Source organism: Bombyx mori, chromosome 8 (genome assembly GCF_030269925.1).
Source record: "Bombyx mori chromosome 8, ASM3026992v2".
Classification (NCBI taxonomy): Eukaryota; Metazoa; Arthropoda; class Insecta; order Lepidoptera; family Bombycidae; genus Bombyx; species Bombyx mori.
In genome coordinates, this window is record NC_085114.1 from 5,064,732 (window position 1) to 5,208,910 (window position 144,179).

At 36.6% G+C, this 144,179-nt stretch overlaps 7 protein-coding genes and 2 long non-coding RNA genes across 18 annotated transcripts; 4 read left to right on the forward strand and 5 right to left on the reverse strand.

Moving 5' to 3' along the window:
• Nucleotides 1-5,322: 5,322 nt before the first annotated feature.
• On the reverse strand, nucleotides 5,323-31,056 carry LOC101743360 (uncharacterized). 6 transcript variants are annotated; one of them, XM_062669664.1, is made up of 28 exons: nucleotides 30,808-31,056; nucleotides 30,118-30,260; nucleotides 28,257-28,421; nucleotides 27,976-28,174; nucleotides 25,102-27,273; nucleotides 24,848-24,988; nucleotides 23,577-23,717; nucleotides 23,365-23,498; nucleotides 22,883-22,953; nucleotides 22,554-22,645; nucleotides 21,650-21,910; nucleotides 20,883-21,074; nucleotides 19,454-19,578; nucleotides 19,002-19,163; nucleotides 17,429-17,515; nucleotides 16,528-16,726; nucleotides 15,749-15,874; nucleotides 14,816-14,944; nucleotides 13,955-14,158; nucleotides 12,847-13,053; nucleotides 12,058-12,148; nucleotides 11,200-11,289; nucleotides 9,971-10,110; nucleotides 9,250-9,490; nucleotides 8,689-8,856; nucleotides 7,442-7,529; nucleotides 6,269-6,374; nucleotides 5,323-5,560 (listed from the first exon to the last, which is right to left on the reverse strand). In XM_062669664.1, exons 1-28 carry the CDS (start codon nucleotides 30,925-30,927, stop codon nucleotides 5,444-5,446), a joined length of 6,111 nt encoding a protein of 2,036 aa, XP_062525648.1. In that variant the 5' UTR covers nucleotides 30,928-31,056; the 3' UTR covers nucleotides 5,323-5,443. The 6 variants fall into 6 exon arrangements, 5 of the variants coding, with proteins under 5 accessions (XP_062525648.1, XP_037868547.1, XP_062525649.1 ...); XM_038012619.2 differs by having other exon boundaries at nucleotides 30,775-31,056; XM_062669665.1 differs by lacking the exon at nucleotides 23,577-23,717 and having other exon boundaries at nucleotides 30,775-31,056.
• A 958-nt stretch (nucleotides 31,057-32,014) lies between these two features.
• Nucleotides 32,015-34,530, reverse strand: LOC101735830 (farnesol dehydrogenase). Its single transcript, XM_062669687.1, has one exon. It carries the CDS (start codon nucleotides 34,468-34,470, stop codon nucleotides 33,706-33,708), a length of 765 nt encoding a protein of 254 aa, XP_062525671.1. The 5' UTR covers nucleotides 34,471-34,530; the 3' UTR covers nucleotides 32,015-33,705.
• Nucleotides 34,531-55,116: 20,586 nt separating this feature from the next.
• On the reverse strand, nucleotides 55,117-69,937 carry LOC110384868 (uncharacterized). The gene is made up of 10 exons (XM_021346643.3): nucleotides 69,730-69,937; nucleotides 69,560-69,617; nucleotides 67,743-67,872; nucleotides 66,575-66,662; nucleotides 65,537-65,668; nucleotides 64,857-64,958; nucleotides 59,864-59,946; nucleotides 57,359-57,467; nucleotides 56,500-56,638; nucleotides 55,117-55,838 (listed from the first exon to the last, which is right to left on the reverse strand). The coding sequence occupies exons 1-10, from the start codon at nucleotides 69,767-69,769 to the stop codon at nucleotides 55,688-55,690; spliced, it is 1,032 nt and encodes a 343-aa protein (XP_021202318.1). The 5' UTR covers nucleotides 69,770-69,937; the 3' UTR covers nucleotides 55,117-55,687.
• Nucleotides 69,938-70,586: 649 nt separating this feature from the next.
• On the forward strand, nucleotides 70,587-73,131 carry LOC692805 (dynactin 4 protein). The gene is given in 4 exon segments (NM_001046652.1): nucleotides 70,587-70,856; nucleotides 70,931-71,118; nucleotides 71,838-71,949; nucleotides 72,854-73,131. Coding segments are annotated over 4 exon segments (546 nt in total). The 5' UTR covers nucleotides 70,587-70,808; the 3' UTR covers nucleotides 73,052-73,131.
• A 1,321-nt stretch (nucleotides 73,132-74,452) lies between these two features.
• Nucleotides 74,453-101,203, forward strand: LOC101738383 (PAN2-PAN3 deadenylation complex catalytic subunit PAN2). 3 transcript variants are annotated; one of them, XM_004924088.5, is made up of 22 exons: nucleotides 74,453-74,772; nucleotides 75,708-75,853; nucleotides 76,499-76,668; nucleotides 77,287-77,407; nucleotides 77,849-78,048; nucleotides 79,170-79,392; nucleotides 80,096-80,235; nucleotides 81,174-81,326; nucleotides 81,932-82,028; nucleotides 83,526-83,621; nucleotides 84,492-84,608; nucleotides 86,293-86,374; nucleotides 87,176-87,333; nucleotides 88,636-88,882; nucleotides 90,315-90,457; nucleotides 91,014-91,204; nucleotides 92,366-92,450; nucleotides 92,636-92,724; nucleotides 93,142-93,256; nucleotides 93,747-93,952; nucleotides 94,803-94,952; nucleotides 97,104-101,203. In XM_004924088.5, the coding sequence occupies exons 1-21, from the start codon at nucleotides 74,724-74,726 to the stop codon at nucleotides 94,918-94,920; spliced, it is 2,946 nt and encodes a 981-aa protein (XP_004924145.2). In that variant the 5' UTR covers nucleotides 74,453-74,723; the 3' UTR covers nucleotides 94,921-94,952; nucleotides 97,104-101,203. The 3 variants fall into 3 exon arrangements, with proteins under 3 accessions (XP_004924145.2, XP_062525650.1, XP_062525651.1); XM_062669666.1 differs by lacking the exon at nucleotides 75,708-75,853; XM_062669667.1 differs by lacking the exon at nucleotides 74,453-74,772 and having other exon boundaries at nucleotides 75,726-75,857.
• LOC101738521 (uncharacterized) lies at nucleotides 100,059-108,150 on the reverse strand. Its single transcript, XM_012688631.4, has 8 exons — nucleotides 107,912-108,150; nucleotides 106,778-106,949; nucleotides 105,429-105,734; nucleotides 104,393-104,594; nucleotides 103,878-103,972; nucleotides 103,583-103,768; nucleotides 102,884-103,073; nucleotides 100,059-102,344 (listed from the first exon to the last, which is right to left on the reverse strand). Exons 1-8 carry the CDS (start codon nucleotides 108,079-108,081, stop codon nucleotides 102,034-102,036), a joined length of 1,632 nt encoding a protein of 543 aa, XP_012544085.3. The 5' UTR covers nucleotides 108,082-108,150; the 3' UTR covers nucleotides 100,059-102,033.
• A 95-nt stretch (nucleotides 108,151-108,245) lies between these two features.
• Nucleotides 108,246-108,847, forward strand: LOC134199241 (uncharacterized). Its single transcript, XR_009973647.1, has 3 exons — nucleotides 108,246-108,330; nucleotides 108,456-108,570; nucleotides 108,653-108,847. It is a non-coding gene; the product is annotated as an uncharacterized LOC134199241 (long non-coding RNA).
• A 3,224-nt stretch (nucleotides 108,848-112,071) lies between these two features.
• Nucleotides 112,072-114,291, forward strand: LOC134199239 (uncharacterized). Of its 2 annotated transcripts, none has more exons than XR_009973643.1 (2): nucleotides 112,072-112,145; nucleotides 112,313-113,292. It is a non-coding gene; the product is annotated as an uncharacterized LOC134199239 (long non-coding RNA). The 2 variants fall into 2 exon arrangements; XR_009973644.1 differs by lacking the exon at nucleotides 112,313-113,292 and adding an exon at nucleotides 113,844-114,291 and having other exon boundaries at nucleotides 112,075-112,145.
• On the reverse strand, nucleotides 113,968-118,366 carry LOC101738653 (uncharacterized). Of its 2 annotated transcripts, XM_062669686.1 has the most exons (3): nucleotides 117,384-118,356; nucleotides 117,172-117,201; nucleotides 113,968-115,646 (listed from the first exon to the last, which is right to left on the reverse strand). In XM_062669686.1, exons 1-2 carry the CDS (start codon nucleotides 118,066-118,068, stop codon nucleotides 117,185-117,187), a joined length of 702 nt encoding a protein of 233 aa, XP_062525670.1. In that variant the 5' UTR covers nucleotides 118,069-118,356; the 3' UTR covers nucleotides 113,968-115,646; nucleotides 117,172-117,184. The 2 variants fall into 2 exon arrangements, with proteins under 2 accessions (XP_062525670.1, XP_062525669.1); XM_062669685.1 differs by lacking the exon at nucleotides 117,172-117,201 and having other exon boundaries at nucleotides 117,384-118,366.
• Between the last annotated feature and the right edge of the window lie 25,813 nt (nucleotides 118,367-144,179).

A 144,179-nucleotide genomic window follows, 5' to 3' on the forward strand; every position in this document is an offset into this window, starting at 1 on the left:
GTTCACCAATTTTGACAAATCACTATATAGTATAAAATAAAGTCGCTTTCTCTGTCCCCATATCTGTCTGTCTCTATGTATGCTTAAATCTTTAAAACTAGGCAACGGATTTTGATGCGGTGTTTTGTTAATAGATAGAGTGATTGAAGAGAAAGGTTTATATGTATAATAACATCCATTAAATAGTGGAGAAATCAATAATAAATTACAGTTTCCGAAGCGAAGCGAGGGCGGGTCGCTAGTATAATAATAAAAAGTTAACTTTAAAATCTATACAAAATGAATTGACACTGCCTCTAGGGCTTAATCGCACCGTTCTTTATCGTTATTATTTTGACAGTTTTCATGGTCACGGACGACATTCGCCAACATTTACCGAATACAGTTACATAAAAAATAAAAAATACTTAGTGTAATATATAAACTTAAAAAACAGTCATATCTGCGACTGTCCAAAACCAAATAAATAATCTACCCGCAAAATAGTTTATTAAATTTAAACAAGCAAACAAAACAAATCAAAACGTGATAACAATTTAAATAACAAACCCAAATATATAACTGAAATGCAAGTACAAAGCTAGGTACTTACAGTGTTTAACAATGAATATGCAAATAAAAGGTAGATTCCTTTGAAAAAAAGTTTCATAAAAATCTATGACACAACCGTAACACACACCTACCAACAGAAAAAAAAGGTGATAATTGAAGCGGTACCTTTTATTAACCTCACCGCCCATAAAGTTGGCATAATAAAATATCCAAGACTTTTATTGCTGGCAGTAATGCGATGAAAAATTCACAGCTCTGAATTGCTTTTAGAAAGAAATGCTTTCAGAAAGCGTGCCTTATAACTGTGTGATTATATTTTCAGTCGTATGAATTCATGTCATTCAAAATAATTTCGCAAATTGAAATTCAAAACATTGATTTCGTAATAGGATTCCGTATAAAGTAAGTACATATTGAATATCAAAGTTAACTCTACTGTATGTTTTATTAGAAACGGTTTAATAAAAATTTAGTTTAATTGGGTGTTTTTATTATCATTATATAATTATTTACAGCGCTTTGATATTTTTTTAATTTATTGGTTACTAGCGGCCCGCCCCGGCTTCGCATAGGTAGTAGCGCACACGATGTAAAAAAAATTATGTAATTTTTTTACACGTTGGGTTACATTATTGGAGTTTCAGTAAGGATCCCTATTTTTTTTGAAAATATAATAAATATAGCCTATGTCACCCGGGGATAGCGTAGCTTTCCAACAGTGAAAAAATTTTTAAAATCGATTCACTAATTTCGGAGCCTATTCAATACAAACAAACAAACAAACAAATATTTCCTCTTTATAATATTTTATTGGTTACTTACTAGCTGACCTGGCAGACTTCGTAGTGTCTCAATCAATAAATAAAAGACCTAAGCTTTTGTAGAAACTAAGCTTAAAAGAAACAAAAGGAATCCGTCCGAGGGGAGATACATCATTGGAAAAACAAAATTGTTATTTTTATTTAATTACAAGCATTTACATATTTATCTACCTTTTAAACCTTTTCTGGACTTCCACAAATAATTTAAGACCAAAATTAGCCAAATCGGCCCAGCCGTTCTCGAGTTTTAGCGAGACTAACGAACAGCAATTCATTTATACTTTTATATATATAGATAGATAGATATATTTATTTACAGCGTTTTGAATTTTTTAAAGTTTTCTTGGTTAGTCAACAGCAAAGAAAGCAGTGTTAATTATTTCCACAACTCGCCAAAACCGAAGAAAATACTATAACCATTATAATTACACATGAAAAAAATCCAACATAAGATAAACGAGGTAAAAGTCTCATAGGTATTGCATTACTTACAGTTTCTACACATAAAATGCACAGTTCCACAGTAATTCGTCTAGAACGAGAAACGAATTGCAACGAAGTATCAAGATTTCCACGATTAGACGCGCACGGTACATTACCGTTGAAAAGGTACCTTAAATAAATGTGAACAGACACAATTTGTCCGTTAGAGTGTGTGCATGCGACGTTTGAGAATGACAAAGCGCGAGCTAGTACCATTTCACACCGAAGAGTAATCTTTATGACAATTTTAAATCAATTTTAATCGCCTATTTAGTTAGTGACAACCTTACGATTTTAAAGTTCAATATTTGAAGCTATAGGTTTGCGTGTGTCTGATCGTGCCTACTTGTTTTTTTAGCGTATAAATAAGTTCCCCAACTTACTCGACAAAGGGAAGATCTTCCGCCGAGCGAGTGATATTTGCTCGGTAGACCGACGGTCTGAATGTTGTTGTTCGGAACTTGTATATATGCGAGCTTAACTTGAAAATGTCGTAAGCGAGATTCAGGCATCTATCAAATATCTTGCGTTATATGATGGCTACCGCCACAAATCTACTATCGGATTGGAATCGCGACCCGCTGAGAAGATCCGTCGAGAAACTCAGCGGGCTGATGCATAGGTTAGGTTGCACGAACTATTTGCAGAGTTCGACAAGTACAAATACCGGGGTCCCTAATCCTAGCTTCTAGTGTTAGAGCTGAAGGTGAGGTCTGTAAGGACGTGTCTAGGGTTGTCAGGTATGTGATGAGAAACGAACCATTTTGTTGTTCTTCTCATGCCAATTTTTACGTCTCGGTGTAACATTAAGACAGATTACACAATGAATTTTACAGAAATTTCGTTGTGTTTGTCGAAATGACACGGATTCCCTATGTTTTGTTACTTGTGTAACGACGCGATACTTTCGCAACGTTTGCGTTCGCAAGCAAAGATTTCATCTCCGCGCCGCGCCGTTTGTTCATGGTGGCTGCGACCTGTTTTAATGCTACCATTTCGTTCGTACAAAGTAACAATGCACAAATCATTTACCCATCATATTGTTTATAATGTATATATATATATTTGAAATCCTTAATTTTTAATTGCAGAATATAATTGCCTTCTGTTGTTCACTCTTTGGTTACATAAAACGTCAATAACGCAACAATAAACTTGGTTTGTGTACAAGAAAAATAGTTAAATAAATGTGTGAGATTTGAAGAAACAGTGTTTCATAGTACCTACTATCCACCCTACTGGTTTTCTCGCCGGATCTTCTCGGTCGCGATTTTGATCCGGTAGTAGATTGATTTGCGAATCATTTGCTCCTGAGTTGTTAGGTCTCCTTAGGATACTCACCCACCTATCCTGGTGAATCTGGAAAAACCTCCGCGCCACCAGTAATCTTTCAATCATAAAAAAGTACTATCCGTGCAAATAAGCGGGTAGATTGCATATACAAATCCATTACCTTCTACAATACGATAATAAATTAAAAATAATCGATTAAATAATCGAGAACAGCATGAATAGTTCAACAATTCCATACAACTTCAAAGCACGGTCGCTTCAATACTTCATAGCCGGAGAATTAATGAGAGAATTGCAGCAAGCGATCCTAGTGTTTGAATTCAGTCTCATTTTCATATCTACTGAAAACTTCTAAGAACTTTGTGATTAAACTGAGATACTACCTGTGTGAGGTAACCCGGCACAGAAATAGTTATGACGTCTAGTTTTAACCATGAAACCTTTATTTTTGTTACATATCGTGGACTTTATTGTATCACAAATATAGTCCACAATCTAATAACATGTGAAGTATCCTAAATTCGTTATTAAAGTGAAACTTTTATTACATCGTCTCAAACTTTTTCGTCTGTGTGTTGCATGTCGCGTGACGGTCGGCCGCGGAGTAGCGATAAAGCGAAAGGCGCTCGTCAGAGCAGCCAAGGTCAATATGGCGGCGCCTATAGTTCGCAGCAGCTGACCGTATAGTGTATAGACTATTACTCATTTGTGCCAGTGCTCCACGCTATTTTGTTTCTTTTTGTCAGCGTTTAATGTAAATGTTGTTTGTCAGAGTTAAATGTCTTTAATGTGAAAAAAAGTTTCACTTTTACCATGGTTTCATAACACCACACAATCCGTTTTTATTTAAATACGTTTATGTACGAACCGAAAATCATCATCATCATCATTTCAGCTCGTCCACTGTCCACTGCCGAACATAGGCCTCTCCAATTGATGTCCAGTGCAGCAACCGAAATTAATACGAATAAATACGATTAGCATTAGGTACTTTCATAACAAAAGAAATTATTTGAGTTTTGAGTTTTAACAATTTGAATGTATTTTAGTTTTAGGCATGAACGTTTTCAACAAACGAACCGAACTCTCTGGAGTAATATAAGACCTGATTAAAACAATTCCATCGAGCCGAAAATGTGCACGATCGACTATACAATGCTTATTAATTCCGTTTTTAGGAGATCTTTCGTAAATTTTGAGAGAGTACGCAAATAATTTTCACCCAAATTGCTGGTGTAAACGCAACCCATAAAGAAACTTGGTTTTGTGGAGTTAGAACGGTTCGAATTAATTCGATGGTACAGGCATACTTTTGCGAACTGTGGTCCTCGATCATGAATTTGGTTTTATTCAAAGACCCCTTATTTGATAATCCAATCAAACAATGGAAATCAAATGTAAACTACGAAAATGGTCCTATAATATCGGCTTTGATTGTAGGGATTCCTAGCGACCCGAGAACTTTCATCTTCACCAGTACACAAGGGTGAGAAAGTCCTCGTTACCGCGTTCATTTGCGCCTATGTACAACCCATTTCGTTCTGGAAAGCAGTAGAACCTTTCTGATTTTTTTTTGCCTATCTAAGCCTACCTAAGTGCCTTAGAGGACTATATCAGCATCACCGCGCGATTAGGTGAGCTCACGGGGCTCTAACCTGAGGAATTTCCGAATATTCAAGTTATATGAACTCTAAAAGGTGTAGATGGCTTTGTCAACATTTGTCTGCTCCTCACCAAATTCACCAAATGGTATTAGTTGTTAATTAGTCTTTTTGAGCAATTTTTTAGTGCCGTCGTTGTCTGAGAGATGATTCCCGCTGTCACTAAATACGACTATACCTATCTATAATAATAATATATAAATAATCAGAGTTCCTCATCACTCTCATTCTTACCCTGGCTTTCTCTCGGAGTCATAATAAAAAGGCGATAATAGCACAATATTATTTGGATAAGATATTCAAAGGCGAATTATCTCAAATTGTTTTAGCTTTCTCGCAGGAGGGCGGAAAAGATACCGTGAATTAAATTCCGTAAAATGCCAAAAGCCCTCCGTACTTTAGAACAAAAATTCGTGAGCATTTATTCGAAAGAAAATAACATGAATGAAAATTGATTTTTAAGGGAATCACCTAAAGTACTTCATATTATCTAAGCCGTTGTAATGAAACTGTTATTTCAGTTTTGTTTTTATATTTAATATGCGACTAATTAAACCGTTTTAACAACACGTTTAAAACTAATTAATACAAATTATACACTAGTATTTATTTGACTATAAGTTCCCTCAACAATTACTTCACTTCGCTCTTCAATTGGGTTGCGGCTGTATATAGCTCATGTTTTATATCTGGATATCCCTCTAATAGATCTTGCCAGTCGTTGAATTTTAAAAAAACCAAATCGACAACCTGTAAACATAGTTTTAATAGGGGCAAAATTAAAAATAAATGACAACATTAGTTGACAGAGGAAGTATGAAAGTAGCCCCGCTAATCTACAAATTAAAGAGCGGACGTTTGGCGTGGTGTGGACATGTGATGCGTAGAGAGAAGATGCACGTGACTAGGAGATATATGGAAATGGTAGTGCAAGGTAGAGGGGGAAGAGGTCGACCGAAGAAGACATCGATGGAGTGTATGAATGACGATATGAGAGCGAGAGGAGTGAGTGTTGAGATGACGGCTGATAAAAGAAAATGGAAGAGAAAAATTAGCTGTTCCAACCTCACCTATTGGGATAAGGTGGAGAAGGGAGGTTTTACTGGTGGTACAACCTCTTGTGAGTCCGCGCGGTTATTTCTGCGCCTATTTCTGCCGTGAAGCAGTAATGCGTTTCGGTCTGAAGGGTAGGGCGGCCGTTGTATCTCAAGGTGGGTGGCGCCTTTACGTTGTAGATGTGTATGGGCTCCAGTAACCACTTAACACCAGGTGGCCTGTGAGCTCGTTCATACATCTAAGCAATAAAAAAAAAAAGAAGAAGAGCTCTCTCTGTATACTTATTTTCTTGTGTAATTTTTGGGTAAGTCACATGCTATCTACACGATAATAATAATATGTTGTAAGTTGCCTGATTTTTGAGCTCTAAAATATCAACGTTATTAAAGTAAATGATATTACCGTGCGCGAATAATACGAGAAACTAAAGGATACGTTTGGAAACATTCCCGGTATCAATCCAAAATAACCATTTGCGCTCAACAAGGAGAGCATCTTGCTTTCTCCCCTGCAATTTTAAAGGCGTCATTCGAATTTTATGAGTGAACTAGCTGAATCGGCAGACTTTGTAATGCCTCAATCGATAAATAAAAGATCTAAACTTTTGTATAAAATAAACTTAAAACAAACAAAAGGAATCCGTCTGACGGGGGACACATCAAAGGAAAAACAAAATTGTTTGTTTTTATATAATTCCGAGCATTTTCATATTTTTTCACCTTTTAAACCTTCTCTGGATTTCTCTGAATAATTCAAGACCAAGATTAGCCAAATCGGTACAGCCGTTCTCGAGTTTTAGCGAGACTAACGAACAGCAATTCACTTTTATATATATATAGATATAATATAATTGGAAACGAAAAGTTATGGATTTTTTAATTTCCGAATACAGCTTAACAGTCATCCTAAATAATCGTGTCAACTGCTTTCTACCATCACATCCTCCAGAACGGGAGGTTTGTTATCTACTAGAAATACTTTACTGGTGGTAGGACCTCTTGTGAGTTCGCGCGGGCAGGTACCACCACCCTGCCTATTTCTGCCGTAAAGCAGTAATGCGTTTCGGTTTGAAGGGTGGGGGAGCCGTTGTAACTATACTTGCGACCTTAGAACTTATATCTTAAGGTGGGTGGCGCATTTACGCTGTAGATGTCTGTGGGCTCCAGTAACCACTTAACACCAGGTGGGCTTGAGTTCGTCCACCCATCTAAGCAATAAATAAAAATACCTACTTTATTTGTTCACAGTTAGCTTACAGATGTATTTTTTGCCAGGCTCTAAAATAAAATTCCCTTGTCGTTGTTCCCTAAAGGCTATTTCACAAATATATCTACTATAATATAATTTACTAAACGAATTTCGTAAAATGTCATTACAGGCTGGCAATAATTAGCTGTGCACATAACAATACAAATACCCAGAAAGAACAGTAACTAATAACAATCAGACAAGCTGTGACGTCGTCAATATTGATAACAAGAAAAAGTGACACTAAAACCTTTAGTGCCACCTCTAAACCATTTAAAGGACAATGAATATAGGAATAAGAATATAATCTATCATAGTATACCATACTTTTTATCGACATATCGTTTCTCCACTTCGCCTTCGTGTATAAAATAAATACACGAATGTATATCTCCCTCTTGAACTATGCATTTGCCTATAAACAAATTAGTATTTCGGTACGTGAGTGCAATATAACGAATTCCAGTCAAAAAAATCATCATCAAATAATATTCTGATGATTTAGAATTCTTACGTAACTCCTTCAAACAATCTATCAAACTATAAATACGATTCTTCCAAATCTTAAGAAATCTTGCACCAGTAACTTAACACTAGATGGGCTGTGAGCTCGTCCACCAATCTAAGCAATAAAAAAAATAAAAATAAAACATAGGCCTCCCCCAAGCCTCGCCACAAAGACTGGTCCTGCGCTGCCTGCATCCAGCGGATCCCCGCGAACCTCAATAGATCGACGGTTCATCTTATGGTAAATCTAACCACGCTGAAGAATTCATTACAGTAAAAGTAGTTTTAATTACGTACTACATACCTATTATCATTCTTGTAATTTATGCAAAAAAACGAGAAATTATTATCATTAATTTAGACTTAGCTGATAGCCTTGAGAGGCTATTTCAGCTTCTCCTTGACGTGTAGGTGAGCTAACGGGACACAAACCGGAGTGCTACTAACATTGGCCGTAGCAAGAGCAGTGTTTCGCAGAATCTACCACCGGACCAGAAACGCGACCCACTGAGAAGATCCGGCGAGAAACTCAGTGGGCTGTGTCTATGGGTTAATTTACTCGTCGGGTCCTTCGTCGCAAGCGACGGGTTCGGCGAGGGCAGCGACTGGTGCTTGTGGTACCTAAAAGCACCGTTAATGGATCGGGAAGATCCGTAATGACGTCTTTAGGGCGACGTCGACTGTTTACCATTCGATCCACAGGATAGGGTAAGAAACCGCCTCTTAATTGTACTAACAACACAAAAACTAAATATATCACTACATAGTATAAAACAAAGTCGCTTTCTTTGTCCCTATATCCCTATGTATGCTTAAATCTTCAAAACTACGCAACGGATTTTGATGCGGTTTTTTTTAATAGATAGAGTGATTGAAGAGGAAGGTGTATATGTATAATAACATCCATTAAATAGTGGAGAAATACTGTTATTTTTGAGGTTTCTAAGGTGATGTCGTAAATAATCAATAATAAAATTTCATGTTTTCGAAGCGAAACGAGGGCGGGTCGCTAGTTAGAACTACATAATAAGTGCAAAATTAGTTATGTAACAATAGACGATGCTTACCCGGAAAAATGACGATCCTTTGTAATCTAGAGACCAATTGACGTCTGAAGTATTGTGGAAGTTTTTGAAATAACGGAGGAGCAGTTAGATGATGCATATATAGCGCCTCCATAAGATCTTCGCGAAGACAAACTGGTGCCTGTCCTGCTAATTCAGGAAGCCAATTACCTGAAATGCAATTTCATATGTAATTTTCACCATTTCACGCGACTCTGAATGTAATTTACTCAAACCTCAATTGTTTATTTTATTTTTTATTGTATAGATAGATGGGTGGACACGCTCACAGCTGGAACCCATAGACATCTACTACGTAAATGCGTCACACACCTTGAGATATAAGTTCTAAGATCTCAGTGTAGTTACAACGGCTACCCCACCCTCCAAGCCGAAACGCATTACTGCTTCACGGCAGAAATAGGCAGGGTGGTAGTACCTACCCGTGTGGACTCACAAGACGTTCTACCACAAGTTTCAATATTTTCGAAGCTTGTGCCATTTACAACTGTAAATTTATTAAACTAAAATCATACAAAAAAATTACTGATCAAATCGATTCACCTCTTTGTCTCCTCCATAGTTGTTTTGTGTACTCTTTAACAGATTCCAATAATGTGGGCGACAGACCTCTATGTTGCAGACACGTGATCAAATTGCCGACATTATAGTCGTACTGGTATAGCTCACGAAATTTCGTGTAGGTCGCGCCCATGGCAACACTGATCAACCACATGTCGATTATGAAGATGAAATAGTTTATAATAACTTTATAAAGCACTTGAGATGGAGATAAAGCAATCACCTGGGTTTTACAAAAGCTTCAATTAAAAATAGTTTTAATAATGAAATGGGATGTCTTATGGAAAATTTTGAACATGAAAACGAAACAGTAAAAGCTGAACGAGTATGTTCATGTATTTAAAAATAAAATAAAACTGAATAAAGATAACATTCGAAGCCTAACGGCAGACTAAACACCTTAACAGTGGTTTCATTCAATCGTAGCTTTGGAAGGCAAATGACGCTACTGATTTTTCTGAATCTACATATAACTTTTGAAAATAATAATGAGCACGGCAATACTGTCGCCTGCGCTTGTGGTTGCTGTTTCAAAACCAAATATTTCAGTGTATATGGCGATTCTAGAATCATATCTTAAACGTTTGTATCTTTTCTAATAGTCTCAGTTCTTTTTAAAGGGGTAACTAAATGAGCAAACTACAGCTTTTATTAAAAAAAAAAAAACCACCATATTACGTGCATTACGATAAATATAACTCACAGCATCATAAGTAGTACGTGTATGAATAAGAAGAATAAATGTCAAGGCTATAATGTAGTCGTTATGCCAATCCTTTGGCACAACAAAACTAGGCATCTTAAAGCGTTCAGGCTTGTAGTTTTTAGTGACTCTTGCACAGCCTGTTTGGAACGTAAATTTTATTTGACATTGAAACCGCTAAGGATTATTACTAGTTAGCCTAGCCTCTGATTAATTTAATCACAAAATTTAAGAAATACTCAGGCTTCGTCTAACAATACACTTTGACGGCACTTTTTTTTTTATTGCTTAGGTGGATGGACGAGCTCACAGCCCACCTGGTGTTAAGTGGTTACTGGAGCCCATAGACATCTACAACGTAAATGCGCCACCCACCTCGAGATATAAGTTTTAAGGTCTCAGTATAGTTACAACGGCTACCCCACCCTTCGAACCGAAACGCATTACTGCTTCACGGCGGAAATAGGCGGGGTGGTGGTACCTACCCGTGCGGACTCCCAAGAGGTCCACCAGTGAAAAACTGTGTGGCACTATGCCAGAAACCTTTCCAATAATCATGATGCACGGTTTTGAAGTCGCCGTGGTCTAAAGGATAGGACGCCCGGTGCATTCGTGTCGAGCGATGCGCCGGTGTTGGAATCCCGTAGGCGGGTACAATTTTTTCTAATGAAATACGTACAAAAATGTTCACGATTGACTTCCTCGGTGAAGGAATAACATCGTATAATAAAAATCAAACAAACAAAAAAATTTAATTTGCGTAATTGCCAGTAATTACTGGTGGTAGGATGTCTAGTGAGTTCACACGGGTAGGTACCACAGTCCTGCCTAATTCTGCCGTGAAGCAGTAGCACGTTCCGGTTTGAAGGTTGGTCTGTGAAAAATGTTACTCAAAACTCATTTCTCAGGTGGGTGGCAGCATTTATATTGCTGATGTTTATGGACTCCATTTAAAACCAGATAAGCTTACCCATTTATAATAATAAAAAAATCACAAAAATTGGACTAATAATGCGTTCCCCCGATGATTATGAATATAAAAAAATATATTTCAATATCACAACACATTCAAGACTACTTGTAGTGTCTTATGGAGCTTGAAGGGACTTGCTGCTTTTTTCGTAAATAGTAAGCTTTCCAAATTGCCTTAAGAGCTCTGTTTCTGAACAGGTTATATTTATGATTTAAACAGCGTCTGTTTGCTTAACTTATAATAGTAAACAAATTACCTCCATATCGAATACCCGGTATTGTCCACTCGTCGTAATCTATGGTTACATTAATTTCGGGTACCAATTCAATTGGTAATGGAAATTCACCTAAATATAAATAATTAACAATTGGTACCATTAAATAATAGGTACACCTATGAAGCTAGCGTTTTACAATACATTCACATTTGAAACATTACTTGTGTATGGCTGGCAATAAATTCCAGATGCAAACGAATTTAATTTAAAAAGAAGGGAACTATGTTTTCAAATTCAGTCATTCGTTTATGGTAGTAGAACCTCTTGTGAGTCCGCGCGGTTAGGTACTACCGCCCTGCCTATTTCTGCCGTGAAACAGTAATGCGTTTCGGTTTGAAGAGCGGGGCAGCCGTTGTACTGTTACAAGTGAGACCTTAGAACTCATGTTTCAAGGTGGGTAGCGGCATTTACGTTGTAGATATCTATGGGCTCCAGTAACCACTCAACACCAGGTGGGCCGTGAGCTCTTCCATCCATACAGCAAAAAAAGAAATAAATAAATGGATTAGGGTATTTTTTCACTACATTTCTACGCTTTTCATCAATTTGGATGCGATAAAAATACAAGTACTTATGGAATACGAATTCCGTCGCCGTAGGAATGCCACAAAAATCATGGCTCACAGCATTAATGACGTGGACGGAGTAAACACTACAGACGAACGCTCGTTATTGGCTTCCGATATGGAGATATTGATCTTGATCAATAAATTAACCTCGTTGTCACCCGACAACTAACATCAACAACGACGTATTAAAGGCGATAGTGGAAGCTGACGATACTCAATCTCCCGCTGAGTTTAGAATCAGCTTTCAACGAAATTTGAAATAAAATACCTCTGCAAGCAACGTGAATCCATCCACAAGTCATAGCGTGGAACAACAACAGCACGATTGTCGTTTTTAATATCATGGGTGCCGCTTTACTCTGCAATATGGTCATCAGTATTAAAAGAAAATAACAAACACAGAAACACACACACACACACACACACACACACACCCACACAAACATACACACACACACACACACAAACACATGCGCGTGCACACACACACACAACATTTCATTTAATAATCTACCACATGCAACGTGCCTTCCAGTTTCCAAATTTAGATGGCTGTTGCTTCTATGAAACTAAGAATTTTGACCATAAATCGCATGGTAAGTAAATGTCCGCAATTCAAAATATTAATAATAGGACGCGTATCTGAAAGCGTTGTGCGCATTTATCTTGTACTAGACGAATCCGGGTGTTTGACTGATTAACTACCTCCAACTGACGTACTTATCTTTTTCAGAATGCATTAGAATCTCAAACTAGAATCACAAAGTCAGTTATTTGCAATTTAATCACACATGGGCTTCGAGACCGTAACTTTCGGTATCTACAAGTGAGTAATGAGATAACAACCTTTTTTGAAACAATAGTTTTAAGATCTAATCGTGTATTGTATAGGGGTATCCCTATACAATCTTACAAATGGACTGCAAGACCATCATAGCGGTATTTAACGAACCTATACCAATTGTTTTCGTTAATTATTGTTTGATGTTTAGTATTCTAATATATATCTGATTAACTATTTAAACAACATTATAAAATTGGGAAAGTTCACTGTCACCTTGAAACTCCTGCAAAAACTGTTGTGAAAATAGTAAAACTGTCTTAGCCTTAGAAACCTGATCAACTGATAGTTCCAATTGTTGGACACTAAAGTCAACAAAGGCAACACTAAAGTTGTAGCGTCAATGTAAAATCCCCATGTTCTGAAAACTCCAAAACCAATCTTGCGTTTTACACATTTATTCTGGACTACTTGTAGTTCCATCTGAAACGTATCAAATGGGTTTTATATGATGTGACCTTTATGAATAAATTATATTAAAAGTGGCACCACGATTTTTTTGATTCATCAAATGAGCTTCTTGTGATCTTATTACTATCTATCACTAGATAGGCTCGTAAACCCATGATCCTATTTAATTTTGTTTTTGTGGTTACAGGACCTATATACTTCATAGGATCAAAAATACCACTTTCAAATTTGAGATTGAAGTCTCAATGTTAAAGTATAACGGCTATCCTTCTGTTCTCCAAACCGGAACTAGAGACAGTTGATTTACAGATAAAGTAGATAAAACAGTGTTATCTCCCATGTGATCTTACATTAAATTCTCTCACCAATAAGTACACTTAAGCTAGGAAACGTATTGAAAAATATAATAATAAATTTTAATAAATTTAAATTGAAAATAGTGTAAAAATATATATTTTATTTTAAGAAAAGCGTGGGGTGCATGGTGTTATTAGTTATAAATATTTTTCTGACAGATATGAGTAGAAGAATTATTATTCCAATAATATCTTAAAAAGCATCCCACGCTTTTTTTAATATAAAATATATCTTTTTAACACTATTTTCAATTTAAATTTGTTAAAATTGATTTTCTATTTTTTAGTTGAATTTTATATAAAGCGTGTTTTTTAGTTTTCTTAAACTATTATTTATTTTTCATTTTTCAGTTAATTTTTTTTTTTTGCAAATTGAATAATGGAATCTTATCAAATTAGTGTATTGTCATCGGTTCTCGATAAATCTACAAAGTTTGAATAAAATCTGGCCGTTTAAAGTGCGTCAAAATCGGGTCAAAAGTCAGTTACAAACATACACACAAGTGAAGCTAATATGTATAAAGCGTGTAAAGAAAAACATTTCCTTTAATACTCACAGTGTAAAATTCTGCAATGAAATTGGCAAAATAAACTAAATCCGACAGAATCAGTCCCCATATATGCTTCCCAATAAAATTCTGAGGCAATGTATCGAGTATCAGTACCATTGCCACTGATGTTGTCGGTGCCACTACCCAGGCCAAATACAACCATTTGACGTACCAACTACTGTGATGAGCTTCCATTGGTTTCGCCATCCACTGTATTAAAGACAACACAGATCAACAAATTCTCACCAACAGTAGTTACTAATACTAGATGATGACCGGTTTTTTTTTTTATAACGCTATCTTGTTATGTCTTTAAAGCGGTTAGTTGCCCTCAATTAAGAAAAATAGTATTATTATCGCCAATAAATGTCGGGAAGAGTTCATTATTGAAAACACGAATAAAACAACATTTTCTGAAAATAAATCATAGCTAGATCGATTTATTGCCCCCGAAATGCCCTGTATACTAAATTTTATGAAAATCGTTGGAGCCGTTTCCGAGATTCAGATTATATATACTTATATTTATATAAATATATTAATATACAAGAATTGCTTGTTTAAAGGTATAAGATTAAATTTCTTTATCTCAACTAATTCCAAATGATATCCTAAGCTGTTTTGTTCTAAAAAGTCAAAGTGAACAGTAAACATATTCACTATTATCTAGCTGAAACTACTCGTATCAAGCCGATTGTAGTATTGAGTAACACTTCCAATTTCTTCAAAAGTAAATGATTTGTATCCTAAATAAAACAATAAAAAAAAGATAAATATATAGCTCAGCATTGGTTAAAAACTCCATTATACTGTGAATAAAAAAGAGTTTATACTTTTGGTTTCAATGTATTTTGTGAACATACTTACAGGCAATTTAATACTTTTTCGACCTCGAAGGATGTATTGAACTGTATCGTAAGGGTTGTCTGTAACATTTTTACTGGTTGCTATGAAATCATCTTTTGACTGTGGATTATTTGAAATCGTATCCCGCACCTGTGTATACCATTCACTTTGATTTTTCTTTCCTACCTAATCGCTAGTAGCCTCAGAGGGCTATTCCTGCTACGCACGCCTTGGTAGGTGAGCTTACGAGGATCAACTATGAAAATCTAGCCCTAGAAAGAGCAGTGCTTCGCTGAATCAACTACAGGATCGGAATCGCGATCCACTGAGAAGATCTGACGAGAAACTCAGTGGGCTGTATCTGTGGGTTAAGTTAAATGTGGAATCATTCACTGAATTGAATGGTGCTTGGAATGTCTAAAAGTACCGAGAGCAGTTCTCGAGGATCCGAAATGACGTATTCAGGGTGAAGGAGGCTGCTTGTTGTCCGGTAGTCTGGGTCGGTTATCTAATTTGACACCATTTACAATTAAATCTTCTGCTTACATATTTGCATGTTCATGTGTCGTTTATTTAATTTAGCTGTAAGTACCAACACACTGTTGACGAGGTTATCGTAACAAACTGATATATTATCATCTCATGACAGTATTATATTTCCAAAATCCATTTCCAATTTCTTGACGATATTATTTTTAAAACTGAACTGCGGAGCATGTGATAATATACTAATAATAATATAAAGTTTCTCTTTAGTGTTTATTTTTCACCGTGTCTCGTTCATTCGTCTTAAAAAGACTGTCTCGCTTAAAAGAATAATGTTAGTATGAAGTTTGTAGTCACTAGATAGCTCGACGATAGGTATAAAGTATTTTTCCAGTCCATTCCATTTAATTAGTATTAGTCTGACATTTGCAGTGTGCGATGATGTTGAGCGTCTATCTATGTACCTACCTCATCAGTAATAAAATCCTGGAATTGTTTGTTTGATATTTGAAGCAAGTCAGCGTGACTTTCAGCCGATGCTGAAATTTTTATCGGACGGGAAACATCGTCAGTGAGCTGCCCGAAGATACATCCCTACGAAAACATTAGGTAGATAATTTTATCGCCTTTTATTAAGATGGTAGAATTTTTTTTAAATATTTTAAAATTTTTTAATAAAAATTTCATCTGTAAATCATAATTTATACATATTACTTATTATTTGCATATTATATGCATGGTGCTCTAAAAGATAAAACAGGGTTGTGTTATATTGTTAGACACTATTGTCTATTGTCACTACTGTTTATTAGACACTGGGGACAGGGCGTCTCGTGAGCCCGCACTTGTACCAACCACCCTATTTATTCCGTGAAGTAGTTATGCATTTTGGTTAGAAGGGCGGCCGTTATATTATAAAATTGAGATTTAGAACTTATGTTTCAAAGTGCTCCGTGCTCTATGGGCCCTGATAATTACTTAAAGCCCGTGTCGTGAGTCCGTCCAGCAGTCCAAGCAATACCAAATTTTTTTTTAATTCCCAAAGAGTAACTATAAATTGAATGTGCGCTTTAAAGCATGAAACAGTTCAGTGTTTAACTCTTTAGTAACTAGGTTGATCAATTACAGATGTTAGCAAAGTATCCAAGGTTTGGCCCCATGAACTCGCGTCTACGCGTTCGGTGAAACTAGCATTACCTGTCGAGGTTACCAGCAATAGGTATGCAAAAAAAGGACTGATCACTTACTTTAGTTAATGTCGTTATCTTTTTACCTCCCTGGCTAATCACAACTTTCCCTCTGTGCACCACGTATATCGAGGAATTTAGATCCATTTCTCTTACAATCATTTCATTGGGCAGAAAATATATTTGTGTACTCGCGCTAGCTAATTGACGTTCAAGAGATTCGCCACCTTGTAGAATCGAATTTAGAGCTACAAGAGTTCTGGAAAATAAAATATAATTGGTATTTTCTGACGTCAATCATTTGCTTAGTGCATTTGCATAGCTTAACTGGTGGTAGGGCCTGTTGAGAGTACTACCACCCTGCCTATTTCTTCCGTGAAGCAGTAATGCGTTTCGGTTTGAAGGGTAGGGCAGCCGTTATAATTTTACTGAGACCTTAAAACTGTATCTCAAGGTGGGAGGCGCATTTACGTTGTTGATGTCTATGGGCTCCAGTAACCACTTAACACCAGGTGAGCTGTGAGCTCGTCCACCCATAAACTTTTAACGAAAATAATAACGAAATTCGATTCAAGAAAGTTATAAAAAAATCGCTAATGTCAATTTTTTTTTTTTTTTTTTTATTGCCCTTTTAGGCAGACGAGCATACGGCCCACCTGATGGTGAGTGGTTACCGTCGCCCATGGACTTCAGCAATGCCAGGGGCAGAGCCAAGCCGCTGCCTACCGTTTAATACTCTCCACAAGCCTCGTTTGAATTAATTATTTGGGTCTTTTACTATCTACAATATTGTTGTTATATTATAACCGTTAATAAAAATTCTAACCGTGATAATAAAACCTATGGGTGTACTCGCGTCTTACGTCTCTACGAGTATATAACTGCCAGTTACATATAAACAATAAAAAAAAATGTGCAGTGCAAAATATAACTAAAGATTATGAATAATTTCGAAAAAAACCTTTTCAAGAAGTAATAGCTTAAGTCTTGTCTAAAAACAACACCGATGCGTTCATTGGTCAGATAATGAATATTAATGCCCTTGGTTCTGAAATCGAAATTAGAACGGCATCAATTATGATAAAGTCTAAATTACAATTACTTAAAGCTACGTAATTTTTTTATCTTACAAACCCCAAGAACAAAATCTTATTATGTAAGTTCACAAAGTAACATGAATACTATTAAATGGCCAGGATTCATAAAAAATATAGTGTAATTAGGCTTGATAAAATCACTAATTAGTGTCATTCGAAATTGTCAAATTAGTGGAAACCTGTCACAGATAACAGGGTTCTAGTAGAGGTGACGAGAACTACCAAACTTAACAGAGAATTTGTTAATAATACAGTTTTCCCTTCAACATGCTCCAATGAAGACACGATATACAAAAAAGCAAATGCAGCACGCATTTAAGACATAAGAGAGACATAAATACAAGCTTTCCCAATAGGATAGGGTCAAGTGAAAACTAAAACTATTGAGATCCGACCATTATAGTATTACAGTATATTATATTGGTTCGAGCTCTAAATGTAATAATGGGTCGCCTCAAAACGTCTAATGGTAAGTGACGCGACTACAGTACCACTGGGTCTGAGTTCGTTCCAGTCAAATGTCGGCGAAATGTATTTTGTTACTCGAGGTAGCGTAAGGTTTGTTGTAAAATAACTAAAATATAAAATTTACCATGCTAAAAATAGACAATTTTCGGATTGCCATATGGCAACACTGTTGGTGGGAGCAATGACATTAATGTGGACGAGACAAAATAAAAGGCGGTAGTCTAAAAAAAAACGGCAGAAAAAGCGGTGTATTCTGTAGTGAGCCCGCATCACTTTACTGGTGGTAGGACCTCTTGTGAGTCCGCGCAGGTGGGTACTACCACCCTGCCTATTTCTGCCGTGAAGCAGTAATGCGTTTCGGTTTGAAGGGTGGGGCAGCCGTTGTAATTATACTTGACGAACTTATATCTCAAGGTGGGTGGCGCATTTACGTTGTGGATGTCTATGGGCTCCAGTAACCACTTAACACCAGGTGGGCTGTGAGCTCGTCTATCCATCTAAGCAATAAATAAAAAATCTAAAGATTTTAGAAGTGGAGTTACAAATAAAGCAATACAGAATCAAGTGAAGCATTGCAATCTGTTTATCTATTTCCTGGTTGTTCTAAGCCAAGTCTACAGTAGTATTTGTAGTAGTCATTTGTAGGTAGTCATTTGTAGGTAATCATTTGTAGGTAGTCATTTGTAGGTAGTTAGTTGTAGGTAGTTAGTTGTTAGTAGGTAATTAGATAGATGAAGGGTGAAGTGGAGACAGATTGTGAGGGCCCTACGTACCAGCGTACTACCAGCCCTACGTACCCTAGGCCTACAACAACAACAGTTAGGTAGGTAGTTATTGTACTCAGTAAAATTGTTCTTGTCTCGTGTGTGTTACTTTCCGGCACCCATGATACAGGAGATAATTCCAGAATGAACCACTTAACGCAGATTAGTTTCTTTATGTAATTAAAAGGACAACAAACACACATACCTTATCCACCAATATCTAAAATGGCGTACTGTTTTGTAAATCAAATTCTTATCAACCCTTTCGGCTTCTAAAAACCTTTCCAATTGTCTCACTCCATTTTGAAACATCGTATGTCCTCTGGAGTTTGAAATTAAAAGTGCTAAACTATAACACATCACGTACCTACACGAGAATAAAAAATAATATAATAATAAGAGAGTAATAAAAGAGAATTGAAAATAATTTGTGATTTCATTATTGATTGATGTAAATACCATAAATAATAACTTACTGTCTACATTATTCTCGACAAAATTAAGATGTTCAGAATTTCAAATTACTAATGTAAATAAATTTTGATTAGTAAAACAAATATTTAAAAGTGGAACAAATTAACTGCAGATGAATCACTACATTTTTTGAAACTAAACATTTTGATACTTCTGTAGAAAATTAAAACTTGATATCATTACCAATGGAGCAGTGCTAGGAATAGCAGTGATGTTCCCACGCCAATATAAACTCTATTAATTATGAATCTTCCAAAATTCATCCGTGTAAATCCACATTGCACTAGACTTAAACTTTCAATATAAACCTGGAATCATATTTAAATTTGCTAACTATTTAAAGTAAACTACAAAAAAAAAAGTGTGTGTGTCCGCTCCGACGCACGACTGGAGTTTACTGGATATAAAAAATTAAACGAAACAATACGAGAAATAGTTCTATATTACGACAACACGATACACTACAGATTATTAACAAATTAACGAGACACAAAACAAACGACTAACAAATATATGAAAATACAATAATGAGAGAAACGCGCGATCAGTACGAGGCTTTGTGGCGGACTGCCGGCGCAGCAGCCCGGCGTCACCTGCGATAACGCGGCCGCGCGTTGGCTCCTGATTGGCGCGCGCACGCATCACGCAATCAGGAGCCAATCAGGCGCATAACGCATTTCGTGTGACATGCTAGTACGATTTTGATCCCCATAATTTTCATACCCCGGGCCTATATATGTAAATCGATTCTAAAGGAGTAAACTCCAAAAACAATAAGCTACATAATTACCCAGCTATACATATATGGACGCAGATATGCCCAGACGATTTAAGAAAGCTTTTCGCGCCTAGAATGTGGAGTATGTGAGTCTTGACGGTCTGCAAAATATGTTGGGAGCAGACCGTGGACTCAAGGATATAACGATACTAAGATGAGTTAACCCACCAAACTTATCAAATTTTGAGGGATCGGTGAAAGAGTGTAAATTGCATCTCCACCCATTTATCTGAGTTTACGCAATTGCTCGTCTAAAGCTCTAATAGTTACTAAATGAAGTCAGCCTTCAACCCAATAACCGTTAAATATACTTTTTTTTATTGCTTAGATGGGTGGACGAGGTCACAACCCACCTGGTGTAAAGTGGTTACTAGAACCCATAGACATCTACAACGTAAATGCGCCACCCACCTTGAGATATAAGTTCTAAGGTATCAGTATAGTTACAACGGCTACCCCACCCTTCAAACCGAAACGCATTACTGCTTCACGGCAGAAATAGGCAGGGTGGTGGTACCTACCCGTGCGGACTCACAAGAGGTCCTACCACCAGTGATTACGCAAATTATAATTATACATATATACACAATAATAGTTATAACCGGGGACAAATGACACACGGTAATCTGGCCCCAAACTACGATTCCCTGTACTAAGGGAACAAGAGACTGCTAAATTTAATACATAATTATTGACATTTAAATATATACATACATAGATATTAAACACCCACACAAAGAGCATTTAATTAAATAAGCGTTAGGTTTCATTACACTCGTATATAACAAGATATAACAAATAAATAAATTCCAAACCAAACATTTCTGTACTCACAAGATGCAACTGTTCAACGGTGATGTTTCGGCTTAATTTAAAAAATGCCGGCATCCAGCACGTGCCCCTACGCTTAATGTCCAAAAGTTCGAATCGTGAATTGGCATCAAACGTGAATGCGACGCAATAACTCATCAAAAAATGACTACCTCCAAGCATAACAAGCACTAATATTACTTGCCACTTCACAATCTGAAGTCAAACAGTTAGTTTATTATTTATTTTATATAACAATTAGTTTATATATTATGTATGTGTATAATAAAAATCTTACATTTATTTCCGTTATCTGGTACCTGTAACACAAGTTCTTTACGAACTTAGCACGAGACCAGTTAACGTGGCGTGATTGTTAGTAAATATTTATTTATTTAAGGTTATAACGGAACACAGTATTTTCACATTACGAACAACTATTTTCACTTGCTTCTGTTGCTTTAATTCTATGAACTTAAACATGGAACGAATCTTAATTATTCCATTATTATTATATATTTTTTATTGCTTAGATGGGTGGATGAGCTCAAAGTCCACCTGGTGTTAAGTGGTTACTGGAGCCCATATACATCTACAACGTAAATGCGGCACCCACCTTGAGATATAAGTTCTAAGGTCTCAAGTATAGTTACAGCGGCTGGCCCACCCTTCAAACCGAAACGCATTTCTGCTTCACGGCAGAAATCGGCAGGGTGGTGATACCTGCCCGTGCGGACTCACAAGAGGTCCTACCACCAGTATTATGTATTCAGTAAACAAAACATCAGTACCGTAATAAAAGCAGAGTTGATATTAGGTTTATCCCCAAGGTAATCGAAATATCCAAATAAAATGTACAAATGAGCGAATCTACACATTGTATTGATCAGCATGGCGTCGTTTTCATCCGTTTCATTTTCCAAAAGGGACCCGGCTATTTGAAACCAAGGCAACACTCCGATGATATCCAGTAAAAATCCTCTGCTCAAATAATGTTTAACACATTTAAGTTTGTCATATATTAATATACCTTTCTCGTCGTAATAGGGTAGCTGTAATAAAACAATGCTGCTGGATGGGAGAAGCCGAGGATCATGTTTACTGGCGAGCAATTGGAGAGGTCTGTGTCCAGTAATGGACAGCTATAGGTCGATGATGATGAATAAAACAAACACAACTATCAAAGCCATAGGCAAAAACAAGTCCACTGGTAGAGCCTGTCTCGGGGTTCATCACAATGTTGGACCGGTACTACTTGCACATAGTGGCTACGATCTAGACTCTACCACTTACCTTGTCAATACTGTATATCTTTATGGAATAATAACATATTTTTCCGGTAAATCTCATTCTAATTTCAATCGTAAAACAAATAACATTTTTCTCTTCTCTTAAATGGTCGGACGAGCTCACGACCCATCTGGTGTTAAGTGGTTACCGGAACCCATAGACAACGTAAATGCCGCCACTCAACTTGAGACATGAGTTCTAAGGTCTCACTTTTAACAGTGGCTGCCCAGCCCTTCAAACCGAAACGAAGTACTACTCACGGCAGAAATATTAGAATCAGCCTGAATTCGTAGTGTCCATCGAAAAATGAATAAATTTTAAAATTTCATAAAATGCATGCTGTTGCGGAATCAAATTAATTGATGGAATAGTTTAATTAAATATAATACATTTTTTTAAACTTACAGATAATTTTATAATTATATCTGTCCACGCGATACAGTCACAGAAAGCACAGGTCAGAATTAAAGGCCATCTGTATAAAACCCCACTCCCTCCTAAAAAAACAAAAAGCCGTGCTAAAGTCTAGGACACTTATACTCTAATAATCTAATCGTAGAGCCAACGTGCAGTTCAGGTTTGTTAACTAGAACTTTTAGTTTTTATTACTACACAATACCTCACCATTACCTCACAATATGCACACAGTTTGCGTTCCCATTAATATTAAAAATTAATAAATTAAAAATTAATAAAAAATTAATAAATTAATAGGCCATAAAAATTCTACATACCTTGCAAAGCTGCAGCCGCAATAGAAACAAATACAATCGTTGCCCTAAACAGCATCCAAAACTCCAGAAATCTAAAAAATTTAACCTACTTCCAATTTATTTGTAAAACGTAAACGTGTCATTACTGGTGGTACAACCACTTGTGAGTCCGCGCGGGTAGGTACCACCACCTCGCCTATTTTTCCCGTGAAGCAGTAATGCGTTTTGGTTTGAGGGGTGGGGCAGCCATTGTAACTATACTTGAGACCATCACACTTGTATCTCTAGTTGAGTGGCGCGTTTACGTTGTAGATGTCTATGGGCTCCAGTAACCACTTAACACCAGGTGGGCTGTGAGCTCGTCCACCCATTTAAGCAATAAAAACAAAGGAGACATTTTTCGATTCATACAGAATTAACAAGGGGAAATCCAATTTAATCACCCTTATAAATTTTCAATTAAAATTAGTCATGTAAATGGTATTTTAAAAAATTGTACTAACTGAAAATCTGGAGCAGGCCAAGCATCGACATTGTAAATAGTAGGTGTAACAGGAGAACTCATGGGCTCTTTTGTAATAGGTGCAATCAGAGACATCCTTGAGTGGAATATGCGCTCCCTTAATTTCTTTTGATACTGCAGGTAAAATATATGTTGGTAAGTAAAAATTGTCTATAACGTATAAAAAGTATATAAATATCAAAACTTATTTACGTCTCTATGTTTTTTCAGGTAACTTTGATATATTTTATCAAAACCGGGACTAAATTCGTCGATGCAATTCTTAAAGTAGGTCCATTCGGTGGGGTAACGCTTCAAAATTTTATGGAAATCTTGCAACTTTATATATAAGATCTAAAAAATTTATATATCGAAAATTACCGCCCTTGTTTAATCCATTCTATTTAAACGAATGTCTTTAAATTGATACTTAACACTTTTGTGGACTTGGATGTTTCGTATAATGATTAATGAAATTGAATTTGGAGTAAAAGAAATAGGGTTTTCAAGTAAATTCCTAATAAGTAATTTGGTACAAAACTTTATTGTATTAATGTTTATTTGACGAACGATCGCCTGGCATCAGCCCTCAATGTCAACTCAACTCAAGCCTTCATCCTTATAACCTATTTAGTTGGGAACGAAAAAGAGAAAATCTTTTACCTTATCATCAGAGCTATTTTTAATTGTTCTAATATATATATGCAAGTTTATCTAAAATTACTGTCAGCTGTGTTCAAGCTTTTATCAGATTTCTTCAATAAAGTCAAAACTGCCGTTACAGGAATAGTAGTAGGTCTTGAATTGGCATGTTATGATTATAATCAAATATATGTAGAAAATCAGGCGAAAATACTATTGAGGACCATAAATAGAAAAACCTCATTCATAGCCGAACTATAATGGTTCTGTTCTTGTTCTTAAATAAATATATAAAAACGAATAAATATATTATATGCTCAATTTGAGTATTTATTATTATTATAATTTTTATTGCCCTTGTAGGCAGACGAACATACGGCCCACCTGATGGTGAGTGGTTACCGTCGCCCATGGACTTCAGCAATGTCAGGGGCAGAGCCAAGCCGCTGCCTACCGCTTAATACTCTCCACAAGCCTCGTTTGAAGAAGGACATGTCAAGCGCTCGGGAAACACCGTGGAGGGGAGCTCATTCCATAGCCGGATGGTACGTGGCAAAAAAGATCTCTGGAAACGCACAGTGGAAGACCGCAGTGGCTCCAGGTAGTATGGATGAACTCTACTCCGGTGGCGGGCGGTGCAATGCTAAAAACGAGATGCCGGTATCATTTCGAACAATTCCTCAGAGCACTCCCCATGGAACATACGGAACAAAATACAGAGGGAACCGAAGCCCCTCCGCAGACCCAGAGGTTCCAAACGATCCGTGAGAATGAGATTATGGACAATCCGAACGGCCCTCCTCTGTATGGAGTCAAATGGAAAACCTCATGAAAAATATCACCTCGCAGTCTGTGCAAGCTATATAAGTCCTTAGTGAAACGTTCTTGAGAAAAACAGAGCTCATTGATAACAATTGTCCGGGCTTGTGATAAGTCTTCAATAATTCTCCGTTTTCGCTATGAAATTCACATTTTATATGACCCTAGAAAATTTACTATTAATTAAAGGTATACTTAATTAAAAATATGTTAAATGCACATTAAATACCTATTCCGTGAACAAAGTACAAATTAATGGTTACGAATGAATACTAACTTTTACAATCCAAGAAGCGTTTTTAATCTGTACACCAAATAAAACTATAGCTGAATTTTTGGGCAAAATCAAAAACTTGGCATAATACGCCAACTCGCGAATGAGACCTGGGTGTGCTCCAGCAAATGCTTTAGATTGACTAAGTATCTTCTCTGCAACTTCACCTTGTACTTTCCAAAATATGTCAAATGGTTCATTTTTCAAAAAATCTGGATTCATCACGTCTGCTCCATGATAGTATTTCCAGTGGCAATTCAAATATCTATTCAGACGTCTTAGTAAATCAGGATGAATATTGTAATACTTGTAATATTTTTTCAAGTTCGTAACAAAGTATTTGTAATTAACTATACCTCTAAACTGGAGGTAAATTGCCGCAATTAACAAAGTCTTGCAAAACATATAAACCATGAAGCTAGTGTACAGACTAATCATACTTAGATAGATATCAATCAATTTACGCGGAAAATACTCCAAAAACATACGTTCGAATGTCCATGCTATGGCAATGTCAATTTTTTCTTCAATTCGTTCTGCACATTGCGATTTCGGTATATCTAAGCCGCAATGCTTCTTACCAAAGAAATGGGAAAACGTTATTCCGGGTATTCGAGTAGAGAGCATATAAAAAACGTAACTCATTATGTAAACAGCACTAAAATTTATGATTATAATTTTGTAGCCTACTATATGCATTGGATTATTTCGAATGTCCCAACGAACAAGTTCTCCAGTGAACAGAATATAGATTTTTATAAGTCTATTAAATTGAACCAAGTAATATAAATCGGGCATACCAAATAACAGAACTAGGTTCTCTATCCATATAGTAGACAAAACATCCAAGAAGAAGTACAAAGTTTTACATCGAGCAAATACAACTGAAGCAAAAGACTCCCTAATGTTATCCTGATTCTGTAAAGACGTCAATAAAGAGACACAAATATCTCCCGTGTAAACTAAATCTGTCCAAAATTGGAAAAATCGAAACGGCATTGGGATACTGAGACTTGTTATATGTGGCGGGTATAACATTAAAACTAATGAAACAGTCAATATTACTATTTTGCGCCATATTGTAACAAAACTAGAATTCGGCGCAAATATCCAAGGAAAATTAACATTGGCAAAAATAGATTTTGTTTGCAACTGGGCATCTCTGCAAAGAACTAATTGACCAATGTATTTTGCACAGTGATAATTTGTTTCCTCTGGAGGGATTTCATACTTATATCGCTCTTTTCTAAAAGTTTTCTTCCAGTTACTAATTACTTCTGATATTTGCCACCAACGTTTTTTAATCCATGAAATACCCTCAACCTCAGCTCTATTTAAACCTTTTACATCTTGCTTACAACGATACAAAGCTTTGGCATGTTCTATTCTATTTTGTGCCGATTCCAAAATTATTCGTCGATCACCAGGAAATTTATGCATGCCTCGTATCATGTGATACCGAGACACTGAGAAAACTTCGCAGTATGTTAAGCAACGAACAACGACTTTCCTATCTGTAGGGCTGATGAAAAAATTTATGTCCCCAAATACTGTTCCGCCTGTAACTGATAGGACTGGTGTAACGCCATCGTCTTCTGACATCAACTGAACTATTCCAGATTTTATGTAGTATATGTTTGTATAACAATGAGGACCCGTAAAGAAATTCTCTCCAGGAAGCTTGTAATCTAACTTCATAAAATCACATATCCATCTCTTAAAAGGAATTGTTGTTTTTCGCAGAGTAGGACTATGATAGAAAACCGGCCACACTAGATCCTGACATATGTCTAATCTCAAGTATCTCGGTAGCTCTGCCATTACTTCTGGTAAATAAATTACGCCACTGCGCTTCTTCCAAATAAGTTTATAAAAATTTTCAACTCTTACGTTAGCTGTAACTGAAGAATTGCGTCTTCGAGTATCTTGTACAATTCTCTGAACATGTGGATAGTTGGTAAAAATTCTACAAAGCGTTAATATAGCTTCAGCAAACAACTTTGGCAGTACTACAAATAAAGTAAACACATAACCACATATCATAAGGAAACATATCATATAGAATTCCCAAATTGTTGATGGCTTCGTTTCATCAAAAGAACGGTTTATTGCAAAGGACAACACATAAGCAGAACTGTAGACGTAGTTCGTGTAGTTTTCATCTGTCTCGTTCAGCTGGAATGAGATTTTAAAATAATCTATATATATAAAAATGAATTGCTGTTCGTTAGTCTCGCTAAAACTCGAGAACGGCTGGACCGATTTGGCTAATTTTGGTCTTGAATTATTTGCGGAAGTCCACAGAAGGTTTAAAAGGTAGATAAATATGAAAATGCTCGGAAATAAATAAAAATAACAATTTTCTTTTTCCTTTGATGTGTCCCCCGTCGGACGGATTCCTTTTGTTTGTTTTAAGTTTAATTTGTACAAAAGTTTAGGTATTTTATTTATCGATTGAGGCACTACAAAGTCTGCCGAGTCAGCTAGTATGAAAGAATAATTCTCCACAATATTAAATTTACTTATTCTTTTTCTTATTCTTTTTTGCCTTTCGCGGTTGAGACGATGGGCCCTTGGGGCCCTGAAGCAAATAATTTTTTAACAGAAATCTCCAAACGCTTGAAGGAGGTTACACGTGATGCTAAGGCTGGCTGGTACTTTGCACAGAGAGTGAGTCTGGCTGTCCAACGAGGCAACGTAGCCAGTATCTTGGAAACTGTGCCTCCTTCAAACGCGTTGGAAGATCTGTTCTACTGTGTCAGTTGATTTAATTATTTTGATTTGACTTTTTGTTAATAATAATTAATTGTTAAATTTACTTAGTATTTAGAAATTTGCAAGTTATTTTGACTATTATCAAGATGTGTGATGCATTACCTTATGAAATATATAATGACGCCAGTCATAATATATATTAGAACCAGAACAGCTTTTACAAAGACCGTATTTAGTTAACAGCAACCAGAAGCAAGTAATACAGTTCAGACAGCTCGCCAGTAATAATGTAAATCCAATAACTATGTGCCAAAATGAATGCGTTGATTCTAAAGAGAAATGATCGACAACACGGTATATTCTGTAAATGATAATTCCATATAATTTGAAGGTATTCACCAAGTTTTAGGTAGAATTTAAAACATTCTATTTTTTATACTTACACAACAAATTCGGTAAAAGCTAAAATATTTGGCCATATGGCAGTTGGGGGACATATATTTTCTTCTACCAAACGATAGAATGGTATCAAAGACACTATGTCGAGTAGCAAGTAAAATGCCGACTTGGGCAAGTATTCCCGGCGCATAGCTTTCTCAGTTACTTGCCTAAAATCATTAAATATACTGAATGGATTTTTTGTGCTGGATGATGCTCTATCTTAAGACGTCTGTTAAGGTGTCTAGGCTTATTCCAGGACATTACTATTATTTTTAACATTAATACATCTAGACATTAACGGTGGGAAGACGACATTAAAATCAGTTTTATCAAAATGGTACATCTGTTTACATGAACGATGCCTCTAGAGGCTTATGTTAAACCAAAATAATATTTATCGACTTCTGAAAAAAAAGCTTTAATAGATTTGAAAGAACGTTACATAAATTAAGCATTGTTATAGATAATATAAGTACCTAATTAAAAAAAAAAAATGGTCAAGTAGTTGTAAGTAGTCGTCGTGGCCTAAAGGATACAACGCCCGGTGCATTTTTATTTAGCAATGAGACTGTGTCGGTTTTCCAATCCCACAGACAAGTACCAATTTTTCTGATTAAATCCGTACTTAACAAATGTTCACGATTGACGTCCATGGTAAAGGAATAACATGGTGTAATAAAATTAAATAGTAAACCCCTAAAAGTGGTAACGTGCGATCTTCTCGAGGTCATCATCTTAGTCTCAAGACTGTTGGTAACATTCACAGCGTGATGTGTTTGTGCCCTGGTAAACATTTCGCACCATGTGGATTGTGACCACGTTTACCCGTCTATTTAAAAAATAAACAAAATGTGGTTGGCATGTTGTAGATTTATATATTTTAACAATAAAATAATACTAAAGACAAATTAAATGTAAGTTACAAAGCCTTCTAAAACAAAATAAAAACAATGCCTCCATTGAGCTTTAGTATGGAAAACTCATCAATAGCATAGAATATAATGTCGTTTTGCTTATCCTTTAAATTGAAAAAATATTGTAGCAAAAGTAAGTAAATAAAATATGAAGTTTCTATATTACATCCGAGTTCCGTGCGAGTTTGTGATAATTTGAGTGAACTGGTAAGACTTACTTACTATAAACTGTCTTACCACTGTACTCAAGATAAAACTAGTGGATTGAAGATAAAGAAATACTTAGTGGAAACAAATATGTATAAGAGCTATTGGCTAATCCATAGCCAGATAGACTATTATCATTTAATAATTTAATAAAAGCATCTATGATATGCAAATGTGACCACTGTTGTTGATTACTTAAAGTTAAAGAACATATTATGTGTTTCCAGACAATTAAGTAGCCTGAAGTGGCCCTAAATAAATAAATAAAGGATGTGTGGTGTCGTGGGACACCGGATAGGAACGCAGTTCCTTATTATAAAAATAATAATTTTAAGTTATATTCGAGGTATAAAGAAATAATTATTCGGGTATACATTTTTTATGATTTTTTTAATAGTGAAAATAAAAATAATCGCAATGGTCAACCACTCCGAAGTGCAATGGAGCAGCCTCGCCTGCCTCGCCCTGGGGGAACCGCCTGCATAATACGACCTCTATCAACTGCGTAACATATCGTCACAGCGATTCAGGAATCGTTGAATTTACGTGCAGCGACATCTGTTGATAATAAACTAAATAGAAAAAATCTTACGTTACGGACGTTTTTTCCGCGTTAGGGTACCCCTCCGCATCGTCCCATAAGGAACTCCGTTCCAAAATACGAATAAAAATAATGTAGGTATCTTAACATTACAAGGCTTCCTTATAAAATATACTTTCCAAATAAACAACAAATACCTACCTGTGTACAATATGAAGGAAAGTATCGACTCCGTAAATGGTATCGCAACAATACCAATAGAAATACTTCACGAACGACAGACACATGTTTTGGTCCATTACGTCCAAACAGTAAACAATCGGATAAACAGACTGGATCGGTCCCTGTGAATGATACATGTACATACATAATATAACTTATTACGCCTGGACACTTGGTGTGTCCAATAACATCCGTATGACGTAGGTAGGCTTCTGAATTTCAGAATTTGTTTGTTTTATTACATTTATAAAAGACAAAAGTAGAATTTTCTTTTTCAGTACCGTTCAGTACCGTCATGACCTCATGACCGACATGATGCGTTTGGTGAAACTAGCATAAACCTTCGAGGCTACTAGCAATAGATAGGCAAAAAAGTAAAGTACGGGTAATTAAAAATGGGGTAGGGAAAAATAAGAAGTACTCGTAGAAGTTAATTAAGGTAAAAATGTCTCAACCTGTTTCAAAATATTCTTTTGTTTGTTTAATGTTTTCCAAAACTATAAAACATATCGTATAAATAAATTCTAAATTTTTGTTTTAATTCACATAAAATTTTTAAAGCATAGCATTATTGCAAGCTTAATGAAATTTAAGCAAAAAAATGTCTTTTATTTTGGAATTTTAAGTAAAACTTACCAAAACACTTTTAATAAGAACGCTAAAAAGAACCATCAATTTAAATCCTGAATGAAATGGTAGGAATATGAGATTACTCCATTCTATATTGGAATCAATATTCTCGTCATCTTCACCGTCGTCTTCTTTCTTTTCAAAGGCGACTTCGTTCATGATTATACTAAAGTTAATTAATATAATAATCAAAAAGCAACGTAATTAATAATTAAATATCAATTTACTCTCGTAAATTAAACACTAATGGTTCGATGTTTTCACTTTTGATAAAATAACTGTCATTTTATAACCGAGAGTTTAAAAATATAAATTTTGACATTAAAGAAAAATCCACATGACTACATTCTCTTTGGAACCGGTGAGCATTAAGACGAAAACAAGTATTCTAAGTTAAATTAACAGATTACTAACAAGTATTGTGTTGGCTTGCTAAGTCGTAATTTTATTAATAAGTATCTTAAATAACGACACTATAATCTATATTTATGGAGTTAAATAAGCATCGCTATTGGGACTTAATTAAATAAGTACTTTGATGTATAAGTCTCCGACCATAAAACGGCGCGAGCGGTGTTCACTATAGGGCCAGAAAAGGTTTCCCATTACCTACCCTTAAAACCTGTAATTTATTTTCACCCTTGCGTAAATTACAAAAAATAATTAAACTCTCAACGTTTAAGTGGGGACTTGCAAATGATATCAGTCATCAGATAGAGAGAGAGAATGAGATAGAGAGAGACTAATACAGAAAGGAGTTAATTAAGCCCTTTTCAAGGCTTGATAAAAAGGTAACGCCCTAACTTTCTTCGTAAGTCAATTAAGCCCTGATAAAATTGCTAACCTTGATTGATATCTCATAACTTTGTTATTGACTTTGCTTGAGGCCTAGTTTAGTCCTTTTTATAAGACCATATTGAGCAAATGAGATCAGGAATACTATAAAGCCGCCGTCAACTTTACGATTCAGTTAAATAGATATAATTTAGTTTATATTCGTTCTCGTTACGGTATATATACTTCTTCTTTTTTGTTGGTATTGTTCTTGACAGAGTGGTTGTGGTCACCATTAGTCATTGGTGGCAAGCTTCACAGCACGCCACAACGGTATACAGTTAACATTAAATAGGCCGTGAATCAACTGCCTATGTCTGCCAATAAAGGATCAGTCACGTCACGACTGTTGTAGCAACACTTCAAACCTACATTTTAAGTTTAAAGCGCTCTTTAATATTAAAATATGCAATAAAATACATTTTTTATTAAACATACTGACATGGCTTAATACATTCAAAATGTGAAACATCATAGAATACATTATGAAACTTTCTACAGATTTAAGACTAAATCGCTTAATTTTTAATCAAAACCTATCAAAACCTTCATACCTTTTAGTAGATTAAGAGAGATTAGAGAAGGCTACCGCCCGACTAGCCTCTAGGCAAACTGTATGAGCGTCTGCTCTACAAAGATCTCAGAGACTTCGTCTCATCCAGGGGCATTCTCATCGATGAACAATTCGGATTCCGTGTAAATCACTCATGCGTACAACAGGTACACCGCCTCACGGAGCACATTCTCGTAGGGCTTAACCGACCAATACCGTTATATACGGGTGCTCTCTTCTTCGACGTCGCATAAGCGTTCGACAAAGTTTGGCACAATTTTCAAACTTGTTTGATTTTCAAACTTTTTAACATAGGCATGCCGGACGAACTGTCTTGTGCTCATCATACGGGATTTCTTGTCGAACCGCTCTTTTCGATATCGAGTCGAGGGAACCCGCTCCTCACAGCGACCGCTCACGGCTGGAGTCCCACAAGGCTTCGTCCTCTTGCCGCTCCTATTAAGTTTATTCATTAACGACATTCCCCGGTCACCGCTGACCCAGTTAGCCTTATTTACCGACGACACAACCGTTTACTACTCGAATAGGAACAAGTCCCTTATAACGAGTAAGCTCTAGAGCGCAGCTGTCACCCTCGGATAGTGGTTCCGAAAATGGCGCATAGACATCAACCCAGTAAAAATCACAGCAGTGCTATTTCAAAGGAGAATCTTCCCGCATTTCCCGACTTTCCGCCCGCATTAGGAGGCGAAATCTCTCACCCCCGATCACCCTCTTTGCCCAACCGATTCCCTGGGACAGGAAGGTCAACTGGGAGTTGCCCTGGATGCATCCATGACATTCCGCCCGCATATTAAAACACTTTGCGACCGTGCCGCGTTTATTCTCGGCAGACTTTCCCCCATGATATGTAATCGGAGTAAAATGTCCCTTCGAAACAAGGTGACACTTTACAAAACTTGCGACCCGTCATGATTTACGCGAGTGTGATGTTCGCTCACGTGGTCTGCACACAAATAGATAGACACTCTCCAATCCCTACAATCCCGCTTTTGCAGGTTAGCCGTCGGAGCTCCGTGGTTCGTGAGGAATATCGACCTACACGACGCAAACACATGAAGTCAGCGTCGGTACGTTATTTCTATAAGGCGTCATGATATCCTTATCGTTGCAGTCGCTGACTACTCCCCGAATCCTGATCAGGCAGGAGCTAGTCACCGTCGTCGCCGTAGACACGTCGTTACGGACCCATCAGATCCAATAACTCTTGCATTAGATGCCTTCAGCTCTAATACTAGGAGCAGGCTAAGGGATCCCGGTAACCGTACTTGTCGAACTCTGCAAAGAGTTCGACGTGCAACCGAACCCATGCATCAGCCCGCTGAGTTTCTCGGCGGATCTTCTCAGTGATCCGGTAGTAAATTCATTCCCGAAGCAGCTGCTCTTGAGTTGTTAGGTCTCCTTCAGAGACGCTCTGGCAGCTGTTAGCAAATCCCACCCAAAACTGTGATACCAGCCCGTGTAAACACAAAAATTGCTATACCAAGACCATTTAAATCGACATCATGTAATCATTTTTTTCTTTCATATCAGAAGCTTGAGTGTAAACCGCGGAAAATAATCTCAGTTATATTTACAGTTCTTGGTGACGACAAAATCATTAGAATTACTTCAGAAACATCTTTCACGGTTAAATGTGAATTATCACAGAAGAAAGCATCGTCGATAAATCCGACGCCAGCAGATTTGAATATTCCCGTTTTCACTATTCCTGGAGACACGCTCGTTATTTTGATTTTAGAATTAATCATTTTCAATTCTTCTCGTAAGGTTTTCGTAAAAACAGTCATGCTTCGTTTAGACGCAATATACACGTTCATTACTGGCTCTGAAAATGAAGGCATATAGTGTCCACAAATACTATTTACATTAACAATGTGTCCTTTTCCTTTGTTCTTCATTGAGTCGATCGCGTGTCGACTACAAGCTATTAATCCGTAAATATTGACGTCGATCACATTATTGAGATCTTCTAAGTTCCCAGTAGATATCATACCGGCTTTTCCTATCGCTGCATTATTCACCAGCAAATCCACGCCACCGTACAGCTTAACTATTCCCTCGAAAGCATTTTTTAAATCATTGTCATTTGAAATGTCACACTTACATGGAATCAATTGATTGTTCAATTCTGAGTATTTATCGGCTAAGTTAAATAGTGGTGTGAGTTTCGCTTGTGTTGGTTCAAAGCCGATAACAGTCATCCCGGCTTTTATTAGGTCTTCTGTTATTTGCGCCCCTATGCCCTGCCCTGCGCCTGTGACAATAGCAGCTTTATTTTTCCAATGGTCCATTTCGTGTCAACACTAAGTGTTTATTTTATTAAACACTGTTCAGGTTTGGAGTTTATATTGAATAAATACTTAAACTGTGAAGGTAAACATTTTATATCATCAAGCCATATTCATTGTATTCTTGATTCTTGATTTGCGTGCAAGATATGTAATGACACAAAAAAAAAACGTCTTTCGACAATGAGCTGTTTATTACATTTCACACAATAAATTATAATAATAATGCTGTATGTAGGTTTTGTCAGTTTCATTGCCGGAAACTCGTTTACCCATTTGTTTGCTAAAAAATAAAAAAAATCTGTTAGATTATGCTTTAATGACTATTTTTTTCATTTAGTTGATTCCCATTTCGCGAATGACAGAGGCCCTCGAATCTCAAAAACATAGCCTCAGATTTTTATTCGGGTTACATAGGCTGCACTAAAAGTATCAAGAATGGAATATTTCCACTGTTCCTGTCATATTAAAATCTTTTTAATTGAAAACTCCTTGGTTTTAAAAATCGAATACCATTTATTTATTTAAAAAAAGATTCTCGGTCTTGTCACGAGGTTTTGTCAAACTTGTTTAGTCGTTGAGAAAATGGAATTGACTCGAGAAAATTCAAGAACGATGATTTATTATGACTTTCGAAGTGGTTTAACACAAAAACAGTGTGTTGACCGGATGATTTCTGCATTTGGTGATGAAGCCCCATCCAAAACCACAATTTATCGCTGGTTTGCTGAGTTTCAACGTGGACGTGTCAAGCTCAGTGATGATCCCCGTCAAGGTCGTCCAAAAACTGCAGTCACCCAAGAAAACGTTGATGCTGTGCGTAAGCTAATTGAGGAAGATCGACATGTGACATACCGCGAAATTCAGGCAATTTTAGACATTGGCATGAGTCAAATACAAATAATCTTGCATGAACGATTAGGTGTAAAAAAGTTGTTTTCCCGATGGATACCGCATTCGCTCTGTGAAGAGCAAAAAGCGGCTCGCGTTACTTGGTGCGTCAGAACTCTCGAAAGATTCCACGCAGGATCCTCAAATGCTGTATACAGCATTGTATCAGGTGACGAATCCTGGATATACGTGTATGAACCCGAAACAAAAAACCAGTCACGAGTTTGGGTGTTCGAAAATGAGTTAAAGCCAACAAAAATTCTTCGTTCACGGAGTGTTGCAAAAAAAATGGTGGCCACGTTTGTCTCCAAAACCGGCCATGTTACGACTATTCCTCTTGAGGGACAAAGAACGGTTAATGCAGAATGGTATGCTAGCATTTGTTTGCCACAGGTCGTTTCTGAACTCCGTAAAGAGAACTGCAACCGCCGCATCATCCTCCATCACGACAATGCGAGTTCTCACACCGCGCACAAAACAAAAGAGTTTTTAGAGCAAGAAAACATAGAATTATTAGACCATCCGCCGTACAGCCCCGACCTAAACCCTAATGATTTCTATACTTTCCCTAAAATAAAGAATAAATTGCGTGGACAGAGATTTTCATCACCTGAAGAAGCTGTGGACGCCTACAAAACGGCCATTTTGGAGACCGCAACTTCCGAATGGAATGGTTGCTTCAGTGATTGGTTCCATCGTATGGAAAAATGTGTCAAATTTCGCGGAGAATACTTCGAAAAGCAATAAATACATTTTTAAATAGTAATGTTGTGTCAATTCGTTGAATCCCGAAATTTTCAGTGCCGCCTCGTACATAGGGTAAAGTAGCGACGTCAGTTCTAAATTTGATTTGAATAGTTTTAAAATTAAATAGTTTATTTATTTATTGTTAAGATGAGTAGACGAGCTCACGGACCACCCGAAGGAAGACATTTTTCCCTCCTGGCTGAGCCTTTGCTCGCCCACCTGTCCTGGTAAAACTGGAAAGGCCTCCGGGCCACCAGTAATCCTTCAATCCTAAAAAAAAAAAGGAAGAAATTTCATGCATCTAATATTGTGCCTTTTTAAGCGACGGTAGTGAACATAATATCATTAATCTGTTAATTTTGGTATTTTATTTCATAATTTTAGTTAATAAATAATTTTAATTTTTTTATAAGGAGGAATCCTGATTTTCTTTTTTAAATTATTTTAGTTATGATGTTGAATTCTAGATCAAGGATAATATCTTGACTATTTGAAGGAATCTATAACGGTATACGCGAATATAAGTTTTTTTGTATTTTGAGAGCAAAATTATTCTTAAAAATGTTCGATCAGAATATTTCAAGTCGTCTTGTCATTGAAACTTGCTATCGTTTGGGAAAACGTATATACCTACTACAGTAAATATAAAAAAGAACATACAATATTTATTATCAGCTCGTAAATTTGATTACTGATGGTTGTATTTTATAAAAACATCGAATAATAAAACAGAAGATTTAATTGTAAATTGTATTCACCATTATGCTGAATTAGGACAGGATTTATGATAAATGACCAGCTGTGGAAACTGTTTAAATTTGTGAAATATGTCAGGTATTAAACAAAGAATAAAGTTTTATCTATAGAGTATAGTCGGTGTGTATAAAACTTTCCAGTACATCTATATCTATAATAAACCTATCTTCAGCTCATACCCAATAAACTTTCCGTGTAGGAAGAAATCTCGCTGAATAGACGTACTTATAGAAATAGTGCGATCAATTCTCTGATGATCCAGTTTGAGTTAAGGGGATTGTGAAATCTGCTTGTGTGCCGGTATTGAAGAAAATTTTAGCGGCGGTAATCAAATTTTCGGGTTATTTTCAGGTTTTCGCTTTTGTTGTATTACTTGTGTGTTTGTTTGTAAAAAGCATGGATTAATTATTTCAATAATTTTGTTACATAATATCTTATACCTTTAAACGATAAATTATTGTATATTAATATATATATAAATATAAGTATATATAATCTGAATCTCGGAAACGGCTCCAACGATTTTCATAAAATTTAGTATACAGGGGATTTCGGGGGCGATAAATCGATCTAGCTACGATTTATTTTCAGAAAATGTTGTTTTGTTCGTGTTTTCAATAATCAACTCTTCCCGACATCTATTGGCGAATAATAATATTATTTTTTCTTAATTGAGGGCAATTCACTGGTGGTAGGACCTCTTGTGAGTCCGCGCGGATGGGTACCACCGCCCTGCCTATTTCTGCCGTGAAGCAGTAATGCGTTTCGGTTCGAAGGGTGGGGTAGCCGTTGTAACTATACTGAGACCGTAGAACTTATATCTCGAGGTGGGTGGCGCATTTACGTTGTAGATGTCTATGGGCTCCAGTAACCACTTAACACCAGGTGGGCTGTGAGCTCGTTCACCTATCTAAGCAATAAAAAAAAACGAACCCCTTTAAAGACACAACAAGATGGCGTTATCAAAAAAAAAACCGGTGTATGTTTAAATTAATTGTTCTGTCATTTTATTTTGTAGCTCTAACATAGTACTGTGTTGTAGTTGGAAAAACTAAGAGAGAAAATCAACCGAGCGTTCATTCGACACAAAAGTAATAGCAGATGTTGAATTACCACAAACAGTAATGAACTGCGGTCATGAGAATTGCGGTCGTATGGACTCCGCGTATGGACGCTATCTCTCAGACCTTTCGTTTAATTTGAACGTGGTTATATTATTATGCAGTTCGTTTCAAGTTGTTTTAAAAATCAGTGTTTGGGATTCTCACTGGTGGTATTGTGAGTCCGCACGGGTAGGTACCACCACCCTGCCTATTTCTGCCGTGAAGCAGTAATGCGCTTCGGTTTGAAGGGTGAGGCGGCCGTTGTAACTGTACTGAGACCTTAGAACTTATCTCAAGGTGGGTGGGCGCATTTACGTGGTAGATGTCTATGGGCTCCAGTGACTACTTAACACCAGGTGGGCTGTGAGATCATCCACAAAACTAAGCTATAAAAAATAAAAAATAACTAAGTTATTACAAACAGCCTTCTGTCCAAAATGTTGTTCAACTGATACCTAATGCTTATCTACATTATCAGCTAACCATTTCTTATCTGTGACGTATTCGGCACTGTAGTAATTCACCTTCAGGTCGACGTAACCTAATAAACACACAAACAGGTTTTCTAGGGAACAATATCTGTGGCAACATCATTAACATAAAATTCATTGAAATAATGAATCTCTATGAAATCTCTAAATTATGAAATGATGAAAATATCCTAAAACTACACGTGAAAGTTATTCTAATTGTGAAAGGATTCGCAATAAAGGTTATTCAACGTTGAAACTGACATACACGGTGTTAGAAACACAAAAACTTGTTCAAAACTAGATCACAACTGCTGTGGACGTAATTAAACTATGTGCCTGAATCTGACCACAGGCCGGGCAATGTTCTACCTTACACGGCTATCAGCACCGGACAGTTCTCACGAAGACCACTTTATACTAATTACGTTCCCTGAACTTCGCTGTCTTTGAGAATAGTGGTTCTTGAAATGGACCACTAAAGTACGAAGCCCGGGAACAAGTACAGATTTCGGTTTGTTTCGGGATATGAATAAATTGAATGACAGTCATTTAAATAAAGGTTACATGACTGTCAGATCTTTAAAATTATTTGAAGTGCCTATATTTGAAACAAAAATAAATATACGCGAATACCATTCTAATCTAGAATCACGAAGTCGACAAAACAGCTATTCACAGCCACAAACATATTATCAATCGCCTGGCTATTTATATTCAAGATAAAAAAACTTGGAGAGTTGGGTAGGCTTAGAGTTAGATACATTGTCAAAATAGTAGGAAAAACATTTCAAGATAAAACTACACCTATTTCCGGATAATTCACCAGTAGTGGCTCAAGAAGGCTAAGCTAGAAATAAATAAGCGCGAGACTAAGCCGTAAAATAGTCTTTCGCATCTTTCCCTTGAAACAATGAATTTTGAACATGATAAAATTATTTTTTGCATAGTTATGATTTATAATAAAGTTTTAAATTGACGTATTAGGGGTTAAAGTATGAAATTGCCGATTTGTACTGAAAAATTGAAATTCGTTTTTTTTTTCATTTACAATTTTTTTGTCACAGTCCGATCCAATATTCCTTCATTTCTGTATCGATTCAACAAGGCAGCACAAGTTTCAACATGCGTTTCTTTCTGCAGATCGGTAAAATCATGAGACACCCATTTTTCATATATATTTTTTTATTTTATTGATTTGGCGCAAATGAGTCTATATTGTTGTAACATAACGCTAAAATGGGAGAAAAAAAAAAGATAACGCTAAACCATGCCGCTAATTTCCGAGTAGTTTGGCTCGGATCGGCATCCACCATATCTTTCAATTCATAGTTATTCACATGTGTGGGCGGCTTTCTACGTGGTTCGTTCTTCAAATCAAAATTTCCATCACGAAAGTGTTTAAACCAAAATCGCACAGTGCATTCATTAGCAGTCTCCTCTCCAAACGCAACATTGATATTGCGAGCTGTGTCTGCAGCGTTAGTTCCGCGTCGGAGTTCGTATTCAAAAATCACTCGAATTTTCGAAGTATCCATCGTTCTTGTCTAACCTGAATAAAAAAAATAACTGAAAGTCGATAATCGAATGTTCCACATTTTTAAAAGAATCTCATATGTACTAATTGAAAAAAGTTTTATTCAAAAATCTCAAACCATGAAGGTTTTATGTCAATTCGAAGTGCCTATTACAATAAAACGGCAATTTCATATTTTAACCCATATTATTAATGGCATGGACTGAAATGTAATGTAATTTTACTGGACAAAAATAGAAAATAGCAGTGCATCTTACTTTAAAACGCAAGGGCTAGAGTAATACTATTGTAATTGTAATAATATTCTGGTTACATATTTCAGTAACATTTTGAGGTTTTGAAAATGTTCTCACTATGTTACGTTTTGTAGATTAGATCATGTTTTAGAGATTTTACTTCGGATTTCGGATCGTGTATCTTATTTTTATTCGTAACAGACAAAACTATAAGCGTGGACCTCTGTTTCCTCGAAGAATCACATTAATAATGGAAAAGCGCTTCCGCCTATCTGTTTAACAATTATTTATAGGGTCGTAATCAATGAGATAGTGTTGGCAATAAATCCCAAATCTCTTTCGGACAACATAACCTCAGTATTTACACTATAATTCGGGCTTGGACAATGTGGTATAAGTAGTGTGTACAAAAAGCACAGTAAGGCCTGTTTCTTTTAAATATATTATCAAACAGTGCTTCTTGGCTAATACAAGTCTAAATATTATACCTTTAAACGAGCAATTCTTGTACATTAATATATATATAATCTGAATCTCGGAAACGGCTCCAACGATTTTCATAAAATTTAGTACACAGGGAATTTCGGGGGCGATAAATCGATCTATCTAGCTACGATTTATTTTCAGAAAATGTTGTTTTATTCGTGTTTCCAATAATCAACTCTTCCCGACATCTATTGGCAAATAATAATACTATTTTTCTTAATTGAGGGCAACTAACCGCTTTAAAGACACAACAAGATGGCGTTATAAAAAAAAATCATCTACTAGTAGGTTTTAATTCATGCAGAAACGAAGAACCTGTTGAATCCTTTTTCTGTAAAAAACCAATTTCGTCTAATATTTTTATCTATACACGAGTAGTTTTGTATGAAGAGTAGTTATTTAAAAAAGACAAATCGTTCGTCTGCTAACACAGCAAAAACAGCACATTCCCTCAACTCAGGCTACGGTAGTAACATAAACCAAGTAAGAACCTTTGTTTCCCACATCACGTGCTGCTGTTACGTTAATCTGGTTTACGTTACGTTTACTGGTGGTAAGACCCCTTGTGAGTCCGCGCGGGTAGGTACCACCGCCCTGCCTATTTCTGCCGTGAAGCAGTAATGCGTTTCAGTTTTAAGGGTGGGGCAGCCGTTGTAACTATACTGAGATCTTAGAACTTATATCTCAAGGTGGGTGGCGCATTTACGTTGTAGATGTCTATGGGCTCCAGTAACCACATGACACCAGGTGGGCTGTGAGTTCGTCCAATCACCTAAGAAAAAAAAAAAAAAAAAATGTCGAGTGCTTTACTGTTAAAGCCCTATACGAGGTGCCAACGACATGTATGGCTGGACATCGGTTACGACGCCACTGATTTATGATTGCATTTATGCGGCGGACTGTATTCACGGCGTTTGGCTTATTCTAAAACAGGGAAGGAAAGTTTGTTCACTCTCATGTGTGATGTTTTGGGTTAAATAAGCAGTTTCTTGTTTAATACATCTATATATATATTTGATTTCGTGATGGCTCTTTTTATTTTTATTATTTATTCTTTATTGTACACACAGTTAATATAATACAGTAATTGCGATAAGATATAAAAATGGCGAGCTTAACTCAACAATTGAGTTATCTACCAGCTAGCCGTTCTTAAAGAAGGAAAGCTTTACATGAGCGGGTAGAAGAATACAATCTAATCAATTTACTTATTGATACAATACACAATAACAATAATAAAAATAAAAAACACTAATACATAATATATCAGACTATATACATACACAATTACACAAATAAATAACATAAACATATACATACACGTACATATATAATGAAATACATAAAATATACATTTTTATTCAGATTTATTGAATTTAAGCTTACAGTTTAAGTTTTAGAGTCTTTGGCCACAATGCTATTCAAGATATCGAATATGAATAAAATACTTAGTCTGGCCATAAATATTGTTACAATTAAAAATAAATAAAAAACTATTGCAAATAACATTTATTACTTTTACAGTGTGTTAGTTTCATACATAAATATAAAACAATTTAAAGTATAAAAAGCTTATTCGAAGTGGTCTCCATTGGCTGCAATACAGTCCTTTAAGCTTTGAGGCCAGTTATCAATAAAAGCTTGATCTTTTTCTGTCACAAACAGAGGAGGTCTCATTGCACCTATTAATAGCCCGGTACACAAACATTTTACTAATACCAAGCGTATGCAGAGTTTTAAAAATTGCATTTGGCTCCATACCTACTTTGTGTAATGCAATCGCAGCGATTCGGTTCTCTTTATCACCCCACTCCATTTTAATATCGCAATATATTGTACAATTTATCGGCGCTAAAATGAAAAAACTCAATGAGCAATCATATAAAAATGACAGATTCCAAATTCAAATGTAATATTTTGTTTATTTTTAATTGTAACAGTATTTATGGCCAGACTAAGTATAAAACCTTAAAAGTTCACCAATAGTAATCAGATAAGGGCAATGCCGTCTTTATTTCAGATCGGAAGAATGCAAAGATGAAATTGTGTCACGAATTTCACAAACTGCTTAACAAGCTAAATCGGATCGGCCACCTGTGACCGTTTCGATTCTGCCGCATACATGAACACAACGTATTTGTTTATTGGTTTCTCGAGGTTAGGGTTTGAGTTTCTCAAAGAGCGATATTATGAAAAAGATTCGATCAGAATAAATTATAATGTAGAACGTATTTATAGTGTTACTGGATAGTGCCGGAATAATAATAATATGGGCGTAAATAAATCAGCCATACTAAAAGGTCTTTTTTTTATCCTTGCCACCATAACAATTTAAAATGGTAGTAATATAAAATTTATCTTTTTTTATTGTAAGGCTGGTGAACGAACTCACGACTCCACTGGTGTTAATCGGTTAACGGAACAATGGGCAATACGATGAAAAGAAAATCGCTACTATCCTATCCATCCTATACCTACTATCCTATCCATAAAATCAAATCAAGAAGTCTGGTAGTCACGGGGCAGACAACCGCCGTTTTGCCGTCTAGTTTTGGTAGCCGGGGATTATTATGTAGTTTATTCAACTGAACATACCTACTGTCCCCAACGCAAAGTCGGAAGTCTATAAAGTCTGTGATAGGCGTAGCTCAACAGCCGAAAAGTGACGCATCCTTGATCGCAATCCACTCAGTCTTCGAGGACCAAGCGTATCCTCCAGACCGTCCACAAGCTACCTAAAGGATCAGCCAGCCGCCCGGAGTAGGCCCTATGCCTCCAAAACGGACAAGATCGAGTTTGTATATAAAAACTCTAAAAATATATGAAATAATAACTTCACACTCAGTTTCAAAACCCTGGTGTCGGGAAATCTTGAACGAGTAACTCTACGAATTAATTTTAAACTTTAAAGAAGCCAATCTAAGTTGACAAGTTTGGTTAAAAAGTATATTAAAGTAGAAGTTTCAGAACTTTTGAGCTCACTGTGACAGATAGCTAGCTTTATATTAAAAAAGCGTAATAATTTTTGTAACGCCTAATAAAAAATATATTAACTTAAGCACTAATGTAGTCTTCGATGTCTGTTGCTCCGATATAATTGTCTTCCGTGCTACACGGATTAAGATACAAGTGATAAAACGATGATTCATTGAAACATGGGCATGAGGAAGAGTAAATCTGCAAACATCCTCACTAAGTATGTATGTCAAATGCAAAGTAATGACAATTTGGCACGTAATTAATATTGGAAGTGCTTGATAGTGCAAAGCAATACTTTACGCTCGCCTAAAAATATTGTCATCTATATAACTTTGCCATATTAAGCACTCTAGAATCTTACAATTCATGGAGAGACTTTGAATGTATCTGCGTCTCTCCTTATGTTCTAAAGAAACGGCTCTGAGGTATCTTTCGAGATAATTTCATCATCTTCTCTTCAAAAACTTAAGACACTATTCATATTAAACTTTATCCTAAATAAATTTAGATTCAATTCAAACTTAAATCTATGTAGCTAAATTTGTTTTCAACCAAAAGTATTCATTATATTAAATCTGCGCTGTACAAAATTTAATTAACAAGCTTTAAGACAGTTAGTTCATCCTGACGAAAATTAAGATTTCCCTTCGCAATGGTCGATTAGCATGCAAATTGCATATTATTTCAAGAATGGACGAGCTATTAAAAGTTAATATTACGGATCAAAAGATCGCTTCGTGTTTAGTATACCTAATACGTAAAATTAAAAAAATCTTCGACAACCTTCAATATCTTAAGACATAAAATATTTTAAGCTAGATATTTATTTTATTATTACTTCTAATTCTCATTAGACACAAATAATCCAAAAAATAGCCAAAAATTAGTCGGATATTTGAATAGGTGAAAATTTGATTCACATAATTAAAGCCTTAAGTTGTGTTGTAATGTGAGAAGTATAAGCCATGCTGGTAAGTAGGTATCTAAAATGTTGAGAATACTCATGAGAGTAAAGCGAAACTTTCTTTACTCCTGGCTAATACACTGGTCCGGCCTTGTGTGGAGTACTGGTCCCCCCCTCCCGGCTAAGTACCAACTCTATTTTACTCTATATAGAAGATAGTCATTGGGATTATCGTTAATCCTAATCTCGTAATCTTTTGAAGCCTCCGGATCTACGAAGGGACTTGGGTTCTCTCTGTTTTGCATCAAATGTTCGATAGAAAGTGCTCTGCAGAATTGTTTGTAATGATCCCAGTATATAATTTTACTATTAGAACCACTCGTTTTTGGAGCATAGCTATTCATGCTAATTGGAACCACTACGCTTATCCACATTGCCTATATTTTTGGCTATACATCATCAGTGTTGTGAATGGATCTCCCCCCCATAGATTTCTGTGCGCTATAATATTTCTTTCTTTATACGAATGTCGGTACCCCCAGGAACAGTATTCAATTCAAATGGCAATATAATGTATAAAAATTAAGGATGTAAAAATAAAAATTAAAGAATCCGTCCATTTATCAATCCGTCGGATGATTTTAATTTTTTATTTATTTTCTTATTCGTATTTTACAAAAATCGTAAAAGTATATTTTCGAACAAAACTAAAAACCGTTCACATAATCGAAAACAAAAGTGAACGCGCTATTACCGCTGACACAAGTTGCACTGTAACAGGACAAGTTTCTGGCGAACAGATTTGCCGGAAAATCCGACGAAAGATTGTAGCGCAGACAGCGCAGTATGTGTGAATTTCTTATAAAATGTTTTTTTTTTCGTTGGTTCGTCCAGTAGAAACATTTGTATAATTCAAATTAAAGTATCTCAAGAGCAATCTTTATTACTCTTTTTGTTTTATTGTATGATCGTGCTATTGATAGTCGTTGATGGAATAAATTAAATTAATAAAATAAATGCAAGGTTTGGACAAGTGAGAAGCAGAAGCCAAAAAGCAAAAAAGTTTTGGATCATTTTTTTTTTTAGAGAATTAACCAACTTAATGCTGGCCATCTATCTGGATTCACATTTTATTGACGAATGAATAAAGCGCATAGAAATATAGGTAATAAAAGCGTGAACGTCACCGCCCACTTTGAGATAAGTTTTATACCTCAATTGCATTCTTAGCTGTCCCACTCTTGAAACCCGAACTTATGACGGCTTCGTGACAGAAACCCCGGTCATTGTTCTCGTCGAACCCGTTGCTTGCGGCGAAGGGCTCGACGAGTAAATTAACCCACAGACACAGCCCACTGAGTTTCTCGCCGGATCTTCTCAGTGGGTCGCGTTTCCGATCCGGTGGTAGATTCTGCGAAGCACGGCTCTTGCTAGGGTTCGTGTTAGCAATGTCGTCAGGTTTGAGCCACGTGAGCTCACCTACTAGTTAAGGTTACGCTGAAATAGCCTCTCAAGGCTCTCAGCTAGGTAGGAAAAAAAAAGACTGAAATAGGCAGCTTTTTTTCTATATATTGTAGCCTAAAGGACTATACCAGCTACGCGTGGATGCGAGTAGTCAGCACGGTGGACTTTACCCATACGAACTTACATTTCGCACTGCCACCAGTAATTATGTAAATTTATAAATTACACACGGTATTACACTATGTTATTCATCGGCGTGAATATCGATCGCGAACAGATAAGGGGTATCTACACTATTGAGAAGAAAATTCGTACATACCTGCAGGCGGGATTTCAATACTGGCATACTTACATCATTCTCAACGAGTGCACCGGTTGCCTTATCCACTAGGCAACGATGACTTTTAATAGCCCGTGAGCATATTACCTGTGCTTCGTTGGGCCTTTATTATTGCTTATACTATCCCCCATTTTCATTCACAGTAGCAGTTTCGTGACTATTTTTCCTAATTTCCTGATTCCTCATCCACTTCCACAATTGTGAATGTTTATGATCATCCAGTTCGAAGAATAAATACGCTGTTATACCGGTACAATTTAAATTTGAAAATAAGGATAGGCAGCGGTATCTGCACTGAAAAGTCAATGTCTTAAGAATTGAAAATCTCAGAATAGAACGCCCAAAAAAACCCCCAAATAACCAACGACCACTTTCCTTTCAACTATTTTTTTTTTTAGGAAAACTAGCTTTTGAGCAATCTTTGATTAAAATCGTAAATCAATTTCTTAACCAATTAATGCTACGCCACACTAACGTGAAAATATCAACCATTTAGTAATTTCAGGATAACTGTCAACTGGACTGATTTATGATACATATTTCTGTGTAATTTATGTGCTTGGCTTAGTCTAATACAGGAGAGGCAAGCTTGCTCGGTCGTCTGTGATGTGGGAAAGGTTTTGTTTGTATTGAGTAAAAGAATCTTAAGCAGGGACAAATATAAAATGCCAAAAAAAGGTAAGTACACCACAATGACATAAGAATTTAAAAGTATTTGAAAAATAGATTGAACTAAAACGTGTTACCGATTAAAGTTAAATAAAATTTCCCTTTTTAAAGCATCATACTCGTGTTATGTTCTAATTTGCTATTGAAGTTTTAAGAGACATACTTATTTGTTCTCTATTCCGAACTTTTTTTTTTCTTTTTTAGGAAAGCCGCCGTTAAAAGAAATCTGAAAGAAATTCTTAGTGTACTGAAAAATAATGCCGTCTCATTGGAATAAAAAATTGCTACACGTCCTTTCATTTTCCATTACCGACCGAATCTTCCTTTATCTGAAGCATGGAAAGGTATACCACAGTCGTAGGATACTGACTTTATTTTTCTACCTTTATACCATCACAAATTTCGAACTTGACTATTAATAGTAGTAAGAATGCGTGAATTGGCGCTTGCAATAATTTCTGGTTTTATTTAAATACTTTTACTTTCTCTGACTCGTATTGGAATATTTTTTTACCCACCTGGTGTTGTGGTTTTTTTTATTGCTTAGATGGGTGTACGAGCTCACAGCCCACCACTTAAGTTGTTACTGGAGCCCATAGACATCTACGACGTAAATGCGCCACTCACCTTGAGATATAAGTTCTAAGGTCTCAAGTATAGTTACAACGGCTGACCCACCCTTCAAACCGAAACGCATTACTGCTTCACGGCAGAAATAGGCAGGGTGGTGATAGCTACACGTACGGACTCACAAGAGGTCCTACCACTAGTAATTACGCAAATTATAATTTTGCGGGTTTGATTTTTATTACACGATGTTATTCCTTCACCGTGGAAGTCAATCGTAAACATTTGTTGAGTACGTATTTCATTAAAAAAATTGGTAGCCGCCTGGGATTAACACCGGTGCATCGCTCAACACGAATGCACCGGATGTCTTATCCTTTAGGCCACGACGAGCTCACAGCCCACCTGGTGTTTAGTGGCTACTGGAGCCCATAGACATCTACAACTTAAATGCCGCCACCCACCTTGAGACATGCGTTCTAAGGTCTCAGTATAGCTACGACTGCCCCACCCTTCAAAACGAAACGCATTACTGCTTTACGGCAGAAATAGGCGGGGTGGTGGTACCTAAGTAACATAAATATTGTATTCAATCAGTTGTAATGTAATCATGCAGAGGAAATCATTGTAATTAAGTGTGCAGGGCATTTCATTCTCTCGAAATGCAATTGTTCATATTAGCATATTCCATGGACATGTTTTTACTTCAATAAGGAATTTTATCTATTTGTAAGGATGTATAAAACAAACCTGAAATACGTCATGTATCTGGAATTATTTTATTTTCACTTTTTATAGTGTATTTGTTATCTATATTTTTACTAATCTTAAAAGTAAATCGCTATGAACTGCCATATTATTTCTATGGCTGTGTTTAAAAGGATGAAACTATTCGATCTCGATTGAACTCATTATACCAATAAAATCATGACATATTATATTATATCTTGGCTTCAGCGGTAGTTAATTAAATCATGGCATAAGATGTTTAATTCAAACGATTTATTTAAAAAAAAAATAACAAAGCATGGCTAATGGATCGTACTGGCTGGCCGAATTACTATAGAACGAAAAATTGTCTATAAATCGCGTTCAATTTATTCGGAGGATTCCGCTGAAGCGCCATTGTAACGCGAACAATGATGGCTTTTTGTCGCTGACGTACGTGAATGAAACGACATATTTTTTGATTTTGTGATGCTCAATAACTTACATTCAATTTGCTGACAATTTTTGTTAAATTTATGAAACTGTTGCTAATTAATTTACTTAATTAGCTAAACACATCGCTATCATATAAAATCCAGAAAATAGCACGAATCCAAAGCCATAATTAACAATACGCCTACAGTATTCTTTTTTTTCAAATCTGTACTAATATTATAAAGTTGAAGAGTTTGTTTGTTTCTTTGTTTGAACGCGCTAATCTCAGGAGCTACTGGTCCGATATAAAAATCTTTCAGTGTCAGACAGCTCATTTATTGAGGAAGGCTATATATAGGCTACATAACATCACGCTAAGATCAATAGACAAGCGGAGCACCAATAAAGAATGTTTCAAAATCGGGGTATTTTTGCCTTTTGAGAGCTTCCCCTGCATGTGCTGCGGAAACGGTTAAAGTTTCGCTAAAATAATGTATAACAAAATTGTTCCCCTTCAAAAGTTCTAAAAAAAAGTCCGCGACAGCACATATCTATATATTAAGATTGGCTCACTCTAACGTTTTTTATGCTAACCAAATTTGTTCTAAAATAAAGCATTATAATTTCTGAAGGTTTTTATAAAGATGATATTAATCCACATTCAAATAAATATACGTTATATACAACATTGAAACACCCAAATCACTTCAAAATAGGTTTTGACAATTATAGACACGTCCTGAACATCTCGTCGCGGGCGCGTGGTACTGCAGCGAGATAGAGAACAAGATCCACAGGTCGTCATGCACGTCCGTGTATTACTCGTGCGGGCTGCGCGCCACCAGACGGAACGTACTGCTGGAACTGCTGGAGCAGGCACACAGCGAGCCCTGTTTCAACGTGCTGCAGACGCAGTTACGTCTGGATGGGTGGACGAGCTCACAGACCAGCGAGTGTCGAGTATACACTGCCACTTATATTGAGATATGAGGTCTAGGGTTTCAGTAGACTACTGTTCTAGCACGAACGCTGTGGGTACTGTATGATAAATATAGCGTCTGACTTCATCTAGGCATAGCTGAGTTTTTTTTTATAGCTTAGATGGATTACGACCGTGTGCGAATGAGATTGGTAAGAGAGTGTTAAGTATGAATGTGGGAAGATATAGAGGAAGAGGTAGACCTAAGAAGAAATGGATGGATTGCGTGAAAGACGATATTTGTAAGAAAGGAGTGAGCGAAGAAATGGTATATGATAGAGGAGTATCGAAGGAGAAAATATACTGCGCCGACCCCAGGTGACTGGGAAAAGAGTAGGCGAATGATGATGGATGTGTGATTTCACGGCCCACCTGATATTAAATGGGTAGCCAGTCCTGTAGAGGAGCCCATAGACATCTAAAACGTAAATGCCGCCATTCGCCTTGAAATATGAGTTGTAGAGTCTCAGTTTTAACAGTACAACGGCGGCAAAATAATGAATCATGGATTTATATCCAGGAAGAGGAAAGATTAGATTTTTTGTTTGTTACCGTTACGTGCAGATTAGTTTAGAAGAAAATTCAATAAGATTAATAATAAATTACAATTTCCGAAGCGAAGCGAGGGCGGGTCGCTATAAAGAGAATAAAATTCTCCACTCGTAGCTGTTCAAATTGATAAAACAGTGAATAGGAATGAAAAGCTAAACAAGGCGATATTACCAGTAAGGAATTAGACCCAATTACCTGCGAGAGAGTGGTCTATTTCCCGCGCTCTGTCGAATTGCAAATAGATTCGTGCTTGCTACATCACACTCGATACTGTAAATGCTCGATAGAATGTTTGTATCGATACATATTTTATAAGTTTTTTTTTGTTTTGTAACAGTCCAAAATAAACAATTCACTGTTAACGAGTACTTGTTAGAATAATAAGTCTGTGCTTATATCCTAATATAATAAATACCACATATCGTATAATTCCGCGAATATTATGGATCTTTTCTGATTGCGACGGAGCAATGTAAAGTCGCCATCACCCGAAATATGTCTTGCCGGATCCCCCGGATTCACTCTCGGTGCTTTTAGGACTCCCAAGCACCGGTCACCGTCCTCATCGAACTTGTCTATTACGACGAAGAGTTCAACTAGCGAACTAACACATAGACACAGTCCACTGAGTTTCTCGCCGGATCTTCTCAGTGGGTCGCGATTCTGACCCGGTGGTAGATTCTGTGAAGCAGTGCTCTTGCTAGGGCTAGTGTTAGAAAATCCTCTCAGGTAGAGTCCGTGAGCTCATCTACCCTTCAGGGCGTAGCTGTAATAGCCTCTTAGGCTACCAGCGAATTGGTAGAGTAAAACAAAAATATCATGACGACTAAGGGCTTTAATAGAGAATAGGCGGCAGCTGGTGGCGTCTTGTAAGTCCACTCAAGTAGGTAATGCCAAGCTGCCTATTTCTGCTGCGAAGAAGTAATGCGTCTCGGTTTGAAGGGTGGGACAGCCACTATTCTATAGAACCGAGATTAGAACTTTCAAATCTAAAGATAGGCTATGGCATTTACGCTGTTGATGTCTATAAGCTCTGCTAACTACTTAACAAACAGATGTGCCACGAGCTCGTTGCCTGTCGCATTAATATAAAAGTATCCTTTGAATATTATACCCGGGTATTACGTTCGAAAATCAGTATTACATAATGTTAGGGCGTATTATACGAGAAAGACCGCCCGAATATGTACCATCTGCCTATTTCTGCGGTGAGGTGGTCATGCATTTCGGCATAAAGGGTTCGAGACCTTACATTCCAATTGAAATTTCGACCTCCATGCCTTAAGATGGCGGGTTTCTCTATAAATTATGACATGTGTCTTAGGACTCGATAACCACATCAAACCACGTTGGCCATGGGCAAATCAAATATACAAGTAGGTGGTCCTCCTGATAGTAAGTAGAGATTAAGTAATTTCACGGAGATAATTTCTTCCAAGAACTCGATAGTTTCCTTAAAATTGTATGGATTTTTGTATTTTTTTTTTTGCGCTTAGTTTTTATAGCTCCAATATAAAGTTTTTTTTTTTTTAATTAATCCTAAAATTAAAATAACCCTTTTTGAAGCACCTCCGAGCATACCGAGATTCAACTTGAATATTGACAAACATACAGTATTGTGTATATACAAGAACCAAAATGATTACAATTACTCAATACAATAAAGAAATGTTTCAAATTGTCACGCAAATCGCATATTATGATACCTAAGTATTTCCGTTTTAGGTATAACAATTTTCAAGTCACCTTATTATTTTATATCAGATCTTAATGAGTATAAAAAACAAAATATTACTAGTATCATTAAGACTTAACAATACTTAGTTGCGTATATAAGACGAGAGAATTAGTACATTAAATTCATTGTTACTTAAATTTTATAAGCAAATAGTTTTATCATACAAACTATAAATATAATATAACTATACATTACTTGAGCACAAAATTAAATTATAAATATATAAACATGGAGTTTTGGGTTAAAAAAGTAGCTTTAATTACGGATTGTGGAGATGAATACGGAATGCATATAGCTGAAAAACTTAAGAAGTGCGGCATGACAGTTATTGGAATTGTTAAAAATGATAAGGAGACAAATATATTAGAAGAACAAATTATAGACAGACAAGGAATAGTGATATTTAAGTGCTGTAACATAAACATTGACAAATTCAATGAGATTTTTGAAAAAATCAATCATACTTACAAAGGAATCGATGTTATCATAAATAATTCGTATTGTAACATTAATACTAAAGTAAATGATGGAAAATTAACTGAAATTAAAAAGATAATTGATTTAAATATTAAACTAAATGTAGCAGCTACGAGACTCGCTGCACGATCAATGTTCGAAAGAAAATCTCGAGGCATTATTCTATTCATAGACAAGTTTAAGCATAGCAATAAAAAAGAAACTAAAGGTGTTTTCATAACTACAAAAGCAGCTATTGATGCGGTGAATGAAATTTTAAGAGTCGAATTGAAACATTTAAATGTGAACATTAAGGTAACAAATATATTATCACAGGCGAATTATGATAGACAAAATATTGCAACAAAAGAAGTTGATATGGAGGATGTTGCCGCAATGGTCGTTAAGGTTTTGGAAGCTCCTGAGAATCTACATATTCACGAAATATGGTTAGAAAAATCTGAATCTTGTTAATAAAATCAAAATCCAATCTATTTCTTAAGCAGAAGCAAATTATTATTGGCTCGACGAGTGCTTTTGTATTTCACAAAAAATACGTGTAAAGGAAATTTGTATGGCAACCTTCATTTTCCTGATGTAGCCTCTTTCAAAGCTGCTAGAAGCACACATTATCTTAATTAAATGGGTGGAGCATTAGTGCTTATTACGAAACGCACTGTTTTGAATAGGTATTTTGCAAATCATGTTTAGTTAATCCACAACATTCCGTCTTGTAAAGCAAGGCTTTGTTTGAAATTCTTCGAACGAAAGATGCCTAACATAATAATTTTGTAAAGTGTAATTTGTAGGATTCATTTTTATGTCCCATTTGGGTTGAAAAACCATTTTTTTCTTCAACGATTGAAAACATTCATTTTCTATTTGTTTTTCACATAATATAAATTAAGGCTTAATATGTATAAAATAAATATAGATAAGTCTATATGTAAATTGTATTTTAATTAAAATATTCCTACTATTCAAACTGGAACACATTACTATTTTGCAGCAAACATAGGCTAGATGGTGGAATATATATTATTATGTACTTATGTATACCTGGAAAGACAAAATACTTCTTTTGTACAAATTATCTCTGTTAATAAACTCATCTAAGTGCATAGATACCAAGATGAAGTTCTCTTTTATTTTACGATACTACGTAGATCATGTTCAGACAAATGACGTTTTATTTTTATTTAAATAGAGAAAATATGCAAAATATTCCACTTTCCAGTTTAACAAGGTTTCATTTTTCTCAAAGCGTAATTGACTTGACGAAGGAAAGGCAAAACAGTGCGCTTTTATCCCACGATGAAAAGGACTTAATTAACTTTTTTTTGTTCCATTTTCATTTGAATAGTCATCAAAACATTTGTAATTTTACACTTAAGCAACGACGGTCCGTTACATTATAATTTATTTTAGATTTTTTATTAATGAAATATACGAGCCACACGAGCGTTTAATAACCTAACGTGCATAATAATATAATAAAAGTAGTCCCCAACGCTCATAATTACCGGCAATACCAGAATTTTTTTCATTGCATAGTATTTAGGTGGTGCCACTACCTACCTTGAGAGATGAGTCTTCGAACCGGAACGCAATATTTCTTCGCCCGTATAAATACGCAGGGTGATGGCCCCTACCTGGGCGAGCTCGCAAAACGTCCTACCACCACTAAGCTAGCAAATATTTGATTTTTATTACCCGATGTTATTCCTTCTTTATATAAATCATTCGTGAGGGTTAAGTACTTAATTCATAAATTGGGTCCTGTTTGCGAAATTTATGCCATAGAGGCGGGACAAACGCATGATGTTCAAAATTTAGACTTGTAGAATTGTGCTTTTAATTGGAATTATGAGAACAAATGAGTTAAATAACTAACGTTATTTAAACGAATCATTACGGGATACGCATCGACAAACTGTATAGAAGTAGGTATACAGTAGTAGATATTGGTGTTGAAGTCCAAAATTTTTCATGTAGTCAAATAATAACATAAAAGGATCATAAGGTAGTTTTTCACGAGAAAATTGAGAGCTGGGACGAGCTCTCCTGCCTTCCTTATTCAAGATTCCTGTTGGATAGGCTGTAAAATTTCGTCTCCCAACCGTTGTACCATAAAGGATGTCACGGGATTAATTTAAAATTCACGTGCTTTTACGACTCCCAACTCGGTAATACAGCTCACAGGAGACGTAAAATTTTCTTGATATTTGTATTTATTAATTTACCTTCGTTTTGGAATTAGATAATTTCAAAAATTTCTAAATTTTATTCTATTTTAATGAAGCTAAAGATTTATGAATATTATGAATTAAAGAACGCAGTAGGTAGTCTATAGCCTAGTGCATTGCTAGTCATTAATAAACTTTCCGATAATTTCGTAAAACACCAAGATTACGAGTGATTAGTATTAAACAAACCGCTCACATTTTAACTACATCGATCAAATGTCGTGAACTAAAAACTACAATAAAATACTGGCATAGAACACAAATATGTATTATTAACAAATGATTATTATTGATTGGATTGATTATCATAGCTTTATCGTAGTCAGAATGCGTGGGTGTCATTAACAACGACTGAGCTACTTGTCTTAATAAATAAAAAGCATATAGGTAAAACGAAATGTTTATTATTACATTAATGAAAAGTAATTAAAAACTAAATATTAAATAATTCAGTTCCACACGCTATGGAGTCCACTTACTTGTTTCCATTGATAAATTTGCTTTAAAACAATAACAATAATGTTATTCAAAAATATTTTATTGAAGCATAACTTAAGGCTGGGGCTGATGAAACTAATTAGAACTGATGAGAATATCAATAAAAACAATCGTATTTTTACATATCTAAAGTACCGAGTACCGTCTATAAAATTATTATTTTCCTACAAAATAACTGAATTGAGACGAAAAACGTTATCATCTGAATGTTTGATGGTGATAATCAATAATCTCCCCTCCACGGTGTTTCGCGAGCGCTATGACATATCCCTCTTCAAACGAGACTTGTGACGAGTACTTAACGGTAGGCAGCGGATTGGCTTCTCCCCTGTTATTGCTGAAGTACATGGGCGACGGTAACCACTCGCCATCAGGTGGGCCGTATGCCCGTCTGCCTACAGGGGCAATAAAAAAAACATATTAGAGTGAATTTCCTAGTTTAAATTAGTGATATTAAATTTAAGCGATAGCATTCTCTTTACACAGCTTGGCAATATGGTGCGCTGCAACAGCGGCACGACGCGACAACGTCGCTATGTCGTCTCCAGTCGCCAGACGTATGTTGAAGGCGTGCAGTCTACACGCACCGGGCATCATCTTGCCTATCACTCTGTCACGTTCGAAAAATAAACATCACACGTATCTGAATGTGTCGCACTTTTATTTCCTACCTTTTTTTTTATTGTGTCACACATGTACACTCTCATATAGTCAATGTGTGTTTTAAATGTGTTTGACGTGAGCTACATGGTAGGCGGAGTGAGGGGTGTTAGGTTTTTTTCGTTACGGAATTTCATGATTCGGTCCCCACGTTCAAGGCCCGCGATAGAAGCTATGCAATAGCTCAAAATACATTGCGAAACGTAAATGAGGAAATATGATGAAGTGTGCACGAGTGCTTTTTAAAAGTTACGGTTGCATCTAATCGTAATTCCCGAACACTCGATGAATAAGGGTACTTGAGTCGATAAAGTAAAATATTTATAAAATGAACCCGATTTTAGCAACTTTTAAATTTTACAGGTGTGCGATTTTACTTACGTATCATATGGAATTGAAAAAAAAAAGTGGGTGTCAGCTCAGACGCGCGATTGGAGTCTGATATTTGAATACGATTTCTTACACCTCTCTTCATTGAAAATTATCATTATTTAAATAATTTAATTAAAGACGAAACACCTCGACTTACCTTTGAGTAACCCAAGAATATTTTCTACAAATTACAAGTGTCTAGGTTCTTGTAAACTAACGTTATTATAGTGTTCACTCACCTTACTGTGCAGGGCGGATTCAGTTCAGGTAGTAAGAAATCAGTTTCGTAATACACGATCTGCATAGCCGGGCCATTATCGTCTCTAATGACTAGGTTTTTAGCATTATATTCGCCGGGCCTTATACTTACACATTTGGCTGTAAATAACTATTTATTTAACTCTCATCCCAATTCTTGATTTCAGTACTACTGGTAGACACTATTGTGGTAGGCGGCAAATGACGTTTTAATATTTAACTAGTGGTCCCCCGGTAGTCGAAATTGGACTAAAATTTTTTGAAAGTTTGAACATTATTATAGTTCTATTATCAAATACTATTATTTTACTACCTATAATCACAGATTTCGCTAAGACTACATTATAAATAAATAATATTAAAGACAAACAATATTAATCTTGCTCAAGTTGACCACAGACTTAATAACAAAAGGTTGAAAATAAACGAAGAGTATATATGCATGTGTTTGTGTGTGTGTCAAATATATGGTAGTGTGTATTATGTTTCTTTTATTGATCTATTGTATTTTTTAAGGATAATTAAAAAAAGATTTGCATTCTGCACTCCTTCTCTATAACTTGGGAAATTTCATACTCCTCCATACGCGCATTTTTTTGCTTCACGCATTAATACATAAATATTCGGTGTCCCCTAAATTCGTCATCCCGTTTAAGTTAAAAATAAAAACACATTTGATATAGGAAAAATGGAGAGGAAAAATAGAGGAAAAATAGAGCTATAGAGAGAATAGAATATAGAATTCTATGTTTTTTTAACCAACATTAGAAGAATGTATGATATAGATTAATGTGATTTTAATGCGGCTATCTGATGTGGAGTATTCCTTAATAAACTTACCGACAATTTCATAAAACACCAAGATTCCGATATCTTGAAGAGATTTGTGCCATTTAAGCACCTTTTCAACAGGACCGGAGAAAGCCCGGGGCCCGCTTTTGTATAGAGCCTGAATTGTACCGTTTGTTATTATAATAACCCTATATTTTGTGGATAAGGGTTAATGAAAGGGTGTAAATAGGTACTTAGTATCTAATTTTGTCTTTATGAGCTAGAACTCGTGAAATAGGTATTACGTTTCTCGTCTGGTTTTAGTTCGTTTTCAACTTTCCCTCGAGGGAACAGAGTTGGTATTACCGAAGAAAATCGGAGTATTCCACAGTACGAGTTAATCTTGTTACATTTTAGATTACAATTACGCAGCTTAATTTGGCTTGTCTAGTTATAACTTAATAAGTTATAGATGTTTTTTATATAATTTTTATGTACTTGATCGAGACAGACAAGACAAAGAGTGTTTCGGAATTTCAAATCAAAACGTTTTTATTCAAATAGTCCTTCTTAGGCGCTTTTAACTGGACATGTCCTTCTTTAAAAGAGGCTCGTGGAGAGTATTAAGCGATAGGCAGCGGCTTGGCTCTGCCCCTGGCATTGCTGAAGTCCATGGGCGACGGTAGCCACTCACCATCAGGTGGGCCGTATGCTCGTCTGCCTACAAGGGCAATAAAAAAAAAACATGATTTACCACTGAGAAGAATCTGCAAAAACTTAGAGCTTCTTCTTTACTTTTAACTAACTTTAGTTGTGCCAATGCGTACCTGCCTTCATAAAATGTAAATATAGAATACGTTCAAATTATACAAAAACTTCTTGTTTCTGTCACTACCGAAATACTGCTAATAAGTCATTAAATATTATACATAGCAAGAATTTTTGATTTCTGTACTTTCAGCTAATACAACACTTTTATTTTATTAAAGGACATTACGGTTTTTCATCTGAAATAACTTTTTTCTGCAAGACAAAAAGAGACAGGGAGAGCGGATATTGCATCGAGCACCAGCCGACAAAGAGGCTGCCTCTTTGTTTACTTACCTCTTCATATCTACTTGGCTATTATTACATTGCCTATATCAATCTTTTCAGCTCGTATTGCTAGCGATCATAAAAGTTATCGTTTAAAAGCTGAATTTTGTTTTGTCTTTATTTTTAAATGGAATTTAATTTCGCTTTGATACATTGATTAACGCAATTTTAATTTATATAATTAAGATTTAGTTTTGTGCATCAATTTTGAATTATTTTCGCAGTAAAAATAAGCTTTTTACGAATTTTAAAACAATTATATATTTTTCTCTAAAATACTCTGAACGTACCTACCCAATTTTTATGACAATATGTTGAAAAAACAACGTGAACTTATCCAAATCGACTTTTGTTTTATGATAAACTTTATTAAACCTAACGATTACTTTTTGACAATGAATAATGATAGCGAAGGGTTTGCACGCGAGCTCATGAAAAACAGAACTGCATTTTTCAGGGCCCATTTAAATTGTGTCGACGTCGTCTGATTTACTATGTCACCCTTTTCAATTGTGATAAATTATGCGCCAGTGACAAGTTGAAAGTATTGTTTATAAAGACTTAGGGTAGTATTGATAAGTTTCGTGGTTAGTAAGCGAAAACTATCAAAGCTTTGTTGAAAATGTGCTTTTTTGTTTTCCTACCTATTTCTTGGTAGACTAAGAGGCTCACAAGAAGAGCTCACGGGCTCAACTTGGGGGTATTTGCTAACACAAGAAGTAGCACACAACAACAGTGTTTTGCAGAATCTACCACCGGATCGGAGTCGCAAGCTATTAAGAAGATCGGACGAGAACCTCAGTGGGCAGAATTAGCTATCTTTAGTGTGCTTAATGGATAGGCTCGTGATCCTACCTTGTTTAATAATTGATTAATGGAGACCATAAAGATCACAACGTGAACAAAGCTACACACCTTGAGATATGAGGTCGAAATTTTAATTCTACAGATGCCGCACCGCTCACCAACCCAGAATGAAAATACTTAGCGACAATAATAAGCAGGATGGACGTACCTAGCCGTGCAGGAACACAGTTCATATTTCAGACTAAACTTTTTAAGTCCTCTTTTTAGATATTAGATTGTTGTAAAATGTAAATGAATTGACACATGAGTTGAAACATCGAGTTAGTTCGACTTCATGATCCCTAAACGACACAGTGTGGTGAGCCCTGAGGATTTGTTTGATAAACTTTCCTCCACGCCGTTTCCTGAGCACTATGACATGTCCTCCCTGTATCACAAGCCCGCGCGATAAACAACGACAATCCTGCCTGTGTTGCAATGCAATTGTATTAAAAATTTATTTTGTCTCAAGGTCTGCCGCAAGAGGATAGCTGGCCAATACAAAAAAAATGATAATGTAAAACACACCTAAATTCCTTGTTTCAACATACAAAATTATTTGCGATCAACTATTTTTCGTATTGTTATTCTATAAAATAATGACAAGTGAATCGTAAATTCTGCTCAACCTACTTGTAATTTGTCGGAGCGTGACATTATTTTCTTCTGTGGCTCTTCCTTCGGCGAGTTTATTTCAGTTGCTTGTTTTGCAGGTACTGCAAAAGCATTATGGTTTGTTTCTTTTCACTTTGATTTAGCGCATAGTTAGAAGCATAGCATAGCTATAGAATATAAATATAATTTTGTTTGTTAAAACCTACCCAGTTTGCTTGAATGATTTGTTAAAAAATCGCGAATATAAACCTTGCTCTTAAAGAAGTAATTTTTAACAAATATGTTAGCACGAACGAAATAATCTTATACTAATACTAGCTGACCCGGCAGACTTCGTAGTGCCTCAATCGAAAAATAAAAGACCTAAACTTTTATATAGAATAAACTTAAAACAAACAAAAGGAATCCGTCCGACGGGGGGGGACACGTGAAAGGGAAAACAAAATTGTTATTTTTATTTAATTCCGAGAATTTTCATATTTTTATACCTTTTAAACCTTCTCTGGACTTCCACAAATAATTCGAGACCAAAATTAGCCAAATCGGTCAAGCCGTTTTCATGTTATGTCGTGACAACGGAAAACGGGTTTCATTTTTATATATATAGATATAAATATACAGTGGTTTTTACGGATATTCCGTTATAAATACTGAACCATGCATGCGATTGACTTGAAACTTGGTATTCATGTAGTAAATACATGTACTTATTGGATAGGTTAATATTTATATGCGTGTTGGACTCCCTACACCAGTTGCGGGGGTGTTAATGATGAGAATCTTTGTGGGGGTGAGAAATAATAATGTTAATTTTAAATGCCCAGCGAAGCGGACGGCTACAGCTAGTAACATTTAAAGTTGTGGAGTACATAGTATATTCAAAAAAAGACGTGTGGCACTCGGAGACTGCCGCGGTAAAGCTACTGCATAGCATTTTTTATCAACTTATGCAATTATAAATCGACAATAATAATTTAATATTAAAACAACAATAAAATAAGATCCGGCGAGAAACTCAGTGGGCTAACTTACAATGAATCTGCTACATTGTGAGTATTCCATTTTGACCGCACACTCACTAGAGGGCGCTACATGGGATAGAGACACGCCTTTGGATGGTAGTTCTAACTCTCATACGCCCAGAATCAACGGTTTAGCTTGTTTATTTTTAATGCCACTCCAATCACTGAATGAGTAGTAGGAGTAGTAATAAAATTCTTCGACTAAGTGATAGAAGATGGCACGCCCAACGCATTGTAATGTGATATAATTTTCTATTTTACAATTCCGTTTGTCGCCGATAGACGGCGCTTGACGAAAAAGCTGAATCGCGCTATCGTTGTGCTACCCACGAAATTATATCACATATTTTGATAGTATATACATCGGTGTTTAGACTTCTTACTTTTGGCCCCACTTCGATAAAGCGGCACGACACGAGAACCCTCTCATCGTGGCCGCCGGTAGCTACATTCCCGATCCTGCGGACAGAAAGGAAAGCAGTCGACGTCGCCCAAAACACGTCATCTCGGATCCTCCCGATCCACTAACGGTGCTTTTAGGTACTTCAAGCACCGGTCACCGTCCTCGTCGAACCCGTCGCTTGCGACGAAGGGCTCGACGAGTAAATTAACTCTCAGACACAGCCCACTGAGTTTCTCGCCGGATCTTCTCAGTGGGTCGCGTTTTCGATCCGGTGGTAGATTCTGCGAAGCACGGCTCTTGGTAGGGTTCGTGTTAGCATCCTGGAAGGCGATGCTCGACTTCTGCGAGTCCACCATCTGGCAGAAGGAGGCGGCGGAGCGAGAGAGGGAGAGCTCTTCCCTTTCCGCACCGATCCGTCGCCGTCGAGCCGGGGGCCGGAGGCGGGAATACGCCCGTACGTCCCGGCCCCTGTAGGTAGCGGCCTCCCCCCGGTGAAGGTCAAGGGGCGACCTGAGGGGGTGAGGCCGCGCGGCGCGCCACCAGCACTCTAGCGCGCTGCCGTGGAGTGAATAGAGCGACCGGTCGACGGTGTATCGCGTCCCAACCCGGCAGGCTAGTTCTGATCCAGCGGGGTATTCCGGGACACCAGCGGCACCGTCTGGGCGGCCCGACGGGCTGTCGTACCGAGACGGCCGACGTTTCAGAGCCTTCGATTCGCCTCGAAGGCTCCGTCGGCTGGGCGTCCTTGGGGTGAGCCGCGCCGTCTGGTTGTAGTGTTGACCGCGGTAGCCCCCCTACCTCATCCGGGTTCTGACCTCGGAGGGGATCGGACGTCGGGTGTAAGAGTGCAGGGGAGTCGTTTAGTGGGTGGGTCCTAAAATCCTTGGGCCCGCGGTCTGCTCACAACACCATGCAGACCGTTGAGTCTCACATACCCCGCGCGCCCCTTTTGCGCGGGGACCTCGTAGGAGTTTCGGCCCTCTACCCGAAAAAAAAAAAAAAAAAAGGGTCAGTGTAACAGCCTGGCCACGGGACATTCGCCGATGCGAATATTCGCGCGGTGCGAACGGCGAAGCGTCTAGCGACTAAAACAAGCGCATAGAAATGTACCTAACAAGCCACGCGCACCGGCGACCGGCGAAGCGACCGGCGAAATGTACCGAGCGAATCGCGCGATGCGGCGGGCGAGCAAAACAAATGCATGAATACGGACGGCGCGAGCCACGGAGTCGAGCGGTAGTCGCGGCGAATAGTACAGTGATTAAATGAGTTTAGTTGTTTTCGCCGCGAAAAATTAACGCCGAAATTTTTATATTTTTTATTTATTTTTTATTTTATATTTTTAAAGTCGTCGTGGCCTAACGGACGTCCGGTGCAATCGTGTTGAGCGATGCACCGGTGTTCGAATATCAGGCGGGTACCAATTTTTGTAATGAAATACGTACTCAACAAATGTTCACGATTGATTTCCACGGTGAAGGAATAACATCGTGTGATAAAAATGAAATCTTCAAAATAATAATTTGCGTAATTACTGGTGGTAGGACCTCTTGTGAGTCTACACGGGTGGGTACTACCACCCTGCCTATTTCTGCCGTGAAGTAGTAATGCGTTTCGGTTTGAAGGGTGAGGCAGCCATTATAACTATACTTGAGACCTTAGAACTTATATCTCAAGGTGGGTGGCGCATTTACGTTGTGGATGTCTATGGGCTCCAGTAACCACTTAACACAAGGTGGGCTGTGAGCTCGTCCACCCATCTAAGCAATAAAAAAATAAAATAGCTGAAATACTAGCTAGACCAGCTATTTGGAACTCTAGCCACCCAAAGTATTTCTCGTACTTCTTGTGGAATTCTCCATCTATAGGTATACTCCGATTCTTATTCAAATCATGTACTTCACAATCTTTTCCAAATAATAGGTCCTGAACCAAAAAACTATTAATTTGTAAGCAATATCGAGATAATTTCGATATAGACATTTCGCTGTCGGACTTCCTTACTAGTCGCGGCGGCGAACGTGAGTACCCGTGGCCTGCAAACGGTGCTGCGCGAATGGTCGCCTCGCCCACCGCTTCGCTGTTCGCACCGCCGATCCCCGTGGCCAGGCCGTTAGCAACTCTCCGGTTGAGCCCCGCGAGCTCACCTACAAACGTTAGGGCGAAGCTGAAATAGCCTCCCAAGGCTATCAGCATAGGTAGGGAAAAAACAAAATCTTACTTTAAACACTACACAAGCGCAACGTGTGAATATGTTGAACGCGAGCTACATAGTAGGCGTAGTGAGGGGTGGAAGGTTTTTTTCGTTACGGAATTTCATGATTCCGCTCTCAAGCCGCGCTCAAAGCCTGCGATAAAATCTATGCAATAGCTTAATAATTTATCCTGTTAAATAGTACGAACTAACTATGATAGCATCACAAAAATAACTGTTTGATTCTGTAACCTACAGAGGGTTTTGCAACGCGAAGTTCCTCTTGCCGAGACGAGAATACCGAGTAATGAGCTTGTTATACGGGCTTGGGGGTTTAGCTTCACGGACTTTAGTATACAAGCTCCCGGAATCTCCGACAACTTCGTCTACGTATCATGTTGATGCTATTAATTGTCGAGTCGCAACGGTTATTGGGTATTATAATATCAGATAAGGTAAGTTAATTTATATTACGTACACTAATACTATAAGAGTAAAAGTTTGTTTGTTTATTAGCCAATTACGCAAGATAGTATTTCGCTTAAAGATACTTGACTTGGATTAACGCAGAGAATACTTAGCGTCATGGCGCAGTGTATTTGTTATAATTAGTACGACTGTATGTTCCCTGGTTTATAAGTTTATGTACCAACGGATCTACAAAACAATTGGTAGGTTATCGACCGGAGTGCCCTTATCCCACTCGTGGGATCAGCGTAACATGTCCACCTTTCCTTGCAGACCTATCATACTGCATCACTGCACTGAGACCCTTCTCTCGCATATCCCCTTTCACAGTCCACTCTAGTATTTATAGGACACCACATACAACCCTAAATCAAGTACTTTCTCCCGGGAAAACGCAGCACGTGTCATTCATTCTGAATTACAAATTTGTCAGCGACTAACCCGCAATTATGATATTATATTATATTAATATATAATATCGTGAGCAATCAAGTCATTTACCATCACAGAAAATCTACATTGTTTTCCAAAATGAACTTCGTTAATATTAACGATGATGTGTATTAAAAAAAAAACCCCTGTTTGTTTTTTAATATAATAGTTTGGTGAGTCAGTGCAAATATCAAAATAAAAAAGTATATAAACTGCAGTTTCGATCTTAATGAATTTTGTCCAATAAGTTATCATCAAACGAAATATTTTTACGTATATTATCTCAATACCATGACACGATCAGGAGCTTGGAATGTTTTAAATCAGTTTGCACGCTATTTAAAGATCGGCTATTTGTTTGTTCCAACTTTAACGGTGAGAGAATTTTTTACGCACCAAGTTATTATTAGTCGAAACGGTCTTAAATATTTTATTATATACAGATAGCAATAGTTACCATTTATTAAATTAATCAAAATAATTAAAACGTACTGTTTTGACGTATTTCTTGTTGATTCTCTCGTTTCATCATCTTCAAATCTTTCGCTTTTTGATCGTCGATTTGTTTGAACTTCAACTGTTGCCTGGTCATTTCTAAATAAATTTATGATAATACAAAGCAATAAATAAAACTTTTTGTGTTCTGGTGAAATAAACTAAAGTCTTTCTTGAACAGTTATGTCGAAAATTTAAATTTCGATGTGAACTAAGAACAGCTTAATAAGGCTTTTTAACGGTCGGAATTAAAAATCGGTGGAATTTTCGAGAAATATGTAAATGATTACATATAGACTTCTAATTGATAAGTCTATTATTTGATTATTGATTGTTGTTGCAATTAATATTTATACTTAGAATTTTTTGTCTTGCTTACTTCTCTATAAATAAATAAATATATTTAAAAAGAAATTTGAAAAAAAAAAATATATTTTGCCATTATAAATGCTTACAGTTGCTTTTTAATTTCGTATTACTGAGGCTGAACAATGACGTCAATATTCATTCACATGAGCCATAAATATTTCCATATCAACAGAAAAAAAGGATACAGTAACCGCTTTCTATCCCCAAGTAAATACAAGTCAGAACTTTACTACAAATAAGTTTTTCTATAACTATTTGTCCTTTTTATTACACTAATATTATCTCCCTTCGCATTTTAATGAACTCACCTGATCCGGCACTTGGCTTCGGCCCTCCAATAACTTCGTGCAATTGATATCGTTCTTGTCCCGTTACGTTACGGTATTTATATTCTGTACCGTAAGCAGGAATTGGACCTCTTTCGCTTTGTACCGTATGACCTATCGTTTACCCCTTAGGATTATTAACTTTTTTTGTCGCTGTTACAACATTTCTATTAACCAAGATACATAAACCAAGCTTGCTCTTTGTCGGGATGCTTACTATCTATATATTATTTACATTTAAATATTTATGTCAGTATCCCACATTACTTATAGGGAATGCCAGTTTAGGGTCATTTAATAATGTTTGGTTTATGCTCGTCTATTTATTATTACTTATAGGCTTTATGTGCAGAGTTTGAACATCAGAACGTGAAATATCTGAATATATTATGAATCTGTTTAAGTGAGTACTGTTATATCATACTTCAAACTACAATTCATGATAGCTTCGTAGTAGAAATAAACAGAAATGTGGTAGCAACCTGAGCTCACAACTGTAGGTACTGAATTATTTAAGATGTTGCTCTTTCATTTAGAGCCCCATCGTGAGCACATTATAATAATGGATGCAGAATTACTTAGAAAAATTGGTACCGGCCTTAAGGTTGAACCATGAGATATTGATTTGATTACACTGGATATTTACTGGTGGTAGGACCTCTTGTGAGTCCGCATGGGTAGGTATCACTACCCTGCCTATTTCTGCCGTGAAGCAGTAATACGTTTCGGTTTGAAGAGTGGGGCAACCGTTGCGACTATATTGAGAGCTTAGAACTCTTATCTGAAGGTGGGTGGCGGCATTTACGTTGAAGATGTCTATGGTCTCCGGTGACCACTTAACACCAGGTGGGCCATGAGCTCTACCATCCAAGTAAGCAATAAAAAAACACAAAATAAAAATTACTCGAGACTTATGTGCATTAAGATATCCGTTGATTGTTCAGTAACCTATCAGATCTAAACAACAATTTTATTAAAATAATTAACATATTCGTCCTAAAGATTGCGTAGGACTTTTACCTGAAACTATAAAATGAGCACCACTATCAGCGTAGTTCGCCAAATACCTAGGATCAATTCCGGACATTTGTCTATGATCAATTCCGTGCTGTGAATGAAATAGGTACCTTGAGGCCTTATATCAAACAACATAAAATACAATCAACTATAAGTAATAATTAAAACTACTTTTACGGTTGCTTTCTAGAATACCACAATAATCGAATGTCCACAACAACACCTTAGTCATCCGTGACCACGATAACTGAATTTATTCGAATCCTTGGTAATAACTGGTGGTAGGACGTCTTGTAAGTCCGTACGGGTGTATATCACCACCCCTGACGTGAAGCAGTAGGTACCTAATGCGCTTCGGTTTGAAGGATGGTGCAGCCTTTGTACTGTACAAAACGAAACCTTAGAACTCATGTCTCGAGGTGGATGACTTTTCCGTTGTACAGGTCTATGGGCTCTGGTAACCACTTAACACCAGGTGACCCGTGAGCTTGCCCACCCAACAAAGCAAAAAAATATTTAAGGTCAAAAAAAAAACTCAATCGTAGAAGTAGTTTTAACAATGTTTAACAACTCGTGAAGACCCAAGAAAATACTATACAGTTTACTAGAAAGGTTGAGAAAGAGCGCCTTACTCCCACGTAGTGCCATCTAGTAGACATATGTCTGCGGTGTGTCATATCTTTTGTAGACTTGATTAACATTACAATAATAACGCTCCATTTGTTCGTTATAATAATAACGTTTAAAAGTATTTGGCGACCAAAAAGGCCACTATCGCATCTATTTAGGTAGAAAAACTTAAACCTATTTGGAAGATGTCGAAAAAGAAAAGGAAAAATGACAGATGATTGCCAAATACAAGGTTGAAAAAAAAATGACTTGTAGAAGGGTTTTGTAAAAATTGGTTGAGAGATAAATAAAAGACACTATTTAGGCACGTTTCATTAAAGCGACCCTATATGAAAGGTCTTTAGGTACACAGTTATTAAACACTTCGTGAAGGTGGGTCTAAAACGGTCAGTAGGTATTTTCTTATATCAAGACTCGTTCTTAGAGTTTAGTCTTAAACTCTGGGATTTTTTTCTGATGTTGTTTGTTGGATGGTTTTTTGTAAAACGTGTCTGTAATGCGTAAACACACATTTGCAAATGCATAAAACAAATTTACTTGCATTGATTGCCGGGGAAGAGAATGCTTGCGGAGGATTAATTATTTGAGGCCCAATAAATCCCGGTCGTGGAATTCCTTGACCGACTGGATAATCATTGATCGTGTACGGTCCGTAATAAACATTATCTGAACTGAAGTATGAAATATAATATTATAATTCCTTTGTTTTAATTATTACATGTTAATGTTAAGATATTTTTAATGCAAATATACCTGAGACCTTAATTTCCGTGCTGTAATTAGTGGGAGTAGTAGGAGTAATGTAGGACACCTAGTGTGGTTCTTTCGAGTGATCTTCAAATCAAGCGAACCCATACCATTTTTTTTATTGGTACGTTAAACAAAACCAAAAAAATGTAACATGAGTGTAATTTGCTGCTTTCTGCCGCTAAGCATTGATACTTTTCTATTCGAAGGCTAGGTCGGTCGGTACATTTTACAATTGAGACGTGGATCTCATGTCATATTCGCGGCGTGATGTCAATGGTAATCATGTCATGATGTCTATGGGCTCTGGTGATCACGGCCAAGCGAGCCGTGAGGTCAATCACCCGTCTAAACAATAAAAAATAACAGAACACGTACTAGTAGTGCTCAGTGTGTTTAATGCGAGTTTTTTAACGTTCTCGATAGCGTAAAAGTTATCCCAAATTTGTATGCAGTTGGAACAGCGCTCCTAGCGGTAAACTTAGGCAGTCGTTTCAGCTCCTTGCAAATTTGAGTTAACTTTTACGCTATCGAGAACATTAATAAATTCGCACTAAGCACGGGAGCGACTCGACTTACACGATGAAAGAATAACCGTATCGCGTGTAAAAAAAAGCTGTATTTTTTCTTGTAGTTGGTATTTACGCCTCCAGTTTAAGATTCAATTCGGATTTTCAAGAATTGGAGACTTCGACCTAACGTCTCAAACGTTTGCTCAAATGATGAAGGCTACGTTGTATTTTTTTTTTATGGTTAATGGCTTACTAGTGGCCCGGAGGCAAGGGCTCAGCGAGGAGGGGCGGGATTTGCTAACAGTTAGCCGATTGCTACAGCTGACCGCCTCCAAAGGAGACCTAACAACTTAAGAGTAGCTGCTTCGCGAATTAATCTACTACCGGATCGGAATCGCGACCCGCTGAGAAGATCCGGTGAGAAATTCAGCGGGCTGATGCTTAGGTTAGGTTGTACGTCGAACTCTTTGCCTAGTGCGACGAGTACGGCTACCGGAGTCTATACTCCTGCTATTAGAGCGGAAGGCATCTAACCCTAACCCTTGCAGGGTTATTGGATCTGATGGATCCGTAAAGACGTGTCTAGGGCGACGACGGTGACTGGCTCCTGCGTGATCAGGATTCGGGGAGTAGTCAGCGGCGGCAACGATAAGGCGATTATCATGACGCATTGCCTTATCGAAGTTACGTTCCGACGCCGACTTGATGTATTTTCTGATCAATTCGAGAGTTATTTTTCATAATTCGTGTTTCTGTATCATTAAAGTAAATTAGTAATTACTCTGTTCATTATACAGATGAAATAATTATTTATCACTTAATTGTACAAAATATAAATAGAGTGTTGTTAACAATAAAGTTTTAAATGGATTAGTATGACTCAGCAATATGCCAACACGCCGACATAAAATGTCGCTAGTTTATTTTATAGAACACCCTGAAATATACTAAACAATACCATGGCTATTTATGATGATTAAGCCGGTCCACGTAAAGTTAGGTATAAAGTTAAACATAAAACGTTTTAGTTAAATAATTACATTCTAAAATGGATACATAAACGAAGTTGATAGAAATAAATAGAGATGAAAAGACTTACATGGCATTCCCTCCAACGTTTCCTGAAAACGATAGGATTTGGTTTCCTGGCGGATAGTCTGAAACATTATATAATATATCAGTCTATTTATCTATCTATGTAACAATTTTTAATTATGTAAATCTTGAAGTAAATTAAACGATAATAATAAAATTATAAATAAATCCCACCTGTGGCATTGCGAGGTTCCCGTATTACGTATCTATCCATGGTGCTATTTTTGTTTGAGTTTTATTAACTCACTATTTCGGCGACGACTCAAAACAAACTAAAAGGAATTATGTAATTACAACGAAAAACAAATTTCAAAATAAATCTAGAATAGGTAAATAAAAACAAATTTGGCGCCAAAACAAGCTCTTTTTTAAGCATGGCAATAAACTATATTTTTAAATCATAATCATAATTTATTGTCAACTTTAAAGAAATATTACAATATGTAGTTGAGAAATTTTAATAAGTTTCAGATTTTATTGACTTTCTTTTAAATTGACCTTTGGGATTCTAATTAACTGCATAAGCTGTAAGACTGACTGAGCTTTTGAGGATAGTTTGCTTTCTAAGTCATTGCTCCATTGTTTTGACGTTGACATCTTTGAATGTTATTCGATAGTGAAGCACGTTTCTTTTACAAACCGAAATCAAATAAGTAATCGATTAATTGAATTGAATTGCAATAACCTCAAATTGAAATCCTATAAATCGTTTGTGGACAAACGATTTTTATTATGACAAAATTACATCGGGATTAAAATTTGTACACTATTTTGATACAAAGAAGGTGTTATTCTCGTTATTGATTTTATTTTATTGGGATCCGATAACCACTTAAGGTCAGGTCAGCCGTAGACTCGTGCTGAAATTTTTAAGAACAAGGCAAAATAAAAATTTATGTAGAACGGAAAATTTAATAAAAAATGAACGGTTGCGATTATAAGTTAAAACTTATTGAATAAAAATTAGGGCTGCACTACACGTATTATTAACCACAACTCTATATTTACTTTTCCTTTACATATGTCAACAACTAAATATTTAATATTTAGTGTTTATGTATAAAGTACCTATGTACGCACTTAACTTAAAGTAAAAGTGTGATATTTTAAATATTTTTATATATTAAACGGAATTGAATAATATTCTATAAGATTTAATATCTTTTAGACAACTTTTAAAATTTCAATCTGTGAATCATCGAAGGTTCTTAAAATATAAAAAATAATTGAGACCATAATTTTATATTTTGAAAATGGAACTCCAAGACACTTATTACAATAAATCGGAATATGTAGAAACTGTAAGTTTTTATATTTAGGTATTTGAGTCAAACTTACTCCATACTGCAGAATTTGAAACCAATCTAACTTTTAGGCCTCCGGTAATAAAGTAAGCCGACAAACAGTGCTCTGTGGCTCTCAGAATATTGTTTTACACGGTAAAGTGATCGTACAAAGTGATGCCATCATAAGAGGAGATTTGGCTAATGTTAAAACAGGTAGATTTTGTATAATCAGCAAAGGCTCCGTGATACGACCTCCTTTTAAAAAATTCAGCAAAGGGTAAGCTAATGTTTGATTTAAAAAAAAGCGATTTAGTTATGCAATCCACATTGCAAGCTATGCAATGCTCGTCCACCAATCTCAGCAATAAAAAAAAGTTTTTGTTTTTCACTAAACAATTAAAAAAATATTGACCTTAGTTGTAGAAGAAGTAGAACTTATTTAAAATAATTTGCAATAATTGGCTTCTTTCTAGAAACTATTTTACTAACACTGTCTGATGAGCTGAGTCTAACCTTGGAAAAAAAAGTGCAGTAAATTAAGGAACAATAAAGTCTTTCACAAAAAAATAATTGGGGAGTAGTTGTCCTCGGTCAAAACATATTTCAAAAATAATTTGAGATACCAAGGTTCAATTTTGCAAGCCAAGCATCTTCTACCCTTCTACACTTGTACATAATGAGTTACTACTTTCTTGAATTTCTGCCAGCTATTTGCACTCATACTTAAAAAAACATCAATTGCTTTTAAATGTAAATATGTTACAACAGAACAAGTGTCAATGCTTTTCAAAATTAAAAAAATATATATCAGGACCTTTCTTAGTGATTAGACTGTATTGGGAATCATCACTAATCATTATGGTTTGATTTTGTAATGGCTGAGGATTGCATACCAATATCTCTAATAAATAATTACTAGATGAGAATTAATGATTACCACACAGCTTATTTTGTTTTGGAGAATTTTATAACCAATAAAGGTTTCCCTTTTTACAGAGTCGCATTTTTTCCCTTGCAAATGGGTGATCATGTTTTTGTTGGGGAGAACACTGTTGTGAATGCAGCTGTTGTAGGCTCATACGTTTACATTGGAAAGAATGTTGTTATTGTAAGTATTTTTCTAAAAACTGTAGTTGAGAACCAAGACATTCATATCATTGTAGGTAGAAAGTAACCAATTCACATGTTGATTGTTATTTTGATTCTTGACTGAATAAAATTCAACCAAAAATGAATACGGTCAATTCATAAAAAAAATTATATCTGTTCAGAAAGAAGTTAATATTAAAATAATAAACATATAATAATATATTATATTACATAATATATCCCATACAAATTCTTACATTGTATGAACAAGAAAGAAAAAATATCCCCACAATCTCAATTAAAATCTCTTTCAATGCTTGTATCTCAAAACTAAGTTAATTTTAGTCATAAATAATACTATATTTTAATATATTTTAAACAAAGTATATCGTTACTAATAATTTATTAACTTTTATTTTCTTCCAATCAATGTAAATGACTTGATTTTATTAGGTACTGTTTATTTTCACATTGCTCCTAGAGCTGTGTTTATCTCGATTATTTGGAACATGCACACAAGTCACCCCCAGTGCATTTTTATTGGGGTGAGAAACTCATTCAGTATCTTTGCTAAAACATAACAATATTTATTTCGATTGACTCAGTAGTAAGCACACCTGACTTGTTCTTATAATACAGAGAATTTGAATTTGTGCAGCTTTTCTAATAAGTCGTGTAGGGCAGCGGTCAGCAACTTGTGGCATGTAATATTACTTATTATTTTTCCTTATAAATTTATAAAAGCGTTGAATACATTTCAATTGTGTGTTATCTATATTTGGCTCTTTTGGTTGACAAGATTCCCGATCACCGGGCCAGGGAAATAAAAGATAATTTTCACTGGAGTTGTAATTATTTTTATTTAAAATTAGCCTATTTCACAAAATTAGCAATTCAATGAAAATATTTTAAAACCATTACAGGGAAGGAGATGTGTGCTCAAAGACTGCTGCATGATTGAAGACAACTCAGTTCTACCTGCAGAGACTATTGTCCCTTCTTTTGCAAGGTATTCAGGAAGCCCAGCACACCTGATCACTACATTACCAGAAGCAATGCCCGATCTGATGACAGAGTTTACAAAGAGTTATTATCAGCACTTCTTACCAACTACAGCTTAAGGATAAATTGAACATTTTTACTTTCACCTAATGCCTGTTTAATGATATTTATTTAATTTAAATAAAAGTATTATTTACTCACCACAGAAATATATTTATTCCCAATCAGTATTAAACTTTAAGGGATTTTGCAACTAAAATCGAACTTTAAATTAAGTATGAATAAATATATAAATTACAATTCATTATTTTAGATTTTTTTTTATTGCGTAGGTGCGTGGGTGAACCCACAGCCCACCTGGTGTTAGGTGGTTACCGGAGCCCATAGACATCTAAAATGTAAATGCTACCACCCATCGTAAGATATGAGTTCTAAGGTCTTAGTATAGTTACAGCGGCTGCCCCACCCTTCAAACCGAAATACATTACTGCTTCATGGCAAAAATAGGCAGGGTGGTGGTCCTGTTGTAAGTACTTAGCACCAGGGAAGCTGTAACTCATAAGATGCTACAATAGACTAAGTGATTCTTTTTTTGTATCTTTAGATAAAGCACACATATTATTATGGTCTGACTGATGGTTCATGGTGACTATGGTAACTTTTTTTTGAGAAAGATTAAAAAAATATAATTATGCTCTCTACGTATAATTACGATTTGAATCTCATTGGCACATGGTAGACTTTCTAAAAAATAATAATATTTAGAATTAAATAGTATGTTCAATGCACCATAACTGCAACTTCAGCAACCAACGCAAAGTCAGGAGAGGAAGCTATGATGTTAACTGCTCGAGTGCCTTCAGAGGCACTGGTGCATCTACCACCGGATCGGAATAGTTCTACGATAGGAAGGTCCGGCGGGAAAGTTGGAGGTCTGATTTTTTTTTTGTTGCTTAGAAGGGACTAGCTCACAGCCCACCTGGTGTTAAGTGGTTACTGGAGCCCATGGATATCTACAACGTAAATGCACCACCCACCTTGAGATATAAGTTCTAAGATCTCAGAATAGTTACAACGGCTACCCTACCCTTCAAACCGAAACGCATTAGTGCTTCACGGCAGAAATAGACAAGGCGGTGGTACCTATCCGCTCGGACTCACAAGAGGTCCTACCACCAGTAACTCACGTCGAAGAGTTCGATGACTTCAATGAATATGGTGACGCACAGGTGTTAGCTACCTACTGCTACTAGCAGCTTCCAACCACACTGAGAGTGATTTAAAGTAGTACTGAGTAAGTGTTTTAGAATATTGATAGGTATTGGGAAATATTTATTTTAAATTTGTTGTATGTATTTTTCATATTATATGGTCTAAGGTTACGACATTTATTCTAATAGCTAAAATTTTTTTTAGTGTTAAGTTGAAGATAAATTGATGATCAATTAAGTAAGTACGTAAAAAGGAAAACAATTCAGTTTTGTTGTCTTGACACTGACATGACTCTACCCTGTCTGTGTCACAATGTTTTCCAAAAATTGTACCAAGGTGAAAGTGACAAAACGAAAAAGCTTTATCTCAACGGAGTAACTACTATTTTCAAAAAACTGTTATTATATGATATGTTCTGTGCCATGTTTTCGTTCAGAACTAATACAAAAAACTGTCGTCGTAGCTAGAATAGGAACTTTAAAATTTTTATGTGTTTCCTTTTTAGTTGTAAATTGTTGAATTCCTTTTTAAAAATAATTAGAATCAATGTAGGGAAACAGGATTGTTGTTAAATTAAATATGGAATATCATTACTCCGAAATATGTATGCCATCCGATCATCTAACAGGTTCGTGCATTTAAGCATTTTAAATCGATTTAATGAATTAAATATTGAGAAATAATATTATACCACGTATATAAATATAATTATTGAGATTGACAGTTTAGTTGGGACATGTTTAAACACTGCTTTCACAATAACATTAAAAGCATTTCTTTTGTTTCTGTTTTTTGGCCAATGGCACTCTAAAAAGTTTTAATGACTATTTGTGTTTACATTATGTTGTTAAGATCAGTACTGCTGAAAAAATTAATAGAGCATTGTACTACATATTCATACTGAAATGAAAAATTTAATAGCAGTAATTGAGCATACAGGTCAACTTCCAATTAAAAAAATGCAGTAATTATTTTTAATAAACAGTAATTGTTTTGTGAAAGTTTGACTCATATATCTACAAAATGTTACCCAAAGTTGATAACATGTATAAATTCATATTAGAGATTTTTAAAAACATCTGGTTTGACTCAATAGACACGATTCCATTTTATATTTTCAGTGTAAAGTCTCTCTATTACTATCTGTTTCAATATCGTATAATTAATTAACTTTACCCAGGCCTATAATAGTCATGTCCAAAGTTTCTTTAAGTGCTTTTAAAGCTGATAAGCGAGGAGCTGGGAGCAGAATAGTAGATTATATACAAATGACAAACAGTCCCAAGTGTCGTTGTGTGGCATTCCCTTGCCTAACCCGAAAGGATCATTAGATAAAGTAGAAAAATATATCACAGTATTTGTAACAGCCTAAACAAAATATCAATGCTTAATTACCTTAGTTGTGTCTGTTAACACATCTAAACTATATCTTTGAATATTAGTTCAATTTAATTAAATAGTTATCTATTAAATACATTGTCTCACTCACCACCAATGCTTATCTGCTATTGGAGCTCAAAAACATAATGCAGCTAAATCAAAATTGAGGTACATTTACTGCAGATTACACACCCCCTTTCATCATTCCCACGCATGAAGGGGAATATGAAGCACGTAACAGTGTACTCGTGGATGGAGGAGAGAGATTTGGAGTTTCGGCAGTTGTGTTCGATAAACATGAAGAGTTGATATGGATGGGGAATCAGGGTGTATGTATGTCATGTCATATGAGATATGGATGTTATATTTTCCTAATTTAAATTATCCCTAAACATTTTATTATATTTAAATTGATCAATTTTCGTAAATGAAACAAATTTTGTTTGTATTGTATTGTAATGTTGTAGAAATGAGTAATATTTAGCTATTATTTAAATAATGTACACCTTGCATGTGATTTAAGTTATTTTTAAGGATTGCACACAGTGCAAAGTAATACACTATCTAATAAAACTAAACATTTACTAATTAATAGATCTGGCTTAAAATGGTGCAAATTTGAGTCTTATATAGTACTATTGATATTCAAGAGTATTGGATAAAGAAGAAGAATAAAAAAACGTTTTAATCTCAAATTAATCTCATATTTATCATTATTAAAATTTTTGGTCATTTCACAGTAGACAAATAAAATAATCTGTAAAGTATTAAAAATGTATAAAGTAACATAATAAACCAGAGATTATAAAACTAGTTTTAATTGATTGATTCTTCTGACAAAATCTTTACCATATTTTAAGTTTGAAAGTACTTCCCTACAGAATTCTAAAAATACAAATGACTAGTACAACAATAAAAAAAGTACTAAAGATCATCTAAGAAGCATTATTAGCATATAATTATTCTTTTTATAGGGTCATGTAACATCCTACTACGGTCCAAATATGCAAAAGTACACATCATTTCAAGTACACGATACTGATGAAGTTAGAGATATTATCACTGTTGAAAAATGTATTTATGTTTTGACCAAAACAACTCTACGCCATCAGTTACGTAGAGGTATACCTAAGCACACGCACAAGTAAGTTCACGTCATTAAATCATTTAGCCATTGTTTTTGAATATTTTTTTATAATAATAGTTGCTTGAACATATTCAAAGTAATGTTCAACTCCACATATAATTGCTAAAGTATTCACTGTCAATGTTAAATTATTTATTTGTTATATGAAGTCTGATTGGTGTGGTGAATAAGTGATAATTTAGGATAGGAACTATAAAGTGAATCTTACCATCTACCTTGAAAATTAAGTGAGTCATAATCACTTTCCTACTTCAAACTGGAACAATGGATTGTTTGAGGTAGAAATATATATGACCATTGACACTAAAACGTGTTATTTATCAATGCCCTACCACCTTTACTCAAAATCTGTATCAGGATATAAGGAGAAGATAGATAAGGAAAAAAGGTGAGGATATTATAGGAACAGAATCCTCAAACAGACGTATGAAGAGGAAGCAAGACTATCGTTCAAGTAGGCTTAGGTTGCATATCTGTGTTGGCCTGAATAGTATCTTAAATAAAGATTAAAACACAAAATTGTGGTTCATAACATTGCTCCTGTTAAAAAACATTAGCTTACGATATATAAAATGTTAAGGTACTCTAATAAAAAATGGCTAATAATACATCCAGATCACCAAACATGACAGACATGCAATGCCTGTATCAAGTGAACTCTACAAAATTATTGATGGGCGGACACCAAGACAAACTAATCGATTTGGACCTTAATAAAATGGTTGAAACTATCATTGTGAGTATTAGTCATAGAAAAATAATAATAAACCAGTTAAAGCCGAACACTCTGTGTGCTTAGTGCGAGCTTTTTAATGTTCTCGATAGCGTAAAAGTTAACTCAAATGTAGATGTAGTTGCCTACGTTTGCCGCTAGGGGCGGTGTTCGAACTATACAAATTTGAGTTAACTTTTACGCTATCGAGAACGTTAAAAAACTTGCACTAAGCACACTGCACTCTCGTGTTCTATGTATCGAACATACCTACTCTTGAAAGTGATAAGTACAGTATTGGCAGATACAAGATCAAAACTATACAATAAAACTGTTTTGGATGTGATTCTAAATACGGAAAGGAACGTACTATTATTATATACAAGTTAAAATTTAAATGCTATTTTTTACAGAATTCTCAGGAAAAACAAGTGTTCTATTAACATCCATGGTTCAATGTTTCAGCCAATACAAGAGGAAGGCTGTGCGGTATTAAGAAGCGGTGGTAGCAGTCACGTCGCTTGTGGTAGTGCTAACGGTATAGTGGCATTGCGGGATATGCGTGCTCCTACAAAAGCTGAGCATACATTCAGAGCACACACGGCTTGTCTATCTGATCTGGATATGCAAGGAGATCTGTTGCTCACATGTGGATTTACTCAGGCGTAAGTTTGGACATTCTAGTTTAACTACCAATATCCATATATTCATTATGAGTATTTTTTTCCGTGATTTGTTATTGTGATGCTTCCACAGTTAGCTGTAACTTATTTAAAAAACAATGTACCCTCGTTTTTTGAAACAACTGCCGCGTCATCTATCTTATAATCTATTACCTAAATAATATGCCCATTACTAGACATAATTTCAGATGCGCATAACTAGAGGCAAAGCGAACGCTCGTATAATTATTTCATCCAGTTCCGTTTGAAATAAACGTTTAGTAACTACCCTCTTTTTCAGATGAATGCTTTTCTAACTTAGTATTCTCTATGGTTTTACATAGAGTTCGAATGTCGGTATCACCCTAAATCAAACTAAGTAAATGGTGTTTTAAGTCAATATATATAATAGTTTTTTTTTTTTGCATTTTGTTCGTGCTATACGATTCGACGGAATAATTGAAAATAATATAATAGTAAACTTTAGCATTCCGTATAATTTGTTTGAATTTTTTTCTACCCACGTCATTTCGGATCCTCCCGATCCACTAACGATGCTTCTAGGTACCTCAAGCACCGGTCATCGTTCTCGTCGAACCCGTCGTTTGCGACGAAGGCTTCGACGAGTAAATTAACCCTCAGACACAGCCCATGAGTTTCTCGCCAGATCTTTTCAGTGGGTCGCGTTTCCGATCCGGTGGTAGATTCCGCGAAGCACGGCTCTTGCTAGGGTTCGTGTTAGCAACGTCATCAGGTTTGAGCCCCGTGAGCTCACCAACTAGTTAAGGCGACGCTGATCTCAAGGCTATCAGCTTAGGCAGGATTTTTTTTTTCTTTTTTCTTTTTTGTGTAATTGATTAACGATTTCACCATGAAAATCATGTTTTTCAGAACATGTTACAATTATGTAGAAATAAAGTTAGAATGATCTTAAAGAACTTATTAATTCAATATATTAGCGATATAAACAAGTAGATATTTGCTTGCTAAAATATAATATATTTATATTATTGTTTGTTTTTCGAATCTTAACTTTCCAATTGATATACATACATACTTTCTCAAGCAAAAATCAGCTATGTATCAAACTTGTTTATAGGTAGCAAATTTACTGATTTTCTTAGCGTTGGAGGGGTAGTCGCAGAACCCTACATAGTGGTCTGGGACGTCCGATGTCTACGCGGCAGTAACCCTGGACAAGGAGGTTGGACCATTCATACCACATCACCGCCACTGCTACTTCACTTCCTGCCGGCGTTCTCTGGTAGGGCAGTAGCTGCTTCGGGCGACGGACACGTCAGTTTGTTACACGTGAACGCACCTGAAGAAAGGCAGTCAATTTTTAAGGTAGGAATAGGACAATACAAACATAATATGGATGGGCTTTAATTTTGTTTGTACGTAGTAGCTTGGTAGTGACAGATATGTTTGTTATATTCGGTTCGTTTTGAATTAGCGCCCGGTACAGGCAATATGTAATATTCCCCTTAACTCTAAGGGCTCCGTAGGTAGATATACGATAGAGTCTGGGAGCAGATGATGAACAGGCGACAGTGCAACGAACAACTGCCGTCCCCTAGACACATCTCTTCGGAAATTCTGGATCCACTCTTTCGGTGCTTTTAGGCATTCCAATCACCAGAATTCTCCTTCAAATAGTCGAAAGCGAGTTCGACATGTAACATTACCAACAGACATAACCCACTGAGTTTCTCGCCGGATTTGCTCAGTGGGCCGAAATTCCGATCCAGTGGTAGATTCTGCGAAGCACTGCTCTTGCTAGGGTCAGTGTTAGTAAATTCTCTTAGGCTGAGCCCGTGAGCTCACCTACTCTTCCGCGAGAATTTGTCCCCTTAGGCTACCAGCGAATAGTTAGGGGAAAAGGGCGGAGAAGCCCATAACCACTTCATTAGTTATCGTCATATCACAAAAAATAAACGAACTGGTTTCGGCTCGTAGACTGGTGGAGATGGAGAGGTCAAATTGGTTTATCGGTTGAGGTACCTGATGATACCAAGGTCACATTGATAGGTCAAACATTTGTCTCCAGGTAGAGACGCACAGTTCACAGTGCAATGTGATGGACGTTGCGTCGACGAGTCAAGCCCTCGCTTTCGGCGACCAATCAGGACATTTAAATCTTTTCTCACCGACGCAGAATCACGAACCTGTATACAATAATTTTTCAAGGTACGGATATCAAAGTAATAAGGTAAGCTAAAATATAAAAAAAAAAGTTATATAAAGTTATATGCAAGCGAAAGAAGAGGAAGCTGCATAGTAGATTTTTGCAAAGCATAATTGTTAAAGTCATAATAGTCAAACATCAGAATCAATTTTTATTTGCATTTAATATTCTATTTCAATCAACCCAATTAAGTTTCTGATTGGCAATTTTGTGTTAAATAATTGGATACTTAGATTGAGGATATTGGATGTGACCACAATTTAAATAAAATCTGGGATTGTTGCACTTTTCTCTGGCAACAAGAACTAATTTCATCCATAGATATTTATTTAATCAGACCTCAAATTTCATTAACACAAACCGATTGTTTAATTTTTTTTTTATTGCTTAGGTGGGTGGATGAGCTCACACCCCACCTGGTGTTAAGTGGTTACTGGAGCCCATAGACATCTACTACGTAAATGCGCATTATAATTTTGCTGGTTTTATTTTTATGACACGATGTTATTCCTTAATAATTATTGCTTTTTCCTAAATAGGTCGGTTTGAAGGGTGGGTCAGCCGTTGTAACTATACTGAGACCTTAGAACTTATATATCAAGGCGGGTGGCGCATTTTACGTTGTAGATGTCTATGGGCTCCAGTAACCACTTAAAATCAGGTGGGCTGTGAGCTCGTCCACCCATCAAAGCAAAGAGAGAGAGAGGGAGGGAGAGAGGGAGAGAGAGAGGGAGAGAGAGAGAGAGAGAGAGAGAGAGGGAGAGAGAGAGAGAGAGAGAGAGAGAGAGAGGGAGGGAGAGAGGGAGAGAGAGAGAGAGAGGGAGAGGGAGAGAGAGAGAGAGAGAGGGAGAGGGAGAGAGAGAGAGAGAGAGAGAGAATTTAATTTACCGATTCCTGTTTTGAACTTCTATTATGTATTATGTATTGTATTTTATTCTAGGTCAACAGAGTTCGCGGATCCAGTGGAAGGTCTACCTTACGTTCGGTTCAGCGACACCAGGTTCCAGTACTCGTCGGTGCCACTACCTCAGTTGGCGAGCGGCGGGAAATGGTTCAATGAATTGCCACCGGAATTCTTTAGGAAAGTGTATAGGTTGGTACACGTATCATTAATTATATCTAGAACTACCTGACCCGGCAGACTTCGTAGTGTCTCAATCGATAAATAAAATATCTAAACTTTTGTACAAAAGGAATCCGTCCGACGAAAAAATACAATTTTTAAAATTTTTATTTTTATTTCATTCCGAGCACTTGCATATTTATCTTCTAAATCTTCCCTGGACTCCTACAAATAATTCAAGACCAAAATTTGCCAAATCGGTCCAGCCGTTCTCGAGTTTTAGCGAGACTAACGAACAGCAATTCATTTTTACATATATATAGATAGATAGTCGATAGTCACAAAAAAAAAAAAAAAAATTAAAATAATTAGAATTTAAGCTTCCTATTTTAAACTTGTGGAGTCCGGTCACGATTCGTATCATAAAACGAAGCGCCATCTATCATAATTTTTTGGAAGTATGCCAGAAAATGTCTTCGATACTGTAACAACAAAAAAATTAACTCAATCTGATAAACAAATGCACGTATGAATATACAGAGCTATAAACGCAAATTATTATTTACATATCGGAATATTTTAAATCGTATGAATGGCTCTAGTATATATCTAAGTACATAAATGATATGTTACAGAAAACCAAAGCCAGTCGATCCTGAAGTTTTGAAATCGATGAAAATGCAAGGTCCAATAGGATACGCGCCTAATCCGAAAACTTTTAAAAGGAATCAGGTAAATAAATATTATTCATTGCCATTCGCCACTTTAAGACGAAGAACTTAAAGTCGAAGTCTAAATCGTATAGTACAACGCTCCCACCCCTCAAACTGGAACGTAAGATGATGATTTAGCGGCAGAAACCCGCAGGATATTGGTACCTACCAGTGCGGGCTTATAATTACCGTCCCTACCTTACTAGACCATTACTATATGTCTGTTGACGATCGTAATACCCTAGGTACTCGAGGAAAACTGCTGCTAATTTTCCTGTTAATTTATAGCACCCACGGAAAGAAATTTTTTCACTGGTTGTAGGACCTCTTGGGAGTCCGCACGGCTAGGTACCACCACCCCGCCTATTTCTGCCGTGAAGCAGTAATGCGTTTCGGTTCGAAGGGTGGGGTAGCCGTTCTAACTATACTGAGACCCTTAGAACTTATATCTCGAGGTGGGTGGCGCGTTTACGTTGTAGATGTCTATGGGCTCCACTAACCACTTAACACCAAGTGAGCTGTGAGGTCGTCCACCCATCTAAGCAATAAAAAAAAAAAAACGTATTGCTATCATTTTAATACGCTTATTAGCTTCAGACGTATGTATGTTTGTATGTAACGGAATCTTTGAACATGATTTTGACCCCCTTCAAAACGTCGGATTAACTCGAAATTTGGTATACTTATTAAGGACCGATGACAGTTCAATATTAAAAAAAATATTGAAAAACTTTGAAATTCGACTAAAAAATGAAAAATAAATAATAGTTTAAAAAAACTAACAAAACATGCTTTTGTAGAAAATCCAACTAAAAAATAGAAAATAAATTTGAATTATAAATTGTGTAAGAAAAATTGATTTTACTGTAAAAAAAAGCGTGGGGTGCATGGTATCAGTAGCTATAAATGTTTTATGAACAGATATGAGTAGAAGGGTTATTTTGTTAAAATCCTGAAAAGCACCCCACGCTTTTTTACACTAAAATATTTTTTTCTTACACTATTTTTAATACAAATTTATTATAATTTATTTTCTATTTTTTAGTTGGATTTTCTATAAAAGCGTATTTTGTTAGTTTTTTTAATCTATTGTTTATTAATCTTGTTTTTATGGCCGGTGGTCGAACCTCCTACGACGTCCCCGCGCCTAGGGTCGCGCGGCGTACGTGGACTGAACGAGCTCCAAATGTTGGGAGTGGACCGCGGGCCCAAGGATGGTGTTCAGGCCCCTATACACTTATCAACTCCTCTGCACTCTCACCCAAGTGTCCGATCCCCCCAAGGTCAAGGGTCAAGGGCGGAGTAAGGGGTTACCGCGGTCAACACCTACTGCCTTTATAGCCGACGACACACCGCCTATTTTTAAATATTCATAATATTTTGTAATTTGCGAATCTAATGCGATTGAGTGAGTAATAAATAAGTAAACAAAAACTTCATCGTATTTAGAGCTTTATTTACAATATATTCTTAAACAAAGCGAAGTAATTTTTTTTTATAACACATTTTAACACAGATGCCGTACCTTGAAGAATCGTTAGAAGAAATGAGTATATCAAAAATAAATGGAAATAAAGTAATAATGCAGCCGATACCGAAACATTATCAGAAGGTTTGTAGAAGTTACCCTTATATAAAAATAATAACGTTTTTAATATCTATAATAAATATAATGGTGACCAAATTTTTATGCAATGTAATAAATATACCAGCATAATGTGAGCATTCATTGTCTTTTTATACATTGAAAAAATTAAATTATGGAAGCCACTTAAGAAGAATCTTATCTAGAAGATTGCACAAAGTGGGAATGAGTTGCTCGCTCCGGGAATTTCAATATTGTAATAATTGTTATGTTATAATTACTTATTGTAAAAATGAATATTTAAAAAAAACTAATATTTAAAATAAAATTAAAAATCTAATATTTCAAAAAAAAAAAAAAAGACATGCCCGCTGAGTTTCTTGCCAATTCTTCTCAGGACGGAGGCTAATTCTTGTGAATTGGCGGTAGTTCTTTTGACGTTCAACAAGTATGTACTTTCATTTATGTTGAATAAAACTTTTTTGATTTGATTTGATTTGAATTGTTTTATTGAGTTTTGAGTAACTCATTTACTTGTATGTCGGTTGGATTGGAATATTGTAATCTATACTAATATATAAATCTACAGTGGTTTTTACGGATGTTCCGTTATAACTACTAACTACATCCGATTGACTTGAAACTCGGTATCCATGTAGGAAATACATGTACTTAATGGGTAGGCTAATATTTACATCAGTGTTGGACTCCCTAATAATAATGACTATAAATAGTAATGTTAATTTTAAATATCCAGCGAAGCGGGCGAGTACGGCTAGTTAAATTCTAAATTAACCTCTGAACTAATAGAATTGAAATTTTAACTCTGAATTGGAAGACGGTGTTTGTACTAATAACTTTTATATGTAGTTTTTTCAACATGATTGTGTATTTCAGCTCGACATACGATATAATAAGCACGGTCCGAATGAAGAATTAGAGAGTTTCAATAAAACAGGTCAGCCCGGACTGGAAGCGACATTACCGAATTCATACTGCAATGCCATGTTACAGGTATGTATTTGAGTAGATCATATTATTCTATGGGTGAGGATCGCAGAATTTTAAACTAAAGTAAGGCCAACCAGACGAGATAAAAAATGTAAACTAAGTTTCAGGAGTAAAAAACATTTTTATTTAAATAAATTATTACAAAGTTCGAATTTTAATCGCTGTCATCTGTACTAGACAAAGATGATTCGTCGGAAGAGTCCGAGTCAAAATTATGGTAGTGGTACAAGTACAAATGAATTAATAAATTAACTTACCTTTTGACGCTTTTTGCGTGGTGAATTCATTTTAGAGCCGCCAGGCTGTGATTCCATAATTAAAATCAATAACTAAGTACTCACAATAACAGCAAAAATCAAAAATAAAACTAACAAAAACGGAATAATAAAGTAAACACGGAAACGAAAAAATATGTATCACTTCGAACGCAATCCAAACAGGAATAAACTTGTTCACAAAATGGCGGACCAAATGTTCACAACTGCGGTACTCAGTGCTTTCCTGTACCACGAAACACACAACGACAGCTGTTGTCGACCAACTGACGCCATAACTGCGCGTACGAGTGATAAGGACAGAGATAATAATCCCTCGCTATCGCAAATACGCGAGGAATGGCGACGTCTGGTGAAGCGCACCACCAACCCAAGTGATGACCACGACCACTCTGCCAAGAGTGCATACGACTGAGAAGAATCGCAATGTAACTCACTAACGGTCCGCTTGTTTACGTTTATTATCTCGTCTGGTTGGCCTAAGTTTAGGACGAAAACAAGGCGTATATTAATTTTTGAACGTTCCATTAGTTATATAGAAAACACACACCCTGTATTGAAAATTGTATTGAAAATTTACGATTGATTGATGAAAATCACCCAAGAATCAATATATCAATAGTTTCAGATTTATTTATCAGATATTCTTGAATTTCTCTGAGCATCTTTACCGGAAAGGTATAGTTAGTATTCGCTGAATTTATGTGGATGGATTTTTGCCTTTTCTCACGGTATTTGCAGATTGCATCTTTAACAGTCCCCATCTTTTCGCTGTTTTTATTGCTTAGATGTGGGGGCGAGTTCACAGCCCACCTGGTGTTAAGTGGTTACTGGAGCCCATAGACATCTACAATGTAAATGCCGCCCCCCACCTTGAGATATGAGTTCTAAGATCTCAATATAGTTACAACGGCTGCCCCACCCTTCAAACCGAAACGCATCCTGTACTGCATCGTAGTAGTCGTATGATGATGAAAACTGATGATTGATTGATGAAAATCACCAAAAAATTAATATATCAATAATTTCAGGTGTATTTATCAGATATTGTTGGATGGATTTTTGCCTTTCTCTCACGGTATTTGCAGATTGCATCTATTTCAGTCCCCATCTTTTCATACATAATAATATGTTGCTTACTTGAGGTCCATAAAAGGACATGCATATAAAATACATTTTTTCTAATTGTTGACACATTAAAATACTCTTATTTTGCGTAGTTAAGCAGAAATGATTCGAACCCCCGTAAAATGGTACCATGCTATCTTTGATCTTTTCGGATTTGATCTTTTGATCTATTCTATTATTAACAAACCATTTGATATCCACGTAGAATTGTCTTAACATTTTACTATTTCAAAACTGTAAAAGTAGTTTTCGATTTTGAACCTTATTCGCTCACCTTAACGCAGGTTTTGTACTACACGCCGCCGGTCAAAGCCACGTTGCTAGCGCACACGTGCGCCAAAGAGTTCTGTTTGAGCTGCGAATTAGGTAAGTCTGTGTTTTTTTTTCGTATTATCTATGAAGGATATCGATTCAAATATAGAACACTTGTGTCTATGAACATATAGGGCACTTGTGTGTCTTGTGTTCATAGGAACAGAATAAAACGGATATTTCATTACAATTACAATGAAAAAATATGAAAAGAATAATTATTAGATAAATAATCATTGAAAATTTCAGTGTATAGGCTTTCAAACTAATATTATGAATGTGAAAGTGTGTTTTTCTTTCTTTTACGTCTAAATGAAACAACGAATTGACATGATCTTCTTAAAAGTGATGTATATATTGTATATATGTGTATATATATATATATATATTTATTACTTAGATGGGTGGACGAGCTCACAGCCCACCTGGTGTTAAGTGGTTACTGGAGCCCATAGACATCTACAACGTAAATGCGCTACCCACCTTGAGATATAAGTTCTAAGGTCTCAATATAGTTACAACGGCTGCCCCACCCTTCAAACCGAAGTGCATTACCGCTTCACGGCAGAAATAGACAGGGCGGTGGTACCTACCCGTGCAGACTCCCAAGAAGTCCTACCACCAGTAATTACGCAAATTATAATTTTGCGGGTTTGATTTTTATTACACACGATGTTATTCTTTCACCGTGGAAGTCAATCGTGAACATTTGTCGAGTACGTATTTCATTAGAAAAATTGGTACCCGCCTGAGATTCGAACACCGGTGCATCGCTCGACACGAATGCACCGGACGGCTTATCTTTTAGGCCACGGCGTCTTCAAAGTCTCTCACACTAGTGCATTTCACCGTCAGGTTTTCTATTTCGCATGCTGGACACGTCTGGCGGCACCCCTTGTCAGGCCACAAACTTCCTACGCGCGTTTCGTACGGTCCCCGAAGCGGCTGCCCTAGGACTGATACTGCCGGATCGAGCGCCCGACATAAGAGTCGATTTGGTAGCCTTAATACAGGTAATAAACAATATTTTATTAATGTTTTTTTTTTTCAGATATATTTTATTTTGCTTCGGTCTGAATTGGATTTTCTAATATTATTTCTTTAGATGTATATATTAATGTGTTCTTTTATCCTTGGATAAATTATTGATTTAACCCTTGGATATTATGGTGAACAGTAAAACTATAACCAAAATTGAGTTGTTCTGTAAAGAGTAAATTTTATTTTGTTACATCAACTAGTTTTAACACCAAAACAATCTTTAACATGAATTAATCACAAACTCACATGTAAAAAGAAACAACATTTAAAGCTATTGTTTCACCAGTTCGTATTATTCTTTATTTTTTCAATATTCAAATTACAATATATAAGTTTCACTTGTTTAACCTTTTTTTTTTGTATTTGATGATTTGTAATTGTGTCTTGATTTGGTTTATTTCTTTTATTTGTGTTTTTATTGTAAGTCCTAGTTTATTTTTAATTTTTTTGTAAAATAAGTTTAAACTGATGGCCGTGTTGCCGATGCTTTCAATAAATTAAAAAAAATATATGACAGAATGTCAATATGACAGACCAGCTCCATAGAATCAGAAAGTTCACAGATAAATTATACATCGCAGTTATTACGTAGCAAATACAAACTGTACAAACTAAATGAAGTATCAAGCGCTTTGTTTACATTTATGTATAAAACTGTCCCATTTCCTCACCATCGGCCCACAGATGTCCACAGCTGGACCCAGGTCTCCTCGCAGGTTTGGTGCAACTACCGGTCTTGCGCAATCCACATCTAGATACCTTTAGCAGGTCGTTGCTCTACCTCGTGGGAGGCCTACTCTTTCTCTTATTTGTCTTTGTCCTATTATATAACTATCTATCTATTTACCTGTCATTTGAGCTTCATAATGTTTCAAACTATATTATTGATATTAGGTCTGTCATTATTGACGACAGTATGATTCGTCAGGTTGTATGGGGTAATCGAAGCCCATATACACTTACACGTTGTTTTACAAAGTTTCGATTACTTTTTTTTTATTGCTTAGATGTGTGGACGAGCTCACAGCCCACCTGGTGTTAAGTGTTTACTGGAGCCCATATACATCTACAACGTAAATGCGCCACACACCTTGAGATATACGTTCTAAGATCTCAGTATAGTTACAACGGCTGCCCTACCCTTCAAACCGAAACGCATTACTGTTTCACGGCAGAAATAGGCGGGGCGGTGGTACCTACCCGCGCGGACTCACAAGAGGTCCTACCGCCAGTAAGCGCTGTTGACGCTAGTTTATATAAATACGTTCTTGCAGAGCTGGAACCGCTTCATCCTGCACCAGATTCATTACGAGATCCTCGAGACCCGTAAGAAGGAGAAGGAGTTAGCGCTGATAGCGAACAGTCCGCCCAAAGCACCACGCGCGTCCAACCCGAAGGAACGTCACTCGCTAATGAACGGACAGTACTCCGAGGAGTGTCAGTATACCGAACTGGAGTTCTTGGGACCCACCGAATTTGATTGTCAAGAGGATGGCGAACTCTGGCCGGGCAGGGATGAAGGTGAGAACGACCAACTTTCACATTGGCGACGGCGTATAATCACGGTCGTGGGGCTTAGCGGATATTTCAGCGCATAAGTCGAAGTCACTTTGCTTTGGACTAACGATTGTTATGCAAGAAACGTACAATATCCTCGCAAATAAAACACGCGACCGTGTGTAAGCTTAAATCGATTTGTGAGTTAAAAACTTATCCGAATCTAAAGGCGATATTTTTACTCGAACATTACACGGCAAATGGTAGATGTTTCGTGTTACTTGAAAATAGATATTTAAAAGAGAAATCAAATTAAATTATAATGACATGTTGTCACGTGATTTAGTCAGGAAATTGTTATTTTGAAATCATTCTCGAACTACTAATCTAATGTTGATATTAAATATAAATTAAATGAGACAAACAAAGATTAATTCTCATTATATTCATTAATATACCGATGTTACAATCGTGAGATGAAAAACGTTTTTTTCTATTTCATTTCACGCAGTCTTTTTTGGAATACAATTTGCAGGTGAGTAAGTTGTTTTAGAAATGTAAAACAGACTCATTCGATACTACGTATATGCATAAAAAAGTGATTAGAAACAAAAAAAAGTACCTTTAAATAGCAGGCCGGACTAAAAGTCTTTATTTTGATTATTTTGATCATCATTTTAGGCCAAAGTAAAGCCAATACCAATTACTGTACTGTCATCGGTCGTAACTTTCAAAAGCCGGACTGCTTTTCGCCGGGCACACAGTTATGTCCTACCGCTAGTCATTTTTTATTTATTTAATTATTTATTTATTTAGGAAACAAACATTACATTACAAACTTATTATAATATTTAAAAAAATAGCTAAAACAATAAGCAAATATGTTTCCACAAACAAAATCACATATAAGTAGAAAGTGAACAGAGAAGATAAATTTAGAAATTGCAATAAACAAAAACAACACAATACGCACATGTTATTATGTACATCAACTTACATTATAAAACTATAATACTCATCGGAGTAAATCACCTTATAAATAATTCAAAATAGCTTTTCTGTTTGCTACAACAAGTGACAAACAAAATATGTTTTCTTTACCTTTTTTATCAAAACGAAAATTTATACACACGAATTGCTACGCATTTACTTTTACTTAAATGAATTGCGATTTTTGATATATACGTATCGACGCTTGAAAGGCAAACGTGACTAAGCGACAATGCGTGAACTTTACAGTAGACTAATTTAAAGTTGAAATAACTGAAATTTTTTTTTAACGAATCTAGCTGTAGGATTGAAATTAATTTAATAGATCTAGAAATATTAATTTTTTTTTGCGTATCGAATATGGTTATTGCCTATCATTTACGTACAAAGCAGTTATTGTCGCTTAGTCACGTTTGCCTTTCAAGCGTCGGTATGCAGTTTGATGCAAACACACGCACACACACAGGCGTCGACGGCGTGGGGCCGTTGCAAAACCACGAAAGTCACGAGCTGAACAACCGACAGGCGCACCGGGAGGAGACCGAGATCTCGCAGCTGTTCGCCATCGGTCGGCATCAGCTCAACCGCTGCTTGAAGTGCAACAAGGAGGTCGGTACACTAGATCGGGGGGCGGGAATAGGTAGGACCTCTTGTGAGTCCGCGCGGGTAGGTACCACCGCCCTGCCTATTTCTGCCGTGGAGCAGTAATGCGCTTCGGTTTGATATCAAACATAACATGAAATGAAAAAGAAATGAAAACGAAATGAAATGAAATGAGGTGAAATGATATAGGATGAAATATAATTTCAGTAAAATGGTGGTCATTTACTGAGGCTTTTCAGTGGACTTTTTGGAGGATCCCGAGAAGTTACATACGTTCAGCGGCTTTGTTTCATTTTCCCATATTTGTGCATTCCCATAGATACTAAACAGTTAATAAACCGCAGTTATTACTCATTTAAACCTTAAGAAACACTAAATAGACAAAATAAAACAAATCACACAACCCCATTCCTCGCGTTCCCGCCGAAAAGTCATGATATATTTTCCAAATTTTAAATTTTAAAAATGGTGCTCCTGTAAAGTTGCAAAAATGTCGATTAAACCCAATCCAAGTTACAATGTTGTTCCATGCACTATAAACAAATGGGAATGTTTGATGCAGGAGGGCAGGGAGTCGGTGGTGCTGGCGTGCGCCCTGCAGTACCCGCCGACGGGCGCGGGCGGCGCCGGGGAGGCGAGGGGCGGATTCGTCGAACTCGTGCGCGCGTCGCTGGCGGCGCGGCGGAGCACGCCGGCGTGGTGCGACCACTGCTCGCGGTTCACACCGACCACGCAGCGAGGGCGACTGCTGCGGTGATTATCACTTCGAACTTTTATTATTATTAAATTATTTTTATTGCTTAGATGAATGGACGAGCTCACAGCCCACCCTTCAAACCGAATCGCGTTACTACTTCACGGCAGAAATAGGCAGGGTGGTGGTACCTACCAGCGCGGACTCACAAGAGATCCTACCACGTGACCATAGACAACTTCCACGATTCGAGATTATAATCGTGTACTACTACTACTACTACTTCTGAACTGGCGCTATGACACCGAAGTGGGTCTTGGCCTCCGACAATAAACTTTGCCATTCATCCCGGCGCTGCGCAACACCTTGCCAGTCCGATACTTAGAGCTCACGTAAATTTCCTTCCACAGCGTCAGACCAGCGGTACTTGGGCCTCCCTACGGGGCGGCGTCCCTCCGGTACACCCGCGTACACCCGTTTCACAGCCCGATCCTGCTCCATACGCACTACATGACCAAGCCATCCGAGCCTCCTTGCCTTCATCTCCCCCAGAATATTTGGCTCACCAAAAAGCCTCTCCACATCCTTGTTTTTCCGGACGTGCCAAGGACCAATAGAAATGTTGCGTCTATTTCTTAGAGGTATCTTGAGGTGGCCAAGAAAATTAATAAATGCGTTAACTTCTTCAAATACGCATTATATTATTATTATTTTTTTTACCAAATAGAATTGACATGCGCGTCCATATTATTTTTTTAGTGTATTTTTTTTTTTTTACAATTGGTGCCACAATTGCGTTTCCTGTTTTGTGGTTGATTCGTGCGATATGACGTCATCGTTGGCCAATCACAGCCATTAATGTATGACGCGACGTTGATTCGTTAACATGCTCCCGGCCTTGGAAGCACCAGGCTCCAACAATTGGAGGTGATCATTCGGAGATAAAGCAGCTCCTATCGTGCGTAATCATTCTTCATGTAAGTCCGATGGGTTCGCTAACCAAAGTAGGGTGTGGTCCTCCTGCATTTCGGGGGTTATGTAAGGGGCTGACAACCCCTTCATGTAAAAAAACTTTTGTTACGAAACCGACAAGAAAACAAAATCGTGTAGCATAAATATTTTTAATGCTTATCAATTTTCATTTGAATTCTGTATAGACTTATGTCTGTAAAATTTGTTATACAAAAATGTAGAAAATTGTGAGATTGATGTGTTTGCAGACTACCTCCTATATTGGCGATTAATTGTGGAGGAGTTACGGTCAGAGAGAAAGCGTATTGGGCTAAAGGAGTACAAAAGGAAATGGTAAGATAAATACCACCTATTACCATCTATTACTACCAACTATTATACCAACTATTACTACTGGTAAGATAAAACCATTATACAACTTTATTTTAGTTTTCGAAAATGTTACAATTCATTTTGTGTTATGCAAAAATAGATCATATAACAGTGTTCGTAATGGTTGCTTTTTGTGTATGTTTTAGTCCGATTCGAAAAGAGGGGGCAGCGGGAAACCGTGTCGCTACGGCTTACATTGCGCACGACCGGGTTGTCATTTCAAACATCCCGATCGGTTAGTATTAAAAGTACTATGATAACGAAAAAATCAAATAATTATCTTCTTCTTCTTCTTTATTTTTTGGCTCCGGCACGGTTTGTGCATTAGCCAGCGTCAAGTAATAAGATTTTTATAATTCGCCGTTTTAATCATTTCAAATCAAATCAAATCAAATCACTGAGCCGTGCCGAGGGCCGTTGGAGGATCCCGAGAAGCTACGCAACTTTGTTTCATTTTCCCACATTTGTGCACTTTCACAGATATTAAACGGTTAATAAACCTATTACACATTTAAACCTGAAGAAACACTAAACAGACAAAATAAACCAATTCACACTACTATGCTGTTCGCGTTCCCTCCAAAAAGTCCCAAATAATTATATTGTCACAGATAATAAATGTAATGAATGATATTGTTTGCGTTGAAACTAGGCCGAATACATCACAAAGTTCTTCCAAGGGCTCGAGCCAGGAGTCGCACTGCATGCTGCCGCTTCAGCTGCTCATCCGGCTTCAGTCAGACGGTGACGTCATCATCAACGACAAGGTTTATGTTGAAGTATTGAAAAATTATGCAAATAACTGCTTTTTAATCCAAGTTAGGTACATATAAATATATATTTAGATGAATGCTGTATGTCCCTCTGTGTGAAGAAATTATGATTGTGCACATATTAAGAAACGTTTATTACATATTTAAACAACGTTTATATATTTTCGTTCGAAAAGCATTTTTTTTTGTTCCTTAGATTGGTGGACGAGCTCACAGCCCACCTGATGTTAAGTGGTTACTGGAGCTTATAGACATCTACAACGTAAATGCGCCACCCATCTTGAGATATAAGCTCTATGGTCTCAAGTATAGTTACAATGGCTGCCCCGCCCTTCAAACCGAAACGCATTACTGCTTCACGGCAGAAATAGGCAGGATGGTGGTACCTACCCGCGCGGACTCACAAAAGGTCCTACCACCAGTAACCAATATACGTATATTGATTTATCCGATGATGTCTCATATTGTGTACAAACCTTTGCAGATCGAAACTAATTCAGCGGAGAGTTCGCCGATCAACCGACCGGACACGAGCAGGCACAAAAAGAAGTACGTGACCACGCACCTCGAGGAGGAGTACTCGCTCTCGGCCGCCGTCGTCTGCGTCGAGGACAACCCTAAGAACTTGGTCGCCTACATACACACGGTCCGGGACGGCGAAACTCAATGGTTCATGTACAACGATCTATGGTGAGATAACAGAGACACTCTATCGTTATATTACCACGGGACTCACCTTAGGAAGGAAAGTAGTGGTCTCCCGGTAGTCAAAATTCTGTCTTCTCGCATTAAAACTGTATAATCTCAAAATTTACTAAATTTTACAGGAGAGTGTTTTAAAGGTTTAACATATGATATTTTTAATATTAATCATCTTTTCAACATTTATTTTTTATTATTTATCAGTTACATTATCTTTCTTTTAAAGTAAGATAAAATTATGTATTAATTTTGTTAATAGTAGTCAAAATATAAGTAAATAAAAAAAAAAACTAAAACTAAACTACGTTCTTTTGACAGTATTTATGAGAAAAATACTGGTGATACCAAATGATTCCGGATATTAACTCAATTTCGAATATTCTTGGGAATTGTACACTTTTAATGCGAAAAAAACGATTCGACTATAATTAATTGATATTATAAGCTTGTACATTAATATGATTCTATTGCCAAAGACTATTTATACTTCTATAATCACAGATTACCCCAAGACTACACTATAGACAAATATTAATAAAGACAAACAATGTTTAATCTATTCTCAATTTGACCACAGACTATAAGCAATAAGAAAAGTTTGACAATAAACGAATAGTATGCACGCGTGTGTGTGTCAAATACATGGTACTGTGTGTAATGTTTTTTTTTATTGATATTTAAAAAAATATTAATATAACATTCTGTACTCTTTCTTTATATTCTCTACAAGTGTAGGAAATCTCATAATTCTCCGTCCGCGCAATTTTCGTAAAAATGGATCCAGAGTTTTTACTTCACTTACCTACACATTTTGCGTTGTCCTTGTTATCGTTTACAGTATCGTTCCGGTGAGTACGGACGAGGTGATACATTTCGGCGTGTGGTGGAAAACGCCTTGCGTGCTATTCTACACGGCGACCGGCGGCGGACAGTGCAACGGTGACGTCAGCTCATAGCCGACGCTCTTGTATGGGCCATACACTACGCGGTCAGTCTATACGTGTATATGAGTCGACTATTATCAAAGCCGGCAATGTGACTTTTGGACAATTATTGGTAAATCAGAAAAACGAATTATTCACTTTGAATTTCATTGGCAGTCACAAAACTCTTCGGAACAACATCTTAGATAAATAACAGGTTAAGTATTAACCTTTATTTAATGCAGGTTTTGAACCGTATTCTTTGAAGGAGACGATTATATTCAAATCAATCTGTATTGACATATCAAAAAATTTTTTTTGTCCCAATGCACAGATTGCCACCTTTGATAATAGACGATTCATATATTATCTATTATATTATTCGTATCGAGCGATGCAACGGTGCTCGAATCCCGAAAAAATAAATTTATCATGTTCAAAATGAATTGTTTCAGGGGAAAGATGCGAAAGACTATTTTACGGTTTAATCTTGCGCTTAATCATTTCTAGCTTAGCTTTCTCGAGCCAAAGCTGGTGAATTATCCACCAATAGGTGTAGTTATTTTGAAGTCGTCGTGGCCTAACGGATAAGACGTCCGGTGCATTCGTGTTGATCGATGCACCGGTGTTCAAATCCCGCAGGCGGGTACCAATTTTTCTAATGAAATACGTACTTAACAAATATTCACTATTGATTTCCACGGTGAAGAGATAACATCGTGTAGTAAAAAGCAAACCCGCAAAAAACGGGATACGGTTTACGATAGATGCCGGACGTCTTATCCTTTAGGCCACGACACTTCTCAGTATATCAGTTTTATCTTCTTATCATTATTAGGATAAGCTTTCTTTAAAAAACTAAGTTCAATATGTCATAGCTGCTACACCACCAGACGGCTGGCCGATCCTTCGGCTGGTCGTAGGACCGTCGAGGCGATTCGCCCGGTTCTTGTGAACTGGATGAATCGTGACAGAGGACGCCTCACTTTCCGGCTCACGCAGGTGCTCACTGGGTATGGTTGCTTCGGTGAGTTCCTGCACCGGATCACAGCCGAGCCGACGGCAGAGTGCCACCATTGTGGTTGCGACTTGGACACGGCGGAGCACACGCTCGTCGCCTGCCCCGCATGGGAGGGGTGGCGCCGTGTCCTCGTCGCAAAAATAGGAAACGACTTGTCGTTGTCGAGTGTTGTGGCATCGATGCTCGGCGACGACGAGTCGTGGAAGGCGATGCTCGATTTCTGCGAGTGCACCATCTCGCAGAAGGAGGCGGCGGGGCGCGTGCAAGCCCGCCGCCGTCGAGCGGGGGCCAGGGAGGCGGATCTCGCTCAAGCCCTGGCCCTCTAAGTGTTTAAGGCGAAGGGGGCCTAAGAAGACGACGTGCAAGCTGCTCTGCACGCGTTTTACGCAAGAGCATCCGGGTGATGGAAGGCCGGCTATCCTCGACCCACGCTGGTTCTGACCCAGCGGGGTATTCCGTAGGATAACCCATTCTAACCGGCGCCATCTAGGCGGGCTCCGGATAGCCTGCCGACCGAGAGGGCTGGTGGTCGTGGCGCCGACGACCGCTGGTCCGGCGTCCCGAGGGGGAGGGTGATGGGAGAGATGTGCTCCGCACTAAACGCTTCACTTTCCCCCCTTTGCCTTTTCATGGGTTCTGTCTCATGCGAGGTTCGGACGCGGGTTGTTGAGCGACAGGAGTTTTTAGTCAGTTCGACTCCAACATGCCCCACCCTCCATCCCCAGGGGAGGGCGGAAGTCCAACCAAAAAAAAAAAAAGCTGCTACACCAAGAAAAATATTATAGATTAAACTCTGGTTCGTACGAAAGCGATTTTTGAAGTGAAACTTCTTTAGGCGCGTTGAGAGTAAAATTTAACTCGCAACAGATTCGTTACGTCTAGAGAGAAAAGATACAATATAGGAAGAGCGAGAGTGAGAAAATAGACAGAGCGTCTCGCGAACCACTCGACCTTGGAGAGAGGGAAAGGACAAAGCGTGCTAGGTTGTTTCTCTCATACACAAGAGAAATTTGATTTAAGGATGTAAAATAAAGAAAATCACAATACTACACACCGCAAAAGAAGTTTCACTTATTTCACGTGCATCAACTTACACGGGCACCATTTTTTAAAAGCACTCCTATGCTCTTATTTTTAAAGTCGATAATCACTTGCACGAATTAGCTATAAAATAATAATATATTTTCTTTTCCAGTACCGCAGGCCCATACAGCATGGAACAAACTTACTATTGTGTACGTCCGCCAACGCAGTACGACTACGTTTGAAATTTCCTCATAGATGTAAGTTTAGTGAATATTAAGGTGATTACGCGAACAAACGCTTGTTTGCAGTACGTGTGATGGTCGAGTCTGAAATGAATTGGATAATGAAGTCTTATCAACGGGTCGTTCGTGTTGCGCGAAATTAAGTCTTATCGCACTTACGTAAGATTGAAATTGTGTTTCCGAGACAGCGATTAATTAGGTCTTGCCAGGGATTATTCATTTACCAACTACATACTTTTAGGGAATTTCGAAACTAATCGAACGAACATTGCGCTAATGCACAGATCTCACTTTTATTTTTGTATAATAATTAGTACATGCTCTATGTGACTTTAAAAAAAAACATAAGTTAATAATTTTTTTTGTCGGTCCAATGAAATAATAATACAGTCAACATTGTTAACGCGCGATTTTTACTGTACAGTAATTTGGAGATTTTAAATCATTAATAATACGTTTCGATTTGTCATAAATAGAGGGCGTACAGTTTTTTTTTTTTAATTAAAAAAATTCAATGGATTTAAAGGGCTCTTGTAGGCTGTGTAGTATTTATAATTGTGTATTACGTTATTAAAGTTTTAGTTCGTATATCATTTTGCATATTTATGCATTCCATTGGTTTTACACAAAACGACTGATTGTATAGGAACTGTGGCCAATGAAGACAAATTAAGACGGTATTCGTTTACATTAATTTGAATATGTCAAAAATCACCATTTGTATATCTATTAAAATTTACCTACATATATTAAAAAAAAAAAACATTCGGCACCCGTTGAAGAGACTTAACATATGGCTACACTGTGCTGTCATTTTAAAAACACATTTATTGATATGTCAACTAAAACAAAAACCCGCGAAGAAAACAGACTTTTTTTTTTAAACCAATTGACATTTGTCAAACGTCACATATATTTTTTTAATCTGTATCGTGTAATGTATATTTTTTTTAATGGCGGCGTCAAATAAATTTTGTGATATGAAACGTAAAGACCGTTACTATTGCAATGAAGATGCCTTTATCGGTTATACGATCCATCGCAATCAGGTCTCTGCCAAACTACGAATACATATAGATGAATATGTTTCTCAATTAAATGATATGTGTATGTGTGTCCTGTCCTAATCACGAGACGCAAAATATAGATTATGTCGCGTGATTTAATATTTTCAGATTGTCAATTCGTAATGAATTTACCCATATAAATTTTCGTTGATAAAAAGGTCCAATCTTCATTGAAACAAAAAAAGTTTTTTTTTGGGTCGTGCATATTTGGTTGGTAGTCCTAATGAAAATACAAAACTAAAGATGAAATTCTTCAAAAAATCTGTTATCGTAAAAAAAGTCATTTAAAATTGATAGTAAAAAAAAGTAGATCGTACTTTTTTTTTTAAAGGGATTTTATGACCTGGTAACTAAGACCTTTAAGTCATGTCTTATTTTAATTTATTCTTATTTTTATGAAAAATGATAATATGGAGTGAAATGAAATGAAATGAAAATTATTAATTTGAGACATATATCTACTGGGATGAAATGAGATGATATGAGATGAAATATAATCTCAGTAAAATGGTGGTCATTTACTGAGATTTTTTCACCGTACATTTAACGATTCTTTTTTTGTCAATATATCATTTCCGACGTTTCCAATACATAACCGTTTTCATCGTCGTGACGACGTATAAATAGTTTTAATTATGTCTGAAGAAAATATTGCACGGTTATGTGTTTTTTTTTTATTCCGGCCTCGACTCCATTACATTTAAGTTTTCTTTATTCCAAAGTACAATAGAACGGAATACAATTTGAAAATTTTAAGATACATTGATATTTTGATATTAATACTTTATGTTTTCTAAAATCAAGCGTTGTTCTGTTGTGATGGATCGTTGTAACTCTTTTTTTAATAATATTAATATAAATTTCGCGTAGTTTTTTTTTAACAAACGCACACGTATTGGCCTTTGCGATATATAAATATATATGTTTATTCATACAACGCCTGGTTTTGTTTTATAAAAGTTCGCTGATAACATGAACCCACTCGATTCGTATTTGTACGAATCTCATTCAATTAAAAATACATAATTTGATTTCCGGAATGTTTAGACTTAAACTCATTTCTTGAGCCCATAGACATATCCTTGAGATATGACGGCTTTTCCTACCGTTGAAATTGAAACGTAAGATATTATCGCGACGAATATAATCAGTATGGTAGTACCTACTAGAGTGCAGGCTTACTAACATATCACATTAAAATAGCATAATAAAAACAAATAAGAAATACATATTTCACTCAGTTGTGCACTTTTTATTCTAAAGTATGGGCACTCACAGTAGGCAGCGGCTTGGCTCTTCCTCTGGCGTTGCTGAAGTCCATGGGCGACGGTAACCACTCACCATCAGGTGGGCTGTATGCTCGTCTGCCTATAAGGGCAATAAAAAATGATTAATTAATTACAATTGCAAAATGACCAAATGCTCCGCGACCAATGACTAACGTGACGTCATTAAACATACCGTGGCCGGTGGCTGTCAAAGTGTTAACCAAACTGTTCTAAAAGTAGGTGAAGGGTTAATCAACGGTTTATATTATAAATACGTATAAACCACAATTTACACAACTCACAACAACATTAAACCAATATACAGGCAATAACGTATGTTGTATATTTTCAATATAACCTTTTTTCTATCGCCGAGGCCATACATCGTGCGTAAATAAATCACTGCAAAAAAAATAATAGAGAAAGATATAAAATACAAATGTATGGAGATTGTAATGGAGTGACAATCATCGGAACTTCATGAAAAACATGGCTAAGAATTCCGTCGTTTAAAATAATGAACTAAAAATAATAAAAACAAAACGAATTACCAAACATGATTGTTGCTTTAATAAGAATCAATATTAATTTAATAAAAATCAAATCAATACGGCGATGATGACATCGAAAGGTCTTTTTACAGAATTGGATAATTCTAAATAATATAATAGTAATAAAAAAAGCCTTAAATGCTACCGTTGTACGTTTGAGACAACGCTTGAGAAGGCCTTAAAGAAGAAAAGACCAAGGCCTTATATCAATTAGAAAAAGAAAAAAACTCAACTTGGTACAAAAATTTTAAGAAGCATAATAAATAAGTGCAATCTCGATTCCCTTGTAACCTCGACAAAAATTCTTATGAAAAATGCGAAATAAATAATTATATTTCTACAGATTTATATTTACAATTACATACATGTTCACGTCACACATTGATGTGATATATATATATTTTTGGAATGACACCCGAATAATGGCGGATATGTAGACAATCATACGAAAAGTGACATTGATTCACAGATTATGCAACTTGTTTTTTTTTTAAGACCGTCATGTCAAACCTGTAAAACCATATCGATAAGACTGGTTATACCAATAGTTTATTCTATTCAAATCCATATACTTAAATTTTTCGTCGCTGTGATGAAAGAAGCTTGGAATGTGGGAAGTACCGTAAGCTTTTATCAAACAATATAATGTAATGGCGTCATATTTATATCTTGTGTTCATTGATTTAGTGTATTTTCTTTGATTCTCAATAACCATATAAAATAAATGTTGATGAAACAGTATAGAACAGTAACGGTGTACTAACATAAGTTGACATGTTACCTAGTCAATTTCACGGTATGATAATGCATTAGATTTGGATCAGTTTTTTTAAATCGTATCTGCAACTAATAATACAAATACAACTGTAATGTTGCCAAATGATAAATCATTTCAATGTGTGACAATATTTTAAGATGAAATGAAAAGTTATTGTTTTTTTTTTAAATATCGAAACGTACGTATGACATGAACGAACAAAATATTTTATTAAAAAGTTAAAAATATAACAGATCGAAGGCAAAAATCGATGTATTGTTAAAAGAAAAAAAGTCAAATCACGATCAGTATTTCTATTTTTTCAAACAATATTCCGCTTGTACGGTGGCTGGTTTTAAAATAAATAAAAAGATATTTTCACAATTGCGTTTTATTTTCGATATAATGCCTACCTACTCAAAAGATAACGTTTAATTGTATACATTAAAATAATGTTGAAGTAAAATTATACTGCTACTATTGATTTTATGATTCTAATTATTTTTTTTATTGCTTAGGAGGGTGGACGAGCTCACAGCCCACCTGGTGTTACGCGGTTACTGGACATCTACACCGTAAATGCGCCACCCACCTTGAGATATAAGTTCTAAGATCTCAGCATAGTTACAACGGCTGCCCCACCCTTCAAACCGAAACGCATTACTGCTTCACGGCAGAAATAGGCAGGGCGGTGGTACCTACCCGCGCGGACTCACAAGACGTCCTACCACCAGTAATTACGCAAATTATAATTTTGCGGGTTTCACTTTTATTACACGATGTTATTCCTTCACCGTTGAAGTCAATCGTGAACATTTGTTGAGTACGTAATTCATTAGAAAATTTTGTAGCCGCCTGAGATTCGAACACAGGTGCATCGCTCAACACGAACGCACCGGACGTCTTATCTCTTAGGCCACGACAACTTCAAATACGGAATACGAATAAATACGACAAATCAAAATCTAAATTTACGACAAAATAATTTTAAATTGTTATTTATAAATGTTATTAATTTATTAAAAAGGGTTATATATGCACGCGCTAAGAAACGTCCGTATAGGTTGTGATATCTAATACCTACAATCAAATTGCACAATAGTCCGTATTCCAACGCTCCGCACTTTATAAGCACTTATAGAGAGTCGATCTATCGACGGTTTGCGTTCAAAAGGGCTAAAATTTGACAGCGACAATTACGAGCTTGAGGAAAGTCAATTCTCATTCATCCTCATCTCAGACTTGTGGTGTTCGTCGAGCACGCATGTCTCTTCGTACCTATTTATGGCACGTTTCTTAATACTCTCATAAACGGTGGGATAGCAGGCCATCGTACTATAGAAGTCTTCTTTGCTCAATCTGAACAGTTCGCAGTTTGTGACCGCAACGGCCGTAGTCAATCGGAAACGACGCAATATCAAAGAGATGGCCCCAAAGAAGTCTCCATCTTCCAAATGACATACCTCTTTACCGGATTCTGAGTATATAGCCACTGTACCCTTGTCGATGAAATAAACACAATCGCCTGTAAAAGAAAAATAGCTTTCGTATATAATACTATGGGAATATGTGTCCGCTCGATAAAAACAGCCACAAGAATATTCATTCACACCATAAAGTCCGTGGAAAAAACATCGTGAAAACTATTTTTCATGAAATAGTCTCTAAAGTTTCATTAGAATTTAATATAATAACCAGCGTTCAGAGAAACATCTGTCTCATAATGCTAATAAAAATGCTATTCTCTAAAACGTTTTTTTTTTCCTACCTAAGCTGATAGCCTTGAGAGGCTATATCAGCGTCGCCTTAACTAGTAGGTGAGCTCACGGGGCTCAAACCTGATGAAATTGCTAACACGAACCTTAGCAAGAGCCGTGCTTCACAGAATCAATCACCGGATCGGAAACGCGACCCACTGAGAAGATCCGGCGAGAAACTCAGAGGGCTGTGCCTGAGGGTTAATTTGCTCGTCGAGCCCTTCGCCGCAAGCGACGGGTTCGTTGAGAACGATGACCGGCTAAAACGTTAAGCATGCTCTGCTAATGTAGTATAATTGACACTTACCAACAGAGTTTATCTTGAAAATAATATCTCCAGCGATAAATATCACGACATGCAACTTAAAACCTATTTGCACCAACAAAGGTCTGGGCAACTGTTTTAGGAACTCGACCTCCCTCACCAATTGTCGTCCGGTGTGCATAATTATGTCTTCGCGAAGCTGACCCGAAACGCAATCTATCATTCGTGATTCCTGTCATAAATATGAGGGTTTTAGTGACGGACATTAAATACTTCAGATTCAGATGATAAACCAGCTTTTTATCATCATCATCATCATCATCATTCTTTCCTAATACCTTCTGCTGGGGTGTAGGGCTCGAATCAAATCTTCCCATTTACATCGGTCTTGGGCAGTCTGTTCTAGCTCCTCCCACGTCATGCTTACCTTTTGATAGTCACAAAAATGATACGTAGTTTTGGCGTAAGGCTAATATTTACGCTTTCATAATTATGAATGGTATATCGATGTATCAAAAGCATTTTATTTGGTTGCATGTTACGCGCAATAACATAGGTATGTTATTAAAAAAAAAAACTTCTCGTTGGGAGCGTTATGGTATTTTTTTAGATTATCATTTTTTTTATATAGGTACTCCAACAATTCCTTCGACGTAGAAACAATAAGGAACTAGTACGGTCTTGATCATGTTCATATTAAGGCAATAAGAGTATTTAGTATATAGTAATTGTAAAACCAACCATCAGAAAGTTTGATTGAAATCGAATATTGTAGAACTTAATTATCTTCTTTTTAATTCTCGGCGGGAATTTCCTTTGGTTCATGTAATTAACCACCTGTTTTGTCATTATGTAGTATCTAGCGCTCGCCGACTCCGATCCGAATAGTGAAACTATGTACTTTAAACAGCTATGGTATATTAACAACTGAAAGAGATTGTAACAAATATAAACATTAAAATTTTTTAACTGCTCAAATTCCAAAAACTTATAATTGTTAGAGATTAAAAAATTTCTTGATTCGTTTTTTCTTTACCTTCGCAATAAGCCACGACACAATGTAAAAAGACTGAGAGCAGAGGTCAATTTGTTCAATAATGTGCAAATTAGAATTTGTTCTCAGCATACCAACTGAAAAACAAAATCGCAAAACATACGTCACTAGCTATTTAGGTAATAAAAATAATTTAACCTATGTAAATTTTGGTTTGATTTTTATTACACGATATTATTCCTTCACCATGGAAGTCATTCGTGAACCTTTGGTACGTAATTTAATAGAAAAAATTGTACCTACCAACCTCAAGCGATTCAATATATTGCATCGCTTGAGAGTAATGCACTGGACGTTTTATCCTTTAGGCCACGACGACTTCTAAGCAGAGAGCGTTATTGTCTTTGGAATCGCCTATTATATGTATATACAGAGAACTTTGCTGTCCATTCTCCATTGAATCTCTCAGTCACGATTTACGACACTCACCGATGATATGAGAAGAGATGGGCTGATGCTGTTCCACGCCAACACCACAGACGCCCACAGCTACTTACCAGCTCTGTTCAGTGCGAAAGTAAAGCGTATTTCTGATGTTGCATTCCACAGGTTCCCCACGGTCATCCACGAACAGTTCCTTGGATTTGTCGGCCCGAATGTTCCTTCGATCAGGTATTCGTTTGCAAATTGAAAGTATATGTTCCATGTCAAAAATGACCACATCAAAATTAAGATTTCAACGATTGTTTTCTTAAAAATCTGAACGAAAAATAAGGTGCATGAGGTACACGGTCTTTATCGATATGAACATGTTTACTGATTACAAACTGTTTGAAATTCTATATTAATATAGGGCGATCAGAGCGACGTGCATCTTTGACATCAAAATTCCGGATTGAAAACGCTTAAGCCAAATTTGTGCTACTCTCACAGACACTGCACTAGGCCCACCATAAACATCGAAAATTTTTTTCGCGGCTTGCGTTGCGTTTTACCTTTTTTATAGTAAAATTTTAAAATGTATCGAATTTCTTCATTATATTCACTCATCTTGACAGTTACGTAAAACAAATAAAAATCCTGACTTGAATTTGGAGTTATCTTCTTTAAAATATAACTTTTAATGATACCAAAACCAGCCAGATTCAAATAGTATAGCCAAAGAGATTTTATTACAAGTTCATGCATACTATAATGCGAAAAGACTTTTTCCCCAACCCATTATATATATATTTTAAATGAAGGATTACATGTGGCTCGGAGGCCTTTCCAGTTTCACTCGGCTTGAAGGTGAGCAAAGGTTTAAGCAGGAGGAGATGGGGTTTGCTTAACAGCTGCCCGAGCGCCTCCAAACGAGACCTAACAACACGAGGGCAACTGCTTCGCGAATGAATTTCTATATTGTTACAGGGAACTAGCCGATGCGAACCTGTATGGCCGGCATCTTTGGGATATAAGGTCAATATCTCAAATGTATCATATTGACTGTCCTACCCTTAAAACCCAAAACAGGCACAATGTGATACCCACCCGATGGGAGCTCGCAACATTTGTTTACATTGGGTAACGTCACAAAAATTGTACATTTCTCACCCCAGCTCTCAAAACTGTCATGACGTTGTTCGTATAGACCAAGAGTACTGGCAGTCTTAAAATCTTCAATGATTCCATGATGACATCGTGAATTTTGTGATCTCTTTCAACGAGTCCAGGAAAGAAATAAGACGACGAAAACAAATCGATGCACATCCAACTTCTTGCGTATTTGAAGGCTATCATTTTCAAATCCAATACTACGTACTTCTGAGTGTGGCCTTCTATGTATCCCGTGAAGAAATTAGCGAAAATGTTCAGAAAGTACAAAAAATCAAGACTGTACAACATATAATGCTGATAATCCTAGAAATAAATATTTATTGTTCAAACGCCATTTCACAATGGTTATATTGATGTGCTAAGAAATTGTTATATATTAAGATATCAATATATTAAGTGAAATAAATATATGTATATATGTATAATAATAATAACTAAGAACAAATCACGCAATGGCTGTCCGACCCCAATTTGGAGCTCCCTGTGTTATGGGCACCAGAGACTGACATAGATAGTTATATACTTCCTTTTTTTAATAATACATATATAGTTGGTAAACGCCTACACAAAGAGCAAATGTCTTTTTTTCCTACCTAAGCTGGTAACCTTGAGAGGCTATGCCAGCGAAACCGAGCGAGTAGGTGAGCTCGTGGGGTTTGAGACTGACGACGTTGCTAACACTGACCCTAGCAAGAGCAGTGGTTCGCAGAATCTACCACCGGATCGGACACGCGAACCACTGAGAAGATCCGGCGAGAGACTCAGTGACTTGTGTCTGTGGGTTAAATTATTCACCGAGCCCTTCGTTGCAAGCGTCGTTTCGACGAGAAAGCAAATGTCAGTGCACGGACATCGACGATCAGGCGTCGCGGGTGCTGGGAGGAGGCCAGGCGCTTTTAGGTACTTCAAGCACCGGTCACCGTCCTCGCTGAACCCGTCGAGGGTCAGTGTTAGCAACACCTCAACACCTCCGGTTTGAGCCCCAAAAGCTCACCTATACGCTAGGGGGTCGCAATTTTACACTGTATGCTGCGTCACTTCGTGCAGCATCGCCACTAACGACGCTTGTTTGAAACTCTTTTTATAAATTGAACAAATATACCTATCGTGTTACAGTCCACTGTTTCCTTTAATAAGCCTATCATCCCAGAGCCGTCCACAACAAACAAACCTTTTCATCACACGAATGTTGGCCCGATGCGGGAATCGAACCCTCGGCGCGACAGTCAGGGCCGCTAAATACTGCACCACCAAGTCAGTCGAATAATAAGATCTAATCTCCCGTAATTATTATTATTGTTTAGTGTAAGTATTGTTTGGTACATTGCAGTATAGACTTATTATACCTTTTCATCGGGATCAAATTTACTATAATGCACTGCGACCAATGTATTGGAAGCCAACATGGACAATACAAATCCAGTTTCCAGCCAAATTCGAAGTTTACTGTACGGATGTATTGATGCGGGATTACACGTGTACTGGCGATGTTTCTCAGCATTAAACGCTGCATATGACCTGGAAATTATGATAAAATCTCTTTCGATTCTAATAACCTTAGTTTAATCTTATTTCGGATAATTGACTGGTATTCGCAATTTGACGATAAGATGCTTCTTTTGCGTCAATATTCGATAATTTTTTTGTAATTTTTGTATCTAGATTGTTTCACGATTTGTTCACGATTGCCTTCCACAGTGAAGGAATAACATCTCGTAATAAAAATGAAATCCGCAAAATTATAATTTGCGTAATTACTGGTGGTAGGACGTCTTGGGAGTCCGCACGGGTAGGTACCAACACCCTGCCTATTTCTGCCGTGAAGCAGTAATGCGTTTCGGCTTGAAGGGTGGGGCAGCCGTTATAACTATATGTGAGACCTTAGAACTTATATCTCAAGGTGGGTGGCGCATTTACGTTGTAGATGTCTATGGGCTCCAGTAACCACTTAACACCAGGTGGGCTGTGAGCTCGTCCACCCATCTAAGCAATAAAAAAAAGAAGTGTGCTTAAAGATAAAGATAAAGATAAAGAAGCCTTTATTAATAAATCCCTCCCCGAAATCCTGCCGTAAATCCCGATCGTGGCATTTCTTCTTTCACGTTTTTCTATAAAGCCATACAACAAAATTTAAGTGAACAAGTTTTTTTTTAAATAAGATTACAATTTGGTATTTAAGCATCAATGAAGCCGGATAAGCTCTGCTATGACTATGCATTAAAAACATTAATTTCAATTATATTCAATTATTTGCAACTTTTCAAACCGCATGTTATTAGTTGTTAATTTACTAACCAAATAATTTATTAATAGTTCTTTGGGAAACTTCTAATAGTAACGTAACATTTCTGTGTAGTGTAAGCCCTACTTGTATTTTTGGCTGGATGTACTCGGGTACATACAATAATACTGTTGCAGTCATTTTTGTCGAGACATCAATCATATTTACCTATACAAATAATGAAATAGTTAGTGGTTACCTGAAAATTAACTGAGCTCTAACATCATCAGGATTTACGGTAATAGCATCGAGTAGGAATTTTCGAAAACGTCCATGTTTTGAGCTGTAACAGGAAAGCTTATCTGAAGACAAGTGACACTGATGTCCTTGAAAATATTTATATGAAATCATAGGCTCTTTTGGCTCCATTGCGTGTTTATTATGCTGGATTGTATTTAAAACATCTCGATATCTTGAATTAACACAACAGTTTTCAAATAAATAAAAAATGTGTGAACTTTGCAAATATAGATTCAGGTTTATATTCTCTTTGTAGTACAGACTATTATATGACAAAAAATGTCATTCAAAATTAATTTTTGATTAGGTAATAAGTATTAATGAGAAAACGGTGTATTTACTTGTACCTATATAATATTGTGGCGAGTACATGATTAGGTAATTTGTTAAACTTTATTGAACTGATACTGATGATTGACTGATTGTTCGGAGATTAATAAAAAAAAGAAACAATTGATTAGGTTATTTAACTGTCTTCTTTATTTCTGGTCATTAACTTTCAGCTGGAGTCCAAGGAATGGTTTGCCTTCTGGTTTTCCATAAATCGGCACAGGATTTTGAACAAAATACTGCACTAAGTATCACATCATCAGTGTTATCAATGAGAATTAATTTCCTGTAAAAAACATTCAACAATCGGTATTAAATCTTGTATATATGCATGTCGCAGCATTAGAACGTCAACTAATATGGTTTTTAGGTGCAGCAAAACACACCGGGTACCAGCTAGTATAATATATGGCTGACGTCACTAAAGATAACAATTGCGTTTCACTCTGTTGGATTCTTAACATTTATAATCAAATAGTATGAATCACGACGAAAGACGTAGGTAATACTTTATTTGCATAAAATATAATCATAGCAAAATATATTTTAAAAATATTAATTAAAATTGGTACATTATTTTAATCTTTAGTATAGTATCATTTTATTCTTACCCCAAAGAAAATTCACAAAACACATAATCAAATATAGGTTTCTTGCAAATACAATTTTCACATCTCGATATAGGACCATTAATTAAGTCTGTTTTAATAAACGCGGGTAAAAAATCATAGCAAATATCTATTATATCCCTTGGAGCGTAGAAGCTTTTACTGCGTTTATAATTCTTTGAATTTTCTATTTTTCCTGTACCCCTTAATTCATTTTTACAGTTATTTACAGAATTACTAGATCCATTTATATTGATTTCATCAAATTCATTTTCTAGTGATTTTAAATTATTGTTATTTTCATTGATATTTTCTATCTCATTTGAGTACAAACTCAGCGGTTCTTGCGTTAACCTTTTTGCTGAATTATCAATCATATGATAAAATATCCTTTTTGAAATCTCAAAGAGACTTGGTGGCGAGTTGTTTTCGACATTCAGGACACTTTTGTAATTAGGAGGTAAGTCTACGAATATATCAAATTCTCTTGAATCTTGCGTTAGTTTCAACTGGCAAATGCTTCTCCTTGTTTTTTTGTTATTTGAAATGCTTAAGCACCTGAAACATAAAAAAGGTTTTCGTGACTATAAAATCGTAATGCTCTTTTCATTACATCAGCTACAGGACTGTTCCTGTCTCCGATCTTCGTTAATGAATCAGTGCACGCGATTATAAGGGAAGATGATGTATTGATATATTATGAATATTATAAATAAAGTAATATGCTATCGGTATTAGAAGCCGATATCAATAAAAACAACAACAAAGGGAAGATCGTTAAGCCAGTGACAAAATAAACAAAATAACTTATCCGAAATTCTCTCAGTAATTCAAGGCAGAAACTAAGATTAAGTTACAAACCCACTTGTAATTTGATACCCAGCACAATATTTAGTAAGGCAGCAGAAATTGTTTTCACAAGTTACCAGACTTGTTCCCAAGTTCCCGAACTCAAAGTATCGTTATATCTTACCCGATATTAAGACTTCTAGTTTGTTGATCGCGGAACATGTGGTACCAAAGCGAATACGGCAAACTCCTCAAATTGCTGTTCCGCCAAAATCTAAATTCGCAGTGATGGTAGTTGTAAACTGGTTTCTGCGGGAGCCATTGCAGTTGGTTATCTAGAAATTGGAATACATTTTTCTTGAGTCACACCTAACTTATTTAACTATTCTGAGATGTGTTTAAACTGTTAGTATGAGAATTAAAATCAACCTCAAATGTATAGATGCAATTGAATAAAAATTAAATAAATTTTTGATCATCAAAAAATCAATAATATTCTTACAGTTCAAATTTTATAACTGCTAAACTCGTTTATCTATCGAACTGTATGCATCACAACTGATAACGATTATTATTACGATGCTGTCAAATTCCAATGAACACCAATGTGTACACGATCGAAAGACGCTCATCCTAGTGTAAGTGAAATGATTGACTGACAGAGAATTTATGGCGTACTCCTTCAACAGAATTCTCTAATAAAAATAGATTGAATTAAAAGCAAACGTATTACAAAACGTTCGGTAGAAAGCGTCTATTAAAACTATAAAGATAAACGCAGCGAAACTCGGTGCGTAAATAAATCAATGGGCGAACTGTTTCTGTTAAATAGGTCGGATTCTACGATGAAGCATTAAAATTGATATAAAAATGAAATAAGAATAATTATTATCACGAACGATCTGCATTAAATTGTAATTATATAATGTTAAGTACAGATGTACCTTGCTTTAAATGGGAATGTACCTTAACGGAAAAGTGGAATCGCAATAATATGCTGATTTATTTTAGGTTCGAGCATTGGTTTTGTTATCAATATTATTTATGCTATACTAATATATAAATCTACAGAGGTTTTTACGGATGTTCCTTTATAACTACTGAACCATGCATCCGATTGACTTGAAACTCGGTATCCATGTAGAAATTACATGTACTTAATGGATAGGCTAATATTTATATGTGTGTTGGACTCCCTAATAATAATGACAATAAATATTTAAGTATTTTAATTTTAAATGCCCAGCGAAGCGGGCAAGTACGGCTAGTCATTTATACGTCTAAATTTTCATGAATAAAAAGCCAAAGTTTGTTCTTTAAAGATTATCAATGTCGAACTCGATTTGTTTCAAACTAAAAGTATCGAGTTGGAGAAATGTATGCCATGATAATAATGAGGAAGCACAAATGATTTACTGTTTCGGTCAGAACGGCGCCAATAGTAACCAATGTCTACACCGCACTTACCACCGGTAGTGATGTTTGTTTGTTTAAATCCAGTCCCAGTTTCTTAGCTGTAACATTTTTTAACTATCGTTTCTAAGAATCTTAAACAATTTAATTTTTTCGTGCTAAATAATGGTGATTATTTGGCAAACGGTGTAAAAAAAATAGATTTAACAATTCAAAACCATTACATAAACAATCTTGTCCAATATTAATAGTAAAGACATTTGACCTTGCGTTTAAATGAAAGAATAAATAATAAAATTGCAAACGATGGCTCTGAGTATTGAATCACACGTTTAGGTGACAATTCTGCCTACTTGTGTCGTTATGCAGTTATCCGTTCCAGGTTTGAAGGATGTGTAAGGTGTTATACGATACAATTGAGTTTTCGATATCTTAAGGTGCATGGTAACATTTACGTTGTGATCTCTATAGACGCCATTAAGCAGAATGTGTAATCAGTTATGTAAGAATGGATATCTGATATTAAATTCGTAATTAAAATTAAAGAATGCAATAAGCTTCAGACTTTTTAAACTGAAAATGATCTAATGATTACGTCGTAATTACGTATAAAAAGAACCAAGCTTGTAGAAAAATCAAGCCTTACGTTTTGGTGAAATAAATAAATAATCAATTTACCACAAACCGATAAATACCGGAGGTATCTCAGTTCCGACAGCCGAAGCGGGATTTCGCACAATTCGTTCTCGTCGAATATTAGAAATTTCAAATTTCTAGCATCTCCAATCTCGTCTGGAATCCTCTTCAATCTGTTTCCGCTAACATCGAGACACTTCAAACAGCGCAGTCTAGATATCTCTTTAGGCAGCTCTGTGATATCATTCCCGCTCAGATATAAGCTTTCCAGGTTCTCAAACAGATAAATGTCTTTTGGTATGTTTGCTATTAAATTTTCTTTTAAATATATATCTGTGATTGTAGATTCTTCACCTTGAATTTTTTGGATTGGAAATTCGGTGAAGCCTCTATAATTCCAATGGAGCACTGCACTAGGTAATATTTCTTGATTGTAACTCATATTATTTTGCTTCTTTCCACTTCCTTTATTAAAAAAACCTAATACAAATCTTAATTGAATAGGGATTGACAACGTTTTTTGTGTACTTTTATATCCCGACAAGTATGATAAAAATTCTTAAAGCCATTTCACTGACTTCCAGTTTACTAGCTGTATTATTGTTTGACGAGTTACGTGATTGTTTTCCTTTGATAATACACAAGCTCACGATGATCCCGATGCGTGAAGACTGCACCACGCCGAGCGGGCCGGGCGTGGATTATTTTTAAAACTATAACAAGGTCTCTGCTATTAAAATTTGGTACAAAATTAGTACTTAGTAAACTGAGAAATTCGATTTCTGTCAGCTGTAGTATTTTTTTGTTTCCCGAGCACTGGCATGTCTCCCTTCAAATCAAGTTTCAAAATTGTCCTCTGTTATAAACCATTGTTGATATCCACAAGCGGTGGTGATCATTTACATATTGACGCTTGAAAGGCTAACGTGACTAAGCGACAATGCGTGAACTTTACAGTAGACTAATTTAAAGTTGAAATACCTGAAAACAAAATTTATTTTAACGAATCCAGCTGTAGTAGAATCTAGCTAGTAGCTGTAGGATTGAAATGATTTTAATATACCTAGAAATATATTTTTTTTTTGCCCATCGAAAATGGTTATTGTCTATCATTTATGTACAAAGCAGTTGTTGTCGCTTAGTCACTTTTGCCTATCAAGCGTCGATATCAACTATTATGTCGGGCCATGCATCGTCTGCCTGCTGTTTGAAAAATATAATGGAAAGTTCTGTTGTACGAGCGGTAAGCTATCAAAGAACAAATATTGCTCAAATAAAAAAAAAAAACTGAACGTCTCAAAGCGGTATTGGTGGAAAAATATTTGTTCATTTAAAAAACTAAAAGAAACTTGATGTCTTCAATATTCTAAATTAATAATAATTGGCGCTCTCCCAAAAACCACGTCAACTTGAAGACAGTATTAATTGCTTCCTCGCATAGTGTATACATACAATATATATAATATTCATATTCAATTATTTTCCAATGGTATTTTTAATTCAAACGATAACAGTTTCAAACTTATTAAATATTATATTTTTTTTAATAAAGGATTACTTGTGATCTGGAGGCCTTAATATTAATATAAATTTGGTCCTAATTCTTATAATGCCACTGCTACGTAGTTCATCTATAGATCTAATAAAACAAATAAAAAAAGGTTTTGCATGTTTGGTTGGGTTCTGTCTTTGCGCTTCATTTATCCGATTGATCCGATTGTTAAATTTAGCACTTCCATTGTGAATCGGCTATGGAATGAGCTCCCCTCCCGGTGTTTCCCTAGCGCTATGACATGTCCTTCTTCAAACGAGGCTTGTGGAGAGTATTAAGCGGTAGGCAGCGGCTTGGCTCTGCCCCTGGCATTGCTGAAGTTCATGGGTGACGGTAACCACTCACCATCAGGTGGGCCGTATGCTCGTCTGCCTACAAGGGCAATAAAAAAAAAATCTGGCATAGTACTATCAAATTATCAAAAAGTGGCTTGCTTGTAGTATGAACCAAATATAGCATAAAATATATAAATTAAAAAATGAAAAAAATGAAATGAAATTGTTTAATATTCCCTTTATAGTGTACCTTTAATTTTGGTCAAAATTATTTTTTGATCTTTTCAGTGGAGTTTATGTAATGATTATCTGCCAGCGCAATACCAAAAAAAAACTATTCAATCAAAGTATGAAGTATTACTTTTTGCAAGCAAATTATGGATATTCTAGCAAGGAATGAAATTATTATCACTTTTCGTTACTTTCATTTTCTTTATTCACTCAACAAGTGCATTAATTAACCATAGGTATTTTAAGAGACAGTATTTATCTCTACCTTAAAAAATAGTACGAGTCATGTGCACACATTTACAAAATTACATACCTAAAGGTATACAGTATAGTTTCAGACTTTTGAAGACAAAGATTTCTTTTAAAAGTATATAATTAATAGATATGAATATCCCTATATTCCGATTTAAATTTAAAATATTTAAAAACGCGATATGTTTTCTAAGCTTTAATAATTTCAGTCGTTTAAGATAACCATTTAAAATAAAAACAATTCGTAAATTCATCGCTGATTTTTTTATTATACTAGTCTATTTAACATAAATTAATGAAACTCACTCATTATTATTATTCTTTGGTTTAAAAAATACATTGTTTTAACTTAATACTAAAATCATTAGATTAGGGAAAAAGTAATTTGGAAATTGTCAGTATGCAAAACTACACAAAGGAAGTTTAGAAAGTTTATAAAAATGTTCAGAGTAACAATCCTAAATTAATTATGTTTTAAAAAGTGTACTTTGTACAGGGTTAGTTAATTGTTACTGAAAAAAAAAAGCCGATAACACAGAATACTAAACATGATTAAATTTGATGATTCGATTCTAGATTAAAAACCTTTTTTGATTAAGACCTGACAATTGCTTTAAAATAAAACGCAGCTGACTAGAACGAACGAAGAAAATACGATAATTTTTTTTAGTAATAATCTGCATGAATGGTCTTTAATTTAATGTATATTTAAAATGTGATTCTATATGCACCCCGCGACTTCTAAAGTTATCTTTACTAAGACAGTAAGTAATATTAACATTACATAAATACTGGGAGTGTTCTAGTGTAGCAGATTTAAAGGTAATTTTTTTTTCCAAAACCAGTAGGTCATAAATACTAAAATGCTCAGTCATGCCATACCATTCAAGAAAATCGAGATATAAAGAGCCTCATGTAGTCAAGATTAAAATGCACCAATAAATCGCATCGTGTAAAATAAAACGATACGATTTTTTTTATACTACTGCTCCGAGAATTAGACACTAAAATCGTATCGATTTTACCGGCTCAGTCTAAATTTGTTCGTTCCTTTCTTAATTAACACAGGTGAAAATTTTTGCGAAATTAAATGAAATATTTTAATATTATGTTAACCATTTTTTTTATTGCTTAGATGTGTGGACGAGCTCACAGCCCACCTGCTGGTAAGTGGTTACTAGAGCCCATAGACATCTACAACGTAAATGCGCCACACACCTAGAGATATAAGATCTAAGGTCTCAGTATGGTTACAACGGCTGCCCCAACCCTTCAAACCGAAACGCATTACTGCTTCACGGCAGAAATAGGCGGGGCGGTGGTACCTACCCGTGCGGACTGACAAGAGGTCCTACCACCAGTAATGACGCAAATTAGATAAATAGTATCCTAATAGTATCCTATTTATTTATCATTCTTACGTTTTGTTGTAACAAAACTCGTCAAATCAATATCTACGAATGAGTCTGACTCGTCTTCCTTTTCCTTCGCCTTCATCGTCACTGTCAACTGACGATTGTCGGTTTCCGAGCATCAAGGCCTGGATCTCAGGGTTCAAGGGAAGCGCAGGAAACGAAGAACGACGTACCATCGGTACTGGACGACCCCCTGAGAAAACGCAACCATTTCAATATAAATGATGTCTGGGTCTACATCACTGGGGCATTTTATGGGATTGTAATACTTACTTTGGGCGGTATGAAAAATGCGGGTATAATAAATAGATATTTATTCGGTGATGAGGAGATTAGTGCATTGTTCACACGGATAATGCATTTGTGTCTAAATGTAATGTTAAAATCTAGTCAGAGATGAAAGTTGTGTGTTTATCATTTGTAAATCTCTATTCTGTTGAGTTGTTATAAGCAAAAAACACTTTATATTAGTCGAACGGTGTAACTCTATACTAAACTCTATACCAAATATGTACCAATACCATACTCTATACCAAGGACAACAGAGGCAAAAGGTCTACATCTATAAAACTAGCTTTTATTGAGATTCGTGTGTTCTTATTTTATTTCTAGACTAGACTATATTTTTTACATCATTAAACTATTTTTATTGCATGTCGTTATTATCGTTAATATGTATTATGTTTAATATTTACTATTCTGATTGAGTTATATGCAACCCTACTCCACACGAGGTCTTTAAATAAATCTATAATAAATATATTATTTAAAGATCATATTTAAAATCTTAACCTAAAAATGGTCGGGTAATTGTCGGTAATATTTTAGAGTTAAATTAGATTAAAATTTTGGAATTTTCAATTTAATAAGTTAATAGACATAGACTTTGATAAAATTGAACATTGATAATCATTTAATACACATATATTACAATAATACTGTGAAAATGAATATATAATATCAATACTTTCAAAACGTAATAATAGTAGGTTCTGAGCTATACTTAAATGTACATAATATACATATTATTATATATACATTGATCATTACTTGATTAGCTGTTCGATTTATAATAAATTTCAGTAATTTTCGATTTTAATCACCGAACTTATTTCAGTAAATTTAACAGGTTACTTCCAAGAACAAAACTCAGAAACAGTTTCATATTACTCACTAACTACTAACTACTAATCCGTAAAGCTGAACAGCCCCTCTAAGATTAATTTGCAGCTAATATTTACATCCCAACATATCGTATCTCAAGTTAAGCTGATTTACTCGTGTTCCAATCAGACTAGACATAACTAAATCCTTTATAATATCACATTTGGCAATGATAATTTGTATACGGTTAGTCTAATAGTAGATAGATGTCTACATTTATGTTTGCCTTTGATTAATCACATGAAAACCTATATTGTGTTCATTAGAGTGAATGAAATTGATTGTGGTTTTGTTAATACTGTATTTGATAATCGCCTTGATATAACGAAGCTTACTTAGATTTGAGTTGCTCACGGGAATGTTTCTGTTGTACGGATTTCGAAGTATGTTATAATAATGGCTTGAATAAATATAGTAAGACAAAATAAATATCCAACTAAACATCTACAAGCTAACATGCCACAGAATAAAGCATTATGGAATGGAAGCCACTAAAATTAAACACAAGGGTATAAAAGAGTGTGCTCATAAAACTGTAGGTGTATTTTAATTACCTGTACGTCTTATTCAGTCGTCAGACAGACCTTGTTGCAAAACAGACAGATTTTAAAAATAGTGATAGAAGATACATTGAAATTTTTCATTCAAAAATTATAGAACATCGAACATTCGTATTAAATCAATAAAAGAGCAGACTTGCAATGAACTCATAAAATACTTTCGAGGTTACATGTTTGTAAAAATAGAATATTATTCTGAAACTTACCGAATAGTTTTGCAACAGATTTTCTTTTCACTAGTCTGGGCTCAACTAAAGACGTCTCTCCAATAGATGCAGATGCTGAAACATCTGTGTGTGTCTTCTTCTCACTCAAGTAAGAATTAGTAGATTCTCCTCTAGTGTAAGGCCTGTTTTGTCTTCTGGTTTTCTTCTCTTCTCCGTTACCCACCAAAGATTCAGCTATTTGAAACAGTTGTAGGCTAAACTTGCTCGATTCGCGACGCAGTGTTTTTTTATTAGCAAATTCAGCTAAAGATTGTCGTCTCTCACCATCTTTATTAAGCTTTTGCTTCTTTCTTTCCTCTTCTTTAACTTTGATCACATCGACAATAGCATTCAAAAGTAGAATTGCCAAAAAAGCAATCAAACCTATGACGGCTATACTATTTTCATCATACGTTTTATCTTTTTTATTTTTATATTCTATTTCGGGCTTCTCGGTGAAAATTTGTAGAATACTGCATGCATTTTTAAACTGTAATGGAACACCTTTTTTCTTTTCACGTTTTAGTTGGGTGACGTTCTTTCGTAAATCAATCGACGCAGCGTTTATAATCTCATCTGGTTTTTCGATTGACTGCACGTCGTTTTTCATTAGCCACATTTGCATACTGTACATGCAGTATATGACCACGGAGAGAAGAAACAGCAGGATCTTGCGTTCGTTCATGTTTACATCACAAAGCACTACGTATTGGTATGGGGCCGCGCGTGCGTGTGTTTTAATTCTCGAACTGTCTGACTTCGTTTAGAAAGATTAAAGCTTGGTAGTAAAGAACTATCGTAATTTGCGGGTATTTTTGACGTATTTGTTGTGGTATCGCGATGTTTGACTGGCTCACTTGTGCTTACGACGTGATGTCGCATTTTGTAGAGGAGCTACCCTCTGCGCATGTGCGTTCAAAGCGTCACGGTCGAATTTGTTTGTGTTAGCTTCTGTGTACACGAGCCGACCACGGACAAACGACGGATATGATAAAATTTCTATTTTCTGTTACTTCTTATCAGGTTATTGGATTTTTTCCAAACAAACGTCCCTAAAGATTAATGTAAATAACGTGATAGCTATTTTTGTTTTTGTTTTATAAAAAATATTTTTATTAATGTTTTTAGGTACTTATATATTTCAGGAGACATTTAAATGCTTTTTATGCAACTAAGCCAGTGTAATTTCCAATAGTTTCACTTATAATACACAGGCGCTTCAGCTTTCAGATAAGCGAAAAAAATTCAATAAAATTTATCATTTTTTTATTACGTTTACTTTTTGAATGTAATAAATAGAATATTTTTACTGAGTTAGATTTTAGATAGTTTAGGTATTAGATGAACACAGGGTGGCCACGATCCACGTGTTTTTCTATTAATTATCTAAGTCAATAAAATTAAAAGAGCCATCTATACTTATACGTTTTCTATTTATAAAACCACTTAAATTTAGTAGGTTGGATAGCATTAAAGACGTGCCGTTGAGTGATGTAAATAATTGAATGTGTGAGATAAAAATGAACCGAAAAATGAAATTAAATAATCGGTTTTTATAAGCGTCTGTCCTATTTCTAACGCGAAAAATTCCTGTTCTACGAAGACAGCGTAACTTTATTTTTGTTTTCGACTGCCGACGCGTATTTACTGGTAGTAGGAACTCTTGTGAGTCCGTACCACCGCCCCGCCTATTTCTGCCGTAAAGCAGTAATGCGTTTCGGCTTGAAGGGTGGGGCAGCCGTTGTAATTATACTGAGACCTTAGAATTTATATCTCAAGGTGGGTGGTGCATTTACATTGTAGATGTCTATGGGCTCCGGTAACCACTTAACATCAGGTGGGCGTAAGCTCGTCTACCCACTTAAGCAATAAAAAAAAGAAGTATAAAATATAATTTTAATTCTAATAATTACGTTTCCTGGAATCACTTAACATCATCATGTCCACCTTGGTTGAACTCGTGTTCGGTGTTCTGATGAACCTGGAAAGGTCTCCGTTCCACCAGTAGAACTCCCTCCTAAAAAAAGCATCAGCATTCAGCTAATTATTATAAAACTAGCGGCACGCTCCGGCTCCGCTCGGGACTTGAACAAAAATTTCAACGATTTTTGACGTTATTTTATTTTTTTGAATAAAAGAACACTTATTGCGGCATAACTATAATAGTTAGACATATGCTGTCGCGACACTTTTTGTAAATAATAATATGTTTTACAAAAGCCGTAGTACATTATTTTATTCTATCATCAATAGTTTTCGCAGGGCACGCAAAGTAAAGAATATTTTAGGTAATTTTTTTACACCTTGGGTTTACATTATTGGAGTTTTAGTAAGGAACCCTATTTTTTTTCAAAAAAGATTATAGCCTATGTTACTTGGGAATAGTGTGGCTTCCAAACGATGAAAGAATTCTTCAAACCGTTTCAGTAGTTTCGGAGACTATTCAATACAAACAAACAAACAAATCATTCCTCTTTATAATATTAGTTTAAGTAGATTAGTATAGATGTACATTAAAAAAAATGTACCAAAAAACTTTTAGTATGAGCTGCGTGTGTCTTGTGTTTATATTATATTATATATTATCTTGAAAAATTTAATTTGTATCTTTCGGGATTCGTTGATCGTGTTTTACGAGTTCAGGCGTCGCCTATTCAATTAAGTTGAAAGTGTGTATCGATTTTTTGACTTTAATGAAGGAAAGAATAGCAAGTCGTGATTGTGAATCAATACTATCCATTTAAATTGTTTGTATGAACAATTTGATTTGAATACTGAGGAAACGGGTACTTACATGAAAATGCACGTGATTTGGATTGCATATAAAAAGACAACATAACTTAAGACGGGATGCGGGTTAATGGGAATATGTATTTCGTTTTTTCGTTTTTTTTAGTTTTCCAATATCGCTTTACACTAAGGCGGGCTATTGCGTTCCAGAAAGATTTCCATTTCGCGCTTCGTCGCATTCCGCTGCGCATTAAAATATGCAACAGCGTACTATTCTAAGGTTTGTTATACACGGAAAATATCGTTCGACATTTTGGCCAGAACTGTCACTTTTTTTTTTGACTTAGACGAAGCAATGTTGTTGTTTAAATTAACCTACCGTTCATAAGAAAACTATGATAAAATCAATAAATCGTGACATAGCGCTTACAGCACTTCGCTAAATAGACAAGGGGTTGAAATAAGTCGTTTTAACATTGTGTTTAATTATTAATTCCTTAACTTAAATAATATCGACGCTTGAAAGGCAAACGTGACTAAGCGACAATTACTGCTTTGTACATAAATGATAGGCAATAATCATATTCTCTGCGCAAAAATATATATTTCTAGGTCTTAAAATCATTACAATCCTACAACTACTAGGTAGATTCTACTACAGCTAGATTTGTTAAAATAAATTTTGTTTTCAGGTATTTCAACTTTAAATTAGTCTACTGTAAAGTTCACGCATTGTCGCTTAGTCACGTTTGCCTTTCAAGCGTCGATATGGTGTATTTATCTTTTGCTCTTAGGAGAATTGACGATTAACGTCTTAACTGTAGGTACTTGTAAAAAAAGAGATGGCATCTAATATGAAAATTGCTAAGTTGAATCCACAGACGAGAAATTTCCAGCGGATAATGTTGCTTTTAAAAAATCCAAATCTTTTTGGGAAAAATTAATATAATTATCGTTGAAAGTTTTCAGACAAATAAACATAAATTCATGAAACCGTCTGATCGCTTGTTTTTTAATAACCGAAAATTATTACGAAAGTGTATTCGTAAATAAATATAAATTCTAATTACAAACAAAGGACACGGCTCCAAAAGATCCCAAGTAAACTTAAACAAACCGTACATTACGTAAGTTCGTGAAAGTAATTAAACCTTTATCCCCCTAATTGTTATTGTCATTTAAGGTTAAATTCGCGGATAAAGCACATTTAAGTCCCAAAACGTCGCCCCATTATGGCTTAAGTTTGGCTTTAGGTTTTACACTCGATGCCACATTTATAGATTACTGTTGGGTTTCATTTTGTTTACGTCCTGCTTGCACTCGCTATTTATAAGACTTGCGGGAAGAAGATGGAGATTATGTTATTATTTCTGTATTTTTTTTGATTTTGATCAAATTATGTAACACAACGTAATAGTTTCTTGTAGTGCGTATTTAATTTCTTTTTCATATTGAACATTCTTTTTATAGTTAATTACTAAGAAAGAAATCAATAATAAAAACAATGCTATGGCAACGTATAGGGTTTTATATATTTTTTTAAATTTATCAATAACATTTTGTAAATCGAAAACTATATTACAAGATATATCAGTGTACCGTGGCTTAGTAGTCAAGCATAAAATCACGGAAACTCAACGAAAACACTTTGCCTGTTCGTAGAAGTAAAGAAAGCAATTAGAATATGGATAATTTCAAAGTAGTCTTCATTCAAGCTAAGCCGACTAATTTATATACTGTTGTAAGAGGATGTCAAAACATGGTAAAGTCAATTTCCTTAGTCGGACAGTCTTTTCGTGCCTCATTATGATTATTGGGGAACAATTCTTTTTATTTTATTTTATTGCTTAGATGGGTGAACGAGCTCACAGCCCACCTGGTGTTAAGTGGTCACTGGAGCCCATAGACATCTATAGCTTAAATACGCCACCCACCTTGAGATATAAGTTCTAAGGTCTCAACCTTGCCCCACCCTTCAAACCGAAACGCATTACTGCTTCACGGCAGAAATAGGCAGGGTGGTACCTACCCGTGCGGACTCACAAGTGGTCCTACCACCAGTAAGAAGTAGTGAATAGTCGATTAAATCGTGTTACACCAGTACCTACTAATCGTACTCGAAAGATATTTTTCAGACAATAATGACATGCGACTCTTTACTCCGACATAATGTCTAGTAAATATATATTTAACCAGTAAAGAAAAACATAAGATAAGACAGCAACGAAGTTGGTGTTTGACGAACAAATATGTAAATACCGCATACAAATACAAACAAATATTTTGATTTGGGCCAACAGCGCGCTGTAACAGACGAATGTGCATTGCTATTAATTACCCAATGCGTCATAATATAATACGTAAAATAAATTGTTTAATAGCTCGCATTCGTGCCTTTTTGATTTGTAATTGATGAGTATCTAAATTATGCATCAAGCGATAGCACCGTACCCACACGACTGGACTTCGTTGTCGTACTCATTTCCAAAAATCTTTTTATTTTTTATTGGAACGAAGTTCCTTATCGCGCGTTGTGAAAAGGGGCTAGACGGAAAAAATTCTTACGAAAAGTTGTCACGACACTTTTTAGATCCGTCATTCTGACCAATCAACGTGTAGGAGCTTATCGCGTGACATTGCTCGTATCCGATTGGTCCGCGTAATGAGTACAGTTTCTCGAGATAGCGTTTCAACAATAGTAATTTAGTTCATAGTATTGTTTTTTTTTCTTCATAATGCCGTAATTTATTATTATAACTTAAAAAAAAAATTACAATTCCTTCACTAATTAATCGAAAGGAACTTCGTTCCATCCGGGTGTCCCTTGACACCTCTGAAGTTTTTTTGCTTAGATGGTTGGACGAGCTCACAGCCCACCTAGTCCCGTCGTTATGAAGCTCGGTCGCGCTCCCGATTCCGTTCCCGTCACGAGGACTGTGGTGGATTGGCACACGCTGGGCATCAGCCTGGCTGAATCTGATCCACCATTCGCTCCCGTTTAGCCTGGACTCTACCCCGTCTCCTCAGGATACCGCAGAAGCCATAGACATCTTAACGTCACACATCACCTCGACATTAGATAGGTCATCGAAGCAAGTTGTAGCGGAGGACTTCCTTCACCGCTTCAAATTGCCCGACGATATTAGGGAACTCCTTAGAGCTAAGAACGCCTCGATCCGCGCCTACGATAGGTATCCTACCGTGGATAATCGTACTCGAATGCGTGCCCTACAACGCGACGTAAAGTCTCGCATCGCCGAAGTCCGAGATGCCAGATGGTCTGATTTCTTAGAAAGACTCGCGCCCTCCCAAAGGTCTTACTACCGCTTAGCTCGTACTCTCAAATCAGATACGGTAGTAACTATGCCCCCCCTCGTAGGCCCCTCAGGCCAACTCGCGGCGTTCGATGATGATGAAAAAGCAGAGCTGCTGGCCGATACACTGCAAACCCAGTGCACGCCCAGCACTCAATCCATGGACCCTGTTCATTTAGAATTAGTAGACAGTGAGGTAGAACGCAGAGCCTCCTTGCCACCCTCGGATGCGTTACCACCCGTCACCCCGATGGAAGTTAAAGACTTGATCAAAGACCTACGTCCTCGCAATGCTCCCGGTTCCGACGGTATATCTAACCGCGTTATTAAACTTCTACCCGTCCAACTCATCGTGATGTTGGCATCTATTTTCAATGCCGCTATGGCGAACTGTATCTTTCCCGCGGTGTGGAAAGAAGCCGACGTTATCGGCATTCATAAACCCGGTAAACCAAAAAATCATCCGACGAGCTACCGCCCGATTAGCCTCCTCATGTCTCTAGGCAAACTGTATGAGCGTCTGCTCTACAAACGCCTCAGAGACTTCGTCTCATCCAAGGGCATTCTCATCGATGAACAATTCGGATTCCGTATAAATCACTCATGCGTTCAACAGGTGCACCGCCTCACGGAGCACATTCTTGTGGGGCTTAATCGACCAAAACCGTTATACACGGGAGCTCTCTTCTTCGACGTCGCAAAAGCGTTCGACAAAGTCTAGCACAATGGTTTGATTTTCAAACTATTCAACATGGGCGTGCCGGATAGTCTCGTGCTCATCATACGGGAGGGACTTCTTGTCGAACCGCTCTTTTCGATATCGAGTCGAGGGAACCCGCTCCTCCCCACGACCTCTCACAGCTGGAGTCCCGCAAGGCTCTGTCCTCTCACCCCTCCTATTTAGCTTATTCGCCAACGATATTCCCCGGTCGCCGCCGACCCATTTAGCTTTATTCGCCGACTGTTTACTATTCTAGTAGAAATAAGTCCCTAATCGCGAAGAAGCTTCAGAGCGCAGCCCTAGCCCTAGGACAGTGGTTCCGAAAATGGCGCATAGACATCAACCCAGCGAAAAGTACTGCGGTGCTATTTCAGAGGGGAAGCTCCACACGGATTTCCTCCCGGATTAGGAGGAGGAATCTTACACCCCCGATTACTCTCTTTAGACAACTCATACCCTGGGCTAGGAAGGTCAAGTACCTGGGCGTTACCCTGGATGCATCGATGACATTCCGCCCGCATATAAAATCAGTCCGTGACCGTGCCGCGTTTATTCTCGGTAGACTCTACCCCATGATCTGTAAGCGGAGTAAAATGTCCCTTCGGAACAAGGTGACACTTTACAAAACTTGCATAAGACCCGTCATGACTTACGCGAGTGTGGTGTTCGCTCACGCGGCCCGCACACACATAGACACCCTCCAATCCCTACAATCCCGCTTTTGTAGGTTAGCTGTCGGGGCTCCGTGGTTCGTGAGGAACGTTGACCTACACGACGACCTGGGCCTCGAATCAATTCGGAAATACATGAAGTCAGCGTCGGAACGATACTTCGATAAGGCTATGCGTCATGATAATCGCCTTATCGTTGCCGCCGCTGACTACTCCCCGAATCCTGATCGTGCAGGAGCCAGTCACCGTCGACGCCCTAGACACGTCCTTACGGATCCATCAGATCCAATAACCGTTGCATTAGATGCCTTCAGCTCTAATACTAGGGGCAGGCTTAGGGACCCCGGTAACCGTACTCGTCGAACTCGACAAAGAGGTCGACGTGCAACCTAACCCATGCATCAGCCCGCTGAGTTTCTCGCCGGATCTTCTCAGCGGGTCGCGATTCCGATCCGGTAGTAGATTCATTCGCGAAACAATTGCTCTTGAGTTGTTAGGTCTCCTTCGGAGGCGCTCGGGCAGTTGTTAGCAAATCCCGCCCCTCTTGGCTGAGCCTTTGCTCGCCCACCTGTCCTGGTGAAACTGGAAAGGCCTTCGGGCCACCAGTAAACTTTCAATCATAAAAAAAAAAAAGGCCACCTAGTGTTAAGTGGTTACTAAAGCCCATAGACATCTACAACGTAAATGCGCCACCCTCCTTGAGATAACAGTTCTAAGGTCTCAGTATAGTTACATCACATAAATCACAATAATTTTACTATAGTGTGAAACTGAACAGTGCGTAATAACTGATTCCCGAAAAATTTATTGTATTTTTAGCCAATTTTAGTGAATAATAATAATGCCTAGCCCACTCGGGCCTCATTGTGGTTGCGACTTGGACACGGCGGAGCACACGCTCGTCGCCTGCCCCGTATGGGAGGGGTGGCGCCGTGTCCTCGTTGCAAAAATAGGAAACGACTTGTCGTTGCCGAGTGTTGTGGCATCGATGCTCGGTGACGACGAGTCGTGGAAGGCGATGCTCGACTTCTGCGAGTGCACCATCTCGCAGAAGGAGGCGGCGGGGCGCGTGAGAGACGCACAGGCCCGCCGCCGTCGAACGGGGGCCAGGGAGGCGGATATCGCCCAAGCCCTGGCCCTCTAAGTGTTTCGGGTCCCCTCACATGTCGGCCTGGGGACCGGCGAAGGGGGCCTAAGAAGACGACGTGCAAGCTGCTCTGCACGCGTTTTATGCATGAGCATCCGGGTGATGGAAGGCCGGCTATCCTCAACCCACGCTGGTTCTGACCCAGCGGGGTATTCCGTAGGATAGACCATTCTAACCGGCGCCATCTAGGCGGGCTTCGGATAGCCTGCCGACCGAGAGGGCTGGTGGTCGTGGCGCCGACGACCGCCAGTCCGGCGTCCCGAGGGGGAGGGTGATGAGAGAGATGTGCTCCGCACTAAACGCTTCACTTTCCCCCCTTTGCCTTTTCATGAGTTTTGTCTCATGCGAGGTTTGGACGTTGGTTGTTGAGAGACAGGAGGTTTTAGTCGGTTCGACTCCGACATGCCCCGCCCTCCATCCCCAGTGAAGGGCGGAAGTCCGGCGATTTCCTCCTGACAAAAAAAAAAAAAAAAAAAAGCCCACTCGGGCCTTGCTACTTCTACTATTTTCAAATACTTTTCACGATTTTTTTTCTATAGCTGTCATTTCATGTACGCATTTAATATTTTAATTAAAAAAATACATATCCTCAATATTATTCGCGTCGATAATAGGACACCGAAATAGCAACGTTTGCAGTTTGCACCTGTCACCTTAATCTGGGATACATTTAACGAAATATACTAAATTTGTAATACACAGCGGTTTATCTTGTATTCGACAATAATTCGTAGAAAATCTCATTCTTTAGTTTCGACTTAGATGGGTGTTAACTAGTGATTAATAATAATAATAATAAAGCCTTTTTATTTCTGGTAAATTTACATATCTTAAAATCTATCTATGTGTAAAATTTTTTTTTTTTTAATATTTTGATTTTAATATTATATAATTTTTTATATACTTTTTATCACTTTCTTAATATAATTAGTATGTTTACTTAATATTATATAGTTATGTTTACTTAATATTATGTAGTTATTTAATCTACCGGAACCCCATTTGGGTGAAGGCCTCCTCCAGTGATGCCCATTATTCCTTAGTTTATATTTATCTAGGGTTTATTTTTTGCCTCTATTGATGACTTCAATGGGAGGTTTTGGATCGTATTCTTCCACGGTGACCAACCGTGTTGGAAGAACTAGTGATTAGGTTTTTATTATTTATTTATTATTTACGTGAACGAGATCACGGCCTAAATGATGTAAAGTGCTTATCGAAGTTTTCGGATAGCATAACTTAAATACCTTGAAACATGAATGTAAATGAAACGCGAATGCATGTTTCAAACCTTAACGCATACCATCTTCGCGGCAGAAGTAGGCATAGTTGACCCTTCACTTGTAGAATTCGCTTTAAGAACACCTATGTTGCGCCGGTAAGAGTAAACGCCACCTATCGCCAAATAGCCGAACGAATATCAAAGATACTAATAAAATCAAGAAGTATAATACAATTCCATATATTGTCACATGGCAGAAACAGATCTCGAAGCTACTCGACTTGCCCAGAATGTACTCGATAAATCTAGGGATGTAGTCTGGACTATAAAAGCGTTGTAGGGATGGCACGCAGTCAGTTATACGTATTTATAGAGAGTCGACGTATCGACGGTCGCGCTCAAAGGGTTAAATTAAAGCTATGTTACATAAAGGTGTTTCTGTGTCACCTTAATAATTATTTTCCTTGCTTAATTAGGGCCGCACCTAACTCACTTCGTAATAAGATGACAAGAATTTTCTTGTTAGCGTAGAACATTTTATATTCCCTAATGAAATGAACACAGAAACAACTCGTTTTACGGAAGTAAATATGTATTATGAGAAAAATATTTCCTTGTATTTCATTAGTATTTAAGCTTCGAAGTTTTTAATGTGAACCATCAAGGAGGTATTTACGTAAAATAAATGTTGTTAATAAACATCATGTAATGAAGTAATGAAAGAACATAAGCTTATATAATAATATGTATTAAATAATGCAATTTATAAAAACAAATATTGTTTCTCAAAAAGGGAATTGTTGCCGAAATTCTGTGGGTTTAATTTTATTGTTTTTTAACTTAGTTACGTAATTAGGCCACGTACACAGTATCAAAAATGTTATCATTGTTGTATCATTGTCCACTTTTTGTTAAGTTGCTCTAGAAGCAACTTTACTGGTGGTAGGACCTCTTGTGAGTCCGCGCGGGTGGGTACCACCGCCCTGCCTATTTCTGCCGTGAAGCAGTAACGCGTTTCGGTTTGAAGGGCGGGGCAGCCGTTGTAACTATACTGAGACCCTAGAACTTATACCTCAAGGTGGGTGGCCCATTTACGTTGTGGATGTCTATGGGCTCCAGTAACCACTTAACACCAGGTGGACTGTGAGCTCGTCCACCCATCTAAGCAATAAAAAAAAAAGCTAACATGAATACCGTGACCCACTTTGAAACACAAAGTTAAAGTTTCAGTTAAATTGAAATAGCGACTGCCCCACCCTTCAAACCGGATATCCTGAGACTACTTCGGGGTAGAAATAAAATAGACGTAATAGAAATTACCCTTGAACTATCAAAATAGGTCCTACCGCCATTAATCAAGAAAAACCGAAAATGTATTTAATATTACTTACTATGACATGTCCTTCTTCAAACGAGGCTTGAGCGAAGCGAGGAGAGTATTAAGCGGTAGGCAGCGGCTTGGCTCTGCCCCTGGCATTGCCGAAGTCCATGGGCGACGGTAACCACTCACCATCAGGTGGGCCGTATGCCCGTCTGCCTACAAAGGCAATAAAAAAAAAAAATACATAGTATAAAACAAAGTCGCTTTCTTTGTCCCTATATCCCTATGTATGCTTAAATCTTTAAAACTACGCAACGGATTTTGATGCCGTTTTTTTTAATAGATAGAGTAATTGAAGAGGAAGGTTTATATTATGTATAATAACATCCATTAAATAGTGGAGAAATACTGTAATTTTTGTGGTTTCTAATGTGATGTCGTAAATAATCAATAATAAAATTTCATGTATCCGAAGCGAAGCGAGGGCGGGTCGCTAGTACTTTATAAATAAATAAGTAATGAATAGCTACAGCCATTAAATTGTTATTAATATTTTTTTCTAAAGAAACAGTTTCGAAATTAACATCCGATAATTTATCGACCGATCCATTTTTGAATAGTCAATCGAATCTCCGATCTAGTTACAGAGGAAGCCCATCGTTCAGGACCTATTTGAATTTGAACGAGCCCGTAATTAGAATGAATTGGTTTCTGATTATATTGGCCCCGGTCCCCAATTTCCTCTTTTAATAAACTGAAAGGCGGTCGTTTGGTGATTTTTATTGAATCTCTCTCAATTACCTGCGATGTCCTAATTCGCTAGGATCTCATTTAGTTCTTATTGAGATATTCAATTGTTTGTGACTTTGCTATATTAAAAGCTACAGGAGATTTTATTACTTGGCTAGGTACTTACCATGGAGTTAATATGTACCAACTCTATGGTACTTACTATTTGTGTTAAAGATGTAGCCATTCTAATTCACGAGCTATGAGAGATTTTAGTAATACTAATGTTTATCTATGGGGTCCATTGACCGATCAGTGTATGGTAAAAATACATAGTATGGCGTATATAAACACAGTCTTATAGTTCTGAGAAAATATGAAACTATCAAAAGCTCATATTCGACTTCAAAATCAACAAAAAAATCACAATGTTACTCATCCATTTACGCTTTGAAGTTAATTTTTTTGTTTTTGAGTAAAGGTGTTGTTCTAACCTTAATAATTTGTTTAGAAAATATTTACATTTATGCTCTTCGGTATTAACATAATTAATAAACGTCATTTTAGAAGACATCTGTTTCTTAATAATTAAAAAAAACACACACACAAATTTAATACTACACAAAGCCGTATTGTGCATAAAACGATGGCTATGACATTCCCCCAAGACAATGGCTGAAAGAACTCCCTTTTGTGTTCTATGATTTATAATGTACCATTGAATACAGTCCAACGTTTATTCTCTTTTCCTACTGTTTTGTGTGTAACTGATTTTCTTAAAGAGATTTTTATAAATTTACTAGCAGACCCGGCCACACGTTGCTGTGGCTAAGATTTTTGTTTCTAAATAACACGCGGCCGGCTATGCTAATATAAAAAATTAACAAGAAGTAAGAACACTTGGATTTCACTGTATTGTGGTTACTACGAAATAAATTTCACTTATACTTTAGCCTTTTTAATTTTTTATTGCTTAGATGGGTGGACGAGCTCACAGCCCACCTGGTGTTAAGTGGTTACTGGAGCCCATAGACATCTACAACGTAAATGCGCAACCCACCTTGAGATATAAGTTCTAAGGTCTCAGTATAGTTACAACGGCTGCCTCCACCCTTCAACCCGAAACGCATTACTGCTTCACGGCAGAAATAGGCAGGGCAGTGGTACTCGTCCGGACTCACAAGAGGTCCTACCACCAGTAAAGCCTCAGCAACACGTGGTGTTTATACCATTCAATTATAGCATTGATATTTTAAAAACAGCGCCATCTATGAGATATTAATCGAAATAAAGATCATTCTATGGCCTGAGTTGGAACAAAACATATTTAAACAAAAACCTTAAAATCGGTTCAGTAGTTTAAGTGTACATCGCGGACAAACAACGTGACACGTAATTTATATATATAAGTATATATGTATATATTAAGATTTTCTGAGAGATTGCTTACACCAGTTGATTTTACTAGGAGCTCTTGGTCGGTCCCCTATTTCGAAACTGCTATTCATTCCTGTGTAAAGAGTGAGACAGCCGACTTCCTAACGAAACACATTTTTATAGCTTATATGTTTGTTCGAGCTCACACGGCCCACCTGGTGTTAAGTGGTAACCGGAGCCCATAGACATCTACAACGTAACGTGTAAATGCCGCCGCCCACCTCGAGACATGAGTTATAAGGTCTCAGTTTTAACAGTACAACGGCTGCCCACCCCCCCCCCCCCCTTCAAACCGAAACGCATTAATGCTTCACGGCAGAAATAGGTAGGGTGGTGGTACCTATCCGTGCGGACACAAAACATAAGAGAAACAATAACTCCGAGAGAGAGAGAGAGGGTCAACAGAGAAAGAGTTTTCTTTCATTCTCATAGGATGTTGTGGTCTTTTTGCTAGTATTCTCATGTCTTTGTATGCTCGTGTGTTAAGCATGCGCAAGAAAGTGACTGAGATAACTTGATCCAAAATAAATCGGGTCTGAGGCTAGATGTTTCTATGATGAATATATCTAATTTTGTTGATGACGATTTTTTTTATTGCTTAGATGGGTGGACGAGTTCACAGCCCACCTGCTGTTAAGTGGTTACTGAATCCCATAGACATCTACAACGTAAATGCACCACACACCTTGAGATACAAGTTCTAAGGTCTCAGTTTAGTTTCAACGACTGCCCCACCTTTGAAACCGAAACGCGTTACTGCCTCACGGCAGAAATAGGCAGGGTGGTGTTATCTATCCGTGTGGACTCACAAGGTCCTACCACCAGTAATATAGATTAGATTGTTATAATTTAGAGGTAGTCAAATTTACAATCTCAAAGCGTTTAGTGTACTTGTAACTTTATTATCTTAAGACGCCTACGGTTCAATTAATAAGATGTTGTACCATACAAGGACGAGATAAAGAACTGTTGTCCTAATGCAGGAACTCACAATTCATCAGAATGAAGCAATAACGTAATTGTTGAAAATCAGTTTCTCAAAGCGAAATCAATTAGTTACCTAACGATATTAACTTTACTGATCACATACCGATTAGAAGACACAGCCTTCAAGTAAAACCAATATAAACATTTTTTGTGTAGGTACATATGTAGAACGTTCATCGCGCGAATTTATGTGAACTCGTAGGGCGTTGTTATTATGAGAATAATTCATGAACCGCTTCGTATATTAACTCTATATATTAACCAAATGTAATACGCTTATAACGTTTATCTTTCTTTATTAAAAACTTGCGGAATTTACTATACCAACATGTTTTCACCCGATTGCCGGGAGAGCGTAATGTTTTTCTAAAGTACCTATGCGTGTACATCTAAATATTTTACGCGCTCGTGCTGGCTACGATACATTGAATAATTTTATTCGTTATCAAACTTTAAATTTCAAATTTAATATTTGAATAACCTAACATTTAATAGAATCTAATAAATTATGTAACTATTTAAATTATCTATAGGAATATTTGAACTGTTGAAAATTATTAAGCGAGAAGAATAGATGGCTATGATGGGTTAGAATAGCATCACCGATCATTTCCTATCAGTGTCGTCGGAAAAGACGACTAGAAGATAAGCTGGATAATTGACAGAAGTGTTCTGTGAGTATGTATATGTACAAGCCTAATGGGATAGCCTACTAAGTAACCATCTACTACTCATGCAATTTAATCTCCTTCTAATGTGGACCTCCGCTGGGTAACAGCCTCTTCCAAAGAATCGCATTTTTCCTTATCTTTAGCAGTGGTCATCCAGTCTCTTCCTGCTTCGGATGCAATCTCGTTCTGACACCGGGCACCCGGGCGACCTCTGCTTCTCAGGCCCTGCGGTCCTTTCCATTTTGTGGTGTTAATTGTCCATCGATTGTCACCGTATCCCCCGACATAGCCAGCCCATCTCCATTTGATACTTTGAGAGAAATCTAGAGCATTCTTTACTAGGTAGCCTACTAATTATACTTAACTAGCTGACCCGGCAGACTTCGTAGTGCCTCAATCGATAAATAAAAGACAAAAGGAATCCGTCCGATGGGGGACACATTAAAGGACAAACAAAATTGTTATTTTTATTTAATTCCGAGCACTTTCATATATAACATATATAAATACATTATAAACCTTCTCTGGACTTCCACGAATAATTTAAGACCAAAATTAGCCAAATCGGTCCAGCCGTTCTCGAGTTTTAGCGAGACTAACGAACAGCAATTCGTTTATATATACCTAGTCAGGTCATAAGTATTGTCACACAGTAAAAACTTTTCTTTTAGAATGCTGGCCACAAAAAAGTTTATTGAATTCGAATTTCGAATTGTTCATGAAAATAAAAATGTATACTTTTAGAATTTTACTCATTTTTAAATATGGAGTGGACGCTTAAAGAAGACCGTGTTGCAGTTATTGCGTTGCATCGTTGCGGTTAAGCGCCAATTCAAATTTTTAACATACTGAAAAATTTGAATATAACCAAAAGATTCGTTTATCGTACCATCAAACGATATAATGAAGACTCTAGTGTAGATGACAGGTCAAGAAGTTTTCGCCCTCGGTCTGTTAGGGCTCCAGCAATGATAAAAGCTGTGAAGGCGCGAATTCAAAGAAATCCCAAACGTAAGCAGAAACTGTTGGCCCTTCAGATGGGGTTAAGCAGAACCACAGTGAAAAGGGTGTTAAATGAAGACTTAGGGCTTCGGGCATATCGAAGAAAAACAGGACATCGTTTGAATGCTCGTCTAATGGACCTGAGACTGAAGAGATGCCGCGCTTTGTTGAAGCGGTACGCGGGAAAAAAATATCGGGAAATTCTTTTTTCGGATGAAAAAATTTTTACCGTAGAAGAGAGCTACAACAAACAAAATGATAAGGTGTACGCACACAGTAGTGAAGAAGCGAGCAACCGTATTCCGCGTGTCCAACGAGGTCATTTTCCATCCTCGCTCATGGTATGGTTGGGAGTTTCTTATTGGGGCTTAACAGAGGTACATTTTTGTGAGAAAGGTGTAAAAACGAATGCAGTTGTGTATCAAAATACAGTCCTGACGAACCTTGTGGAACCTGTTTCTCATACCATGTTCAATAACAGGCACTGGGTATTCCAACAAAATTCGGCGCCAGCTCATAGAGCGAAGAGCACACAAGACTGGCTGGCGGCGCGTGAATTCGACTTCATCCGGCACGAAGACTGGCCCTCCTCCAGTCCAGATTTGAATCCGTTAGATTACAAGATATGGCAACACTTGGAGGAAAAGGCGTGCTCAAAGCCTCATCCCAATTTGGAGTCACTCAAGACATCCTTGATTAAGGCAGCCGCCGATATTGACATGGACCTCGTTCGTGCTGCGATAGACGACTGGCCGCGCAGATTGAAGGCCTGTATTCAAAATCACGGAGGTCATTTTGAATAAACTTTAGTGTCATAAGAATCTATGTTTTGTTAAGTTAATTTTGGTATATGAATGGTTACATAATGAATAAACTTGTTTCAATTATTTTACATTAAACATGTGACAGAATTTATGACCTGACTAGGTATATAGATTACTAGTGCCAGGGCATATTGTAAGTTCGTGTGGGTAGGTGCCATCACTCACTTCGTAGGTGCATTCACTTATTTTGGCCCAAAGCAGTCATACTTTCCGGTTTGAAAGTTAGGATGATTTCTCTCGGCGCACAGCGGTATCCATAATGTGAATTCTACACCGTGACTAAGCCGTGAGCTTGTTTGTCCATCTACTTAACGAATAAACATAAAAATAAATATGTGTTTAATATAAAATAAAAGTTAAACCAAATTTTTCAATATTATTATTTTTTCAATTTTTATTCAATATTAAAACTCGATAGCCATCGCAGAAATGATTCCTTGTCTCGTTAAGATTAAGATAATCAGACAGTAAAAGGAAAAATGTAAACGAAATATCCGTGCGATGTATTGAAAATTTTAAAATATCGCCGTGTGATGAATCCCTTAAAGCGGATGATTTATGCAATATGTAATATGTTTTTTTTTTTTACTTTGGGTTTTTGGAGTTTCGATGGAATCTTCTTTTACGATTTAACAATCTAGAGCTTATACATATTTATTTACATTTCATTATTCTGAGTGTTGAATACTTTCAAATTCCCGCTGTCATGGCCGAAACATAATTTGTGGTAAAATACACACACTCGAATTTTAAACTTAAATTACTTTTTTTCCCTGCCTGTGCTGATAGCCTTGAGAGGCTATTTCAGCTTAGCCCTAACATGTAGGTGAGCTCACGAGGCTCAAACCTGACGATGCTGCGAACACGAACCCTAGCAAGAACCGTGCTTTGCAGAATCTACCATCGGATCGGAAACGCGACCCACTGAAAAGATCCGACGAGAAACTTAGTGGGCTACTTCCTTTTAATCACTCTGGCGACTCCTGAAACTCTAAGAATATATTAATGTCTGTTGTAATGTTGTTAATGTCGGTGTAAACCAATGTAATGGTTACTGATTCGAGCCTGATTTGCTTATATTGATTCCGTTTCTTCCTCCCATATTTATGTATTTTATTGCCTAAATGTGTGAACCATCGAAATATCTACCGAAACCCATAGACAGTACAAGTTAAATGCCATCGCGTACTTTAAAATACAAGATTGGAATCTCACTTGTAAGGTATAACAATCTTCCCACTCTTGAAACCAGAACCTATCATCCGTTCTTGTCTGTTTTGAGACAAAAAGGCAAGTTGACGATGGCACCTACTTATTTGAGGTCTACAATACGTTCGAAAAACCGGTTGAAGGTCACACACAGTACACTGTTGTAGTACTTACAGAATGCGGGTGCTCGTTTTATGGTAAAAATATCTTAGTCCCCTTTTACGACACAGATGGGCACCCCATGCAGCTAAATTCAATATCCTCTCGTATTTTCGAAATACAACCTTTTACCCCTATCTTGCCATTAAGCCAACCAAGGCCATTAGTATTTTCCATGTTGTTAGGCTAACATTGATCATGTATGTTTTGTTAAATATCAACAGAATACTGTGTCGAGGCTGTCTATTCCTGACTTGTACGTGGGACGTAATTGCCGACTATACTTACCAGTCGCGCCACGTTTCTGTAATAACCTTATCAAGTACACACCATTTACGCTTCGGTTGTGCTCTAACAACGAAATCTCTGAAATGGTTGACCTGTTTTTTCTGTACTATAAATTCATTAACCAAACTAGCGTTACTAGTAATATTAAGACCGAAACAATAAGAATCTCATCCAGAGGTCTATAGCAGTTGTGGGTATAAATTTATTGTATCAGGCTCACATTCTATCTGATCTATCTGTATTTGTTCTATACAGATTCAGATCAATGTATCTGAAAAACGTCTTAAAAGCTTAGAAAATGTGGCACAGGTTTAGTTAGATATTTAACAAAATAGAAAATTACCTGTGAGCTGTTGGGATCTGTGCAATTTCGAAGTCCTTTGAGAAAGAAATGGGTTTGTCGCCTTTAATTCATAAATTGAAATAAGTTTCTTTGATTCTGATTGAGTCCGATGCCTATTTTTTATTTTTATTGCATTAACAGGTGGACGAGCTCACATCCCACCTGGTGTTAAGTGGTTACCGGAACCCATAGAAATCTACAACGTAAATGCCGCCATCCACCTTGAGATATAAGTTCTCCATCCTTCAAACCGAAACACATTACTGCTTCACGGCAGAAATAGGCAGGATGGTGGTATCTACCCGTGCGGACTCACAAGAGATCCTACCACCAAATGTAGTAGCTGTATAATTTTTACTTCATTTTATGTCATAATAGTCTATACTATTTCAAGGTACTTTTTGAAATAATCTCCCTCGTTCTTGAAATTTCAATGATATCTACCTAAAAACATAATTCATGAAACATTGTTAATGTACTCGCAATACATTCATCTTGCTCTTTATTGAGTTTAAGAAATATGCTTTTATTGTTATTGTTGTGGCTGCCTTCAAGTAAATCACTCATCAAAACTGATCCTTACTTTGTGTCAGTTTCGTGTTTATGAATTTTTATAAAGAGACAGAAAAACAATCACACAAAGTCTAAACTTTACTAAATTGTAACAAAACATCACTTGGTGGGTAGCATGCAGATAGTTTTACAATAAAATTTATGTGAGATGCGCTTCTATGCGTTCCGATATAGATTCCCTTTCACTGCAAATCGAATATGTGGGCGTTTGCCGTTTTGGCATGAAACTATCCAAACGAAAGCGATACCAGTCAAGGTGACCAACCTCACAGGCAGGTTAAGATCATATTTTATTTCAAGAGAATCGATCTTTAAGAAAACAATGGCTCTATAGTAAAATTCATATTACTGATTTCAATTTTATTCCACAAATAGTAATATAAGAAAGACAACATATTTTAATTCATTATTGTATTTTTTTAAAGCATTATCTTATATTTATAAAGTTTTCTTGAATTTTTTTACTTGTTTAAAAATATTATAGTCGTAATAAAACCTTTAATAAAACTTTTTTATTAAAACTAGAGCATCTTTTAGGCTCGAGGAGACTAGTTTTATGTGACCATAGAACTTAAAGCTAATAAAATCATGGGAAACTGATTAATATGTAACAAGCTTGTATTTTAAATATTCATGTAATTTTTATTATGTTGTTATTAGCTGATTATCTGTATATTATCTATATGATTATCTGTATCATTTTAAAACGTAATAGAATAATCTCAGTAGGTAACATATTTTTGAAAAAAAAAAAACCAATTTGTTTTTTAGTATTCGGATGTATTAAAATAACTGTTTTTTTATTTATTTTATCTAATTTATCCTTATTCGTTTGAGCAGCACACCAAAAGCCACAAACGGATTTAAACGAACCTTTTGTGTTATAAATTTATGATTATACTTCAAAACTAGTTAGTTTCCTTTAATGTCCTATATCAATTTCCAGTTCCATAATGTGAAAAACGATATTTTCCAAATCAATTATGTAGATTCTAATTGAATTTTTGTTTGTAAGAAGTACATTTAATATTATTTATTCTATGTTTAGAGCTGCGAAATTGCGAGTAGATATTGTGATTTTGTTTTATACGATAACATAAACTTGAAACCGTAACTTGTGCGTCCGCACGGGTAGGTACCACCAATCTGCCTATTTCTGCCGTGAAGCAGTAATGCGTTTCAGTTTGAAGGGTGGGGCAGCCGTTGTAACTATACTGAGACCTTAGAACTTATATCTCAAGGTGGGTGGCGTGTTTACGACATAGATGTCTATGGGCTCCAGTAACCACTCAAACACCAGGTGGGCTGTGAGCTCGTCCACCAATGCAATAATATTTTTATTCTTTTTTTTTATTCTTTACTAGCTGACCCGGCAGTATTCGTAGTGCCTCTATCGAGAAATAAAAGACCTAAACTTTTGTATAAAATAAACTTAAAACAAAAACAAAAGGAATCCGTCCGACGGGGGTCACACCAAAGGAAAAACAAAATTGTTATTTTTATTTAATTCCGGGCATTTTCATTATTATTTACCTTTTGAACATTCTCTGGACTTCCACAAATAATTCAAGACCAAAATTAGCTAAATCGGTCCAGCCGTGCTCGATTTTTAGCGAGACTAACGAACAGCAATTCATTTATATATTCAATATATCGATGAGAGCCATACATCTATTAGGTTAAGTCGGCTCAATAAAAATTAAAACACAAAAAAAGCGTCATGTTTTATATAAAGATGAGATTCGTACAAATAAATCCTGAATCTACGACGTTTTTCCTTGACCACAATGACTAAATTAGTAAAACTAGTATTTATTTCGGCCGTGTTAAAATAACATAACTGAATATACAATTGATAAAGCCGATTTGATGAGATGAACAAACATTTGTTAATTAATGTCTAAGTGGTGGTTGGATACTATGATGTTTTCACGTTGCCATTTGAATCATAATATGCTAAATATTTTAGACATTTCTTTTATACTCGGTGAGCTAATGGGATATAGTCAGTTACATGCCACTTGCTTTACAGTTCTTACTCCGGCTTCCATAGTAGGCAGTGCGGGTGTGATTTTCCAGTTTTGTATAGGATGTCTTCGCAGATAGGTACCACAATTTTCCCTATTTCTGTCGCAAAGCAATCATGTGTTCCCATTTGACGAGTGGGACAGCCCTTACGAATATAAATTAGAATTTGCGTGCTTTTTTTTTTTTTATTGCTTAGATGTGTGGACGAGCTCACAGCCCACTTGATGTTAAGTGGTTACTGGAGCCCATAGACATCTACAACGTAAATGCGCCACACACCTTGAGATATAGTTCTAAGGTCTCAGTATAGTCACAACGGCTGCCCCACCCTTCAAACCGAAACGCATTACTGCTTCACGGCAGAAATAGGCGGGGCGGTGGTACCTACCCGTACGGACTCACAAGAGGTCCTACCACCAGTAATTACGCAAATTATAATTTTGCGGGTTTCATTTTTATTACACGATGTTATTCCTTCACCGTGGAAGTCAATCGTGAACATTTGTTGAGTACGTATTTCATTAGAAAAATGAAGTGCGGCATTTGAAGCTATGGGCTCCGATAACCATCGAAGACCAGATGAACTGTGAGCTCATTAATCCATCTACGCAACAAATAAATCTATATATTAATAGGTAAAGCAAAAACTTTGTACCCCGTTTACGAAAATTTAGCGGATGGAGCATTAAGAAATTTCGCACACCTATAGATAATATAGAGAAAGAGTGCAGAATGTTATTTTTTTTTAAAATTATGCATAAAAAATACAATAAATCAATAAAAAAAACATCACACACACTATATACCATGTATTTGACACACATACGCATACATACTATTTGTTTATTGTCAAACTTTGCTTATTGCTTATAGTCTGTGGTCAAATTGAGAATAGATTAAATATTATTTTCTTTATTAATATTTGCCTAAAGTGTAGTCTTGGCGAAATCTGTGATTATAGAATTTGAAAATTTTGACGACAAATTTTTGACGAAGCATCTTCCTGATAACTTTATTTCTGTAATCTGACGAAGCATGTTGCGTATAATAACATGTACTTTTAGGTTAGGAATATTGTGTTCTTTTTTTTTATAATATATAAATTAATTTGACCAATTTCTTTTAATTTAATAAATTCATTTGACAATAGAATCATAATAGTGTACAAACTTATAATTTCAATTAAATAAAATCGAATTTCGACTACCGGGGCACCATTAGTAAGAATAAAACGTCATTATAGCATTTAAACTCTTCGTTTAAATGGAGTTGTATCTTTTTGCAGGTAAAATACAGAGTTAATAAAAAGAAATGTTTTAAAAATAATAACATACCTAGCTTGCGACTGTTTAGATGGCGTATTGTGAACACCGGACCACTTCGATCTGTTTTCTGTTCCTTCCACTGTGTCCTCATTGCTAATTTCCTCTTTTGGCAATACATACATCGAAAACTGTTTACTAATTCGAAACACGTGTCGCGAATAGCTCATTACTCAGCTTCGGAGACTTGTTGAATCATGCATATTATCCAATTGGAGAAAAGACGAGTAACGGGTTTCCGTATTCATCGGGAATAAGTGTGTAATAAGTGTAGGTAGCCATAATTTCGGGATTACTGGTGGTAGGACCCCTTGTGAGTCCGCGCGGGTAGGTACCACCGCCCTGCCTATTTCTGCAGTGAAGCAGTAAGGCGTTTCGGTTTGAAGGGTAGGGCAGCCGTTGTAACTATACTGAGATCTTAGAACTTATATCTCAAGGTGGGTGGCGCATTTACGTTGTAGATTTCTATGGGCTCCAGTAACCACTTAACACCAGGTGGGCTGTGAGCTCGTCCACCCATACAAGTAATAAAAAAAAAAAAGATTAGTACTAGAGTAGCCCCATACCCCAAAAAAGCTGCTTTCGTGTGTAGAAACGGATTTCCGGGTGTACTCTAGACGGTTGGTACTTATGGTCATAAAATATCAACTTCGTGCATATTTCTATCTTGAGAGATCGTAAACATTTTCCTACCCTACATTGTAGCTTTTCTCAGTCATCCTCCTCCTCCTTCAGTCGATCGCTCGTTGCTGAGCATCGTGATGCGCCCGCCTGTGACCTTTTTTTGTAATTTTTAGCCACTTATGTCGGTCTGTGGCACAGCGAAGTGCGTGGCTCAGTCTCATGTCCAGACACTCAGACACTTGGTCACTCCATCTTTTCCGGCTACGACCTTTGGACCGTCTTCCATCCACTTTACCCGTCACTATCATACGTGAATGGAATTCGGCAAACAGACTCGTATTTGAGTAGTTGACGTTGTGTAAAGCCCTACTTCATTTAAAAGTATAAACGATATGATATACAAATCAACGTGACGCGGCTGATGAAAATCAATTAGATAATAATGTGGATTTGACCTTTACTGTCACTGGGGCAGAGTCGTTTAAATTCAAAAGCTTTATTAAGTAATGAGCCGTGCTGTAATCTGGATGTAATCTGATATTTTAGGAATGTTGAATTTTGTTAAGCAATAATGTTCTATTAAGTTTTCCCGGTTAGCTTCGAAGGGCTGTGATGGAAATTTTTGAATATTGTTACTTATTTTGTTTCTTTCTAGACGGTTCGGATGGCGTTATTCCGCAATTTTGTTAATCAACAATAAAATTCATTTGAAGATTTCGTTTATAAGACATGAGTTTATGTACCCACATCACTTTATTCTGAAAATTTCCATGATGTTTTAGTTTACATAAATATGATTTTTGTTACAACCTCAATCTCTTATAGTATCACTCCCGCATCTATTTATTCTTCTTCTTCCTATTCGTACACTCTTGACAGAGTGGTCGTGGTCATGCGTCAGTTGGATACGACCTGCTCATGACTCTCGTGGGAAATTAGTGCAGTGGTTTCCCGTTGCCTTCTGCACCAGCATTTTAGGGGGTATTTGATCCCCAAGGTTTCTGACGCCTCTTCCGTATAGGTTGTCCTGACGGGTGTGTATGGTTATACCGCCATTGCTCGGTCGCCATTGCCCCGTTGGTTTTCTAGCAGGGTGTGCCACGGCAACCTGTTGCTCGCCGCCGCCATCCGGCGCGTGCAGGTGGGGTATCTATTTATACGTTTGACTATAAAACGTTTAAATATTTATCGAACAGTAATGACTAGTTCTAAGTCATCGTAGCCTAAAGGATAAGGCGTCCGGTGCATTTGTATCTTGCGATGCACCAGTGTTTAAATCCCGCAGGCAAGTACAAATTTTTCTAATGAAATACGTACTTAACAAATGTTCACGATTGACTTCTATGGTGAAGGAATAAAATATCGAGTAATAAAAATCAAACCCGCAGAATTATAATTTACGTAATTACCATTCCACCTATTTCTGCAATGAAGCAGTAGTGCGTTTCGGTCTGAAGGGTGGGGCAGCCGTTATAACTATACTTGAGACTTTAGAACTCATATCTTAAGGTGAGTGGGGCGGCATTTACGTTGTAGACGTCTATGGGCTTCGGTAACCACTTAACATCAGGCGAGGCGTGAGCTCGTCCATCCACCTCAGCAATAAATACAGCAATAAAAAAAAACATCATCGAAAATTCCAAAAAAAGGTATGGCAACAGGTGTTTTTGCGCTAAGAAAATATCAAAAGCACACATTGTTTTCATATAGTGCCGATCTTCTTGTGAATGTGGAATATGAGTTTATTTTATTTAATTTTATCAATACCGAGTGCGGTTGGTTTTTTTTTCAGTTTTTAATAAAACTAGTTTAAAGTATACATGATGTAAATAACATGTCAATAAAGTGACTAGACTAGTAACATTGAGCTGACATTTTACTTATGAATTCTATAAAACCAGCTAATTTAGTCTATGATTTTATTGGAGATAAATAAAGTTTGTATTTTTGTTTATTAGTAATATTTATTTTTAGCAATATTCCTGAACAATAACCGTGAGCAGACCCTTTGAAGCTCTCTTAATGACCTTCATGTAATTTGATATTAAATTTCTACTGTCAACTATGCTGGTCATTTTAATTTAAATAAATAAATAAATTTGTGGTTGCCATAGTTTATGCTAACCTCTTGGCATGTCTTTCGGTGTTACCTATTAAGGATGCATTATTCCACCACCGCCTTTGACGCAAATTTCCCCAGTGTGTGGTTTCTAATCGGGATATTCGATACGAAATCGACACTGGCTAAGCGGTGCCCACTATTTTTTTCTCGGTCCTTGGGCCGATCCTCTTACGAAGTCTCCATGCCTAAGCATCGTGCGGGACTGGTCTGCGACTGCGAGCCGCGGGTCCAAGAATGTTATGTCCCTACCGCACTAAACTAATTCCCTGCACTTTTACACCCAACGTCCGATCTCTGCCCGGGGTCAGAACCTGGTCAGAAGTAAAGGAGTTGTATTTAACACTACAACCAGACTTGTAGCGCCACCCCTTGGACGCCGGCCGACGGGTCGTCGAGGCGAAAGTCGACGTCCAACGAAACCGTTCTCTGCGGTACTTCGATCTTACCAGGCCGCTTGGGCGATGGCGATACACCGCTGGGTCAAAACCAGCCTGCCGGGTCGGAACGCGATACACCGCCGACCGATTTGCTCTTCCACAGTATTTTCGGCGACAATGCAGACCGCTGCCAACAACGCATCGTCCCATCCTCCTGACACCAGCGCGCTAGAGTGACGGTAGCGTTGGGCACAGCCTCGACACCCTCAAGTCGCCCCGTGACCAACACCGGGAGGAGACAGGCTCCTCACAATGTCTACGGTAACTGAATTGAAAAAGCCGTAACCTGAAAAAGTATTAAAATACCGAGTCAATAAGAAATTGATATAATAGTTACATATATTTTTATGTAGCATTGTTTTAATAGTGTATATGGATAGAGTGATTCTTAGAAAATCCTCTCGAAGCTTAGACACGAGGGACATGAATTTGTGACATAGACTTGTAAGGTCTAATAATAAAATCCAGTAATCATTTAACATGAGGTAGGCTGTGTGCTCATTTACCATCTAAGAAATAAAAACAAAATAAAAAAGGCTTCTTTCTTTTCCCATTCAGAATTAAGTTGGTAAACATCTTTATTTTGCTTTTGCTACCTAGTTCCTTACTGTTTTCACTAGCAAGCAGAATCCCTGACATCACAAATTACATAGGTCTATATTAATTAGTGAAAGTAACTAAAACCTAGTTTACTGTACAAACTTCAGTGATTACCACTATGTCAGGTACTCAAGTGATTAAGGCCATATTTGTAGATCTTTTGAAATAAATGTAAATGGACTAATGCTTGACATTAGCATGTGCGATTTTTGCGTTTAAATCGATGCTAATTTCTCGTATGTAAGCTATTGAACATAGGTAAAAATCCAATTTTTGAGTCTTGAATATCGGTAGCGATGTCACTCTCGTCTGTGG

Excerpts from the sequence above, each read along its gene's own strand:
- LOC101738653 (XM_062669685.1), bottom strand. The coding sequence starts at position 118,068 with ATGAACGAACGCAAGATCCTGCTGTTTCTTCTCTCCGTGGTCATATAC. Across the intron at positions 115,647-117,383 it reads ATCTGTTGCAAAACTATTCG|GGGGTCGTCCAGTACCGATG; the intron begins GTAAGTTTCAGA and ends GCGTTTTCTCAG.
- LOC110384868 (XM_021346643.3), bottom strand. The coding sequence starts at position 69,769 with ATGGATAGATACGTAATACGGGAACCTCGCAATGCCACAG. Across the intron at positions 69,618-69,729 it reads GGAACCTCGCAATGCCACAG|ACTATCCGCCAGGAAACCAA; the intron begins GTGGGATTTATT and ends ATAATGTTTCAG. Across the intron at positions 64,959-65,536 it reads GAAGCCAAGTGCCGGATCAG|AAATGACCAGGCAACAGTTG; the intron begins GTGAGTTCATTA and ends AAATTTATTTAG.
- LOC101738521 (XM_012688631.4), bottom strand. The coding sequence starts at position 108,081 with ATGGAGCCAAAAGAGCCTATGATTTCATATAAATATTTTCAAGGACAT. Across the intron at positions 103,769-103,877 it reads TGTCGTGGCTTATTGCGAAG|TTGTTAATATACCATAGCTG; the intron begins GTAAAGAAAAAA and ends AATCTCTTTCAG. Across the intron at positions 102,345-102,883 it reads TTTCAAGATAAACTCTGTTG|GCGATTGTGTTTATTTCATC; the intron begins GTAAGTGTCAAT and ends TTTCTTTTACAG.
- LOC101738383 (XM_004924088.5), top strand. The coding sequence starts at position 74,724 with ATGGAATATCATTACTCCGAAATATGTATGCCATCCGATCATCTAACA. Across the intron at positions 75,854-76,498 it reads TATGGATGGGGAATCAGGGT|GGTCATGTAACATCCTACTA; the intron begins GTATGTATGTCA and ends TTCTTTTTATAG. Across the intron at positions 83,622-84,491 it reads TACCGAAACATTATCAGAAG|CTCGACATACGATATAATAA; the intron begins GTTTGTAGAAGT and ends TGTGTATTTCAG.
- LOC101743360 (XM_038012619.2), bottom strand. The coding sequence starts at position 30,927 with ATGAACGAAGTCGCCTTTGAAAAGAAAGAAGACGACGGTGAAGATGAC. Across the intron at positions 27,274-27,975 it reads GTCATTATATATTTCATAAG|CTGAACGAGACAGATGAAAA; the intron begins GTAATGCATCAC and ends ATCTCATTCCAG. Across the intron at positions 17,516-19,001 it reads TTTAGATATTGGTGGATAAG|AACCAAGGGCATTAATATTC; the intron begins GTATGTGTGTTT and ends TTTCGATTTCAG.
- LOC101735830 (XM_062669687.1), bottom strand. The coding sequence starts at position 34,470 with ATGGACCATTGGAAAAATAAAGCTGCTATTGTCACAGGCGCAGGGCAG.